A 144,179-nucleotide genomic window follows, 5' to 3' on the forward strand; every position below is an offset into this window, starting at 1 on the left:
ATGGATCAGGAATAGAGAGAGTGAATTAAAACGCTCTCAAGTCTTATTCCAAATCTATGATCCTGCAATCTACAAACATATATTTTCTGGTCTCCTTTTCTAGTTTTGACTATCTGCAATAGGTTCACCTGCTACCCTAAATCACCAAGAAAGTAAAAAGAGGACTTCAGATTTGCTCACCATGACCAAACCTATGAAAGGTGAGTCAGACACTGCAAACTCAAAGACATAACTTCTGCACCTTCCGTGTCTCCAGTATTCAACATTGACAAGCACATGGTGGGCATCTGTGTGCCATCTGACAATTGGGAAGAAGCACAGTTCCTCCTGAGAGGTTTCCCTTTGAAGTTGGGTTGGATCATTTTCTACCACTCTGAATAAAAACATTTCAGTTAAGCTCCAATCTCCAAACATTAGTAACATATTCCAAGGGGAAGATGGAGTTTTTAAGCAAGGTTCATTTCTCCTTGACCTCTTCCTCAATGTCTTCACATGTTTGATAGAACTCAGCAAAGACTGTATTATGAAATCCAGAGGAAACCACCTGGGTTTCACGATATATTCAAAACTTGGATGCTGCATGCAAGCAAAGGAGTAGAAATACAGTTGTTAACACACAAAGCCTAATATATGAAAAACATGAAAAATGCTCAAGCCTTACAATTGCATTCAGATAGGAAAGTGTTTATGCCTTCTAGCAGTTTAGAACATCTTTCAGAAGTAATCTGTACTCATTTCAAATACCCATCTTAGCAATGAATACTAAAGAAAATACATGGGTTAAGCATATTCTCTTCATTTGACATTAATGTGTTTTCATCAATACTTGAGAGCTTGGATTGCTAGAACCAAACAGCTGAGGTTCAAATCCTAGATTTGTTTCTTACCTTCAGTGTGATGTTGAGCAGCTCACTTAACCTCTCTGTACTTAACATTCTTCATTGGTAAAATAAGGATAATGTTGGTATCTACTTCATAGGATTGTTGTCAGCATACGATGAGTTTGTACATTTATGGAGCATTAAAATAGTGCCTTGTACATAGTTAATGCTCAATGAATGTTTGTAATTATTGTACTGTTGCTTTGAAATCATAGAGGGGAAAAGGATCTGACCCATTTTTTAAAAGTTTGTGGAATGAAAGAAGCTGCATTTCTAGTGGAAATGCTTCAAATATCTGAGGAAGAAAAAAAGTGTATGAACTAGGACCTTCTGTACCTCTGTTCAGAGCAGCCAAAGCAAATAGGAAAAGCATGTGGCCTGAGTGAATGACAGTTTGTAGAAATATTAGCTCTTAGCATTATAAGACATTTACTCGATTTCCACTGAGAAGCAGCCTGGAACAGTGAATGTCAGAACACACAGTAAAGCAAACATTTAGGCAAGTGGAGTTTATAGTAGTAAATGCTATGGAGAGTATTTAACTTGTATTAATAACAGAGTTTTTAAATTTCCTTTACACTCTGTTTTGAAGGTTGTTCATGAAAATCTAATAATAACTCGTTGGATAATTTTCTTAATAAATGCATACATTTTTAAAAGATGGAGAGTAAATTTTGTTTTCAACATCTATTTCTCTCAGTAATCTTTCCATGATTTTCAATTTACTTAGCCTATTAGCACACAATTTATAAAGCTCAAATTTATACAAGTACTCACAACTGGCATTTAGCTGGATTATCTTTGCAAGAGCAAGAAAGTAGGGATTTATGGTTAATGTAAAAATAGCTATCAAAGGGAAAAAGGTTTCAGTTACATATGATGAATAAGCCCTAGATATCGACCAGAAAGCATAATATCTATAGTTAACAATACTTATTGTATGTTTAAACATTTGCTAATAGAATAGATATCATTATTCTCACATTAAGTGTTCTTATCACAAAATAATAATAATAAATAAGGAGGGAGAAAAAAATTTGGAGAAAGTGGTTATATAGGTGGCATTGATTGTGGTTTCATTGGTGTATATTTATCTCCAAATTCATCAAGTTGTATACATTAAATACGTATAGCATATTGCGTGCCATTTTACCTCGATATGGTGTTCCATAAAACAGCTATCATTTGTTGAGCATTTATTATTGGGTTGGGGCCTTTTCTCCATTCTTTAAATATAATATTTTATTTAATAGTCCAAGAAGCTTTCAAAGTACTTGTATTAGAGCAACTGACACTAGCTACCTCTGACAAATATATGCTAAAACTCTAAGGAGAGACACAATGTAAGTGTGTCTACTATTCAGTAAGATTTGATGCAGGCCAAGCAGCTCTCCTAGGCAGCAGACCACTGAGGGATGCCCCAGGGTTCAGCCTTCCTTCTATTACTGGACTCCCCCTCCTCTGAGTTATTTGCTTCCAGTTACATGGAGAGAAGAGGGAGAAAGAGTAGGCACATCAGCTCTTGATTACCTCAGCCCAGAAGTATCACTCCCATTACTTCTGCTCACATCCCATTGACCAAAAATCAATAACACAATCAACCACACTGTAAGTCAGGCTGGGAAATATAAAGAGGAATATGTAAGCATCGGTAAGCACCAAAAGTATCTGCCATATTTATTCCCTTGTTACAAAGAATCAATGTCCTCTCTTCTTTTCAAACACAGAACATGCCTACTGCCCCTGCCACTGCCCCCCCCATCTCAGCCCCCAACAGTAAGCAAACTCTAATTTCACCTGCTCACTGCATTCACCTCCGAGGTGACCTGGACTTCTGGGGCATGTGGAGTTCTCTGCATAACTCTGGGTGTGATCATCTCTTTATCCAGTGACCTATGAACTAGAAAGGAAGTGATCTATGAATGAAACATACAAATTCTCTCTCTCTCTCCACCCCCCTCACACACACACACACCACACACACACACACAGACACACACACACACACATACACACACACACTATGTTAGTCTGTTCCATACTGCTGATCCAGACATAACCAAGACTGAGTAATTTATAAGGAAAAAGAGGTTTAATGGATTCACAGTTCCACATGACTGGGGTGACCTCACAATCATGGTGGAAGGCAAAAGGCATGTCTTACATGGCAGCAGACAAGAGAGAATGAGAATCAAGTGAAAGAGAGAAAAAAAAAAACAAAAAGAAAAAGAAAAAGAAAATCAAGCATTAGGAGTTTCCCCTTATAAGACCATCAGATTTCATGAGGCTTATTTACTACCATGAGAACAGTATGGGGGAACTGCCCACATGATTCAATTATCTTCCACTAGGTCCCTCCCACAACACTTGAGAATTATGGGAACTTCAATTCAAAATGAGATTTGGGTAGGGAAACAGCTAAACCATATTACACACACACACACACACACACACACACACACGATGTAATAGCAATAAGAGAACCATAATATAAAATCTGATTTGGAAAAGGGAAGAATGGGAAACACAGCATAACTTTGCACAGTGAACATACATGTCAATATTTCTATTATCTACCAATTGATCTATTTATTTAACTGATTTTTCTATTCATTTAGGAAATTTTAATACATCATAACTATTCATTAATCTATGACTGGCAAAGTATGTATTGTCCTATGTTTACTTCTATACAAACTTTGACATATTAACCAACTTTAATGGGAACACATATGCAAACCAAAATTGTCAAAACTGTTGGTTGGTGTGAACATATGCAATACTTTATTCAGCATTTTTTGAATGCCTATTATCTATCAGGTACTAAGCAAGATCTCTTTTGAGATATACTATCAAATATTTTTCAAAGATCACACTGTAATCTGAATTCACAAATGCGTGTGTGTGTGTGTGTGTGTGTGTGTGTGTGTGTGTGTGTGGTTTAGTGGGTTTAGTGGCAGTTGATGGAAAGTAGTAAAAATAATAACATTTATAACATTGGTTACAGATCAAATGTCAGAAGATTTATTCAGCCACAGACAGACACTGCAAAGTATCTTCTCTAGTTTATGGTTCACATATAGGATAAAGTTTAAAATAAGGCTAAGACTAATGCAAACATCATTTCAGGTAGTTTCCCCTTTTATGAAAAAATCGCATATAATAATTCAGATTTTTCAACCAGATAAATTAGGCATATATTGCATGGAAATAATTCTGTTAGCCAAAGTGATGTTTAAACACAATTTCACTCCTATCACTTTTCTGTAAGTTGAGGCATACACTTTCCTATGTACTCTTTTTGCTGCCAGTGAAATGATACCATTTGGTCTTTAGGCATCACTTTAAAAGGCAAAGCAACTAGAAGTAACATGGTGAGAAGAGCAATGGATAAAAAAGAGAAAGAGAACTGTTTAGATACCTGAGACCCCTGCTTTTCACTTGCTTCAGTCTGGGGTTTGCAGAAGAACACTACCCACTCCTGCTCATTCTTAACTAGTGTATATATTAAGCTCTTTGAAATGTGAGTATTATGGGAAGGATCGCAGTTGCTTTAAATTATAGAAGTTGGCAAGTGCCTGGGAGAAGGAGTGGGAGGTTGTTTAAACTGAGAAAGACAGTTGCAAAACTTCGTACAACAGCATGAGCTCCAAGCTTCAAACGCATTCTCATGCTCAGACGAGCACTTTATTTTTCATCAGGTTATTTTTGCATTGTTTTGGAGCAGCTTCGAATAATAAACACATATTTCTGCTTTAAATTTTAATGGTTGCTAAATTCATGGGACAACCAATGCAAGAAAGCCTCATGTTTTGGGGGAAAGTTTGATATCAGCGACGTCCAGACAAGGTAAGCTACCATTTTCACTGCAGTTTTTCTCTTTTCCCTCCTGTTTGGCCTTCATCACAATATTTACTGGGAGAACTTAAGACAGCGACTTGTAAAGAAATGGGGGAACTTGTAAAAAGTATGTCAGCAAATGATAAACCAGAGGTTAGAAAACCTCTGCAGGAGAGCGTCCTCCTACTTTCTATTCTGCTTGACTCATGAACCTCTGTAAATAGCTTTCACTATACGAAAAATGCCATTTGTTTCAGAAAACAGAAGGGGAGTCTTCAAAATCTCCAATCTGATTAACTTAGTATTTGTCAGTGTGGTGACAGGCTAACTCATTCCCAAGGTCAGTTTATCTATGTTTTCTTATTCTGTTATACGCAACTCAGCTGCTGGAGCTGTGATTCTTTTTTTTTTTTTTTTTTTTTTTTCTTATTTGGTTTTTACTTTAATGTCATATTTCAGTACAAGTAATTCAATCACAGGGCTCAAATGTCAAAATATTAGAGTGGTTTATTGAAAAATCATAGTCCTACCCTTGACCTGGTCTAGCATTTTATGCTTACTTATACACTAAATACTGTATCTATTGTTGTTTATCAATAATAATATAATATTGTCCATATATATTTATATGCACATATACAGTCTCTCTATATACATATATTACATATAGAGACACTGTATTTATAAGTGTTTATGGAGCTGTGATTCTTCTACTAACTTAGAAATATTTCCCAAGGAAGATTTTAATGTCATTCCAAAAATCCTCCTAAGTACAGTTACGATGGCTTCTTATGAACTTGTTTTGCCGAATATGTTTTTAAAAGTTAAATAAATCATTTGCCTTTTTCTTTGTAACTGACGCGGGAGGATGTTATAGACATTATACATCCTGGGAGGATAAAACCGTTCAACTCAACATTCGTTAATTCAAGTCACTATTGGCTAAAAATGTTATCTAAATAGGGTGACTTTGCCCTACGATTCTGCCTCATACACAGGTAGGGAGCAGTGAAAATAAGAAATTTTCTTGTTTTTCTGTGCGTTAGTCACGTGAAAAGTACCTTGTGGGTTGAGGTGGAGGGGCATATAAATATGTGATGTGTTTTTCCTATTTCCCTGAGAATGTCTCTGTTATCAGTGTTCCCATCTTTCTGAAGCAGAATTCCAGGTGCAAAAAACTAGATCATCACAGAAATCTGAACATTCTTCAGGCAGGCTGAGATTTTATCACAGCTCCACATTAATTCCTTCATGCACACATGCGTGCTCACAGGCAAAGGTTATAAAACCCTGCGGATTTGATAGAGCTTGAGGGGTGCGGAACATTTTGGTGACCTCAGGCTGCAAAATCCATTGGTACAGAAACATTAGCAAGGCTAATTTCTCACCCATTAGACCTGGGAGAGCAACGTGAGGGCCGCCTGGGACCCTGCTCTTGGGCTGAGAGGGCTCTGCCTTCTTGCTACACCAGCTCTTTCTCTGTTTCTGGAATATTTTTTTCCTTCTGTGTCAAATTCTAGTTACATAAAGTGAACTGTTGTGGCCTCCCCTGCCTGACAATCTCAACTAGAAGAAAGGGATTAAGGTAAGAAGGAGGACACTATTTATAGAAAAGCAAAACAGCAGCTCAATCGGCTCATTGCAGGGTGATCAGGATACACCATTAGTTGCGGGTCTCCCATAGTTAGTGCAGTAAGTGCCCGGCCACTGCCAATTCCTTATCCTTCTCTTTCCCATGTCTTCTTCTGTTCTCCTTTTCCCTCCACTTCTATCTATACCAGTTCATAGAACATTAAGACAGGGAGCAGTAGGTTAGACAGACAAGATGATTGTCTCCTTCCCGGTCCTCTCGGCCCATCCCCAGGCCAGTCAGGGAAGCCCCCACCCTCTTTGGAGTGGGGTCTCTGGGACCCCACCCATGACCTCATTGCAGACAGCTTGAGAGCTGGGATGGCCAGCGGTTGCATGGCGCCTGAGTGCACCCTGGGGACGGGTGTGGCAGAGAAATGCACAGTGTGGCATGACGTGACTGCTGAAAAGCCGGAGCGCTAACTTCCTCACGGGCTCCAATGGAGGCTGGCGGCATCTCTGGAAGTCAGGCCCGCCAGGCCCCACCCCTGGGCCCCAGAAAGCCCCAGAGAGGACAAAAACAAAAAGGCTATTAGGGTTGCTAATGAAGCCCTAGCCAGCTGAGTCATCTAAGGCGCAGTCACTGGGGGTGCTTTGTAATAAAACCTGGACAGAGCCCTGGAAAGGACAGGTCAGGGTTGTCGCAAAAAGGGCGCTGATGAGAGAGGCCCACAGTGACCTAATCGCACCTCCTTGCCTCAGAGAGGCTGGGAGAGAAAGGCAGCGTCTGCAAGGGACAAGAGTGTTAACCAATGAACTGCCGGGAAAGTGGCAGCCATGCTGAATTAGCTTTGGGTGTGAGCCTGGCTTAGTCCAGGTTTCTAGCCACCAGTTTGTGAATCTGGACCTGAAATGCCCCAAGGTTAGGGATCAATGGCTGATAGGCTAGAATGAGACACCATGGTAATTCAGTAAACCTTAACTGAGTGTCTACTCTGTGCCAGATGCTTTACCAAGGCACTTTGAACGTGTCCTTGATAAAGGTAGACCAAACATTAAGAAGCATAGGAAGAATGGCAGGAACACAGAGGGGCTTTGCAAATCAGCCTGCTAAAATCAAAGAAAGCTTCCCACAGAGCTGCACTTGAACTAGAGCTTGAAAAATGAGTGAAATATCATGAGAGAGCCAAGTGGGCCAGGGGTTCCCAGGCAGAGGCCAGCAGACAAAGGCACAGAGGTGCAAAGACCATGGATGTGCCCATAAGCCAAGTAGCTTGGGTGTGGTGAGGCTTTATTTCCCCTAGTATCTTCCAATGAACAGAATTTTCATGGGACATTATTATAATAGGAGGATAACCAAAAGTACTTCCGGTCAGGCAAGCCTCGGAATGTTGAAAGCTGTGCACCATGGTGGATCAGAGCTCTGGCTTAGGGGTCACAAATGCCTGACTTCAAATCGCAGCTCTGCTCTTTCAATGACATGTGAACTTGAGGCCATTCAAACATTAGTTTCTTCATCTGTTAAATGAGATAGTAATCATATACATCTTCTATGAGCATTCTGAGGATTAAATTAGAGATTCTGTGTAAGAGTCTACTATCAAAATGCCTGACATATAATGAGAGCTTAGAGAATATTAGCTATTCTTACTAGTTATTAAATGTCAGTTTCTTTACCGCAGGACATATCGCATGTTTTAGTTGGCTAATATGTGCTCTGGCTCCTGTGATTGGATTATTAATTAAAATCTAATGTTTTCCAAACTCATTTGACCATAAAACCATTTTTTCTGAAGTATCACAATGCATGCTGGCAAATGGCGAGATTGAGTCATCTTGGTGAGTTGAGGCCACATGTCCTTCAAGCATTAAATCAAAGTTTCCCAAGATTCAATTGAAATTTACCAATCTCTACCAGTCACTTCACAAATTCTCTCTGTATTTCTAAGAAAGAAGCCCAACAATTGGGATTCTCATATCTAAGTAAATCGACTTTTTTAAAAAACTGTTCAACTTTTAGGAGGAAAAGTAGCAGCAAAGCAAATTCTTGTCAGGATTTTCACACTTGGCAAGTCAGCCTTTCCCTAAGTTTGAGGACCTACTGTGGTAAAGGACAATGCAATAGGGACAGTCTGGAAGAAAACATCATCCTGTCTTCAAGGAGCTACCAATTGAATGGGGAAATAAAATGTGAATTCCAATAACCAAAATGCAAAATTAGATATTACAATTTAGAATATAAGAGAACTCACAGAGAATGGGAATTCAAAGAAAAGAAGACCACAGGCCCCTGGAGTAACACCAGTAATTAGTCACATTCTTGGACATTTATCAGGTACAAGGAGCTGTGCTGAGTACAATAGAATTAACCCACTTATATCTTACAACCGGGTCACAAGGTGGGTGTAGACTTATCCATTTGACAGATGGGAAAACTAGGCCCCAGAGAAATTAAGTAACCTAAGTAACCTGCCTGCAGTCTTTCAGAACCTGAGTGGCAGAGTAAGGTTCCAAACTTGGGTCCATGTAATGCTCTGTATCCCTCACCCAGGGAAGACTCCTCAGAGGAGATAACATCAATTAAGCCTTGAAGAACAGTTAAGGATCGGTGAGAAGGGCCTTCCAAGCAGAGAGGAAAATATGCGCAAAAGCACAGGAGACTGAGAGAACAGCGTGGAAAGTACCAGGAAGGCTTCCCTGGCAGACAAAGTGTATGCATATAGTACAGAAGGAGATAAGCTTAGAATACTTGGTTGGAATCAGATCACGTTAAGTCTTGAATGCCAAATCACAAAGTTTAGATTTTTTTTTTTAATGAAGTAATCATTTAGGTTTGTAAACAAGAAAGTAATCCGATGAAAAAATGAATTGGATGAGTAACCATTGCACAGCTGTGGCAGAGGCTAAACTTCCAATTAGGAATCTAGGTATGTCCAGGCAAGAGACAGCAGCAGTGGTTGCTCACACAGCTGTTAAGAAGCGGAGGTGCACATCTGGCTTGGGTTACACCAAGACTTTGACCATCTCAATGACCTTTCAAAATGACAACCGTGAGACCTCAGTAAATCCAGATTCTACACGGGCCCCGGTTTAAACCCTGTAAAATGGGAAGGGTAGGAGAGGCTAGTTGACCTCTGAGGTCTCTCTGACTTCTCAAACTCTATGAAGATAACACTCTAACCACTTTTATGGAAATCATAAACTATACAGTTCCCTATTGAATCACCAGGTTCCAAACTTCTCTTTCATATCAAGCAGGCATATTTCCAAAAGAACGTTAATGCCTACAAAATTTTATGCATTTACTGCTATAGCAATTATATAGTAATAGTATTGGCACACAATGATTAGGGGAGGGCGCGTTTTTATATATTCCTTTGGAAGACACTCTTTTCCATTCTTCTGGTTATCTGCCATTTGCAAAATTCAACTGTCTACCTTTCATGACTGAGAACTTTTTCTGCATTTTGTGACATATCAAGATCTCACAGTGCTGTGAATGATAGTTATTCATGTAGGTGCCTTATGATCTTCTGCAGCTCACAAATAGGTGGTACACTTTTAGAGAGCAGAGATAAATTATCTTTAGATCCTCCAATGCCTTACAACTATAGCAGGTCTGAATCTTATAAACACAAGGAACTTTAGTTTCTTAGATTATTTAGGCTCCTACCTGCATCGCCTTTAACACTAAGGTCAGGCAAAAATCCTGGGAGGTATTTCTTCACGCCAATTAGGTCCAGTCTTGTCTTGTAAATGAACTCTTCCTTTGAAGTCTGTGGATTCTACTTTCAAACCCTGCTTGGGGACTAAAAATCATGGTCAAGGCCAAGAACCTTGTGTCTGAGCAGGACCAGGCAGCCCTCTGAGGTCTAGCCAGGTAGGGTGACTGTTTCTACTTCTCACAGGTGCACTGACCCCAAGTCTTTCCAGATGTGAGAAAACCTCTCATCAAAAATGTCTCATTCCCCTCTCCCTTGCATAAACTCTTGGGCTTGGAATTTCTGAAAAGAAAGCAAGTGTTGTTTTCAAGAAACCTCTTCCTGCTCTGCAAAATCCTTGAAGCAAGGAAATACAGAAGGCTGGGCAACACTTGTGAAATGATAAGGCAGAGGTGGAAAATGACTTATAAATTCATGTTTAAAGAAGATATTCTGTCACCCACCCAACAGATGTTAAATAATCATCAGCAAAATAGATGGCCAACAGGTGATAAAACAGCTTCTTCAAAGTTACTCAGTTTGCCACCAAAGGAGGTGTATTTTATAATCAGATTAATAGGATCTTTTCATTAAAATATTTCAATAGGATTTTTAAATTCTATATATTGTTTCTTTATCCCTATTGTTTAGATGAGGAGAGATAAGTAGCTCACCTAACCTCCTATATATACAAAGAGGTAGAACAGGTGTTTAAACTCATATAATGCCTGTCTTTAAAACCTGCACCTATTCCACACTGCCACAGGTACTCTCAGAAAGGATTTTTTGAATTTTCTATTTAGCAATCTGCAGTTCTGCTTTTGACTAATCCTTCAGTCATTATTTCCAACTAAAATGTATTTTAATTAATATACACTGTGGAACACTATGCAGCCGTTAAAAAAATTAGTTCATGTCCTTTGCAGGGACATGGATGAAACTGGAAGCCATCATTCTCAGCAAACTGACATAAGAACAAAAAACCAAATGCCACATGCTCTCACTCATAAGTGGGTGTTGAACAATGAGAAGAACACAAGAACACGGGGGTAGGGGAACATCACACCCTGGGGCCTGAGGGATGGGGGGCTAAGGGAGGAATAGCATGGGTGGGGGGATTGGGGAGGAGGGATAGCATTATAAGAAATACCTAACGTAGATGATGGGGTGATGGATGCAGCAAACTACCACCATGGCACATATATACCTATGTAACAGATCTGCACAATCTGAACATGTACCCCAGAAATTAAAGTATAATAAATAAATAAATAAGAATTTCTTTATGAAATTTATTTTGCCATAAACTTAGTATGGCTTTGTTTGATATAGTGATGAACCCAGAAAATGGTTTATTACCCCATCTCATTGTTCAACTGCAAGGTTGTGGGTCAGAAATAAAGCACTTTGTCTCAGGCCAGGGGATTAGAAGACAGTTCAGACTTCAATACATGCTTGTGTGTCTTCTGTCTCCAAGTCAAGGAGAGGAAATTGGTTCTAATTAATTAACTATTAATTGGTTCTAATTAATTAAGACTAATTATAGGATGGTATTAAATAGTGGCAGTTTTAGGGCCTTCATGTGCTACCGATGATATAAAGCCATGGCTAATGTTTTTGCTTCAAAACACATCCTACCATACATGCTGTGATAGTATTTTGAGAGCTGTCATGAAAACATTCATTGGTGGCCTTTCCAACAGCTAACATGTTTCCCAAAACAGCTTACTCTCTTATATTGGTAATTTTTTCCAGTTTCTTTCTTGCACCATTAATTTATGTAGAAAGACCTTTTATGAAGTCATTTTAATCCCATTCCACTCTAAAAATCTAATTTCACCACAGTGGAATCTTATTAAAGGATTCTTTGAATATTTCAGAATTACTAATGCATTTCATCACAGGTGCACCTATCAATTTCCCAGATCATTATTAGCATTCCCTCCTTTCCTTCATAATAAAGACCATATTACTCAACATGGCCCCAGGGCCTCTGAAGGATCTGCTTCTTCACTGCCTTCCTTGTCCATCTGTGTCCCTACCACTCTCCTCCATATTCCCAATACGAACACACAGTGAACTCTTCACTGTTTCTTGGGTATCCTTCTTCCTTATGCAACAGGGATCTAAAGAATCTGAGTACATTCCCTTGACTTTATGTGAATGATGAACCATATAAAATTTCTAACTTTCAACCACTTTGTTATTTCCAAAAAAAAAAAAAAAAAAGTTAATATAAGCCCAATATTATCTAGAGATATAAAGAAAAACTCTCATTTCTTGAAGACAATTTATGGGCCAGGATCTTAAATATAATTAAAATGTGCTCATTGTCCTCCTGTTTGTCCTTGGTGCTGAGATGGAATGGTGTCCAAACGGACTTTTAGAATTTATCCAAGCTACAGATCCCAACTTCAGCTTCAATGCAAGCAGTAGCAAAACACTCATGCTTCGTAAGGCTGCTCTTTACATTAATACAACACTGGTCACCAGAAAGTTCTTTAGTATGCCAGAACCTGATGCTTTTTTCTTTTCTTTTCTTTTCTTTTCTTTTCTTTTCTTTTCTTTTCTTTTCTTTTCTTTTCTTTTCTTTTTTTTGAGATGGAATTTTGCTCTGTTGCCGGGCTGGCATGCAATGGCGCAATCTCAGCTCACTGCAACCTCTGCCTCCCGGGTTCAATTGCAGAATCTGGTCCTTTTTGATGTCTAGCATTCTGATCTTTGCTCTGCTTTTAGAAGTGACAAGAAAAAGTTATCTTTCCTCTGGCATTTTAAATGCTTGAAGACTCTCATCACCTACCTTCCGGGCCCTCTCCCAGGGTCTTCCCATGCTTATAGGGAGAGCTTTTCCCAGACACCCTGTAGTTCACCTAGGATATGCATGTCCCTCTTGAAACAGACATCTGGACTTGATCACCAAATTCCAGATGATTGTCACAACTTGTACCAACTCCCTATAGACGTTCTGGGATGAATAGTAGCTACCTGAATCCCTGTTCTCAGAAAGAATCTAGAGTTAGCCAGAAGGTGTACAGAGTTCAATTAATGATGTCTAAAGGAGAATCAGATATTTTCCAGGGCTACTCTGGATATTGCCTGATGGCCCAGAGTACATGGAATTATTACCCTCTCTGATTTTAACATGCTATTTTCCTTAATACTAAATTTGCATCAGCTTTGCTAGTAAGCCCATCTCATCAAAAGACCAACTAAAACATTGAGATTATTTCTTAAACTTGAAATAAGGCCTGTTTTAGTTCATAGTTAACTGAAAAGCGTCAGTTCCAGCCCCAACCCTTCCTGGCTGTGTGATCATGAGTAAGCTATTCTAGTTTTCTGAACTCTGTTTGCTTATCATTGATAAAGGTAATAATATATATCTGCTCCACTGGACTCATTGGAAGTATTAAATGAGATATTATATTTGCAAGCTACAAGATAGTTACTTTGGGAGCCCGATATATTTGGTGGGCCAGCTAATCTTTCTCTTGGCCTCTTTGCTATGGGGGATTTCCTCTCCCTGGACAAATTGATATCCAGTGGGGCATTAAAAAGAAAAATACAAGCAAAAGGAAGAAAAACACACTAAGTACTTAGTGAATGGAGTTGCATGTGGGTGTAAACATGTCAAAGGAGACAATTTTGCAGAGATGAAAGTATTTCTACAATGCTGTCAAAGCAGAGTGACAAGCAAAACCCAAACTTCCTCTCCCTGGCTTGTGTTAATTATTTCAGGCCTGGAATGTTTGGTTTGGAATGATTTGTCCTTGCCATTTGCTCACACAATTCTACATTGCTGCCTTCATTGCCTTTGCTAACATTTCTCAGGGGTATGTTATCTGTAAGATATTATTGTAGCTCCGGGCAATACATTAAGTCAGGGGCTGTCATCTAAATCTGCAGGACCAAGCAGGAAATGTACATCAGTAAATAGGCAGGGTAGAGACACCAGAGACTTAGGTTGCATGCCCTGCCTAAAGTGGTAGGCAGTCACTACAATGTATGGTGTCCATGAGGTAATATGGCCCACTGGTGCAGATTTTTCAGAAACTCATACATCTGGACATTTTCATGTGAGCTGTTTTTACTTTTAAAATCCTTACTGTTTTTGACCTATAGAAATGGCAGTGTCATATAGTTCGACCTAATATAATTTAGAGACATCAAAAGAGTTTCCATTTTCTTGCTGTGTGGGAAAACTCAAGAGCCTTTGTGATTCAAAACCTCTGTCCTGAATCAACATGCATAGGCATGCATAGCACTCTACAGTAAAACTAGTCAGCAGAGCACACTCACTCCATCCTTATTCCATCCTCCCAACACCCCTAGGAGGTGGTACTAGGTTTATTCCTACTTTACACATGAGACTCAAAGCCCACCATCGGTTAGAATTGACACATACATAAAAGAATATGTGATCTCCTTGCCAACAGAGCCAGTTTCCTTAAGTCTTTTGCCATACAGCACTGGAGGAGGAAATTTAAAATGTAAATTTCTGCACATTTCCCCAGAGTGGGGTAAATTGGGGTGGCAATTATTCTCCAGGCTCTTATGGGCAACTTTAAATCTTCACCCCCTTAGGCCCCTTCTATGGAGAATCCACACTCCTTTCCTCTCTCTTCAACTTTTTCATACACTTACCCCTGCTCATTCTAAAATCTTTCTTTTTTTGGAATTAACGCTTTATCTTCTGTAGTACATATGACCCCAGATAACCAAGGGGCTAGCACAGTGCAGGGAACATAGTAGAAACTGCGCGAATTTCAGTTGGCTCTTTCTACACAGGATTGGAGGCAAAATGAAAGAAATGTGCAAAATAAAGCAGTTTAAATGGAAACAGAAAAGCAAAGCCATGACGTGAGGAGGAGGAGGAACAAAATATGTGAAACCGCAAGGACCAATCTGGTATAATGATTGAGTGTGAAATTTCACTTCCTGGCAGCCAGACCCAGAGCCTTTGCAGACTTAAAGTGACCCGTATATTCTCCCTTGAGCTCTGGGTGAAGGACCAAAGGAGGGAAAATGAATTCCTTTTCTTTTCCTTGACCCGGGTCTTGCTTTGGAACAAATGTTTTCCCCCATATCTGTTTGATTTTCAGCATCCATAAATCTCTCACTGAACATCCACAGCTGTACTGTGCTCAGACTTCACTCAAATCCTATTTAGAAAGATGTTTTGTGTAGAGTAAAGATACAAGTCTCATAAGAAGGCAATTTATCGTTGAAGCTGTTGCTAGGGTGTTGCTAAAGGAAATCTGTAACTCTTAGTTCATTAGAAAGCTCACTGAATACAGACAGAATCAAGCACAGCTGGACGGTTTATAGGAGAAAAATATTAGATAAAAAAAGGAAGGGAGGAAGGGAGGGAGGGAAGAAGGGAGGAAGGGAGGAAGGAAAGAAGGGAGGGAGGAAGAGAGAGAGGAAGAAGGGAGGGAGGAAGAAGGGAGGGAGGAAGAGAGGGAGGGAGGGAGGGAGGGAGGGAGGAAGGAAGGAAGGAAGGAGGGAAGGAAGGAAGGAAGGAAGGAAGGAAGGAAGGAAGGAGGGAAGGAGAGGGAAGGAAAGAAGAGGGAGAAAGGGAGGGGGGAGGGAGAGAGGGACGGTGCGGGTCTAGAGACTCTAGACTCTACAGAGCCTTTTCAGGAGAGTTGGAGAAATAAAAGTCAGGCTGTGGAAGGAAGGAGTGAGTGGCTAGTGAGAAGGAAGGAGGGAGGGAGGAAGGGAGGGAGGGAGGAAGGAAAGAAGGAAGGAAGGACGGAAAGAAGGAAGAGTTCTGAATCTTTCTTCACTTTTTCCTAGTTATTCATTTTTTTTCCCATGTAAAGGTACTCGTTTTCTTCCTCGCCAACCCGTCACCATTGCCTGACCTCTGAGACCTGCAGACGATTTCCGCTCTCCATCTCTGGCCACTCCCTCTCAGTGGAAGTCTATTCCTTTTCTTCTAACACTTTCTCCTGAACATAGAAATTTAACCATCACCACAAATTCTCTATTTGGTTTTGACCCAGCCCCTTTCCTTAGTTGGTTAATGACTAAAACTGTCATTGCTATATTGGACTAGAGACACCACATATTAATAGGACCATTATCAAGCTGAACCAGAGAGAGTGTGGGTGTCCAAGCAGATGAAATCTACTAAAACCGAAGCACATGAAGAACAGTTGCAGGACCTCAGGATAGCTGCCCAGAAAAAGAAAAACTAATGGGAAATAGCAGACTGATTTCAGGTATTTGAATATCTCCTTTGGGTAAGACTTTTGAAGTAATTTCCCAAGATTTGATGTTAATTACGTAGGATTCTAATCCAAAGAGGCAGCAAAATGTAGACTGACTCTGAAGTCCCAATCAACCTGGATTAAAATCTCAGCCTTCATTTTCTAGGCTCATGCCCTTGGGCAACTTCTCACCTTCATTTCCTTGCTATAAAAAATGAAGATAATAGTATCCATCACATAAGAGTTTTTGTGAAGGTTAAGTGAGATAATATGGTGCTCTACAAATCATAGCTAATATTAAAACTTCTGTTTCTTTTATGTAAATGAAACAGAAAAGAAAGCATTAGATATGCAGAGTATTGTTAAAATAATAAAATAGAAGATTTTCTTCTCTGTCTCCTTCCCTCCCTTTTATTCTTCCTTCTTTCCTCCCTCTTCTCCTCCTCCATAGCCATCTAGTATGAACATACATTAGGTAAGCTTCCTAAATAAACAAAAATTTTAGATTTTCTTTAACAACACCATAGTAATAACTACAACTATAAGTTGCCTTAGTTATAAGATTTGCATCTTTTACTACTCAAAACAACATTCTAAACAAGGTTTCACTGAGATCCTGAAAAAGATTCAAAAGAAGCATTTGGGAAGTAGGAGAAACAGAGCATTGCAATATTACATAAATAAAGGAGAGTGGGAATTTTCGCTGCTTCTCAACTATGGCTGCACCTTAATGTTCAACCAGGGAAAAGTGCCAAAGCCCAAGCGGCACCCAAGACAATTACATCAGAATCTCAGGGGGTGGGACTCAGGTGTGCATAATTTTTTAAAGCTCCTCAGGTGATTCTAACATGCAGCCAAGGTTGAGAAGCACAGTTTTAGGAAAAGCAGTGGCTAATGGCCTGGAAAGCTGCAGAGCTGATGAGGCTGCATGCTGTGTGCACCATGTGACTATGTCTGTAACTTTCTAGACTCCACAGAGGCTTTTCAGGAGAGTCAAAGAAATAGAAGTCAGGCTGTGAAAGGAAGGAGTGAGTGGCTAGGGAAAGTCTACACTAATTGTTACTTACTCCTTCAACAAACATAGTAGAATCTGGAAGGAAAGAGAGAGGGAGGTAGCTTGGGGAGCCAGCAAAGGCAACATAATTTATTTTTAGAGTATGGGAGACCTAAGCGTATTTGAAACAAAGGTACATCTACTGTATCTTGTAAGTTTGCAATTTAAATTTTGGAGAATGCTGAGAAAGTTTAGCCTCTACCCAGATTTCATTTTGATGAGTTCAGATTCATCAGAGGATCTTGATCAAATATGCTCAAGCTGTAGCTTTACACCTTACTATTTATTGCATTTTAGCTGCCATTGATTAAATTTCTCTCTGTGTGTCAAATATGTCATTTAAATACATTTCTTCATCCTCACAAAAATCCTATAAAATGTCTGCTGCCCATTTTAAGACAAGGAATTTTTTCAGATGAGGAAATGGGATTCAGACGTTCAGTAGTTTGCCCAAAGTCATTAAGTGGCAAAACCAGAATTCAAGCCTGGGTCTGTATGACCCCAACGCCTATGGTCTTTTTACTTTGCCACCATGGATGCAACACAAAAATTCAATCCTTGCAGAGCTGCCTGCTCCCACCAAAACCTATAAAATGACAAAAGCTGTGTGCTGAAAGATAATGTCCCAACACCATGGCCTCTGAATAAAACAAATGAAAGTGAAAATGTATCAGAGGCTGCAGCTAAAACCTCAGGTTGCAGAAGGGTTTGAGCAAGGTTCAGATCATTTCACAGAGGGCTGGATGGGCAAAATGAGGTGTTTGCCATCATTGACACAAATGCACCATAAGATGGTGGAGGAACAGCCAGAATCAGGATTGCTCATAACTGACATGAATCAGAGACTGCAGCATCTTGCACTAAGGGCAGTTGGGGTTTGGATAGGAATGGCCATTCTCAGCACTGTTCATCTCCACCATCTGCCTAACTCCTTCCTCTTTCCCTGGACACGTAGTCCTGGCTGATTATTGCCTGCCAAATCATGTCACACACGCCAGCTCATTTGGCCATCTTCTCTGCTGAAATCCAATCTCCACATCCTTGATTACTCCCGAAAACTGATTAGTGTCCATTTGCAAGCAATATTTTCCTCCTAATATATCCAGGTATGTATGATCCAGAGGGCTGCTTTGATTTCTGGAATATTAGCTTAGAAAAGAATGAAATCTAATAAAAATATCATATTAGCTCCAAATAACTGCATAATCTGTGTCAATGAGATGATTTCCATTTGGTCTGCAGACTGTAGTTATTAGAATTAGTTATCCTTTGTACAGAGGTTGGGGAATGAGCAAACTATTGTTTTCCGACAAAAAGGTCTCAAATCTTGGAAAGTGCTGATGCAATGCCTACTTTAAAAAGCCAGCGACATTTTGTGTTGCCTTAAAAAATGTATTTCAGTATTATATTTTAAAAGAAACTGGCCTTCAAGTTCATTCCAGGACAAGTTTTAGATTCTTTAAGAACAAAGTTTGGTAAGACCGAAATAGAGACTGTTTAGTTTGGACAGACAAATAGCCAACATACCCATAAAAGGGAGGATTGCCTGAGTATTTTTCTTTCAGCTCATATTTTCAGATTTTCTTCAAAAGCTAGCCTCACAAAAATTTGAGAGGAACCACATGACACACCCATAAAATACAAACACCTCAAATAGAGCACGTGCCTCAGACCAAGTCAGTCCAGGGAGCCTGTGGACATGCGGACAAGGCTGTCATCTATGACTTCCCTAAGAGGTTATGAAAGTCATCAGAAGAAAGGAAAGAGGGGCATTTTCTTAGTGTGCACTGTGTGTCTGGCTTTTGCCCTGGGTCCTGACAGGGAGCTGGAAAACTATCTCGTTTGGTCATTCTTCCAACTATCCCTCAAGATTGGTATCATTTCCATTTCACCCAGAAAGAGAAGCCAAGGAAGATTTCAAAAAAATTAAAAAATTTAAAAAGACTGGCCAATACAACAAGTGTGTAGGGCAAGCTATGAGGTAGAAAATGAGTCTGAAATTCTTATTTGTTTAAAATGTGTTTGAATTAATGAACTTACGAATCTTAACAGATTTTTCTAAAAAGAAATAGATCCTACAAGGACCCTAGAGGCCCTGATCCATCTAACCCTTGAAAATTGGAAGCAGATGTTTTGTGGGAATCTAAAGCTTCAGTCAAGGTGCACTGCATTATTCATGGATCTCGGGGAAGAGGTACCACCTTCCTCCCCAAGGTGGCTGTGCACAATTAGTCCTCACCCAAACCCATTCTCCAACTAGGGTGCATAAGGTTCTGAGGTCTCAAACCTCATGGGATAGAAGGATGGAGAAGGTCTGAAGGAATGGGAGGACCTGCATAAAGTTGGGAACATGAAAGGAAAGACTCGCACACAGAGTTTTTGGTGAATGCCAAGTAGCCCTGTTTGGACAGAGAAGAATATTCTGGAAGGAAAGTAGGTAAGGGTTGGATAAGCAAATACAGGAGAAGTAATTTTTTTTTACCTTATTCTGAAGGAAATGGTATGCCATGAAAGGTTTTTGATTGAGGCAGACATGGGGAAAGCAGAGCTTTAGAAACATGAAGCTGACCATGTGTGTGAGGGACTAGATGTGGGGAGGCCAGATGGGGAATCTCCTCAGAAGAATCCCATGACATCTGAGGGTCATGGCTGTTCTGAGGCTGTGTGTGTCATTTGAGCTCGGCTGCGCTCTGTCCTGGGTGCCGGAAAGCCTTTCAGAGGAAGCAGCATCTCCAGGCTGCCAGTGCTCTGCCCAATGTGGTTCACATTGAATGGTCTAAATCCCTAGTCTTTGATGTGGAAATGTCATGAGCACATTGAGTGAATTCCAGGAAATCTTCCAGGGAAGAACACATGATAAAAGAGGCCCCACACTACACACATGTTGACCCCAGGAAGCAAAGACACAGTCATGGGGCGGGGGTGGGGGCGGGGATAGATTCTTTTTTCCTAATGCTATAGGACATAAATTTATATTATGGGCTCCCAGGCAGAAACAACAGAATGGGAAGGATTCACTTGACCTTGGCCAATACTTTTAGGATGTCTTTCTTTAGACACATTGCCTCATCCCACTCCTGCTCATACTTGCATGTGTTTCACTACAGGATTCTTGCATTGGGAATATCCTAGCCAGAGCGTGCACTTTTGGGGGGGGTTAATGGGTCCATGCTGTTTACAAGTTGTAAAAATTCAAGAAGGCTGTGCCAGGGAACTAGGATTCAACCTGAGTGCACTCATTAGCTATGTGACCTTAGACAAGTTTGCTCAGTTGCAGAATAGTAATAGAAACATGAGGATCTGAGGAAATAGTACATATGACAGCATCTTACTCAAAGTAAGGAGTTGACACAGCAGTGAGCAGGGTCACAAATCAATGCCAGCAGAGCCAGGCAGGAGATGCAAATGAACGCTGTGGGCTGGGTGAAGACCTGAGGAAGTAAATCTCATATGACTCATACAAAGTGGGCACCAGCTACTGCCCCCTCATCTGCTGCTACCAGAGAAGTCAAAAATAGAGATTTCTATGTGAAATCGCCTAATTTTTAAATAATAGCAATTAATATGGATCGTGTGTTAAACCTCAAACTAAGCAGTGAATCGAATTTTGCCTCAAGGCTGCAAACAAGGACTAGCAATTTGCTGCTTGTCATAGATATTGAGACCATGCATGGTGAAGCCACTGGAGAGTTGGCTCAGACCCCCGTTCAGGTGCTTGCTAGTTGTGTATGTTCTCCAAAGCTTACTTTTCTCATCAAAAAAAATGTGGAACATAAAGAAAGCTCCTAAAAGGATAGTAGGAATTAACTGAGGTTACGTGCACAGGAGCCCACCAATCAGAAAGAGGCTGGAGCTAGTCAGGAAGGCTCCTTGCCATGCCAGCCATTAACCCTGTGGTTGCTGGTTTTTGGGGAGGTCTGGTAGGTTAAACTGGTGGATAGAAAGTTGGAGCAATAGCTTTAACAAAAGCCCTTTGCCCAGTTCCAAGTCCTCTGTAATGCTCAATAAATAGCAACAGTATTTTGTTTGTTTGTTCATTTTTAAAAGACAGGATATCGCTACATTGTCCAAACTGGAGTGCAGTGACCCAATCATAGCTCACTGCAGTCTCTAACTCCTGAGCTCAAACAATCCTCAGCCTTCCAAGTAACTAGGTCTACAGGCACGTGCCACCATGCCTGGCTAATTTTTTTATTCTTTTGAAGGACAGGGGCTCACCAAGTTGCCCAGGCTTGGCAATGGTTATTTTTAAGGCTCAATTAAAGTTTGCCTCTTGTGCCTGCTCCTCACCATCCAGAATGGTTTTCATGCCACTTGAAATTGTGTTCTGTGTTAAGGGGGATAAAAGAAAAGAAGCCAGGCTCTGACTATTAGAGGATATACCACATCTTAATGACTCATCACAGACTTACACTTACGTGTAAGTGCCTCCTCAAAGGTACAGAGGAGACAAATAGGACCAAGGAGTATGGAGGACAAGGAGTGCAAGATGAGCAACAGTGTCATCTTATTGATGACGCTTGTTCCAATCATAGAGCTAGGAGTGGACAGACTAGGATTCATGGGCTTATGGCACCCACAAGCAGTCTCAGGCATGGTCGTTGAAGCTCTCTGGTCACTGTCTTGAAATTTCCAATAGTTGCATTTTGCATTTGTGTTTTGCAAGTAAAGTGGGACAATGGGGTATGCATTAGGGGTTTGGATTCCCCTTTCCTCTTTCAGACAGCTCCCTTGTTCTTACCCAGCAGCCACTGCCACCCTCTATTCCCAATGGAGGGCTAGGCATAGGCATGAGGAAGGTCAGGTGCATACATTTATAAGCCAAATCATAGGGCAGGGTCCAATGCCTATGAGTGTCTGCTCTCACCAGCCAGTACCCTTGTGCCCAAAGGAGTTACAAGAAACAGCAAATAGAAAACACTATGACAAGTCAGGAAAGAGACCACAGAAGAAAGGGAAAGGCATCTGGCTTTTCAAACAAGGTATCTCACATTTTCATTTTGTTCTGGGCTTATACATTACGTTGCTGGCCCTAGGAGTAAATCTGGAGGTGGAAAGACTCTCTAGGAATCCAATGGGTAGAAATAAAAGAGAAATTTACTCATGCTACTTGAGTTTTGGGTGCCACAATTCTTCCTTATGTAGAACTCTCTAGGGCATTGTAGGACATTTAGCATCCCAGCCCCCTTTCCCCCTAACTAAAAGTATCAATCCCAAATACTTCCAAGGGATTGTGATGCCACATCCCCACAATTGCATTAAAACCCATGGAGGCTTTCTCTCAAAAACCAGGGTGCTCAAAGGAAATGTTAATATAAGAAACAGGACTATGAGATCTTTAAAATCTCAGCATTGAAGGGACCTTAGAGTCAGTCAATCAAACCTCCCAAAACCCCTGGAGTTTTCAACTCCTTGGGAACTCCTGATGACCAGTCTACCCCCCATATTGTCAGGAGTGAGTCTGATTTCCAGTTCCAGGAATATAGCTGGAGCGGGCTCCTTTCCCTTCTGAAGCATGGCCCTTTGCCCAGAGACACACCTTCACAGTGTGTGATAAACAAAGCAAGCCCCAGTACCTACTCCCAGTTTCCTTTGACATGGTAAGGAAAAGGAGAGACTTTATAGACAGAGAGGAGGGGCATGGTTACAGCCCCTCACCCTGTCCAGGCAGAGTTAGACCTGAGTGGTGGCATCATCCCTGCTGTTTATGGCTAGTAATATTCTTGGATTTGGCTTCATCCGTTGAGGGTCTGGCAGGTGTAACAGCAATGTTCTATCCACATGAAAGGCCTTCAAAGGCTACCACTAGGACAGCCAGCCATGCTCTGAGTAGCCAGGGCTTTGGGGTTAGGTTGGGAGACCAGGTATTTAAGAATCTGGTTCTGTGGATAGAACTAACCCATCAATCTTTTAAAAACACATACAGTTAATTCTCACTATTCACAGTTGCTATATTCTATAAAGTCATCATGAATGCTAAATTAGCAAATTTGAACCATTGCTCCCAGGGAAATAAAGAGTTAAGTTCATGAGAGTTCCTGGTCATATTTTTGGCAATTGATCATTACATAACCTTGTTTTATGCATGCCTATGTTTAACAACATCTTATTTTACATTTATTATTGGTTCATTAACATTGAATTCATGGCCAACATTGCTTAACTCATGACTGAACAAAGCTTACCTAACACACGTGTTTTCTTCATAAGGCACATCATAGCTTTCTTGCACTTAAAAATACTAGGCAGCATTTCTATGCTCGGAGGACATTTTAAATAGAAAAATCACCAATAAAAAGTACAAAAATGCAGGAAGCAGCACTAAATATACTGCCAAAAAGGACACTTGTTTACAGTGTGAGAGCTGAAGGGAGAAGGCAGAACATTGTCATCTTTGACCTGAGTTGTTCTGTTCATGTCCATCCACAAATGACATTGAGAGCACCATGAGGTTTTATTGGGGGCTTATAAATAAATTTTAGCAAGTAAATGAATTTGCAATTATAGGATCTTCAAATGACTTCTAAAAGTCATTCACAAACTTACCTACCAGAAATAGCTTCTGTAAGTAAACTCAGCTGGTCTCCAGTCAAGTCATGTCAGGTAGCTTTATATTTAAGACCTATAAGAGGCTAAGAGGACCCTATAGTAACCTTTGTATGATTGATTCAATTTAAATATTTTCTCTTCCTTATCTATTGTTTTCTATGGTAAGCTACTATATTTGTAATATAGGAAAAGCAATGTAAAGCAATATAAGGAATAATATACAATTGTAATATAAGGAAAAACAATTCTATTCAGTATCTAAAAAGGATTAAAATTAAAACAACTTTTTGGTAATTTCAGGATAAACTCCACACCCCTGCTTGGGACACCAGACTTTACAAAGCTCACCTCTTGGGTTTCATCTTCTAATATTCTTCAGAAGCACACTCCACTTTGACCATCATGAACTACCTAAAACTTCCCAAATTTATACTGCTGCTTTTCACCTTCTGTTTGAAACATCCTATAGGTTAAGAAACTGGCTTGGGAGATTATTCAAAATTATGCAACTAATGGAATGATAATAATAAGGAAAAAACAGTTCAAGGTTGCTCTGAAGCCCATACTATCTCCCCAGGCTCAGAATGAAAAATTGAAACTGTTAACGTGATATTTTTTTAATTATCATTGTGCCATAATCTCAAGCATAGACACATTAATCGCTTACATTGCTTTTAAGATTGTCCTGGGGAAGAAAAACCCTGAAATATACTCTCTGCCATTACCATATATACAGGAGGTCAAAATGATTCCAGAAAGGTGTTTTTGCCTTTTGAGAGGAATGACCCACTGTAGTCAGAGCAATATTTCAGCCAGACATTCAAGCCCAGTTTGCAAACACATACGCTGTGTAGTCAGATTTTGTAAATATGGTCTACTCTGGTTTCTTTGTTTCTTTCATTCTAAGAATATTGAATTTCAAACCCAAATGGCATAAATAAATTCCAGATGTCTTCCCAAATCCCTAAATCTCATATTAGACTAACGAGAGGCATTGCTATATATGAGTAGATGGTTACATTTAATTCCCTGAAAAGCCAAAAGGATCTTTGGGAGGCTCTTCAGCCCTCTTCCACCAAGAAAACACATTAACTCTTCCGAGTTTCTTAAGAAGCTGAGTTCTCAAGATCCACAGCCCATCTGTCTGACATATGTTCTGCTGCATTCCTCCTCTCAAGGGGCAAAAGAGCATCGTGGTGAAGTGGTGAAGTGCAGGGCACAGAAACCAGGCTGACTGAGTTCCAATCCAGCTGGGTGGTTTTGGGCAATCAATTAAGCTCACTATTCCTCAGTTCTCTGTAAAATGGGGGTAAACCTAATACCTATACCTCAAAACACTTTTGCAAAAATTAATGAGTTAATAATTTAAAGTGCTTAGCACAGTGCCAGCCACACAGCAAAATCTCCACACTCTTATTTTCTAAGAGGTGGCATATAAACAGCTGACCTGGGAGGTCCTCCATGGCTGAGAAATTCCCTTCCCTCTTTACCTCTAGATAAGCAAGTCTAAGCCTTCAACCTCTGATAAGTAAGATTCATCCATCTGTGGGGTCTAATCAGCTAACTTCAGATCTCAGACCCCTCCCCTAAGTCTGGTCCATCCCCTACTTCCCCTACCTGAGTCAGCATTCTTGATCCTTGTGTGTTAACTATAGGCAACTTGACCTGAAGTATAACTCCACTTACAAAATGTAAAAGTTCTATCCTCAGAGCACTTTTGAACGTAGCTTCGTGTCTGCAATTAATTAAAGAAAGAAGATCGTATATGTAAAACACCAAAGGACTCACAATAAGTGACCAAAAAAATTAGAATTTTCTTCCTTATTCCTCTTCCCCATTAATGGTTGGCACTTCTGTTTGTAAAAAACATATGATTATGACCATGAAAGACCTTCACTGCTAGCCATTGACAGAGCATTTGCAGCCCATATATCCTTCAGCACCTCAGTTTCAGGTCTCTAGACCACACATCGGTGCCAGATGGTAACTGGACAAGCTTGGCTATTTCATACTTGACTATCTTTTCAGTTTTCAATAGCAACAAAACCTTGCCTAACCGTTTATTGTTTATAAAGCACTTTCACATACATTCCCTTGAGTACTCTTCATGTCAACCCTATTAAGTATCATCGTCATTATCATCATGATTTTGCAGTGTGGACAATTCAAACCTGGAAAGATAAAAAGACTGGCCTAAATTCACTCCCCTGATAAAAGGTTCAGTAAGAATTTGAACCTGAGTTCCCTGCCTTGAAATTCTGTACCTTTTTTTCTACCAAACTTCATTGCTAACATTATAAGATTAAATAATGAAAACCTTATAATATGCCTCATTAATTATTTGGTTACATGTCTTCCCTTGATGGTATTTTATTTTTATTTTTATTTTAAGCTTTGATTTTGCTGCTTTGTCTAGTTTTAATGTGGTTGGCAAGATCAAGCTGAGCTCAGTCATTCAGCCAGGTGGAGCTCTTTCCATAGCCTGCAATTATTGTGCGTTGGATGGTTGGTATTTTTTTTTTAAAGACACATTTAATTTTTATTTTTTATTCAAGTAGACCAAAAGCTTCACGGTCATAAGAGACCCAGGTTTATTCTACCCTTCTGTTCCTCCAACCTGGTATGTACAGAATGCAGCTATTGGGATCACAGGACATTTACTCTATCTCAATGCCATGACTGCATTCTGAATCAATGGCAAACTACATAAAACGAAATCTGAATATGCGAAAACACCTAAGCCTTTCTCCTTTATGAAGCTTTCCCAGCAATCTCTTCCAAAAACCTCTGCTTACTTATTACTGTCCCAACTCAGTGGGTCACAGCCTTGACTAGCCACAAAGGCTTCTGGGAAGTTGGGCATTTTCCTGGCCACATTGCATCCCCAGACAAATGAGGCTTCTGTTACAAGCAATAATGGCAAAGTTAACATTGGAAACAACTAACAGATTCTCTTAAGAAAACTACCATTTATTGAGAACCTGCAGTGTGTTAGGCATAAACTAAGACAATACGAAGAAAGAAATATCACTATCATTGCATTAAACATATAGAAAGTGACATCCAGAAAGATGTAAAATGTGAAATGAGATGCACTTGTCTCTCTGAACATTGCTATGTGGGTTTTCCTCATGTGATAATACCCAGTTCAGAGCAGACACTTAAAAAATGGCTTCAAATGTTTCCTTCCCTTTCTCTCCTCTCTTGAAATTAGAGATGCAATGTCAGCTCCTACTAGGAATGCTTTTATATTCACATTGTCTAATTAATCTTGTTATGATCCCACTATGGCTACCATTCTGGCCAGTGTTATCTGTATCCTCTAAACCATCACACCCCTGACTTGTCAGATCCTGTCAAACCTTTTCTGTGTCACGTTCCGTCTTTTTGGTTGACTCTCTAGAGCTGTAATGACATTGTTTTCACTTTCAGCATCATCAGGTAAGACATAAATAGTCTTTGGCTTGGTGATTTATCAGCCTCTTCATTGTACATGGCACTTAGGAGGAGCTGAATGATGTCTGCTGAATGAATGAATCTCAGCTTCATCATTTACCAGCTGTGTGAACTTGGGCAAGTTTCATAGCTTTAATGAGTAAGAAAAAAAATAAATGTTTGTTGTTATAAGCCACTGAGGTGTTATGCAGCAGTATTAATAACAGCATTATCTGATGACTACAGCCTGCCACCATGTAGATGGGGGAAGGAAATTTATGGAAGAGAGATGCTCAGCAGATAATGCCAAAAACATTTGCCATAGAATATTATCCATGCTCCAATAAGACCCATTGTTTCTCTAGCATTAATTAAAATAAACAGACAATCCTGAATTGTAATAACTTCACATATAATAAATGCTAAAGAAATGCCAGATAAACTTTCCATATGTTGTATACATGTTCTGCCACTTTGAAAGTATGTATGGAACACCACCATGGAGAAAAAAATATATTCCCTGGGAAAGCATCATTCCATTGCATCACTGGGCAAGCACATGGAATAATCATGACAAAAGAAAGTACCCAGAATCCTTCTCTCATTGTCACAGGTAAATTATAAATATGTTGGGCTTGAGGTATATGAAAAGTCTCTCTGAACAGAGAATAGCATGGGCAAACAATCTCTTTATTTTGATTCAAGAATAGCACCTCTTGATTGTCAGTGAAAACCAAAGCTAGATTACTTTTGAAAAGCTGACATATCATCACCTAGGGGTTCATCCGAGGCAAAATGAAAATACGTGTCAGAGTTGAACAGGGTTTTTCCTTTCTTTGCACACTGGTGTGTCTGACTTCTCTTCATGAAATATCCAGTGAAACGAGGATTTTACAAGCAAACAAGCAGGTGTTTGACACCATATATAAGTTCATACATAAAAGTGTGAATCAAAATCTAGTATATTTCAAGGACTTTGTCAAATAGCAAGGGATGGCTCTTAAGAGATCTCTTTTCAGGCCGCATAAACTACTGGAAATACACTTGTGTACCTTAGAATCAAAAAGACCTGGGTTTGGTTCCCAGGTCTACTGTCTTAACAAATGTGCAACTTTGGACATATTATTTATCACCACTAAGTGTTTTCCTCATCTATGCAGCAGACATAATAATATTTAAATTGCACCAAACAGAATTTGCGCATTTGCAGTCAAAAGAAGTTGAATATCAGTGATTTCATGTGGTTCAACTTAGACCCGTCTCTCAGGACTGACTCCCGAATAAAAGAGCTCATATTTGTCTATTAGTCACAACTCTTTTGGTTGCACATGACAAGCACCCATCTCATTCCAGCTTAAGAAAAGAGGGAATGCATTAGCTCATGAAATTGGGCAATCTAGGAATGGTGTTAGCTTCTTATGTGGTGGGATCCAGGGGCCCAAAAGATGCTCCAAGTATTTTTTTCTCTCCCTCTCCCTCTGACTTCATTCTGTACCTGTGGAATTTGTCATACATGGTGAAGAAGATGACCAGTAATAGTCTTCACTAAGAGCAAAGGGACTTCTCTGTCCCAAGGGCTGCCTTCCTTGGGTTCCATACTCACCACTCAACTAATCACTGTTGCTGTAGGTGTCAGAGATAATAATAGTCTGTTTTGCTTAGCCTACCCTGGCTGACTTGCTTACCTCAGTGGGAGGCAGCAGGAGTGAAGGGCACTATGCATGACAGCCCAACTGGAAACATATAAGATAGGAAAGGAGTTACCCAAAGATTCCTGGGCTGCTGAGCAAGCAGAATAAAATGATGTCCCCTACAATATGCACAATGTAACACAGATCCCAGCACATGGAAGATGGGCTAACAGCTGGAGAGTTTCCTGTGCAATGCTCAAAAAATGTAAGAGACACAATTTACTGTCTCATTCAAAGATAAGATGAACAGCTTTTCCTGATTTGCCTGGGACTTTTCTGGTTTTAGCACTGAAAATCCTATGCTGTGGAAAATTCCTCAGTTTTAGACTGAACTATCCCAGTTTTAAAATCGAAAGCCCCACATCTCGGTCCCAGGAAAATTAGGATGGTTGGTTACCCTATCCAAAAATGGCACTCGTAAGTGTAAACTCTAGCTACAGTTGAGGGCATGTTAAGTCAGTTTACTGTTGCTGTATCATGGAAGACGGGCATGGTATGGCACATGAAAAACTGTGAATAGTCCCCTGCAAAAAAGGAAAGCACAGCCCAAGTCTGCGGTCACTTGCAGTTACAGCATCTAACCCTTTGCTTTGCCTCCCTCCTCTGCCTTTTCTTTTTCTTTCACTGTCTTTCTCCCTTTTTCTTTTGCCTTACTTTTTTCCCTTCCTCTATTTTCTTCTCTTTCTTAAATTTTATTTCATGGCTGCATATTTACCTTTCAAATAACATGTGACATAGACGTTGTTTGCAATCTCCAAAGGAGCAGTTATGTGTTCCTGAACTAAAACAAGGCAGCCTCTGTAAATATCGTTATCCTGAATAATCTACCAACTAAGTGAGAGCTTCACTGTTAAGACAGGAAGTGCATGTGTGATTCCTGTGGGTTGGCTGAGACAGCATGGTCATGCTGATGAACATGAGGAATGGAAAAATTGAGGGGAAAAGAGAGTGATGACTGTTAAATTAAGAGACTGGGAAGTCAAAGGGGTTGAGACTAGGCTCTTTTGAGGGATATTTTGGTTCAACTATTTACGGTATATAGGGAATGCATCTATTTATCCACAATGAAAATTACTGGGATTTGGAACCTCTTTCTTCTTTTGAATCAATTAATTAAGCAATACAAATCAGGAGGTGCTTCTGGGTTTCAAGCTATGCTTTGAAGCTAGACCTGCATTTGAATGTTTTCAATCAAAATCTTAAAATTAGAAAGAAGGCAATTTCCAGTAGTCTTCAAAGGAGAACTATTATTCAGGAAAATAGTCTTCTAAATTATACTTTTGAGAGTGCTGTGAATTTTGTTGCCCCCATTAGGTGCTAAAGTTCTAAAGAATTAACTCCACTTAGGAACTAAATCCAAATACTCTTTCATGACAAGGTTTCCAGCAACAAGTGGCAGTCTTATGCTTGGGACTACCACTACATTTTCAGCACTCATATATCGCTTATACAATTTTCATCATTACCTAGTACTACCAGCACCATTTATTTATCTGGCATTTTTCTACAGGTTGACTTTTAAAATTAGACACACTGAGCTGATGCAGCCAATGCAGCTCACTAGGATGTATGTGTATCAGTATCACAGGGACCAGGCTGATTCCCAGATCTTGTTTTTGAAACCCTGTTGGAAAGAAAATTATTGTCACCTACAAGAAAAGCAGAGAAAGAACTTGCAGCCTTACCATCTGGCACTTAACTTGGTTCTACCTTTTGGTAGCCTTGAGATTTTGTTTAAGTGACTTTAATTTTCTACCTGTATAGTGGTAAAGATTAATTAAGATAATGCCCAGAAGAATCAATGAACTTTGCTAGCACCTAACAAATGTTAGCCAGGAAACTTCTTAGTCCCACTGGTTGCAAGTGGCGAAGACTTGCATAGTTCTTTAGGGCAGATGGTTCATTTATTCTGCAAAAGCCAGCCAAACGGTGAATGTAAAGCAAAGATCATATTCTGAAATATGTGAGGGCAAGTTGTTTCACTGCCTTGTGGAAAATGTTAAAAAAATTAAGTTACAGCCAGGGACCATCTCTGCAGGCTAGAATATTTTGAGAGGAAATATGTCTTAATTAGGAAGGGACACAGGACATGTCATAGAGTTTATTTCCCTCAGCTTCTTCAAACCAGATTTTGATCACTTGTGGTTAATGAGTCAGAGGTAAGGATGAGAAAAGAAAAAAAAATATGTTAGCAAAATTTTGAGAGTCTCTGCACACAAGTTGTACTGATTAAGTCTCAAGTGAGAAAACAGCCCAGAGTTAGGGAGAGGCCAGTCTCTCCTTCCTCTGCAGGGAAACCAGCATCATTTTAGATTCTAGAGGGTTTTTAAACATTCTGTTTTCTGATTATTTTGATATATAGAAAGGCTACTTTCATGTATGTATTTTTTGTATCTATTAACTCTGTTCAATAAATATTATTTCTAATGGCCCTTATTAAATTTGCTGCACTGTTTAGGTGTACAGTTTTATTATCTTCAAAAATGATAGCTTGGCCTCCTCCTATCCATTAGCTATACCTGTTATTGTTTGTTTCCTGTCTTACCATATATAAATTATTTTACCATTATTTAAGAATGATTAAAATAGTTTTGCATTTTTAATCTACTATCTTAAGGATGACTTTGAAAACTGAGCAATTAAAAGTCCAACAAATAGCTAAAAATCTCTTTTGATCACTTACATATAATATGATGATACACGGAGAATGCCTTGGTCATCCTGTGATGAAAACAATGGGAAAGAAGGACATGTGAAGTACTCTCAGTGAGTAATATTTTAGTTGAATACATGGATGAACATAATGAAAGGTAAGCACCAAAATTTGACTGCAAGGCTTCACACGTGTGATAACACCAAGAAACTATTAAGCACCTCAATCAGCATTCAGTTAAGAAAATAGCATTGGTTAGAGACTTCAGACAAGAAATCAAAGTCCTTAAGAGCCATTGAAAGAACTGTAGAGAATCTACACATGAGTTCAAATTGCATTCAACTATACTGAATTATGCAACACACAAATGAATCTACACAAAAACTGTAAAAACTAAGGTCTGTAGTCTGCCTAATACTATTGTACTAATGTCAATTTTTTTGATTTTATGATTATTATATTGATATAAGATGTCACCATTGAAGAAGCTAGGGCATTTGTGTAAATTTTTTGTAGCTTCTTATGAGTCCATAAATATTTCTAAATAAAAAATAATTGTTTAAAAGGGATTCATGTGACCAACAATTAGAGGAAAAAAGCACTCTGTTTGACTGTAAACCCAGAGAACAAGATTGCTGGGAAGCCACACAAAAGTGTGAGATTCTACGATCACATCCAGAATTTCCTGCAAACCTCACATCAGCTGGCTGTTCCCGCTCTGCAACTGACACCAAAGAATAATGTCCTCTAATTATTTTCTATCTTTCACAACCCTGTATTACTATATACCATACTATAATACAATATTTAGGCAGACTGCAGACTTGTGTGTGCCCTCCTTGGCTGGCTCTAACCAGGGACTCTGCCTACAAGTGGTTCTGGGAAATGTAGTTCCAGGCTTCCAGTCCCTGTTCCCTCAGAGAGAGAGTAGAAATGGCCAGGGATGGTGCTGAGCTGAAAATATGCATCTCAGCTCACTCATATTCAATAGATACTATAAACTTACATTCTAGTCTTTGAAAGGAGATTAGAAGAAGGAAATTAATCAAAACTTTCAGTTTATAAATAAATTTATAAATAATTCCATTTCCCAGCATGGTTTCTTAGCCTAATATTCTAGTTATCTTTATCCAAAAGAATTTGTAATAAAAATATTTCCATAGGATTTTTTCCAGTTTATAAAACAATTCCACATGTACGCTCTCATTGGCCCTCCAAACAAATTTGAGAAATAGATAATAATGGAAACACTTAAGATTTATCTGATACTTTCGTTTCTACTATCACATTTTCTTGTAACTCACCAATAAAACTAGGCTTCTTGAGGTTCCCTAAACACGACACACTGTCATTTCGTTTCTGTGCACATGTGGTTCCTTTAACGGAAAATGTCTTTCCCTGGTAGGAATTCCTCCTGGTTCCTGTACGTCTTCACACCTCTGTCCCATCAGCTCTTTCTAAGAAGAGACTGAGGCTGATGGGGTATGAACAGGCAGCCCGTCCTGCAGAGGGCCAGGCTGTGCTGCCCTTGCAGGAGCCCAGGCCTTGACCAGCAGGCAACAGATGTGACCCAAGATCTGCTCCTCAAGCTGCCTCATTTCACATTAACAACCTCATTCCTGATTAACCAAACCTAGCAAAATAGGGGAGGAATGCACTTGGTGGTACACAGCAGGCTTAATAAAGGGGCCCCATTAGACTGTTCTTGGGCGTATGCTTACTAGTCACACTGCTGCAGGTGAATTTTACAGGGCCTTTCTTCTACTATTTATTTCCCCCAGTTTGTCACTGTCTAATTCTCCCTTCCTCCTCTGGAGGTTCTCATGTTACTGTTCTAATGGCTGGACATATCTTAGTAAACAAAGCATCCCTGACTTCAGGGAGCTTACAGACCGGTGAGGGAGACAGACATTATGTAAATTATCTTAGAAACATATAACTATTGCTATAACCACTACAATAATAAAACAACATTTATGAAATCTTATGAAAGGAGAAAAATTATGAAGGGAAAGTGTAGGACAGTATTAGAGAATATAGCAAGGAGGAGCAAGAGTGGGTGAGGGTCAGATGAAAGAAAGCATCCCAGGGAAGAAGCATGTGAATTTAGTTTGAACTAATGAAGAGGCTCATTAACATGAAGGAGGCTGGGAGGTAGGCAGGGAGAGAACATTCCAGACAAACTCTCTACAGCTGTCAGTCTAATATCATCAGGTACATGGAAGGAATCCCCATGGCTTCCTTCTCATGGTGCTCTGGGTAACAATGTCTTGCCTCCAGGCAACTAAACAGGGAAGAGTGGGAAGGGAAAATAAAGGATCACAGCTCAAAATCCAGGAGAGAAGAGGAGGTGGAGACAGAATGTGTCATGAAGGGAGCAGGGTTCTGGTCATCATGGTTTACATTTGATCACTGCCACTTACTAGCTTTGTGACCTTAGAAAAGTCACTACCAACCTATCAACGCTGTTTTGATGATTCAATGAGGGGAAAAAAGGTGCAATAAGTATTAGCTCCCTTCTTTCACTTCCTGCAGGCTTGCTATGGACTGAATTGTATCATCCCAAAATTCATATGTTGAAGCTTTAACCCCTAGCATGACTTTATCAGGAGATAGAGGCTTTCATAGCTAATTTAATTCAAGTTAAATGAGATCATAAGATGGGTCCATAATTCTATAGGACTATGGTCTCTTAAGAAGAGAAAGAGAAAGATCTCCCTCTGTCTAGCATACAAGAACCCAGAAGGGAGGCCGCCATCTGTAAGTCAAGAAGAGAAGCCTCACCACAATCCAACCATGCTGGCACCCAGATCTCAGACTTCCAGACTCCAGAAATGTGAGAAAATCAATTTCTGTTGTTTTGCCACCCAGTCTATGGTATTTTGTCATGGTATCGCAAGCAAGACTCAATTAGAAAATTTTTCTTACAGATGATAGAGTGCAAATCTTAACTGAATAACATTTAGATAATAAATTTGTAAAAGGTAAAAGAAGTGAATGGAACCATAAAATGTAAGTTGGACTCATGACTTGATCATTTTCAAGGGGGTGCTGATCTTGATTTATTTGATCTTTGTTCATGGCTACTTCAAAAATAAAGACATCCCATTTGTGTCAAGGCACCTTAGATGCCTTTCTATGTGACTGAACAAAATGTTTTCTCTTTGTTCTTCATTCTTACCATTACACGAGAAATGGAGGGACAGTTTGAACCTTAAGAAAGAAAACCAATAGTGGCAAGCGTGAGAGACAAGTACCAAGAGTTGAATGACAAGGGAAGAAAGACGAAATACACTCCTCAAAAAGAAAAAAAGGGGAAAAGGTCAAGTTAGAACCCAGGAGTCCTGGCATCAAGTGGTCTCAGCCAATGATATAGGTGAAATGGGCAATGGTAGTTGCACATCCCACTGGAAAATACCACTGTCTCAGCCCATTAGTACCACTATAACAGATTGCCACTGACTAATTTACAAGCAACAGAAATTTATTTCTGACAGTTCTGGAGGCTGGGACATCCAAGATCAAGGTGCCAACAGGTTTAGGGTCTGGTGAGGACTCTGTCTCTGCTTCCAAGATGGCACCTTGCTGCTACATCCTGCAGAGGGACAAATGCTATGTCCACATGTGACAGGAGGATACAGGGCAAAAAGGGCTTAGCTAGCTCCTTCCAGCCCTTGTACAAGCTCACTAATCCCACATAAGAGCCCTGTCATTGTGACCTAATGACCTCCTAAAGGCTCCTCCACCTCTTAATATTATCACATTGGATCTTAAGTTCCAACATATGAATTTGTGGGGGGATGCATACCTTCAAACCATAGCAACTACTTTCCAGTTTCAAAGCATGAAGCATTGCAAAGTACTATCTTGATAAACACCTCATTTGATTCTAACCACAACAAAATGAGATAAGTGCAATGCGACAGGGATCACATACCCAGTGAGTCAACTGTGTTTTGAAATGTTTAAAGGACTCCACAGGGCTCCTTTTGGCTGTTAAGTGTTTGAGGCAGTGGCCAAGCTTTACTTTGTATTTCTAGACCTAGTGTTCTTTCTGAGGCAAATGTTAAGATATGCTGTATACCCTTTCATCTAATCTTAACCTGGATTTCCAAGGTAAAAGTTTTCTCTATGTTCTATCTGATTTCCTGGCCTCTATCCTCCTCCTTCTCCATCCAAAAGTCACTCAATGATTTCTTTCAGTAAGAAAATAACATTGAATGGAAAATGAGAATGGAAGAGAGAAAAGAAGCATGTAAATTGGACTATGTCAACAAAATTTCATCATAAGATACAATTGCTTTCATCATGGACAAAACTCTTTCACAGAGATGACCACATTGTATGACCAAGCAAGGGCCACTATTAACGATTTTATTCTGCAGCTGTGAAAACCAGAAGTCAGAAACATTAAGGGCCATATCCAGTGAGAGGTATCTTAAAGATCAAGAGTCAGACCTCCAACCCTTGCACCTGCCTCCACCTCCCTACAGTGGACAGAGCATTGGCTTGACAGTCAGCTCTTAGGTTCCTGTCCTTCCACTAACCAGCTATGTGATCCTGGTCAAGTCTTGCAAGCCCTGGGTATCATTTCTTTTGACTGTCAACCAAAGGGGCTGGGCTGCATGGTTTCTAAGAATATCTTTTAAAATGGCTGATAAGAAAGAAATTGCAACAGCTGGTCTTTGAAGACCAGTCAGAGGTGCCCTGATTTTTCCCAGCACAAAAATGAGAAGGTGTTCAGCTAATATTATATTTTAGAAAAAATATTGTCTATACTCACTGTGCTATTTCCCAAATACAATTTGGGGAGTGAGCCAACAGATAAAGGAAGTTATTTATTTTTGTTTGTAACATCGACGTCTTCTTTCGGGCTCGATCAAACAATCAGGAGGTCTGTGTAGGCCACAGCGTCATTGCTCGCTGGGGTCCTTGCCCGCTCCCTCTCTCTGCCACTGCTCAAAGCCTGGGAGAACGCTTTTGAAAGCGAATCAGGAAATTACTTATCAATCTGAAGCCCCAAAGAGTTATGAATACTCCTCGCTGCCAAAGGGGAATGGGATTTTGAGCAAAAGCTCCACATCTGCGCACACTAGAGTTCAAAGACTCCAGCTGTTGGAAGGTCTTGCGAGCAATGTAAGTAAACAGCCCTCTCTCCATTGAAGTGAACGTCTTCAGGCTTTTTCTTCCTTAGAAAGGCGTCCTTTGGCTCATGTTGGTGTTTCTCTCTCCCTCTCTCTCTCTCTCTCTCTGTTTTTTGATGATGTTCAGGGGTATTTACGGACTGGGGCTTAGTCAATAACACAACTCCTCTGGGGGTTGCTTCTGCTGAACAAGAGAGGGAAAGTGAAAGTCGTCAGAATCGGCTTTGCTTAGGAAGGGTTAGATTTGAAAAGCCCTTACTTGCCAATTTTGCTCCTTCAAAGCTATAGATCCATAATCAAGAGGAGTGTGAGGCCAACCCTGACACTCGTGGGGACAAGCAGAAGTGGCTCTGTAGCCTACTCTGAAAAACAGAATTGTCATCGTGTCCGTTCCTACATAATTCACATTGAAGGTGCTGTCCTCATTTTGATACACTGTAGGATTTTAGTTGAGGAAAAAGAAAGCATTAAAGTGAATATTGTTTTGTGGAGATTTCCTCATAGTGGCATAAATCCTGTGCTCAATTTAGTTTTCATTAAGGGTGTTGATTTATTTACTATCTACTTTATTATTAAACAAATGTGCTTACCACTCCACTTAGCCATGGGGGGATAATGCAATCATTGCAATATGGAGGCAGAAATATCTAAATTGTGTTGGCAAAACTATGAGTTTGCATTAATAGTAATTCTATAAATGGAATGCATAATTTCTTAAATGTTGCATTGTACTGGGGTACATTTCTTTTATAAGTATTTCAAATCAAATTGTGTGTAATGACTGGGAAATAGTGAAAAGAAATATAACAAATTTGAATGGAATCGTTTTGTTTTGATCAGCCTTTGTTACCAGAAACCTGAATATCCATTTTGCAGCAGGTCCCTCATCATGAGTTCTATGGTTGCAAGAAGCATATGTCATGAGTCCTTACACTCTGTCTTGTCATCAGACTATGTATCTCTCAATGTGTTCTGATTCATGATTTGAATAAGATCCCACACCCTCAGCCTGGGTTGTGTTCCCTCAGCTCACTGGAAAGCTCCTCCAAAATAAAGAATAATTGCCCTTAACTGTACTTGACATCTGACTTCCTTTCTTCTCTTTAAGTAATTTTGGCATACACTTCCACATCCTGTACTGTTAAGATGGGTTTCATTCCCAATATGTCAGTCATTGTCAGCACATACATAAGCTACTTCCAAGAAAGGCTCTAGGTGAAAAGGGATTTTAGTTATTGTAAATTTATAACAGCCAATTTTCTATTTAGCCCTTTCTCAAGCAACTCATCTGTACTTTTATTCTAAGGTGATCTGTTACTTTTCACCTTTACCTAATAAATAAATATTACATGCCTAATGTGCTGAAAGCAATAAAAACCAAATGTGCCACGATGCTCCCCTTCTCGTATAAACATGTCTGTAGTTTTTAGGCAGCCCAAGTGTACTTTTGTGTTCACGGGCAATAGTTGCATAAGGTTGAACGCTGAGTGTCGGAGCTGTGTGGTGTACTGAATAACAAAATAGAAAGAAACAAGACTGGAATGTGAAAGTAAATTATCCAAATATTAGGAAATATTTACTGAGCATTTGTTGTGTGCTGGGCCCTTCCTAATCATGTCTCATGTGCTTATGGGAGCAAGAGGCTCATTGGTAAGGCATAGAGGCTCTGAAACCAGAGTTCCTGGAGACACAAACCAGATTGGCATCTGTGTGAATCTGGGTTGGTTGCTCAACTCCTCTGTGCCTCAGTTCCCTTGCAACAAAATAGAGCTCATAACAGCAGGGTTCTTGTAAAGCTTGAGAGTTGATATAAATAATTTTTTTTTGGTCTATTTTCTATATGAGAAAACCAAAGCTAGTGAGGTTTACTTGCCTACATTACACAGGTAATGACGGCTGACAGGGCTGGGATTTGGAAGTAAGTGATCTGTTTTAATCATAACAGAGAAAGTCCACATTTTAAACCACTGCCTACTGACCTTTTGTTGTTGGATTCTTTCATCTGCATTCCTTCATCCAGTTCTTACAATGGCCTTCTAAATAAACATTATTGACTATGATGATTTAAGACAAGTAAACTGAAGCTCCAAGACATGAAGTTACTCATTCAAAGTCACACACCTAGAAATTAACAGTGCTGATCTCCAAACACAGGTTTTCAAATTCCAAGTTTTGTGCATGTTTTTTCTTTTTCTTGCCAATCTGTGAATGAATAGGTCAGGGCCACACCTGCCCTCTTGGGAAGAGTGAAGTAACTAGCAATGCTAATGGTCACCATCAATTAAGCTCTCACTCTGTGCTTGGCACAGAATCTCTTTATAATTAAAGTAGGTCCCTGTGCCCGTTTGTTAATAAATTCTCTAGATGATTCTAGTATGCACTAAAGTTTGACAGTTCTATAATCTGGGACCAAATGGAGATTGTTATATCCAATATGACCTAATCTGAAGAAGGTAAAAAGTTCTGATAGAGGTGAAAAATTTTATTTTCCCCAACTCAAATTTGTGGATTACCCTGTGGTCAGAATCAACACTATTTCAGGATTATTTCCTGTTTTGTTGATACCCCCAGGCTTTTTTCATCTTTTGGCCCATCTCATCTGAACTTTTTATCATCTTTGATTGCGTCAGGTTTCAATAATCAACAGATAGGTCGATTTCTTTCTCCTATAGGCTTTTCATGACAAATTTGTGCAACTCAATGGAATTCATCATTGAATTGAAATAAAGCTATAACATCTATGAGAAATTTACTTAGTATACTTTATACAGAGAAGTCAGCAACATAGATTATTTACTGTGTTGAATATAATATATTCAGGTTTATTTCTCTGAAAACTACAGTGGCCCAGATAGATGTGAGCCAACAGGAGATGCCAAACACATACTTGGTGTACTGGGAACTTTAGATGCCTGAGAAGAGGTCATGGGAGGGAGCGGTGGAGTAGGAACCATTGAACACTGGAAATCATTTCTTGTGATGTCAGGACTTAAAGCAAAATAACCCTGGCTTTCAGTTCTAGTTTCCCCACTTTCTAACTGCAAAGGTCTAAGCACATCATTTACCTCTTAGTTTGTGTAACACACATAAACAACTTAGCACAGCACCCAGCATAATAGATGCCTAAGAAACTGGAGTTCTTTTCTGCTTTAGCTCTGGTCCAGTCAGTCTACAAATTTGCACCAAGGACTTATATGTCCTAAACATTATTTTAGATATAATAGTGAACAAGAGCCAAAGTCCCTGCCTTCGTGGAGCTTGTACTTTAGAGAGACAAACCACAGAATCACAAATCAGAATGTGACTTCAGAAACTAAAAAATGATATGAATAAAACAAAACAGAATAACGAGACAGAGTGACTAGGTGCCAGGAAGGGGCTAATTCTTTAACTAATATAGGCTAGGACCACCTCATAAGGAAGCGGCATTTTTCACAAAGCTGAATCATAAGAAAGACAAAATGACACAAAGCCATGATTAAGTAAGTCACTGACTAACCATGGAACACTAGACAAGATGCCAAAGCTCTTTGTAGGCCTGTTTCATCACCTATAAACTGCACAGCTGAAGTAAATCTATGGGGCTTCTCTAGACCCTGCTCTGGAAACTCTGCTTTGGGATTTTCTTTCCTTTTCTTAATATCATATGCCATAAGTAACTGTATAAAAAGAAGAGAGAAAAAAATCCCTGAACCAAACTATATTACAGTAGTCATTTCATTCTTTCTTTCAATGTTCTGGGCTTTTTCAACACATTCTACCTCATCAAATGTAAATTAATATGTCCTAAGTGAATGAAGATTAATTGATTTTTTTAAAAGCTCGTATCATCACAATTCCTAGGGATTACACTGTTGGAGAAGACAAGAACCACAGCATGGCAGATTTTTAGGGATGAATTGTAAGGCTTCACAATTACTTCATGTGTGGCTTCAAGTCTGAAATTGTACATATGTCAGTCGAGTCAATATGCAAAGCTGCCAGAAGTCAGTTGGTCCAACACTCTATTAGCCAAGAGCTAATAAAGTGTACTGTTTTTAAAAACAATCCATGGCCTAAAATGTTCCCTTTCTTAAAACGGTGCAGCAAATCACTTAGGTATAAGTCAGTGGCCTACTCAAAGTGAAGATCACCACGCAGAGAGTTTGCACCAGGGAAGCAAATCTTGTCATTCAATTAAGCCTAATAATCGTGGCCAAATCCTTGGCTGTAACAATCAAAATGACAGTCTCATTACTGCATTTTGTCTTTGTCACCATAGTGTAAACCTCAATTATGAATCTGCAACCTAGAATGAGAATTTGGTAACATAATTGTTGTATAGCAACATAAAATATATGGGTCAATGTTTTCAAGTACTGTTATTTTTTGCTTACTTTATAAAACTGCAATCTCCCCGAATTTCAAAACACATTTTTTAGAATTTTTTGGAAACAAGTTTCCAAGTTAAGATTCAAGGACTGAAAAATTAGCCTGTAGTGAAGAAAGTTGTGGAGCAATTCGTGATGCTTTCCACTCTATCACTCTGCTTTAGAAAAATAAAGGGCTTTTTTTTAACCCACATACAATACAATACAAATTCTATTTCGGCAAAGAAAGAATTTACTGTGAGTTTTTAAATGCTGACAAGGTCTCCTTAGGGAAGAGGCCAAAGAATCGTCTTCTTTGGAGGTCTATTAAAACCAGATCAGTTATCATGTATGTCTGGTATGACTTCAGTGTGGTCCTTCCCCAAGGTAAAAAGAGACAAAATGATTCCTCAAGTTCTTTTCTAAACTTACAATCAAAGACCTAGTCTACATCCATGCAAGGCAAAATGGTGGGGACATGTTGAGTCCAGTTGTCCTAATCATCTTCCCCTACCCCAGGCCAATCACTTTGGTTGAAGTGATGTCTAGACTACTGGAAGGGCCACAGTTGCTTGGATCATAGTGTGTGGACCATTTTCCCATAACCAGGGAGTAGACCCAACTCTGCTGCAGTTAATGCCCAACAAAATGAACATCTTTCCAATGAATCTGTCATGTAATTCAAGGGCTATACTTTCAGTGTTTGGGAACCACAAATTGGGACAAAAACTGGCATGAAAATTGAACTGTGTTAGAAAATAGGAATACCTTTTAACATTCTGGTTATTAGGTATATCAGCTAGGATTGTATTTGCAAGTATCAGAAAACCCAGTTCTTTTAGTATGCAGGGCGTTTATTTTTCTCCCACAACAAGAGGCCCAGAGGTAGGTCTAGGGATAGCATAGCTATCCAAGGATGCCACCAGGAAACCAATGTCCTTCTCTATTCCTGCTCACTAATTCTAGCATGGGCTTTCATTTTTATGGTGGTGATATAGCTGCTGCACCTCTAGGTATTGAGTTCATATTCCATGCAGGAAAACAAAAGCCTTTTCCTTGTCAAACTTTGCCTTTTTATTCCAGAAGGAAAGCCTTCTTCTAAGACTTTCCATGTGCATTTTATTGATGAAACTATGTATGTAATAGGGCTACCCCTAGCTGCAAGGGAATCTGGAAGACTGTGTATTCTGCTTTCCAGACTTTTGTGTAAAAAAGGTAGGGGGAGGCCAGGCATGTTGGCTCACATCTGTAATCCCAGTGCTTTGGAAGCCTAAGACAGGTGGATCACTTGAGGCCAGGAGTTTGAGACCAGCCTGGCAAACATGGTGAAATCCCATCTCTATTGAAAATACAAAAATTAGCTGGGCTTGGTGGTAGATGCCTCTAATCCCAGCTACTAGGGAGGCTGAGACAGAAGAATCACTTGAATCTGGGAGGTGGAGGTTGCAATGAGCCAAGATCACACCACTATATTCCAGCCTGGGCAACAGAGTGAGACTCCATCTCAAAAAAAAAAAAAAAAAAAAAAAGGTAGGAGGAGAAGTGAATTGGGATGAGTCTTGAGTGAATCAACAAACCACACTTGTCAAAATATGCCATAAATTCCTATTTCTGAAAACAATAAATTTAGAATTTAATATATAAATTGGACTATATTACATAAACATTTACTAGGTGCATCTCTTTTAATATTTAAAAATTACTGTGAACATGAAAGCATTTTCTTAAAATGTGAAAAGCGGTAAATAGGAACAAAGTTCTTCCTGAAGTAGATAAAATGGGAAAAACATGAGTTTGGGTGAGCATGAAAGTCTGAATTCCAGTTGTACACCTAATTAGGCATGGGATGTCTCTGGACTGCAGTTTCTTCATATTTGAAATAAGAACAATAATAGCTACCCATAGAATTTCTTTATAAATAAATAAGATACATAAAATTTTTATATGCTATCTAAAGAGGCTAGCATGAAATAGGCATTCAGGAAATGGTAATTCTCATCTCCCTTGCTTCATACCTTTTATTAGACAAGTGCATAAACCTTCATGGAACCCAACTCAGAGAGGATTGATAGTTGAAGAATCAACTCTTTGATTGTGAGAAATTAGAACAAATCTGAATGGTGTGTAGCCTTTCTCTATCAGTGCATGCCAAGATTCTTTCATCTGGGGCTTCATCGCATTATCTTAGCAAACCAGACAAAAATGTCTAAGCGAGTTCATTTTCCAAGCTTCATCGTATGTTTCAAAGTGCCATCTGTTTGTAACTTGTTACAAAACAGAGTCAACAGAGCCATTTGGTGACATTTTTAAAAGTGACTTCAGTGTTTGTTTCCAAGGGATATAATTCTTAGAATTTGTGCAATTTGTTCTGTGTTGCTGTGATGTGAAATAAAGCCTTCACAGAGGCTCTCAGCTGTTTCAATACATTATCCTCATCTTAACCCGCGAAGCCAGGTTTCAAATTAGGTTTCTTTCCATTTTAATTATCTCCCCATGTCACTGTGACCTTTCCAGTCAAAGATTTAAAGCTTGTCACCTCATAGTCACCGCTGCAAAATTAAAAAGAGGAAAATCACAAACAAAAAAACAAAAGCCTACAGATCTGCATAGCCAAAATCTATTCGTTAGCCAAAACTCATTTCTGCAAGATGATAAAGCAAAAAAAAAAAAAAATTCTAGAACACAATTCAAAGCCGGTTTGTGTTCACAAATGAATGCTGAAACCTTCAGCAAACTACCATTTAATCTTATTTTTTCTCTTTCCTTACCTAGAAAAAAGAATTAACATACCCTCCTCGCCCATCTCACCTGGTTAATATGCATATTGTTGAGATAATGCATTAGACACGGCATTCGAAACAATGCGCGATATACTCGGAGCCTGTTTGGTATTTCCTATCTATTGTAGTACAGTTTGCATCACATTGCCACACATGATGAATCCCATGCCCTTCTCAAACTCCCATCTGATTTGTCTTCTTATTTTTGCAGCCAGGCTTTCTTTAAAAAGCCATTGCTCTTGCTTTACTGTCACCCTTCCATACTCTTAATCTAACTTTGGTTGATTCTTCCTGGATTCTACTCAATTCCACCTGTTCGGACTAAGTATCCAGCTCCCTGTAGGCTCACCACCCTTTCCTGGCCCAAATGCTGACAAAGTCATTACATGTTCATTGAATAAATACTTATTAGTGCTTACCATATCAGGGATGATCAAAACAGACAAAAATCCCTGCCCTCTTAGAGAAAACATTTTATTTCTCTGGACTCAGGAGCCTGGGCATACTGATAAGGACACTCAAACATCAACAGTCCAATGTCATGCCCTCTCCTCTCACTGAACAACTTCACCTAAGTGTTTCTTGGTGTCTCTGTGCTGTGCCCACGTGTGCTCAAGAACTCTAGGGCAGCAGTCACTATGCTAACCATGGACCCTAATGTTGTCCATCTTGACAACATTTGGTAATATTTACATGATGGATGCAATCTCTTATTTTCCCCAATCCTCCCCCACCACCCCACGCAGATGATAATCTTCATGCAGCCAAAGTGTTGCTAGGTTCAGGGCAGCGGTAGAGAGAAAGCCAATTTGAATGGCCCCTAAAATACTTGCGCTATTACCAAGAGACTTGAACCTTTCCTAGAAATGCCATCCTAAAAAGTTTTTCTGGAAACGTTCCTTTCTGTGTCTGCTGTTACGACTCTCTCCATAAAGCAGTCTGGGCAGAGAGTAAAAACTATTTATATCCTCCATTGTCCTAACACATCCCCTTTCCATGTAGGTACTTGCGCATACTCATCCCCTACACATTTCACTCTTAGTGGCCAATCTTGGCCAATCTCCAACTCCTAGCTGGCCTTAGCCAGAGCACTGTAGAAACCAACGAAATTTGGGAAATTTACCTAAGGCTTTGTACCTTCAAATTGTTATTGTTTGGAAATAGTCATTCCCATCTACTCCCAACCACAGAATACTAGGCACAGCTAAATGCTTTCAGGTAGCAACATCTGTAGTATCTTTGGAAAGAGCTGGTTTGCTTTCTTCACCCCTTGCTGATCCTGAAAGATGTCTTTAACCTGCCAAGTCCACCTTCTTTGGAAGGACAGAGATGCGTGGTGTTAGAGGTAGCCATGGGAGCCGAGTCAAGGTTATCTCAGAATAGACAAAAATTGAACATTTGTGTAGGTTAAAAGCAACCAGCCAGTGGTAGAAACAGAGGCTATAAGAGAATGAGAGAAGGTAGTTGGGCCAGGTAAACTTGGAGAGGCAAGAGGTGGATCAAAACAACCACCCAGGTGGAGGACTTGGTCTTGAACAAGCATGGATCCTGACTCACAGCTGTGTCCACCGAGGCAGGTTAGAAGCAAGTGAAGATGGGTAGTAATTTGAATAAATTGGGGATAGCAGGGAAACGGAGGTGACTGTGATAATGTTTTCCTCTAGCAGGTTGAAACTGGGATCATTGCTTAAGTTAAAGACAGTGAACTGATTAAATGTGTGCTGAGAACACCCAGGCCAGTGCTTGTCATAGAGTAAGCACTAGAAAGAAAATATATATTCACTTCTGTCCTCCTTGACAGAGTGAAACGATAGCAATTGTTTATTTACAAAAGATCTCATACAAAAATAGCCCACGACCCCATGCATATATTTTGCCTTTCAAGTGAAACACAAATACAACTTTTTTTTTTTTTAATTTTAAACCCTAAACTATAATGACTTCTCTAAGCTCAACTCAGTTTTGAAAATAACTTGGCCCAGGTGTATACTATTTGAGAAGGCCTCTGACCATACATATTCTCTTTCTATGACCCCTGAGCCTAAAGAATGTTCTGGAGCCTCGCCAGCCAAGAGGTGTATGCAGGAAGAGAACTGAATTCCAGAGCCTTTGTGTTCAGTGTTATAGAAATAGTTCCAGACATGACAAATAAAAGGCAGTTAATGTAAAACATAAACTGTTTTTATATTTGGTCTTTGAAGATTTTCATAAGCATAAACTTTCCAGGGCCAGCTCAGGTTCTTGCCTCCAAATGTTTCCAATTTTAACTGTCTTCCTTTAATTATTTGAAATCATAAGCATTGGTTTGGGATGGCAGCTGGCAGGCAGGCCAGGGCAAGTAGTGGCCTCCAGAGGGTGGAGTTGTAGGATTCTCTTCCACCTTGCCCTCTAGCCCTCACCAGTGCCACACTAGGGAGGAGCAAGGACTGGGGTAGACGGCCTCAGGTTCAGACAGTGGTTCAGGGCTCCAAAGAGGAGCATTCCTTGTGAGAAGAAGGGTTAGGAGCCTGCGATTTCTTGAACACTGGTTCTCTCCCTCTCTTTCTCTCTTTTTCTCTCCATCTCTCCAATCTCTAAGTAAGCCCTGGTCCCTTTGGTTTGTGTTTTAGGAATTCTAGTTACCCGGAAGACCAACACCGTAAAAGAGAGGCAGGGTTAAGCACTCACCAAGTAACTGGCACTATTGTAGGTTCTTGGGACAGAGCTGTGATCAAAACAGACAAACTGTCTCCCTTTAGGCCCTCGAGTCCACTCAAGGGGTGATAGACAAAGAAAACACAAAGATATACATGTCAAAAGGACCACAGAAAAGGAAGCGGCATAGGGACTGGACAGAAAAGCACAGACATAGGGCTTCAGACAGGTGGGTCAGATAGGCTGGGAGCCATGGAAAGCCAATGGTGGAGCAGAGACATTAGCCACATCGTCCTCTGGGAGAAAGTGTTCTCAGCTGAGGAGTAACAAGCAGGACAGAAGGCAGGATGGACTGTGCTTGCTTTGTTCCAAGAACAACAAAAATGCCAGGGTAGTTGGAAAGGATCTCATGAGGCAGAGACTTGAGCTCAGAAGGCAGTGGGAGGGAGATCATCTAAGATCTTGAAAAGACTTTGAGCTCGATCCCAAGAGATTGAGCTACTGCAGGGTCTTCAGCAGAAGAGTGACTGACAGATCTGAAAGTCCACTCCGACTGCTATTTGGAAAATGTGCTGTCAGCAGGCAACGCAAGGTGGATTATACCATCCCTGCTCTAGTTCTTAGTACGCTGGCTGGGCAATTTCAACAAGAGCAGCCTCACTTGGTGAAGAATTCACAGGTCAAAATAAAATAGACACACACCAAAAGTTTAACAACCACCTTCTTTATGGCTTATATATTACATTAGACTACTCTGTCTGAAGACATACAAATCACATCATAGCAGGATAATAAAATGAAATTAATTGGACTAAGGACAGTTCTATTTGTAGCATTTTATTTCGCTAGCCAGATGAACTCAAATACCAGACTGTTATGCTCAAAACCAGACCTGGAAGCCAAAAGCAAAAGTCGTCTATTCTCCTTCCTTTTCCTTGGACCTGCCTCTCCTGGCAGAGTGCTGCCTCTCAGAGAGCAGGGAGGGCATCCACATCCCAGCCCAGCTACCCAAGGTTCTGGGCTCCTATTCAGATGTTTGTGGCCAATGCTCCAGATGTCACACACTGTTCCATTGCCTGCCCTTGTCTCTTGTGCATGGAGCTTTTGAGGAGACTGTGGAGGAGGCTAGTACAGAAACTAGCTCATTGAAGTCTTAGATATAAGAGGTCACAGGTCCCAATCAAATATTATTTATCAACATTTGTAGCTTTTATTTCATTATTTCATCCAACAAATGCAGGTCCTTGATATGCACCAGACACTGTTCTAGATGCTCAGGACTCAGCAACAAACAGCACAGACAAAAATGCCTGCCTTTGTGGAGCTTACATTTTATGGGGAAGACAGATGATATAAAAAGAATTATGTAAAATACATGGTATCTTAGATGATCATACACACAATGGAGAAGATACAAGAAAGGGGGTGTGGAATGGTTTGGTCTGCAATTTTAAGGAAAGTGGTCAAAAGGGGCTTTGCAGGAAAAATGGAATTTAAGTATAAATCTGGAAGAGGTGGCAGAGCAGGACCATGCCGTAGATAGGTATAGATAGAGCCATAGTCACACACATCTGAGGGAAAGGTTTTCTAGGCAGGAAGAACAGTGTGTGTAAATGTCCCATGACAGGACTTAAGGATCAGCATGGAGATAATGTGGCCAGAGTTGAAGGAGCTAAGGAGAAAGAAGTAGAGTATCACATAGGCTGGTTGGGAGAGGCAGGCCACGCAAGGGCTCCTGGCTCATTCTAAGCCTTCAGCTTTTGCTCAGAGTAAGAAGGGAAGCCATTAGCGAGTCCTATCAGGAGGGCTCCATCTGCTGAGTGGCTTCTGCAAGGGCAAGACCAGGAAGACCAGATAGAGACTGTCACAATCATTCAGGCAGGAAATCAATGTTGAAAGGGAAGAAGGTGGCAGCAGTAGGGATGGTGAGAAATGCTGAGACACTTAAGGTGATGTTTATGGGGAAACAAAAGGATTTTTTAATGTATAATTTGCAGGAAAAGGAGAATCAAGGGGTACTCCAGGGTATTTGGCCTGAGCATCGGAAATAATTTGCTACCAATTATCAAGACAAGGAAGTGTGTGATGGTGCAGGTTGGAAACAGCAGGAGCAGGTGCTGGATGCGTTAGATTCATGATGCCAATCAGACACGCATGTGGCGGTGTCTAGCAGATAGCTGAATGTGAGTGTGGCATTCAGGAGAGAGGTCTGGGTTAGAAATAGACATACAAGCCATGTGGCTGGACAAGATCCCTAAGGGAGAGTGCAAATAGAGAATTATAGGGGTCCAAGGCTTGAACCTAGGCTTCCAACATTTGCCAGATTCGGAAGAGAAAGGGGATCTGAGAAAGGGGACAAGGAAGAGTCTAAGGGGCAAGAGGAAAACCAAGAGACAGTGATTTCCCAAGGACAAGAGAAGAAAGAGGGAGAAGCAAGCGGGATTCCAGTGACTAGTGGGACGGAAGTCTGATGGGTTGGGTTTAAGAAAGAATGGAAGGAATGCAACTGTAGAAAGTGAATAGAAATCTTTTATTAAAGGACTCTGAGATGAAAGGGAACAGTGAAATGAGGTAGTGTCTGAAAATAAAAGTGGTAATATATATTAGTAATATGTATTCTATAAACAGTAATACACCAATGCATATATTTACTATACATATCTAATTATATATACATGATTACATTGTTATATCTGTATATAGTACCTTTATTAAATATATAGATACACAGATACAGATGTTGTCCTTCAAAGAGAAGGAAATGTATTCAGGACAGAGAGGAGAACTGCTGTAGTGATGTCATGAAGTAAGAGAGAGAAGATGGTATCCAGGGCACAGGTTCAAGGTTGACCTTGGATGGAGGCACTAACCATTCATTCTTACTGAAGAGGAAAGGCCAAGCACACCAGCATGATGCAATATAAAAGGGGTATCCAGGCCGGGCATGGTGGCTCACGCCTGTAATCCCAGCACTTTGGGAGGCCAAGGTGGGAAGATCACAAGATCAGGAGATCAAAACCATCCTGGACAACATGGTGAAACCCCATCTCTACTAAAAAATAAATTAGCCTGGTGTGGTGGCAGATGCCCATAGTCCCAGCTACTTGGAAGGCTGAGACAGGGGAATCACTGGAACCTGGGAGGCAGAGGTTGATGTGAGCTGAGATAACACCACTGCACTCCAGCCTGGCTACAGAGCAAGACTCCATCTACAAAAAAGGGGGGTGGTAATCTATGTGGTGGTGGGAGATTGTATGCCTTCTGATTATTTCTCTTTCCTCAATAAAATGGGAAATAAAGTTACTTAGTGAGAGTAACCATAGGAGAAGTGTCAGAGGTTTAAAGATAGAGAAGAAGATATGAAATGGTTATAAAGGAGAGTTGCATGTAAAGAAATGTGAGAATATAGTATCATTGATAGACAACATTAATTAAGGAGTCTTTTGAGGTGAATCATTATGTGTTGAGATGGAGAGGAGTCGGCATGGTTGTGTGTTTTCCTCCAGTGCATTCAGCCAGAGCAGTGGATTAGCCAAATAAGTTACAGTAAAAAGAGGGGCCAAGGAGTCAAATATGGGTTCCAAGAGCAGTTAGACTCTAAGCAGAGTAAGGATGGAGGTGAATATGAATAAGGTACAAACTAAAGGTATATTGTGCAAGTGAAGTCAAGGAGTCATGGGATTTTGGATACATATGAACAGAAAGTATAGAAATGGTGGCAGGACAGTGGGAAACTTGAATTTGAATTTGCGAAGATGCTGCAGTTATTTGTAATGACAAGGTCAATGATATGATCATTGTAAGAGGCTGTGGTGGAGAGGAAGACAAGACCATTGGAAGAAAAAGGGTCCAGGAACTGTGAGACCAGGATATGTGATGAGCCTTCCAAGTAGACACTGAAATCACTGAGAGTTATGACAGTAATGTTGGAGACAGTGACAGAGGACCAGGAGCTGAAATCTCTAAGAAACAAGGAAAGTGGTACAATTAGTAGATGGCATCATCCAGGACTGGCGAGTGGTGTAGACAGAGGACATGAGATTCCACTCTGGAGGATGGATGGTCTGGAAAGAGCAAGGAGGAGCAGGGAGGTCACCCGTTTCACCTCAGGCTCAGTGGAATGAGGAATGAAGACTTAAAAATAGCCACCAACTGGTGGGGTGCAGGAAAGGAGGTGTCCTCAAGGGAAAGCAAGGCTTTAGTCAGAACAAGAAGGTAAAGGACATTCAGAGGGAGGGTGAGGACACAGGGGACTTTGCTGATGTGGCCTTGAGTTGTAAGGGACACCAGGGAAGGGCTTCTGAAGTCAGGAAGGGGTGGGAGATGAGCCAGGAAGTGGCCACAGGAGATGAGACTCCACAGGATGAGCAGTGACCAGGGGGCTCTTGAATAGCATGAATGGGAGAAGGTATGATGAGAGCCCCTAATGGCCTAAAGGTGGGGCATGCTGAGTTTCTAAGTGGGAGGAAGGAGTGAGGGGGTCCTACATGAACCATGACAGGTCTGTGACTTCTCTTCACTCCTGTCCGTGATGATTGGAGGTGGGAAAATGAGAAGTCTTTTTGTTTTTTAGATGGAGTTTTGCTCTTGTTGCCCAGGCTGGAGTACCATGGTGCAGTCTCAGCTCACTGCAACCTCTGCCTCCCAGGTTCAGGCAATTCTCCTGCTGCAGCCTCCCTGTAGCTGGGATTACAGGTGCGCTCCACCACACCCAGCTAATTTTGTATTTTTAGTAGAGACGAGGTTTCACCATGTTGGTCAGGCTGATTTCAAACTCCTGACCTTAGGTGATCCACCTGCCTTGGCCTCCCAAAGTGTTGGGATTACAGGCGTAAGCCACCGCGCCCAACCTAAAATGAGGAGTCTTGTGTGGAGCACCCAGAACTCTCTAGGGTGCCTTCCTTGATCCCCTAGAGATTTTCATAAACAATCCTGAGAGGCACAGGTGCAGTGGTAACACTGCATTATAAAATGTGAGAAGGTCAGGGGGCAAGAAATGAGGCTCACACGGTCAGCAGGGGCAGGTTATGGGGAACTATGCAACGTGTTAAATACTTCTTCCTTAATCCCACAAATGAGGGTTATTAGTCTGTGATGTGAGAGAGGTCCTTTGGAGCTAGGAAGATTATGGACTCTCTTCTACTCCCACATAATTCTACACAGCCATTATGCCTACAATTTCAGGAAGGGGAGGGATTGGTCAGTTGTATACAAGACTTCAACCAGAGAAACATCAGTAGGAAACAGATATTAAGAGACATATTGCAGGGATGTGAATTATGCAGATGTGGGGGATGGCAAGAAGTCTAAAATCTGTAGGGAAGTCCTCCAGGAAGGGCTGGCTGGAACCCTAAAGAAGGAGCTGATGCTTTGGTCCACAGGCAAGCCATGGCTTTGCTCTTAAATCCTGTCAACAGATGGAATTGAGGCACTCACAATTACCTAGGAAAACTTCACTTATCACCAACAGATGATTGAATTTAATGACATCTACAAAATATCTTTACAGCAAAACCCAGTGTTTGATGAATAACTAGGGACTGAAGCTTAGCCAAGTTAATGCATAAAACTGACCATGAAATCAGTGTATTTCCTAAAATCTACAGATCCGTGGCTGGGAGTTCCTTTCGTGAGCAGGGAGGAGCCCAGGAAACATTACAAAAAGAGAAACGAGATTGTCCACCTTGCATTTCAGAAAAATCAGATCTTCATGATTAAGTGGTAAGAAATCTTGGTAAAGAACCTGAACAAACAGTACAAAAAATAAAATATAACTTTCTCCAGTGCAAATCCATGTGAATTATAGCTGGTCTCAGTGGAAAATAAAGCAAGCTGGGAAGAACCCCAAAGAAAAGTTATTCCAGCCTTCCCTGAACACTCAGGAAGGGAATTATTAGTCTAACATGCAAGGACTTCTAAAGTAATAGATCAAAACTCCCAATAACTATCAAATATTGCATTGAATTCATGATTAATGAATTGATATCCATTTATGGGCACCTAATCAGTGCCAGCTTGCTCATGAAAATAGAAAAAAAAAATTAGCCATAGTTCCTGCCACCTCCCACCCTCCCAGACAGCCTGTTTAGGGACTTCATCAATTAGCACTCTTTCAGTTGAAAGTGATGGAACACCCAACTCAAATGCCTCAAAGCAAGAAAATGTGGAAGGATGCTTCTGAATTCATATAACTAAAGTCTGGGGGTAGATCTTCTCACTTCAGGTTGTGTTGAATTTGGGTGCTATAAGTATATGTTCTGAACTCTGTCTCTCCACATCTCTTAGTTCTCCTAGTCTCTGAGGTAGTGTGACTGTTGGGCAGGTCTCTCCTTGTAATGAGAGAGAGTATCACCAGCAACTCCAGGTTTATACCCTAGTAGCTCAGCAATCCCAGTAGAGAAGACTCCTTCCTGGGCTCCCAGGGTTGAGTAGACTCCTAGAGTCCAGTCTCAGTGGATTCACTTAAGTCACCTGTCCTCCTGTGAATTGATTACTTTGACTGGAACCATGGAATGTCCTGGAGATGCTGGAGCATGGGTGGAGAGACCCCACCTGAACTATATGTTTTGAGAGAAGAAGAAAAGTTCCCTAAAGGAAAATCAAGAGGCTATTTCCAAAGACGGAATTGGGTATTGAGTAAACAAGAAAAACCAGTGCCCTTTTTTGGGACATCATACCTCAAGCCCCAGAGACCAGTGCAAACCAGCACAGACCTGAGAATTCCACAGGGCATCCTGCCCTAATGCAAAACCCAGTTGCCCTGTCTCCAAAAGGGGAGTAATAACAACACTTGTTATTAATGTGTGTTTGTATCTCCCAGCAACAACTTGCATTATTAAAAATCAAAGGAGATAACATACACAATTATGCCTTATAAATAATAAACATTGCATACCAATAAGGTATGATGAAAGCCTCATGGATGGGTAGGACTTCCATTTGTGGTGAGAAGGAAAAGGAGGAAGGGGGAGAACAAGCAGGAAGAAGCATCACTATTTGGGCAGTTAAGAAGGTGAGATTTGAATGCAGGTCCAAAACCCATGTTCTTTCTATTGGCATTGCAATGTGGGCCTCATGAATACAGACGGGCAGGGACAGTGAGAGAGGAAGGGAGTGGGGAAAGCACTTGTGAGTACCCGGGTCCTCAGCCTGGATTTAGTTTCAGCAGTAGGTAGTCAGCTGGAAGTTTCACTTTAGCTGTGGACTGAGTGATAGTAATTAGAATGAATTTGTTAAAGAATGTTTTAGTCAGGAGAAAAAGAAGTGAACATCTTAGAAATGTACCATAGACACCAAGCTGAATTTAAATGCTCTTTTGTCCAAATCCCTAAACCCTCCATTCATCCAGATATTGAGAAAAGAGACTCCATTTCTTGCCAGGAGACTGGGCCTCCACATCTATCAGATCCATGGTCCATACCTGTGCATATCTAAGGGATGCTTACTTAAATCACCTCATGCACTTTCCACCACAGCCCGCTAAGTGGATACAGCATCCTCTCAGCCCCAAGGTACAGACACAATGAAGTGTGAACTGCCGGTGTCTGAACCCAAACCTCTCATCCTAAGCCCAGTGCCCTTTCAGCCCCTTCACAGGCACCTGTGCAGGGAAGCAGCCCTCACCCACGGACTCTAGCTCTGCCTTCCACATTCCAAAAAGGCCCTGAGGCACATCCACATCTGCCCAGGTCCCAGCTCAGCCTCTCCAGAGAGGTCCTGGTGCAGCCCAACTTCTTCACTTCTCTGAGCATGGAACGAGGCCAAGCATCTCTCAGGCGCTGGCAGAAAGAGCAGGGGGTGTGATGTGGGCGGCATTTGGGCCAGACATTGTGAGTCTGTTTTGCCTCCCTGTGGGCCTATTTGCTTTCTTTCTTGCCTAGCAATAAACACCAATAATTATTATATAGAAAGGAGCAACATGAGATTTTCAAGGGGAATTTGAGTGAAATGAAAATGTACAAGTGAGAATCACTGGGAAAACAGGTGAATGCCAAAGCCTGGGAGTTTGCTATCCTCCAACAAGGAAGTCACCATCATGACTGCAATATAAGTCCATGAACAGAGACACTAAGCTGGTCTGGAAGACATACTCTGATATGGTTTTGCTGTGTCCCCACCCAAATCTCATCTTGAATAGTAGTTCCCATCATTCCCATGTGTTATGGAAGGGAATTGAATCAGGGAGGCAGTTTTCCCCATACTGTTCTTACAGTAGTGAATAAATCTCACGAGATCTGACGGTTTCATAAGGGGAAACCTTTTTTGCTAGGCCTCTTTTCTTTCTTGTCTGCCACCATGTAAGGCATGCCTTTTGCCTTCTGCCATGATTGTGAGGCCTCCCTAGTTATGTGGAACTGTGAGTCCATCAAGCCTCTTTTTCTTCATGAATTACCCAGTCTCAGGTATATCTTTATCAGCAGTGTAAAAACAGACTAATACACAATCCCTCTAGCTGGAAACAAAGTGGGTCCCACACTCCCGCAGGCCATTCTGCAGGACTCTTCCACTGTGGTCAGAACCCACAGGCCCTGGGCTGCTAAATCTTAGAGGGAAGGAGGCCCTCCAGGAAAGCTAAATCACACTGGAGCCAGAGGTTCTCAACCCTGCGCTTTCTCAGAATTACCCAGGATCAGGTTCGACTCTCAATCACCACACCCAATGATCTTGATTCTGGAAATGTGTGGTGGGGCTTGGGCATATTTGGCTTTAACAAGCTTCCCTGGAAATTCTGAGGACCAGATAGATTTGAGAACCACCACTCCAGGTAGCTTCCTTGCTGTGTGACCTGGGACAAGGGAGTTCACCTCTCTGAGCCTGTTTCCTCAACCTTAAAATGAGGCAAGCCCACCTCTTCCACAGGGTGATTGTGACAACTAGACACAATGAGAGCACTAGTACGAAGACAGGGCTACTCACTCATTCACTCATGTTTGTTGAGGCCATACTATGTGCTGGGCCCTTTCTGGATACAAGAGACACAGCAGTAAACCAGACAGAAACTCTGTGCCCACACAAGCCTTCCTTTCTAATGAGGATAGACGGATAAGAAACCAGTAGCTATTTCCTATATCAGATAATAACTACACTAAGGGGAAAAGCAAGGGGAGAGGAGTTGGGTAGGGCCAAGGCAGGAAGGCTCTATTTCACATAGGAGGGAAAGGAAAGGCTCACAGATACATGATGTTTGAGCAGAACCCTGAAGGAGGTAAGTGAGACAATGAGCCTGTGAAGGTCTAAAGTATAAGCATTCCAGGCAGAGGGAAAGTCCCATGCAAAGGCCCTGGGGTGGAAGCATGTTTGGAACACTTGAGGAAAGTACATAAGGTAAATGTGGCTGGGGCAGAGAAGTGCAAGGGATGATAACAGGAGCTGATGCTGGGGCGAAACCCAAGAGCAGATTGTACAGGCTTTGCCAGCCTTCGACATGGCAAAGTGGGCTCTCAAGAAATAGTGGCTAAGGCCGGGCGCGGTGGCTCACGCATGTAATCCAAGCACTTTGGGAGGCCGAGGCGGGTGGATCACGAGGTCAAGAGATTGAGACCATCCTGGTCAACATGGTGAAACCCCGTCTCTACTAAAAATACAAAAAGTTAGCTGGGCATGGTGGCGTGTGCCTGTAATCCCAGCTACTCAGGAGGCTGAGGCAGGAGAATTGCCTGAACCCAGGAGGTGGAGGTTGTGGTGAGCCAAGATTGCACCATTGCACTCCAGCCCGGGTAGCAAGAGTGAAACTCCGTCTCAAAAAAAAAAAAAAAAAAAGGAAAGAAAGAAATAGTGGCTAAATCCAAGACAACCAAATGTGCAGCAGGAGGGGAATGCCCAGATAAGTTACAGTCAGCTCACACTGCAAATGCTGGGCAGAAAAAGACATTCACCATATATTGTTGAGTGAGTTGCAGAAAATAGATAGGTTTGGATTCCATTTCAAAAGGAAATTAATCCTCATATGTGTACATGTTTGTGTAGGGTTTAAAAAGGTGGAAGAATGCACTCACGAAAGTATGAACAGTGGGAATCCTTGAGGAGTTGGGTTCAAAGGAAGGGATCTGTGTGTGGGGACTCTCATATTTTACTTTGTGTAATTCTATATCATTTTTGTTTTTATGACAAATATATCTTTTATAATTTTCAAAAACTACAAATATGTGTTGGATTCAGATGGAACCAGGCTCTATACTTTTACATTTTGGGGATCACAGGAGAGATGATGATGGGTCTCGAGGGTCTTGAACCATAAGGGCTGACCCTGGCACTTTTTTACCTAAAGCATCCGAAATTGCCTTAGGATAGAAACCAGCACCCAAGGGGATTCTCATTATTAAAAATAATTTGAACACCTCACCTGTTTCCCAAAATAACTTGAATAGGACTGTCTTACAATGTACCTGTGGGATTTTAAACTTTGGAGGTGACTGAATGACAACATAAACAGGCTAATGCCATTGAAAGAAAAGTTTTATAACCTATATTTCCCAAGAGGAGGGGGCACACCATGCCACACAGGGCCACCTGGGGAAAAGCATGGTTGGTCAGGGGGACAGAAGGGAGAGAGGAAAGAGCCTGGGACAGAGCCTTCATTGTGTTTTCCAAGGGAAAAACAAGATAGGGAAGGATAAACAGCTTAGGACTGGCTTGTCGGAATAAGTCTGGTGGCTTTGGGGCATAGGGATTGTCCCTACTTGCCTGGTGCCTGGCCCTGGGGTGATTTAGGGAATGGGGAATATTGGTTCCATGTGTAAGAATTTCATAAAAGAGATAGTTGGGGGCATGGACTCTGGGTTGGTGTGCTTGCTAAGGGAAAAAAAAAAAAAAAAAAAGAGTGCTCTTGGGCAATCCCCTTGCTTTCTATAAGAATTGGTAAGGCCTGGGAGGTGCAGTCTCTCTCCAGTCAGATGCCAGAGCATCATGACACAGAAAACAAGAAAAGATAGTTCGTATAACTGGCCCTCTGATGAATAGATGCCAGTAGACACAAACTCTAAGAAAATAAAGTTGTTACAACAACAGCTCAGTTAAAAGAGGCCAGTATACTCAGACTTGCATACATTCTCTGCCATGAGGCATGATGGGCTGGGAGCTGAGGGACGGCAAGAAAATGGAGAAATAGATAGCAGGGCCTAGGTAGTTCCCATTGTTCAAACGACACCAGAAAACAGCAGAAAATTGTAAGACCTACTCTGAGCTGAGCAAATACAGGGCACCGTAAATATATCGTCTCTAACAATCAAGCCCTTTGAAACATGTATTAGTATCATCATTTTACGGATGAGAAAAATGAGGCTGGAAGGGATTTAGTATCCTGCCCCTAAGGTCATCTGGCCATTGAGTGGGGGAAGTAGACGTTAAACCTCAGTCTTTTTGACTCCAAAGACACTGTCTGAACTTTATGGTCTAAATCCTGTGAAATCTTGACTTGAACCTGGGCAGCTGCTAATCTCCAAAGAAATCAGTTTTAGTAAGTGGGGGCAACGAGGAGGGCTCTAAGCAATGGGTGTCCAGGTCAGATCAAAGCTGCATAACAATTCCAGGCAGAGCTGCCAAACAAGCAAGTGAATGTGGCTGAGACCTTCTCAAGGACTCAGGGCAGACATCATTCCAACTTGGCCAGGGCAGCAGCAGTGGATGAGGGCTGCAGCCTGACAGCACCTGAATGTGAAGATTCAGCCACTTGTACTGCATCCTGGGCCTCACTGCTCCAGACTCCCACCAACGTGGGCCTGAGCCACCTTCATCAGGTTGGAGATGATTGAGATTGAGAGGGTATGGCTGTGCCTTCACCTGGGTGGGGCAGGGGGCAGACAGCACTGACACAGAGAACCATGAAATGTATCTAGCAGTGCAGGAGAGCCCCATCTGGAGGTCAAACGAAGTAGTGCAATTGTGCACTACCTTTTCTAGGCACTTCCAGTGTTAACCATGATCAGGGGGCAGCTGAACAGATCTCAGGTATTCAGCAAGTATTTATTGAGCACCAAGCAGCATATCATATTTTAGTTTCCCAAAACCCTAATACAAAGACTTAGGGGGCACATTATTTATGTGCATAAAGCAGAGAATAAGGACAGGAAAGGATAACAAAGCTAAAAAAGGATGTGTTGTTGAATGCACATCCTGCGGGCAACTAAGGCTTGGTCCCTCTGGGAATCCTGAGCACCCCTCAGAGTTGTCTCATCAGTAGGGGAGAGGCTGGGTCTTCATTGGCTGAAGGTTGTCTGGGTGGCTTTCCATCACCAGCCCTTCTTGGCAGCCCACACTCTGAATAAACTCTCCTGGAGTTCCAGAGAAAGGGACACAGCAAAGGGACACAGGCAACTCAGGGGCAGCTGTCAGTGTGATGGTGTATTAGTCTGTTTTCACCTGCTAATAAACACATACCTGAGACTGGGCAATTTACAAAAGAAAGAGGTTTAATACAGTTCCACGTGCTTTGGGAAGGCTCACAATGATGGCAGAAGTCAAGGAGGAGCAAGGCCCGACTTATATGGACAGCAGCAAGCAAAGAGAGGACAAGGAAGATGCAAAAGTGGAAACTCCTGATAAACCATCAGATCTTGTGAGACTTATTCACTACCACGAGAACAATATGTGGGAACCGCCCCCATGATTCACTTATCTCTCACCATGTCCCTCCTACGACATGTGGGAATTATGGGAGTACAATTCAAGATGAGAGTTGGGTAGGGATCCAGCCAAACCATTTCAGATGGGAACTTCCCACTGCAGCTGCAAGTGGGCTCAGAGGTGGATCGAGAGCCATGGAGCAGGGCAACAGCAATTGCTGATCCCATAAGACTCCTCGGAGACTGTTCTCCCATAGTGGATTCTATATAGCTACTCACCTGCTCTGCAACCTCCTGGGCCAAGGCTCAGGGCTCCTCTGTCTGAGTGGTCACCCCTACTCAAATTCAGGACTGGGCTCAGGCAACCCTTCCTCTGAAATAGCTTTTGTGGCCATGCAACCTGAGGCAGGGGTCTGCCTCCTGCAGCCCTGGCTGTCTCTAGAGGCAGCTGGATAGTGGTTACAGGCCTGAGCTTACAGGTGCTCTGAGTCACACTGGGCTTGAAGATAGTAAGTCATGGCCCTTATCTTCAGGGGACTTTAAGTCTCAAAAACAAGACGATCACAGCTCTCTCTAGGCTGTGAGCACTCCCAAGAGTTTTTAAGGCTTCACTTAGAAACATGCTTTCTGAGGAATAAAAAAGAGCAAAATTCCATGCACGCAGCTCCACTGTAGATCCCAAATTAGTCATAGGACCCCCAACAGCCCACCTACCAAAGCCCCACCCAGTGAGTTTCATTAACAATCTAACGAAAATCTCCCAGCAGATGCTGGCGACTATACTTTCTACTACCAAGAATCCCCAGATCATTCCAACTGATTTTGAAGCTGCAAGAGCACCCAGTGGAATGAAGGTCCCCTCCCCTCCTCTCCCCTCCCCTCCTCTCCCCTCCCCTCCTCTCCCCCTCCCCTCCTCTCCCTTCCCGTCCTCTCCCCTCCCCTCCCCTTCCGTCCTCTCCCCTCCCCTCCCCCGTACAGTCCTTCCTAAACTAGACCCACAAAGGAATGCAGCCACAATTTCAGTCTTTCTTGCTTCTTTTCTCAACTTTCTACCATTATCTAGTTTTTCATTTATTTTTTTCATTCACTCAGCCAACAATTTCTTCAGTGCCAGTCATGAGTCAGATGCTGTGTTTGGCTCCAGCATTGTAATCATGAGTGAGATACAGCCCTAGGTCAAGAGGAGCTTATAGGCCATAGCGATAACAGCAATTTTACTCTTCCACGCCCAACTGGTACTTTTAAAAGCACCTGGAGTTACCAAGAGATCTAACGAATCATAGTTAGAAACCATTTCCCAAACACGAAAGGCAAAGCTAATTATAACAGACTCACGTTTAATGTCTATCATTAGCCCCATTGATGTCCAAGACCCTTTATTTATGGCTAAGCATCTTGACCAGATTCCTAGCTACTGTCCAAGCCTTGTCCTCCAACATTTACCTTCACAGACTCTGCTTCCACAATGAACTCTTCAGCATAGCTCTTCTGGGACCACCTGGGTCCAGGCTCAGGACTCCTCTGTCTGAAGAGGAGAGCCCTACTCAAATCTCAAAATTGAGCTCAGGCATCCCTTTCTCAGAAGTGTCTTTTGTGACCATTCCCCTGAGGCAGCAGTATGCTTCTATTACCGGTGGCAAATCCATAGTGTCCGCAGCAACTTCAATTCTTGCTTTCTCATAGGAAAGAATTCATCCGAGAGCTTAAAGCAGAAGAAGACACTGAGGGAAGTTTAAGAGCAGGAGTGAAGGTTTATTAAAAAGCATTAGAGCAGGAATGAAAGAAAGTAAAGTACACTGGAAAGAGGGCCAAGTGGGCAATGTGAGAAATCAAGCGCACGACCTAACCTTTTGACTTGGGGCTTTATAAGCCGGCGTGCTTCTGGGGTCTCGCATTACCTCTCCCTTGATTCTTCCCTTGGGATGGGCTGTCCATATGCAGAGTGGCCTGCTAGTGCTTGGGAGGAGAGCATGTGCAGTGTTTTTACTGGAGTTGTAAGCATGCTCACCTGAGGCATTCTTCCCCCACCCGTCTAGCATTCCTAGAGGAAGGTCACGTACCAAACGCTGCCATGTTGTCTCTTAATGCCCATGCTTGAGACCACTCTCCCAGCTTCTGAGATCTTACCAGGAAGCTGCTGATCACCACTTTCAGGTGATTTCTATCTATGGGGAAACTGCCTTTTCCTGGCACCAACTGTGACCAATTATTATTTTAGAGCGACAGTTAACTTCCTGGCCATCACTGGATGATCACCTGACGTTCCTGGTGGGTGGGTATATTGGGGAGGGAGCCCTCTCCTGCTGTGCCAATTCCTGATGATCCACCTACTGTAACACTTCCAGCAGCTCCAAATATCTCTGTAGGCACTGCAGATAGTAGTTAAGGAAATGCATCCCACATCATACTTTCTACAGGGCCCATTTCGACCGATGCTCTGTGCCTATGCCAGGTCCCTCATATCTCTAAGCCTTGATTTCCTCCCTTTAGAATGGGAATAATAATAATCATGTACATAGAGTTGTTGTATGGAATAAATGTGATGACCTATTTAAAGACTTAGCCCAATGCTTGAACGCATAGTATGCCCTCACGTTAGCTATTGTGATGTGTACAACACTTCATTTTAACTGTTAGCTTAATTTGACTATCACCTCTTTACCTATGTCTTGTATAAGTCCAACTGTCTCACACCATGCCTGGTATGTAGGTATTAAGTACATGAATGAATAAACTGAGATGCCACTTGCAAAATTTAGAAGATGATTTTAAGTAGTATGTACTGAGTACCCACTAGAAACCAGGCATTGCTCCAGGGCCTTTCCCATATATGAGATCATCTGTTCTTCCTAATATTCCTGTGGGATTAAAAAGACTGCTGCCATTATCACATTTTTATTGGTCAGAAAACAAGCTCAGAAAGTCTGTCCAATGTTTCTGAGGCCATGACATTAGTGAATGGCAGGACAGAGATTTAAGTCTGGTTTCTCTGATTCTGGGGAAGATACATCAATGTGATTATGACACACAAGCTGGATTTTGGGGAAATGAGACTGCAACTAAGACATTATCCATTGTTGCTAGGCCCAAGAGTAATTCAGAGATGCAAGGTTTTATTCCTCAAAAATGCCTTGGATTGTACACACATTGTTTTAATTGTTGAGCTAAGAAATAACTTGACTGAAAAAAGAAAAAAGAGAACATTTACTATCTGTATATTGCAAAAAGATCTAAAGGCAGCAGCTCCCATGGCTCTTTGAGGGATATAGATGATCAGTGTAATCTATCATAAATCAGCCAAGTTTGTTCAGCGGCAGTAAATAATGCTGTCAACAGCATTCAATCTGGTGCACGAGAAGACATATTTGTATGAAAGGAAGTGGAGAAAAACAGAAAAGGATTAAGTTCCACTGTTTTGTTTTCTGGTGAACACAAGAAATCTGAAACCTTCTGCAACAAGAAACCCCAACTTTGGAAATTCTACCTTTTCCCTCCAACATTCAAGGAGACCATTGAAGGTGGTCAGTGTCCTGGCTAGATGATAATTGGTCTACTCTTATCCACACCTTCCAGCCAGACCTCATGACCTCCTCAATTCCCAAGCTCCCTAATGTTTGTTATAGAAATTATTGGCTTTTCTTGCCCTGTCTTAATCAAAGAGGCTAAGTTAGGCAGCACTAAGCAACAAATCCCAAATCTCAGTAGCTTCAACCAGCAAAAACGTTTCTGTATTGATGCATAAATACATAAGCCTCTATGTTACATGCTCACTATGGCGCAGTCGGGTCTCTGTTTCTCGTAGGCACTCAGGACCCAGCCACCATCACTGTTTCCCGATACCTCCATCACAGCATGAGGCTTCAGCTTTCACCGTGGAGGGGAAAGGGGATGTGTAGGTAATTCATGTTTACTGCCCACACAATTCATCTAGCCAGGTCCAATTTTAGAGATGAGGAAGGGTGATCCTGCCAAGTGTTTCAGAAGAGGATAGAACTAAAAATACTTGTGGGCCCACCCCAGTGCTGCATGCCACAGACGGAAGAAGTCAGAATACTCCCTTTAGCAAGCCGTTTCCATGTTGCACACCAGCCAGGGGGAAGGGAGTGGCAAATAAATGAGGAGGAACTGGGAAAACATATCACTTTTGTTGTGTAGGAATAGTCTCTGATGAGGAGATCATGTCTGGGGTGGAAAGGAATGAAGAGAGTGTGGGGAGGAGCTGCCTTGAAGCCTCTACACAATCTGCCTCTTTAAATGCTTCAATCTGAGCCACGGTGGCCCCCTGAGCACCAAAACCTGAGGGAGACATTTCATCAAAGCCAGCTGAGTAGGAAGGACAGAAACCATGAACCTACTGGGGCCTGGTTAACTGCATGCTGCAAGCTCTCTCTGTGCTGTTGTTGGCCAAATAGCCGGATGCATCTAATCACGTTTGAATAACACCAATACCAAAGGCAGGCAAGGGCCCCAGCATGGGTATTGCAAGGGGGCAAAACAAGAAGAAAAATAAAACACAGAAGGCAGATAGAAAATTACACACATCATAAACGATCCACTACCAGAGATCACAGAAATCAGTTCTCTTCAACCTTAAATGACTGGACATTGTAGTTTCTCAGAAAAGAAAGTTTAGAAAAGAAATAGAAATGATCAAAAAAGAAATAAGATGAAGACCAGTTGAAAATGGCAGAGCTCAGGAAATCAATGGAAGATAAAAATGAAACAATTATAGACATGAAAGTCAACTTCAAATCAACAGAAAACAGATAAATGCTATTGAAAGTACAGGACAAGCTTCAGATATCACACAAAATGAGAACGAAAGAAACAATGTGATGAAAATGATTACAGACAAGACAATATAAACTGAGGCAAAAGGGAGGCTGACATGTCTAAATTGGTACTTTGAACATTAAAAAAGGAACAGCAAAAAATGTAAAGTCAATGAAAAAAAGGTTCTTGAGTTAAAAAGAAAAAGTTGTCTCTAAATTTAAAAGGCATACCATATCCCAAGAAAAATTAGCAAAATTGATGACATCAAGATATGAACGGTGAAGATTCAAGGGAAAATGTCCTGTATGTGTTGTTTAGAGAACAGATACCACAAGCAGAGCCAGGCAGGGTCCTTTGGTGTCTACTATAATCCTCACCACCAAAAAACAGCAGAGTAACCGTCACCAAGTTCTAAAAGGAAAAGGTGACCCAAGAGTTTTTTGTTTGTTTGTTTTTCACGCAGCCAAGCTACGCTATAACTATAAAAGAAACAAGCTGGCATTCCCAAACATGTAAGAATTCAAGGACTGTATTAACAAAGCCCTTCTTGAAAAATATTTGATGATAAAATCTAGCATAGCAAGACATGAATCAAAATTAAACACCCAGCAATTGAGAATCCACCATATAAGGACATGAGCAAGTGTTAGATCTTTTATAAAATGGAATCAAGGCTAAACAACAGTGGAAATTATTTGACAGAAAAGAAGACAAATGTTATAATCCCAGGTTATCCAAAAATAATACTGTAACTGACAAAAATTGGGAGGCTAGGGGAGGAAGGGAAAATGAAATATATAAAATCCTCCTCTTTCATGGCAGAAGGTAAATAAATATTATATAAAGTTAAAACATACAAAGTTTTAGAAAGCAAAATGATGCTAAATTCTGGAATTGTTTTTCATAGTTGTCTTCTAACCTTAAAAATATCTGAAGCTCAACAGTTCCTTCAGTTTGATTCTAGTTTATTTTTATTCTGATAAATTCAAATAGCCTTACATTCAATTGTTCTTTATAAAAATAGCATGTGTAGTATGAACTTATTTTCCTACATCCAGCAAGGCTTCTGGCTAAACCCATGCCTCAGAGAATCTGGAATGATGTTTGTCAAATGTTGGCAAAATGATTTCTAGGAGGTGAAAGTTTGTTTTGCTTTGCTTTTTTCTCTGCTTTTTTAAAAATAAAATTCCTTCAAATTTTTATAATAAGCAGATACATTTTCACAAAATCATCACAATCTTACCCAAATAATCGCTCTTCTACAGATAATGTCAGCTACTTAAGTGGCTGAAAATCTGCCTGTCCCTGTGTTCCATGCTTCCCCAAAATACTGTGCAACCCAGGAGTCATCTCTGCTCAGAAGAATGTACACAGGTAGTGCAGCCCTTCCCTCCTGCAGCCAACAATCAATTTCACTCTGTGTTATTCATTTTGGATGTTCAACGTTGGTCTCATTCTGTCTCATCCTCTTACTTCAGTAGAGCTGTATTAGCTTCCCAGGACTGCTTTAGCGAATTACCACGACCTGGGTGGTTTACAATAGAAATCTATTCTCTTGCAGGTCTGGAGGTCAGAAATCCAAAATCAAGGTTTTGACAGGCTTTGTTCCTTCTGGAGGCTCTGCAAGATCATTCATGCCCTGCCTCTCTCCTGGCTTCTGGTGGCTGCAGGCAGTCCTTGGGGTTTCTTGGATCATAGGCACAACACTCCCATCTCTGCCTGTGCTATCACTTCACCTTCTTTTCTGCTCTTTTCTCTATCAGGATACACTGGGTTTAGGGTGCACCCTAATCCAGGATGATCTCATCTCAAGATCCTTAATTACATCTATATTATCCCTATTTCAAATTAAGGTTGCATTCACAGGTTTGGGGTAGATACATCTTTGAGAGGCTACTATTCAGCCCACTACGAATGGTGTAATTTCTGAATGCTGTAACAACAAAAACTGCTTGCAATATAGCTCTGCTCCAAGAATTGCCCAACTCCAGTAAAATAGTTATATTCTTAATGTTTTGTTCAAACAGGTTTTTTCCTGTATTATGAAACGATATAAAATACCTAAATTTTAAAAACAAAAGTGTCCTCTATTTTTAACACTCATAAAAATACTTCTATCAATATATCAGTTCAGTATCCTCCTAGAGTGCTTTTCTGTGCATATGCAAACATATCATGTACTAATAATGTACTTACTGCTTTGTAACTCTTTACAATTAATACATTTTGGGCATTTAATCAAATGGATACACCTTAGTTTAAGTAGTTTCTTTAACTTCAAATTTAAATTGTTTCCCATTTTTTTGTTATATCACAAGCTGGCTACAATAAATATCCATATAGAAATAGATGTTTCTATATGTATTTAAATAAAAAGACCAAAACTATGAGCTGCTTCCTCTATGCAGTTCATGGAAGCAGCGAGAAGCTTGCTAGAAGAGAGCTTCTCACAATATATGGGGCCTAAGGATCCCTAAAAAGCACAGACAGTTTTGGAACCAGATCTGTCTGGTACTAGTTCTTCTTACTTAGCTGTATGACTTTAGGAAAATCACTTAAATCTTTCTGAGTCCCGATTTTCACTAGGAAAATAATCTCTGGTCTGTAAATCATGGTGAAGATTAAATGATGATTAAAGCTAACAATATAAGGTGTTTCATAAAGTATCTAGAATACAGTAAGTGTTTTTTGTTAGTTTGCTTGCTTGTTTGCTGGTTTGCTGGTTTTTGAGATGAAGTTGCACTGTCATTGCCCAGGCTGGAGTGCAATGGCACAATCTCAGCTCACTGCAATCTCCGCCTCCCGGGTTCAAGCAATTTTCCTGCCTCAGCCTCCCAAGTAGCTGGGTTCACAGGTGTGTGCTTCCACGCCTGGCTAATTTTGTATTTTTAGTAGAGATGGGGTGTCACCATGTTGCCCAGGCTGCTCTTGAACTCCCAAGCTCAGGTGATCTGCCAGCCTCAGCCTCCCAAAGTGCTGGGATTACAGGTGTGAGCCACCGTGTGCAGAACAGTAAGTGTTTTCTATGGTAGTATTATAATTTATACTTCAGAGAGACTATACCAGAAAGATCCACCTCAGTTATTTCACCATGGAACAGGGAAAGGGTCAAACCCAAAGGTATTTGCATGAGTCAATGACTGGGATCACTTAGTGTATTCTCTAATCTTGGCTAAGCATTTCGGACTAACAGTGGCATGGTCAGAGCAGGTTGACTGGGGTAGGGGTATTATTTTATTTTTAATGGGACCAAGATCATAGGGACCAAACAGTCTGAGAGAGAAAGCAAGACCAATCACTTCTCGAGTAGGGGATGTCTGCATAGCACAATAGAAATCATTCTTATATTAAGTGGCAATTTAACAGCACATTCCCAAAGCATCTATGATCAAAAGCCCTTATTCCAAACAAACAGAATTCATAAGTTGGGTTCAGTAATGGTTTCAATGTTAATGTACATTGAGATATTTAGAATTTCAATAATTTGCATAATATTCCATGGAATTAATAACAGAGTTAGTTCCCACTTTTTCTCAATCGTAAGTGTATTAGTTAGGAATGCTTTAGCGGCAAGCAACAGAAAATACACACAACCATGGCTTAAACTAGTAAAAAAAAATTCTTCCTATAACAAGAAGTCAGGGGGTCACTGGCTCTGGTTCAGCTGATCATTAAAGCCATTAGGGAATGAAGCTTCTCCCCTCATTCCACTGTTTCGTCCTGAAGATGTTGTCTTTCATCCTCACGCTTGTGTCAAATGACAGCAGGAGGGCTCTGCACTTGACATCATATCTGTGTCAGAGGCAATAGGAGACAGGGATGTGCTGATTGGGTCTGTGTCCTTTCATCAGGAAAGCAAAAGCCTTTTCAGAATATCCCATAAGGTGTCTGCTCATGCCTTATCAGCAAGACTCATGTCAGATGCCTCCCAAGCCCTCCCACAAAGGCAACTGGTAAGTGAGGATATAGGTGGGCATACATTGCCATCCAGTAGAATCAGAACTCTGGTAGCAGAGGCAGAGGTGGAAATGGATACCAATTTATTAACTGCATCTGCCACAGAAAGAGATCTGAAAGGTTTAGAGAGCTCAAGTTCACAAAACCCTGTTGCTTCTTCCTAGCCAATATCAGCTAAAGAGTTATCATTCTCCCTGCCAAGTGTTTGTAAACTCAGTAATTTGGTTGAAGATCAAATTTGAGCAAAGTGATCTCTTAAAAATCAAAACCAGGTCATGTCCCTCTCCTGCTTCCTTCAAGACCTTCCTATTGACCTTCGAATAAAAGTTAAACTCTTCCACAGGTCCTTCAAGACCCTGCAAAACCCAGCCTGCGTCCAACCACTCTGGCTTCACCTCTGGTACGCCCCCTCTCTCTGTCCTCTACCATCTCACTGTCCTTACTGTGGTGATTGTCCTGCTACAGTACCCTTCTAGTCTCTGTAGGAAGAGCTTGTCCCCCCAGACTCACTGGTCATACCTTTGCATCACTTAGATCTCTACTCAAAGGCTGCCTCCTCAAAGAAACCTCTGACCCGCTTCTTAAACCTAAACTAGCTACCCACTCCTTCTCCATGATTTACCATTCTCCTAACTGCTTTCTGGTCTTTGCAGCACTGTTTGAATAATCACTGCATTTGTTTGCTGGCTTGATGTCTGCCTTCTACTCTACAGCACCGCTCCCTAAAAGCAGGACTTTTTTTCTGTCTTATTTGCCACAGTTTCCCCACCAGGATCCATCCTTTGCACGTAATAGACGTTCAATAGCTCTCTGTTGAATGAGTGAGGGTATAGACCAGAACTAAGAAGCCAAACATCAAATATCCAAGCAGAATCAGCAACGGGGATGCAAATTCTGGATAGCAGGCTGAGGATAGAAGCAAACTGAGGGCATTCCATGGTGCTAAGTATTAGAAAGGAGAAAATGAAGATGAACTATTTATGCTCGCTGCTCTCAAAGGAGTGTACGGTCCACATAGGAAGACACACATACACAAACAACACAAGGGACTCTGTAAAGGGAAGTAAGAGGAAAACAGGGTGGGGGCTGAGTATGCTGCCAGCTTCAAACTTCCTAATTGGAAAATGATGCATGAAGATTTCACTAGAGGAATTCCTATTGCAATGTTACTGGCGAAAACAAAAAATTAAAAACAACAATACCATCCACCAATAGAGAATTAGTGAAGACAATTTTGACATAATTTAAAAGTTACTCTGTAGAATTATATTTTACTGTTTAAAATTTGATCATATATAGTAAGATATAATAGGATACCCAAAATGAAATGCATATAATGTGCAATTTTATTAAAGCTTTAAAGGGGGAAAGAGAAAGGGAAAGAATATGCATCTTTCCAGATGTAGATCTTAATTTGATAACAGGGTTATTGCTGGGTGGTCTGATTACAGCTGATTTCTATTTTCTTCCTTTTGTTTATCTATGCACTCTAATTTTTTTATGATTAACATGTATTAATTATGTAATATTTTTCCATCTTGGAACAACTGATTCAGGCACATGTTTTAATTCCCATCTCAACAGTATGATTAAAACACTAGATATCAGAATGTCATTCCTTGGAGCAGGAAAGCAAGCAGTTATTAATTATTTCAGGCACATGTAAATGTTTAAGAGGCTCTGCTAGGCATAGAGGGTAACACCAATGGCACAGCCACACGGGTGGCACAGCCCAGGCAGCCCTTAACTTGAGGTCAGTAGCACCCTATGGACCTGAGAAATAGCCACCATAGCAAAAATGCCACTTAAAGTTGTATTCTGGGCCAAACTCATGTTATCCACAGAACCTGCAAAGTAGTTATTATTCTCCCATTTTAGAGATGAGAATCTTGAAATTAAGAGGGGGCTCAGAGACTTGTCCAACATCCTCCAGAGAGTAAAAGTTAAACCATCTCCACCCAACTCCAAAGACCTGGCTTGATTACTTGCACTGATGTCAGCCTCAAGCCTGTGCAAGTGGAGGACACCTGGCCAGAAGTCCGTCTGGTGGATATCACACGTTTCCTTTTGTCGTTGTTCTAGAGCCATTGCTTTGGCTAAAATCTTAATTAGAGGCAAAATCAAATAAGTCACAAAATGCAATGTGGTATGCTAAATTGGATCTTGGAAAAGACTAAGAGCATTAGTAAAAAAACAAAAACTGATGGAATCTGCACAGGCTGGACTTAACTAATATTTTATACATCATTCCACAAGAGCAGCTCCTTCTTATCTATATATACGTATACATGTTAGCCAGGTGGGGTGGTGGGCACCTGTAATCCCAGCTACTCAGGAGGCCAAAGCAAGAGAATCACTTGAACCCAGAAGGCAGAGGTTGCAGTGAGCTGAGATTGTGCCATTGCACTCCAGCCTGGGCAACAAGAGCAAAACTCCGTCTCAAAGAAAAAAAAAAAAAAGAATGTATGTTTGTGTGTAAACACAGATAAGAATGTATGTATGTGTGTAAATACAGATAAAAATGTACATATGTGTGTATATACAGATAAGTGTGTGTATGTGTATATATACACATACACACATACACAGATAAGAACGTATGTGTGTATATATGAGTAAGAATGTATGTACAGATAAGAAGGAGCTGCTGTCATGGAATGATAAGGGTAGGAAGGGGCTAAACTGCTAAACTATTGACTTACAAAGCTGTCTTCATTGTTAACACCCCCTCCATCTCAGCCCCAAGAAGGCTCTAAGCTCCCCTGGAAAGCACTTTGGATATCCCTGAATTTGGCCAATCAGATTATCTCATAGTCTGAAAACAGGAGTAACTTTCCCAAGTGCACTCAACTGCTCATTGGTAGAGAGGATTAGAAGCCCATGTTTTATATTCCCCATGTTAGGAACTGACTGTGTATATCCACCTCCCATCACCAAAATTCATGCCTTGAAGCCCTAACCCCAGCCAGTACCTTGATCTTGGAATTAATTCCCAGCCTCCACAACTGTGAGAAATAGATGTCTGTTATTTAAGCCACCAGTTTTTAGATCTTGTTAGGGCAACCTGAGCTGACTAAGATCCCCAGGCTTACGAAGTCCAATGCTCCTTCCAGAACCCCAGTTGATGCCCTAGGACAGATGGGATTTTCAGATCAATTTTCAATTCCACTTCTGCTCACAAGCATCTCCAACTAAAATTTACCACTTTCTAAAATTTTTTGATTTTTATAAAACCAAGAAAAATTAACTTGTTTTATCAAACATCTGTATTTTTAAAAGGCTAAATGCAGCTGAAATTTTATTGACATAAAAAAGATGAAATAGCTATTATTTTTTATTCAATTGGACATCACTGTATCATGGTAGTGATGGTCCTCAGCCCCAGGCCCTTTGTACAAATTATCAGGGAAGCTTGTTAAAAATCCAGAAATTTTCAAGGCTTACAAAACTCTAAGTAATTGCAACTTGGGAATGGGCCTCCATTTCTATCTGTATTTATTTAGTGCTCCCTATTTACAATAGTTTTCTCAGAAAAGACAAACTGAGGATAAAAGATGAATGTGGAAGAAACACTTATTTTCACTTTTCATGCTATTCATTATGAAAATTTAAAAAAACGTTGTGTACACACATGCACAGCCATGGTCAGAACCTGTGAATTTGGTGAGATGCTGTTGGATCTCTTAGAAACAGAGCGTCGTGCAGAATTGTTAGGAGGGTCTGGGGCAGCCTAGTCAGCCTGAGCTCCTGGAGGAGACAGGGAGCTGTGGAGTCTGACAGGATCTGAATGTGCTCTGCCCACCCAGTGACACACCCTGGGCGTGGTGTGCTCACTTTTCTGAGCCTCTGGTCTATGAAATCCGTATAATAGGACTCAATTACTAGAGTTGTTAGGCTGAATTAGGACACTACACATAAAGCATTCCACACACAGTTTGGCACATAGAGAGCCCTCAATAAATAATAGATATGATGACTCTTTTTTTCTCCATTGTCCTTGTGCTAGAATGAAAGTTATTGAAATGATCACAGTTGAATTATCTGGAGAAGCAAAACTCTTTTTGTCTCATAAAACCAAATCAGTTGACTTAAAGCCAGAAAGTATATGTGCTAAAACAGTTTCTACATACCTCACGAAGTGCTAAGGGCCAAAATTTCTCACCCCAGCCTTCCTTCCATCAGCAGTAATCCAGGAAACTAGAACTCCTGAGGCATTTTAATTTAGAACTATAAATATTTGCATTCATAATTTTCTTGGACATCTTCCACAGTATTTTGAAGCTTTGGTTTATTGCTTTATGTTTTCATTTAATTTTTGTTTTTAGAGATGTAAATAATTATGCTACTAAATATATGAGAAATAGAAGAAAAAAAATTCATAATTCCACCACCTTCATACAATGGATACCAGTATTTTGGTACATTTTCTGCCTGGCTGTTAATGTGTGAGCTATATCATTATTACAAGCATTACAATTGCACTGAACACAATTTTGACTCTCAGTGTTTCTCTTAACAGTATACTGTGAATATTTTCCTTATCACAGAAAAGGCATCATAACCACCCTTTCAACTAACTGTGTAATATTCCACTGAGTGACTAACCCACAGTATATTTAATAACTCTACTATTGTATGACATTTTGGGTTATTCCAATTTTTCTGTTTTTCATAATGCTGCAATAAACATCTTTGTATGTGAACATTTTTACTGAATTAATAACCATTTCTTAGGCTAGATTCACACAATTGGCTAGCCTTCAGGTTTAGAGATATAAAATTGTGTTAGATTACAGTATTAAATTAACCAGGTAAACTTGAAAAAATCACCAGGATTCCATGTGAATATGCTTCCTCTCTGGTTTTCAAAACTATGAGGGAAATAAATTTTTTGCAAGCCAGCAAGAAGGCAACCTATAACCTACCAGAGACACACAGAATTGCAACAAAGTCAAGGGACACCACTTTATTTGGCTGCTACATTATCAACATCAATTCTGAGTTACAACCCAGAATCAAAACAGAGTTTTGAAAAGCAGCAGTGCTTGTCATCCAAATTGCATCTCCCGTTCCACATACAAGCAGGAAGGAAAAGAAACTGCCATTGGCCCCCTACTGAAAACGACTCTCACTGTGGAAATGAACATATATACTAACTTTCATTATTCCAGGGAGTCAGCAAATTCATTCCAATAAGAACTCTTATATTAATAATCAATTACATTTATTGAGCACTTACTATGTGCCAATGTTCTTATATATCCTAAACATATACTAACTTTTGTCCCATTTCATGGAAGGTACACTGAGGCAGAGAGAAAACATCATTTTCTGAGGATGACAATAGTTTTCACAGAAAAGACAGAATGAAAGATGAATGTGGAAGAAAGACTTATTTTCGTTATTCATACTTTTTATTATGAAATTTTAAAAAAAATTGTGCACATGCACAGCCATGGTCAGAAACCATGAACCTAGCAAGATGCTGTTGGATCTCTTAAAAACAGAGCATTGTGCAGAATCACCAGGAGGGTCTGGGGCAGCCTAGTCAGCCTGCGCTCCTGGAGGAGGCAGTGAGCTGTGGAGTCTGACAGTCCAGGCTCTGAAGGTGCTCTGCCCACCCAGTGTGAAAGTGGTTAGTAGGAGGTGGAGCTGGGCTTCAAACCCAGATATGCTAGCTTCAGAAATCACTGTCTAAACCAACCTCAGATACCCCTGCTCTTTTTGTTGCCTACAGCCCTGGCAGGGTCTCCTGGCTTCCTTTAGTATATTAATTTTCTATAACTGCTGTAACAAATTACCACCAACCTAGCGGAGTAGTTACCGTCTTATGGTTCTGAAGGTCAGAAGTCTCAGATGGGCTTCCAGGGCTACGTTCCTCTTGGTGGCTCGGAGGGGAAAACCATTTCCTTGCCTTTTCTATCTTCTCGGGCAGGAGTCCCAATCACCGGTACAAGGTCCATTAGAAATGGGGTAGCACAGCAGGAGGTGAGCCGCAGGTGAGTCAGCAAAGCTTCACCTGGATTTACAGCTGCTCCCTGTCGCTCACATTACCACCTGAGCTTCGCCTCCTGTCATATCCGTGACAATATTAGAGTCTCACAGGAGCACAAACCCTATTGTGAACTATGCATGCAAGGTGTCTAGGTTGTGCACTCCCCATGAGCATCTAATGCCAATGATCTGTCCTGGCTCTGATCACCCCCAGAGGAGATGGTCTAGTTGCAGGAAAATAAGTTCAGGGTTTCCACTGAATCTACCTTATGGTGAGTTGTATAATTATTCCATTACATATTACAGGATAATAATAATAGAAATAAAGTGCACAATAAATATAATGCACTTGAATGATCCTAAGCCAGGTCCCTGGTGCCAAAACATTTGGGGAGCACTGCTCTAGACTTCCCACATTTTCTGGCACAGGGCTTCTTCCTCCCTCATTAAAGCCATCAGTGAAGCATCTTCTCTCACTGTTTCCCTTTCCTTTCATTCACCCATCACCTTCTCTCTATAACTCTGAACCTCTGCCTCCCTCTTAAAAGGACCCTTGTGATTACAGCACAGGGCCCACTGAGATATTCCAGAATAATCTGCCTATCTCAAGACTCTTACTTTAATCACACCTGCAGAGCCCATTTTGCTATGTATGCTAAACACACTCACAGGTGCCGGGGATGAGAACTAGACATCTCTAGGAGGCCATTGTGCAGCTCACCACACCTGGCAAGTAAATTACACTAAAAGACAACTTGAAAAGATGAAAGTGCACCTGCGTAACTACTTTTCTGGAGATTTTTACAGAAGGAAAAACTGTTAGATTTAGAATTCCAGCAATCTCAACGGAGTGAGCAGTGGGAGACAGAGATCACATAAAAAGAGCATGTATCAATCCCTCTCCATTTTTGAGCTCCTAATATGTTCCACAGACTGTTCACCTAACCCATTTCATTGTCACAACCACATTGGCAGCATGCAGTCATGTCTGCAAAACAGAGATGAGAAAACGGAGGTTCAGATCCGTTATAGAACTCTCCTGGGAGTTGTACCACCCAGCTAGCTCTGACTTCAAAGCCCAGGTACTGTCCACTGTAGCAAGACGAACCACACCAGATTTGATCAAAATGAACAGCATATTTTAAAGACATCAAGCATTGGAGATCAATAGTAACAGAGCTAGTCTCCTGCACACAACCTTCATAGCCATCCTCTGTGTTCACAGCATGTGCTTCTACCACTTATTTCCATGGCTACTTATCTGTCTATGATTTTATTGTCAGACAAGGTAAGACGCTTGTCTGTTACTGATGGTTATTGCACTAGCTCTGGGTAGAGGCCAGGCACATAGTAGGCACTAAATAAATGTTTGTGTAACAAATGGATAACACTCCTTTGACCTGGAGATAATCGATGTGAATAAACCCAACCACTTGCAACATGGATACGATACTAAAAATTGGCAAACACTCCAAAACGGTTTCTCAACAGCCAAAATAAACAACAATGAGTCCAAGTTAATGCACAATCTCTTTGGAAAACCCTGTGAGGCCCAATTCAGAGCTCATATTCTCCCTTCAAAAACTGATTTCTAACCAATTTGTTGAGTTCTTTACTGCTGTACTTTTTGCTAAAAGGAATATGCTTCAGTTGTGGTTAAAATTAAAAAGGAAGATAAACTTTCTAAAACACGTGAGCCACAGAAGGAAAATAACTGCACATCAATATAATAGCATTCAAAAGATGCATCAGTAAAGTTACAGTCTCTGTGGATGGAAACAAGGATTCAGAGAAACTGATTTATTGCATGTCTTAAATTGACAAGTTAGACAGCCACAACCACAATACCATGTGATCCTTCTCAGACCCTGCAAAGAGTGTCATCTCAGTCTTTAGCTCCAGTCCTCTCAAACACACATGTAACTGGAGAGAGCAGCCTAGAGTCAAAGAGACAGTATTTTTTCTTTCATATATACGGACATTGTCATTGTAATGTGCATTCAATTGTTTTTAAATTTTGACTCTGCACACAGGTATAATGGGCACTGCCTTTTTTGATTCACAGTTGTACCTCAAGCATACCTCTCTCATAGTGGCTATTCATTTTGGGTTGATTTGTCTCTCTCCTAGAGTTCTGTATGCTTCTTCAGGGCAGATAAATAGTTTAGTCATGCTTGAAGCTCTAAACTTCATGACTGAAAGCTATGTGTTGAATGAATAAGTCATTTATTATTTTTTAAATTTATGATCATTAAGAATTACAGAAAATGCAGAAAGGGAGAGAGCAACAAACATAAATCTGTGACCATAACATAAAACAAGTAACATTTCGTTATATTTCCTTCTTGTCTTTTTTAATGTAGAGGGTTTCTTTTTCTTTTTATTTTTCTCCTTACAAAATCATAAGCAAACATTTTCTGTCAGGACTTTTGCACTGGACATTATAACCTAAGCATGGCTCAACTGGCATCTCATAGTTCTGGAGCTTGATTAAAGCAAGAGAACACACTAATACAGCTTTGGGGGTACAAACACAGTTTCCCGCATTCAGCACATTAATAACTGTGGTATGATGAAAAGAGAATTCTGCCTGCATCTTGGTGGTTATAAATTAGGCTTCAGTTCCCCAACATGACTAGACTGTCCCTTTGTTTTGCTTCCTTTTCTATTTAGAATCTGTGACCTAAATTTAGAATCTCTCCATTTCTCCTCAGTGTGATAAACAGTAATAGCCCTCAAAACAGCTCTCAGTAGAACCTTCCAGCAAGAATCCTTTGGCAAAACATAGTGTCAGTCACTTTGATTCTAGAATTGTTCTGTTTTTTTTCTATTAAAGTAAATGTTTTCATGAACTCACAAAATGTGTTAGTCATAGCCATCATAGAGTTCCAGTTGATGATTAAAAAACAAACTAGGTTTGGGATAAAATTCAAGATGCCTTCCTTACTCCAAATTTGTTCTTAGTCAACAGAGAATAGAGGCCAATGCCTTGAAACCAAACATGTTTTTATGAAACCAAACATCATAAAACATGAGTGCGCATACCCTTACATCACTCAGACTGCTAAGATTAATAGACATGCTGAAAGCATTTGCTTCACACTTGCTCAACTGAACAAATACATCTTTTCACAAAACAAGTCCAAAATCTTCGCCATTCCCAGATGTCTAAAATCCAAGACTCTGCTTTCAAATTCCTCAATGAGAAAGCACAGGAGAAGGAGAGAATTCAGATCGTTAACCAGATGTTTAAGGTTGGCACCAGGAAGAGAAGGAGATAGAATTGTACATTGAGGAATCAAAAAAATAAGAAATAAAAGAGGAAGAAGAGGAATAAATATTCCTCTTTTATTTCTTATTTTTTTTAGTAAATTGAGGAACCAAAAAAATAAGAAATAAAAGAGGAATATTCAAAGGCATTCTTTTACATTATCAATTGTTTATTTCTTTAAGAAAGGGGGCATTTCTTTTTATCCACACAAAATACTGTCCATTAGATGAGTAGAGTGAGTTTGTTTTGTTTTTATGTAGCATTTGTTGACTTATTTCTAATACCAAAAGTGTATGATTATTTCCCCTTGAAAAATAGTTGGAAAATACAATAGAAATAAAAGTAGAAAACACAAATCACCCATAACCTCTCAGTATAGCAATGAAGCTACATTAATATTTTGGTATTTGGTCTTCTCATCTTTTTATTTGATGCATATATACATATTAGAGATGGGGGTCTCATTAGTTGCCCAGGCTGGTCTCAAACTCCTAAGCTCAAGTGATCCTCTCACTTCGGTCTCCCAAATTGCTGGGATTACAAACATGAGCACCTGGCCTGTTAATATTATTTTTAAACCAGAATAAATGTTACCAACTAGAGATACTATTTGGTAGCCTCCTTTTTCCCTTAAGCAATATATTTAAAATATTTGCCTTTGTCATTAAATGTTCTTTTAGGCATAGATTTTAATGACTGCAAAACAATCCTTTTGTTGATGTGCCATTGATTTAACTAATCTCTAATTATAGAACAATTCATTTATAATATCAAAAAATGATGTTACACTGTGATTAACATTGCTGTACATAGAGCTTTGAGTACTTTTTAAAAATTGTTGTCTTCAAATTATGTCCTAAGAGTGGAAGTGTTGGGAAGAAGGACTTGCACAATTTTCAGACTCTTTATGTATATTTACCAATGTAAATTTTACACGCCTAAAAGTTCACACCACTTTATATTTGCATGAACAATCTATAAATGTGCCTGCTGTTTAACTGGTTTAATTCTTTGCATCTTTACCAAATGAATAAGCCATTAGAAAATATTTCATTTCGCTATTATTAATTAATTCATTGAACAAGTGTATATCCAGCACTTCCTACATGCCAGGCTGTTTTAGAACTAGAGACACTACTGTGAACACAGGCACCACCATTCACTACCGTGAACACAGGCTCTGGCACTGGGCAGACAAGGTTGGAATCCCAGCTCTGTTCAACTCCCTCTGTGACCTTAGGCATGTTCCTCATCTGAGATTCCATTTCCTCCACTCCAAAGTGCAGGCAAACCAACCCCCACTTCGAGGTGATCCTGAAAGTTGACCATGCTGACATGTACACAGCGCCTGCACCAGGCGGGCCCAGGAAGGGTACAGAGGCCTCTCGGTAGGGACAGTTACTGAGCTCTTCTTACCTATAACCTGGACAGCCACTCACTAGAAGCAGCAGCCCTCTCCATGACACTCAATCCTACCTTGATTGTAGGGATTCAATCCTTGACCCCAAAGTGCTCTGATGTCTCAGACAACTCTGTTTCCATGTAAGGAAAGACAGACTAATTGTAAGAAGCCAATTTCTGCTGTGTGTTGGCCCTCAGGTTAGCATTGCATTATTGCGTTGATTCTAATATAGGAACTGTGGCCGCAACAAAACAAATTGAGTCTCATGACTTTGAAGTCCTTCCTCGTATGTTAAAAGTCAGAGGCTTCAATGGAAAAAAAATCAAGCTGAAGTGCAGCCAACACTGCCTTCTTGCTTGTCTATTGCACTCTCTCTGGTCTTAGCTGCATTTCCCTATACAAAAGATTTTTCAGGGATAACCCAAGTAGTAACAGTTTTTGCTTTCCTTCTGGTTTTTTATGTTATAAAGAAATGAAAAATGCTATGAATTTAGCTAAAAATCTACTTTTTATTCTCTCTCTGTCCCTCCGTTAACCAATGAGGACCTGAAACTAGTGCATTTCATTCCTATGTATTCTTTTTAATTTTTTTTTATTGAAATGAAACTCACATAATGCAGAATGAGCCACCTTAAAATGTGCAATTCAGCGGCATTTAGTACGTTAACTATCTTGTACATACACCAGCTATATCAAGTTCCAAAGCATTTTCATCACTCCAACACAGAACCCCAAACTATTAAGCAGCCATTCCCTATTTCTCACTCCCCTGAGCCCTTGGCAACAATCAGTTTTCTTTCTGTCTCTACAGATTTACTTATTCTAAACATTTAATATGATATGACCCATGCAGCATGTGACTATGTTACTCCTTTCTTGCATTGCTATAAAGAGATCCTGAGGCTGCATAATTAATACAGAAAAGAGGTTGAGGCCAGGCACAGTGGCTCACGCCTATAATTCCATTCCTTTGGAAGGCCAACGCAAAAGGATCACTTGGGTCTAAGAGTTAGAGACCAGTCTGAGCAGCATAGTGCGAACCTGTCTCTACAAATAATGGTGGCACACATCTGTGATTGCAGATACTTGAGAGGCTGAGGTAGGAGGATTGCTTTAGCCCAAGAGTTGAAGGCTGAAGTCAACCATGATCAAGAAAGGTCCTGTCTCAAAAAAAGAAAAAAGAAGGAAAAGAGGTTTAATTGGCTCACAGTTCTACAAGCTGTACAAGAAGCATGTTGCTGGCATCTGCTTCTGGTGAGGGCATCAGGAAGCAAAGGAGGAAAGGGCCTCTCACAGAGATTGAGTGGAAGTGAGGAGGGGGACGTGACACATACTTTTAAAAAACCATATCTCTCAAGCACTCCGTCACTATTGCAAGGACAGCATTAAGCCATTCATGAAGGATCCACCCCCATGACCCAAACACCTCCAACAATGGAAATTACATTTCAATATGAGATTTAGAGGGGACAAACATCCAAACTATATCAGTGACTTTTTGTGTCATTCACTTAGCATCATGTTTTTTGAGATTCATCCATGTTGTGGCATGTATCAGTAGCCCATTCCTTTTCATGGCTGAATAATACTTCATTGTACGTGTATACTGTCTAGTTAAGTTCACTTGAGTTCCATGCATGTCTACTTGCTGTCTGCTGCATTGCACAGTGCTGACACAAGCAAGGAGCCTGCTGCACTAATGTACACACCTGGTGGGAAGTACAGGCACCATAGGGTATCACTGGGTGTTCATGCAGTGTTACCATCACCAGCAGACCTGGGTTCCAGCCATTGCTAAGTAATTCATACTTACATGGATGTGTTAAAGATAGTTGGCCTCATTATGCCTTTGTTTACTCATCAGCACAATGGGGATGAAATAGTAACCACCTCACGTGGGCTTGGAGTGTGGTACACAAGATGGTGCACATAAAAAAAATAACTTTGTGGCTCATAAGTAATCAATTCAACAAATTTTACCAGCATTTGCCTAGCACCTGCTATGTGGCAACCACCATTCTAGTGGTAAGGATGTAGAAGTGAGCAGAACAGTAAACAAAATAGAGCACTCCCAGTCCAAAGAAGAAGCAGATGAAATAACATGGAACTCATCACCTGTATGATAACAGGGGCGGGACACCATGGGAGCAGAGAGAAGTTTCACCAGATAAGACTGCATGAACAAGCACCTAAAAGGCTTCCTGCAAGAGGCTACATCTGACCCATCAGCACTTAAATGAAAGCCTGTTGAAAATTTCTCCACTTCTCTCTTTATCCTTTGCAGCCACAGTGACCAGTCATGATCATCTTTGCCCACTTCACTGCATCAGCCTCCCAACTTGCTCCCACCTCCCTCTCCAGCCCTCCATAATCCCTTCTCCATCATCGTTTTACACACAACAAAGATCACGGTCTTCCCTAACCCTCTCATGGAGCTCCATAGCTCTTAAGATAAAAGCCAAGTTCCACAGGCCCTGAAATGATTTGACCCCTACTATTTTTCTGACCTCTTTTCTTACAGGCTATTTTGTCTATAAGCTCCAACCCACTGTCCTTTCAGTTCCTAGAATTCCCAAAGTCCTCTCTTGCCCCAGGGCCCTCTCCCATGCTGTTCTTCCTTCCTGTAAGCCTTTTATCCCATCTTCACCTGGCTCAGGCATCCTCAGGTATCCCCAGGTATCCAATCCTTAGATCTTCCCTGATCTCCCAAACTACAGGAGGCACTCTTTTCAATCTCTTTCACCAACCCCGTTTTTTCCTTTGTAGTGCCTGTGTCACCTTAGTTTGTGTAGGTATTTACTAAAAAGAACTTGTAAAGTACAGCAGTTAAAAGTCCTAAGACCACATGGCCTCAAGCAAGTTATTTACTTCTTGTGCCTCAGTTTTTCCATCTGAAGAATGAAAAGAACAATAACAGTAACCTTCTCTTGTGGTTACAGGAAGACTGGGTTGGTGTATGCATAGCCCTCAGCACAGAGTCTGCCCAGAGCCGCTGGCTGAGATTGTGTAGGGAATCTGGGGCATTTCTGCAAAATGACCTCTGAGATGCCAGTCAACTCAAAAATGGTACAATTGCCAATACTATTGTGGAACAAGCTTTGATCTTCCCTTTACAGCACAGGTTAGCTTCACTAAACTCTAAAGTTACTTCCAAATCTGAGATTCTCTGTTCCAGGGACAAAAGGTGCCTGGCTGTGGGGGAACTTACATTTCCCAGGATTTTGTTTTTATACAGGGATGGGGCAGTGTACATTCACACAACCTTTTGGAAAGCAGTTTGGCAGCATGTACCAAGAAAGACATAAAACATACAGAACTTTTGATCTAATAATTCCATTTCTGGGACTCTGTCCTAAGGAAATAATCCTAAATAGGGATAAAGGCTTATGCACAAAAAGTTTCAATATAATCGCATTTATACTAGGAGAAAATAGAAATAGCTTCATTGTCCCATAATAGGAGAGAAGGGAGTTAAATAAATTACTGTGCAGCCACTTGATGGATATTGTTTGGCCATTAATGGCTCCAAAAAATAACAAGGAAAACACTTATAATATAATATTAGGTTGAAGAAAAAGCACACAGCAACAGTGTATAGGTAGCATTACAAAACTTTGAACAGAAGACCTATGCATACACAGAGAGAACAAAAATAACAAAAAGAAAGAAGCTAAAGCGGTAGCAGTGGTATCGTTCTGAGAAATAGAGCTATGTAAATAATCGTTTATTGTTATTTTTCTACCTTTTCCTCCTGAAAAAGTGTCTTTAGTAAGCATATACTGAAAATAAAATACAAATAGTTGCATAGGAGAATTATAGAAAATACATGAGGTTAAAAAATAGCATATATATTTTGATCAAAAAATGTATATACTATGAATAGGAAAAAATATTAGAAGGAAATCACATATGTTTACACACACACAAATATACACACACACGGCCAAACGAAAAACAAACAAACCAAACATGTGCCTCATCTTCTAGAATCCTGTTATATTACAGTCCTTGCCATGTTGGTGGAGTGATTTTCTTACTTAACTTTGCCTAAGTGTGCTTCATTTTTGCTGCCACCCATTCTTTCTCCAGATAGCTGTCCAATAAATCTATCTATTAATAGAAGTCATATATGGTCTCATCACTCACAAACTCTTCACTGGCTTCTTAAGGCCCTGAAGTTAAAGTTGAAGACCCTCAAGAAAGCTTTAGCCCCCACATCCACAGCCTCGGCAAGGACTCCCCTCCTCTCCCGTCTTCCTCCTCACTCTTCTCCAGCCTCCCCAGCTTTCTCTCACTCTCTGCAAGGTGCCTTGTTCTCTCAATGCCAGGCTTTTACTGAAACCATTACCTCTCCCTGGAAAAGCTACTTATTCCATCCTGGCACTTATTTTCTCAGATGCCTTACAGTCATCCTTCAGTTTTCAAAAAACCACTTAGAAGTCCTGTCCCTGGGGAGAGTGTTTCTGATCATGCAGATAAGATTATCCTGAAAACACAGATCTAAAGTGCCTCCAGAGACATGCATTTCCTAGTCCCAACATGAACGTAAACTCTAAACACTATTGAAAGAAAAAGGAAGGCCTCTAACTTAAAGCTGCCCCTCCCTGCACCAACAGAAATCAACATATTTTGAGTAGCATAAATGTGTCAGTCAACAAGATGCATTACTTCATCAAACTTTATAACAACCTCACTTCATTTGGACATTTTAAAATTTCAATTCATAGAAAAGAACACTAAGGTTTCAGAGGGGTAATCCTCAGTCTTTTGCCCAAGGCTATTTGCCCAAGTCTATTTGCCCACGGTCACATGGCTGGACAACCATGACTTTGTCTGTCAAAGCCAGCAGTCTTACTCCATGAAGAAATGTCAGTGGGAACAGAGAAGGCAGGAAGATTCCTGCTAGTTTAGACTCTAGGGTAACATTCCATTGCTTTGTCTTTTTTTCCCCCAAACCTCAGTGCTCAGCTTTTCTCCCCAACACACTATGAGTCATTGTTGGATTTCCCAGCTCTCTCTCCAATATGATGGAGTCTGCTGAGGAGAATTGTTTTGGCTGAAAGTGAATGGGTGTGCAAGAGTCACCACCTGCCGCTAAATCTTTGCCTTTGTTGAGTCTAATGTAGCTCTTGACCCTGAACTTGGCTCATGTCCTCAGGCACCCTCCCCCCAGAATGCCTCACAGGTTTTTAACAATAAATAAAGCAGAGAACATGGGCTCCCCACTATCTGGATAAACGTTTAGAAACACCAAAATGTTCAAATTGACCTGAGATGCCTGAAGAAAAGAAAGTTGAGGAGGTTTTTCTACTAAATAATAAATGTAAGGCACTGTTATGATCACCACCATTTTTATGCCTACATAATGTCACAAAGACACTCTCAAAATTCTGCAGCTAGAGCAGTTTGCATCACAGAGTGGAGGCATTACTTCTAGGCCTCTGGTCTTTGGATGGTTTTCAGGTGCAAACAAGAGGAACACAGAGAACTCAGGACAGGCAATGGCACTTATCAAAGAACATTAGCCAAAGCTTAGTGATAAGAGCATCAACAGCTGTGCCAGCACTGTTCACCCACTTCTCATGTATGGAGTACCCACGAAGTGCTAGGCAGCAGGGACTCACTTTCTATGATTATTCCAATTGATCTTCACAACAATCCAAGGAGTCAAGTACTATCACTCTCCTCATCTTAAACCAAGAGTTTGGTTTGAAGGTCAGACAAATCTGCCTTTGAATGCCAAATCTATCACTCAGTAGCTGTGTGACCTTGGGCCCATTCTCTCATTTAGAAACTTCAGTTTACACATCTGTAATAAGGAGATAATAATCTGGTTCAAGCCATCATCCCACCTCAGCCTTCCGAGTAGATGGGCCTATACATGCACAGTACTGGCTGGCTATTTTTTTTTTTTTCTAGAGATGGGGTCTTGCCATATTGCCCAGACTGGTCTCGAACTCCTGGGCTCAAGTGATTTTCCCACCATATCCTCCTAAAATGCTGGGATTTCAGGCATGAGCAACCACATCTGGCCAACTTTCTATAAGTTTTTTTTAAGGTTTTTAAGTTTTAAAATATGAGAAGTGATATTTTGGGCAAGGTAAAGTATTATGATTTGATATAATGTGATATTGTTAATTCACATTTATCCATAATCATGGATATGTATATAGATAAAAACACTGGAATGTCTTCTACATGTGAAGTTAGGAACCAGGTATCAGTGAAGGCTGTAGAGGAAAGACTCTTTTGGGCATTGTGCAGGAACCTGAATTCTAGTTCTGGTTTAGCATAAATAGGTTATTTGGGCAAGTCACTTCTTACTGAATTTGGGTTTTTTTATCTGTGAAACGGAAAACTCAAGCAAATAAACTCTGAGATCCCTTCCTCTCCAACAATGTGAAATTCCTGGTGCACTGTAAGAACTGTGAGTTGAGATCCTGTCTTCCACTTTCAAAGCTGTATGTTCAGGGCCCAGCACAGTGCCTGGCACACACAGGGGACAATGACATTTGTTCATTCCATGAGTCAGTGAATTGCCTTTTTTAAATATGCAAACTCCTTTTCTCATGAGAACCCACCTCTTTCCCTACAATGAAAGCAGATTCAGTTTAGAAACCAAACTAAGTCATTTCAACTGGTTGAAGTCAGCTTACAAAGCCAGGAAAGTGACAGCAGGCACCACCTCTACCTGGTCAACATCCTGGTTCATGAAATCCTGCTCATAGCCCTTCTGGGGAACTTATTGACCCCAGGATAAGGACCAGAACCTCCAGTGGCCAGCAGAGCTCCACCTGACCCAGGCACATCCTCCCTGTAGGCTTGTGCCTGCCTTTGCTTTTTCCCACCGGCCCCCACTCAGCATCATCTTCTTCCTCCCCAGGGCCTTTGCATGTGCATTCTCTCAGCCTGGATGTGTTTTCCTGCTCTTCTGCCAGGTTCATGCGTACTTTTCCCCCCCATTTTAGGTCAGATGTCATTGCTTTAGGCAAGCTCTCTCTAGCCCGTAGACTCAACTGGGTTATCCAGCTAAACACTTCTCTATATTTTCCTTCAGAGCATTCTCCAAAGTTTATTGAATTTATCAAATGGCATTAACTGTCCTTAAAATGATATGAGTAAGAAACAATCTCGTTTTTCTTCCATCATTTGTTCTAGCCAAATTCCGTTGGATCTTTCCTCCCTGCCCTTCCATGACATCTCAGGCAAATTTCTTGGCTTTCTGGTAACTTCCAGTTACATGAACAGTTTTATTAGTCAATTGTGACTCATTTTCAGATATTAAAAAGACAAATCTAAATCAAATTTTCTATTTTATATCCAATACAAAACTTGTCCGTCTCCATGGCTGCAGTTCAGGATAAGCTATGCTCCTTCACTCTTGCCCCATCTCCTGCCACCTCCTTTCACTTTCAGCTCCTCTTGAGTCAGGTCAAAGAGCAAAAGAATCAGAAAAAAAGGTGGCTGAATTAATTTTTTTTGATAACTGTATGTTTTTTCTGGTTTTTTTTTTCTTTTTTTTTTTATTTTGTTCTAAGTTCTGGGGTACATGTGCAGATCTTGCAGGATTGTTACATAGGTATACACATGCCATGGTGGTTTGCTGCCTCCATACCCCCGTCACCTACATTAGGTATTTCTCCTAATGTTATCCCTCCTCAATCTCCCCACCCCATGCTATTCCTCCCTTGGTCCCCCACCCCCAACAGACCTCAGCATGTGATGTTCCCTTCCCTGTGCCCAGGTGTTCTCATTGTTCAACACCCACTTATGAGTGAGAACATGCAATGTTTGGTTTTATGTTCTTGTGTCAGTTTGCTGAGAATGATGGTTTCCAGATCCATCCATGTCCCTGCAATGGACATGGACTCATCGTTTTTTATGCTGCGTAGTATTCCATGGTGTTTATGTGCCACATTTTCTTTATCCAGTCTATCACTGATGGACATTTGAGTTGGTTCCAAGTCTTTGCTATTGTAAATAGTGCCACAATGAACATACGTGTGCATGTGTCTTTATAATACAATGATTTATAATTCTTTGGATATATACCCAGTAATGGGATTGCTGGGTCAAATGATATTTCTATTTCTAGATCCTTAAGGAATCACCACACTGTCTTCCACAATGGTTGAACTAATTTATACTCCCACCAACAGTGTAAAAGTTTTCCTATTTCTCCACATCCTCTCCAGCATCTGTTGTATCCAGATGTTTTAGTGATCACCATTCTAACTGGCATGAGATGGTATCTCAATGTGGTTTTGATTTGTATTTCTCTAATGACCAGGGATGTTGAACATTTTTTCATGTTTGTTGGCCACATAAATGCCTGAATTACTTTTACTTAATAAATGCTACTTGTATGGTTCTCTCCTGGCTCCAATGTCTTCTGTGCACCCCAGGTAGCCAAATGCTGTCTCTTTCAGGGTGAAGGTGTTCACAGGGTCACTGGCACGTCCCTATGGGACCTCTAGTCTGCGCAGTGCTCTCACATGGGTCATGTACTCCTTGGTTGACAGCTTGTACTGATCCCATGCCAGCCTCAGCTTCTGTACTCAGTGACACACCCAATGACTTCTTAGTGGCCTCCCCCAACTAGGAGGACTCCTTGGCTCAAGAAGTCCCATCAAGATGGCCCAATTCACCTGCCTTCCTCAGTACTATCTCCCTGGTGGGGAGTGCATATATTCTTGCCTCTCTAACAGCTGCCCCTGAACTGTTCTTTCTTCTCCAGGGAGCATTCTTCTTCAGAATTCTCCAGGTTCTGTGATGACAGAGGACATCAAACTTCAGTTGTGAGTCAAGCTTCCCCACAACTTCTTTTTCACGTTTCTCTGGTGCCTTAATGATTGCAAGGCGCTTAGCTTCACAGATCAGTTAAAATCCAACTAGGATAGCAAGATAAGTAATTCTCTTCCTGCAAACATCCCTAATCTTTCTCAGTAATTCTCTTGGATCTTGGGGTCCTTGTCACTCTGCCACAGAAGTGGGGCACTCTTCCCTTCCTTCCCTCATAGTAAGGAAAACGAGAAGCACTTTAATTACTCCCTTGTTAGCTAACAGCTCTACTTTGATGCCTCTCTTCAATCACTAATCCCTTCTGAATTTCTAGTTTTCTCTTATGTGGACTGAAAATGGCTGATGGTCAGAGTCATCCAGCTGGCTTTTAACAAGTTCTAAGTCGATGTCTGAACATTGGTTGCCTATCATCCTCTGCTTTGTGTTCTCAGCTGAAATTCCAAGTGGATGGGAATTCCCAATTCATATCCCATTAAACATAGTTCTGTGATTATTTCATTAATATCTCTCTTCCCCACTAGATTTTGTCTCTACAAGGGCTCTTTGTTTGCTCTCTACTGAACACCAAGACCAAGCATTCAGCATCTGACATATAGTAGCAGCTAAATAAATATGTGATGAAGTAATAAATAAAAGAACAGGATGAGACATAAAGAAGACAGGTTTGTATCACAACTCCCTGGTTTGGAAGGACAAATACATGAGGCATCATTTGAGCAAGAATAGATAAGGCAAGGATTCCTAGAGCCTGGCTGCCCATCGGAATCACCCATAGAGCTTTTAAAAAATATTAATGTCCAACTTAATCCACTAGTGTGCTCATTCAGTAGATCTAGTTAAGAACCAGTGAGCTAAAGTGCATGAAAGATCCAAATTATGTGCTAGAAGGATTCAGGAGAAGACAGGGTTGCAACTGGTTGAGAATATCAGGGAGACATTCTGTAGAAAGTGACACACACAGAAGATAAATGTGAACAGATGGAGAAAGAGGGATGGGGGAGACATGGTTGGTAATAGCTGGAAGCCACTATCAATTACATAAGCAAGGCACTGAGGTTAGAAAGAGAAGATTCGATTCCTAAGAGAACCCAGGGCACCCATGGAGAGGAGGAGGAAGAAACAGGAGGTATGCAGTCCACCCGGTGGATGCAAAAACATGGTCTTTTAAAGTTAGCAACAACCTAGGGAGGAAATATGGTAAGTGGTTAGGTGTATCAATTGAGGATCAGACTGTCTAAATTACTCATCTGTAGAAGGAGGATATCAGACAACATCACTTGGTTCGAGAATATTAAGAACTATGAGAAACCCTGGAAATAATCAAGGACAACCATTTTATTTTGCAAATGAGAAAACAAACCCAGAGACTTTATCTGATTAAAATTCTACTCTCATTTAGCAATAAGTTATGACTAGCTTCCATGCTCAAGACATTGTTTTAACCCTACTGTGATGGCATTAAGATTTTGGACAGCCAACAAATTCAAAGGACCATTTCCTCCAGTCTGGAGGGTGGATCCCAAAGGCAAAATGAAGCTGATCAGAACAGGGAGCCCAGCAATCTTCTTGGTCAAGTGTATGGTCAACCTCCACTTCACTAACTGGAAACATTCCTCTCAATTAGAGTCGTCATTGCTTGGAAGAATGAGAGGAAAAGAAAGATAAAAACAAGATTTTTTCAGTCGTCTAATTTCCATAAATGACATCATAAATTATATATTGCTGTTGCCAAGGAAATATAAGAAATACATAGCAGAAGGAAACAAAGAAATTGATTGCACCAAAGATGACTAGTTATATGCTTTGGAGGATCATTCTGCCTTTTGAGATGTTATGATCAGTTCTTTAGAGGCACAAAGACATATTAGTTTTCTAAAAATACCCAATCATTTATCCATTCAGCAAAGAACAAAGAAAACAAAATCGGTACAATTCTCATGACCCTCTCTCTTTTCACAGCACATAGAATGAGGGGCTGTTTTCCTGCCATATTTACCAAGAATAGGGACTGTGTTAATTATTCCACAAGACACCATCCCAGGTCCAGAATCAGAAGGCTCTACTTCCAAAACTCTTAAATACAACATGGCTTTTTTCTCTAAGTTAACAACTAATTTCCAGTCAGTGAGTAATTTTTTTCCTGAAACATTCACTCAGTGGAAAACAAATGAAGAAGGAAAAAATTAAGTAAACAAATCTGAAAAAGAGGCCACAACACACAGAGATGGAGAAGCTCTAAACTTACCAGTAAAGGAAAGCAGGCACTTAAAGTTTATCCCAAATAAAACTGTAATTTTAGCTGGTCCCTGAGTTGAGCCTCACTCGATGAATGACTTCCAGGGCCTTTGGCTCTTTGGGACTGAACGAGAAAATTATTTTTAGCACAACTATTTGGAAATCTTTGAGAACTTGGATCTGTTGTTCTGTCTGGTACCAAAGGAAGTTTTTCACTGAGCTCTCATGAAAGATCTTCAGTCTCTTGTGGATTTAGAATCCTGCAGCAGCCCACCATCTAAGAGCAAGGTATGGTGTTTACTCTTTTTGTTTTTAGAATTTTAGCAAATTTAGATGCAGTGGCCTGTTCTTGCGATGGAGACTTTTTAGTTTATTAAACAGATGATTCTGTAGGAAGAATCCATAAAACTGAAGACCTAGATTTGAATCTCTGGACTGACACTAGCTTTCTAACCACAGACAAGTTGCAGGACTTCTCTGGACCTTGGTTCCCCATCTAACTTACTACAAGATGGTTTTGGGGAGGATGATATGGGCTTAGCATTGCTCTCTAGCCTATAAAATGTTTTGCTAATGTCAGGATTTTTTTCTTTAATCATTGTGTCATGATAGCACTTGCCATAAAGCAGCCAAAACATTATCAAAAATGAACTGTTGATAATAATAAATATTGAGGAATACATTTTCTTCATTCAACTTTTGTTGAGCCTCTGCCGTAGATGCTGTAGACTAGGCTCTGCCCTAGAGTTCACATTGTAGTGGTGAAATAAGCAAGTCAATAGATAGCTATAACACAATGCAATTGTGTGGCCTTGCAGGGGACTTGATTAGTGCCAGGAGAAGGAAGGTAATTCATGGCAAATAGGAAAAGCAGTTCTGCAGAGGAAAATGGGAGCCCCAAAGGCAAGGAGCTGATGAACAAGAACGTAAAAGGAAGTGAGGCATGAGCAGCTCAGGTCTCCATCCTGTCCCAATCACAGTGCCACTCCCAGTGCAACGAGAGAAGCACAGAGCCTGCTGTTGTGAAATCTCCACCTCCGCAGGCCAAGGAAATGTCTCGTGTTGGCTTTCCCTGGTTACCTATTCTCTTCCTAATGATTTCCAGGCAAAGCACATTTTCAACTTGAATTAATTATCAAGTCCAGCCCTTTGTCATGAAGTAATATGTTATAGTTTCTCTCGCGTGATGTAGGGGCAAACTCAAGTGTTTGAGGACAAAAGAACTCAGTTCAAATTCTGGCTGCACCATTTCATGCTGTGTGGACTAGAGCCGACAGAGTATCAATTTTCTTACTTGTAAAGTGAAGATGATAGCACTTACTTCATAAAAACTGGTGTGAGGATAAAGTAAAGGATGTCCTTAAAACACTTGGCACAGAAATAAGAATACTGGCCTCTCCCTGCATTCCAATTCTTTTTTTTAGTTTTTTGAATTATCATAAAATATACATACCATAAAATTTATATCACTTCAATCATGCCTATGTGTACAATTCTGCAGCATTAAATGCATTCATATTGTTATGCAATAGCATCACCATCTCTCCAGAACTTCTTCATCTTCCCAAACTGAAACTCTGTACCCATGAAACCAGAAATTCCCATTCCCCTCTTCCCTTCCTCCTCCAACAACCAGTATTCTACTTTCTGTCTAGATGAATGTGACTACTCTAGGAGCTTTATGTAAGCGGAATCACACAATATTTGTCCTTTGGTGACTGGCCTAGTTCACGTAATAGAATGTCTTCACGGTTCCTCCATGTTGTAGCATGTGTCAGTACCGCCTTTCTTTTTTTTTTTTTTTTTCATCTATGGTATTTTTAATAAAAGTTTCACCAAATTTAAATATGCTCTAATTACAACAAATTCAAAAAGTTGCTAAGAAAATAAAGAAAAAAAATGTCCCATCAGGCAAGCATAATCGCTATTTTTTTTTTTTTTTTTTTTGGATAGGGGTAGGAGTTAGAGTGTGATGGGGCAGGGCAGTAACAGCTTTACTGCTGTTATAATTGCTGATATAATCCACACACCCATTTAACCCACCCATTTAAAGAGCATAATTGGCCAGGGTGGTGGCTCACACCTGTAATCCCAGCACTTTGGGAGGCTGAGGTGGGCAGATCACTTGAGGACAGGGTTTTGAGACAAGCCTGGCCAACATGATGTAACCCCATCCATACTAAAAGTAAAAAATGTCAGCCAGGCGTGGTGGCAGACACCTGTAGTCCCAGCTACTTGGGAGGCTGAGACAGGAGAATCCCTTGAACCCAAGAGGCGGAGTTGCAATGAGCCTAGATCATGCCACTGCACTCCAGCCTGGGCAACAGAGCTGGACTCCATCTAAAAAAAGAATATAATTAAGTGTTTTTTTATTATATTCACAGAGTTGTGCAACCATCAGCACAATCAATTTTCGGACATTTTTATCACCCCAAAGAAGAAACCCTATAACTAGTAATAGCCATTCTCCTTGCCATCTCTTTTCTTTCTCTTTCTCCCCTCTTCTTCTTTCTTCTCTTCAATCGCTTCTTTCACCAACTGGCATTGAGAATTTCCCAGTTAAAGTATAGTGTTGTATATCTTCTAGTTCTTTGAAAATTGTTGGTGTATTTTGATGGGAATTGCATTGAATTTGTAGATTGCATTGGCAGTGTGGTCATTTTCACAATATTGTTCTATCCATCCATGAGCATGGGATGTGTTTTCATTTGTGTCATCTTTTATTTATTTCAACAGTGCTTTGTAGTTTTCCTTGTAGGAGTCTCTCACATTCTTGGTAAAATATATTCCTAAGTATTTTATTTATTCACTTATTTTTGCAGCTATTTGCAGTTATTGTAGAATAAATTTTATTTTTTCACTTATTTTTTGCAGCTAATTTTGAATTCTAGATTTGGTTCAAATAAAAGTAAATAAAAGCCATCTATGACAAACCCACAACCAACATTACGCTGAATAGGGAAAAGTTCAAAGCATTTTCCCAGAGAACTGGAGCAAGTTCTATTCCCGTGGGCATCAACAATGCTCATTTTTGCCACTTCTACTCAACGTAGTACTGGAAGTCAGAGCAATCAGACAGGAGAAAGAAATAAAGGGCATCCAAATCAGTAAAGAGGAAGTCTAACTATTGCTGCTTGCTGATGACATAATCATATATCTAGAAAACCCTGAAAACTAATCCAGAAAGCTCCCAGAACTGGTAAATGAATTTAACAAAGTGTCAGGATACAAAATAATGTACACCTCCTTTCTTTTTAAGGCTGAAGAAGATTCCATTTTGCTTGTAGACCAGGTTTTGTTTCTCCATTCACCTTTCCATGGTCACTTGGGTTGCTTCCACTTTTTGGCTACCGTGAATAATGCTGCAGACATGGGTGTATAAATATTTGTTTGAGTCCTTGCTGCTATGAACATGCATGTGCAAATATCTGTTTGAATTTCTGATTTTACTTCTTTTGGATATATACCCCAAAGTGGAATTGCTATATCATATAGCAATTCTGTTTAATTTTTTTTGAGAAATCACTATATTGTTTTCCACAGGGGCTGTACCATTTTACATTCCCACCACCAACATATTTTATTTTTAAAAGAAAATATATACTTGTAGTTTACTTACTCTGGGGAAAAATAATATGCTGTTTACAAAGGGATCTCAATCTATGAACATGTTTTCCAGGAGTTCAATCTTTGTACTGAGTTAATCAGTATTTCTCCCAATATTTTCTGTGGCTAGTTTAGCAAGAACGAAGGATTTCATGACTAAATAATCTCACAAATACTATACACAACATTTCTGCTTCAAATATAAGCATATTAACATGATGTCTCTTGAATCGTAACACAACTTAAAATTTTTAAATGTGTTTAAAAAAAAAAACTGTTACTTTGTAATCCCTACAGAAAAATAGGACTGAGGATTATTTACAATTAGCATCCAGGACAGATCTGTTCCAGATTAACAGTATTTCCAAGCTGGACATGGCAGCTCACCCTTGAAATCCCAGCACTTTGGGAAGCCAAGGTGGGCAGATTGCTTGAGTTTAGGAGTTCAAGACCAGCCTGGATAACTTGGTGAAACCTTGTCTCTCCAAAAAATACAAAAGTTAGCCAGATGTGGTGGTACATACCTGTAGTCCCAGCCACTCATGAATTCAATTCAATGCTTTAAAGCATATTGTATGTGGAGTGACAGCTAAGGGGTACAGGTTTCTTTTTGGGGTTTCAAATTGGATTGTGACGCACACTGAGTTGTACAGTTTGGTAAATTTTATGGTGTGCAAATTATATCTTTATAAAGCTGTTAAAAATTATTGTAATGTTTATGAAATTGTGACCCACATGATTTATTCCCAGTCAAAATAACTAAGTTCACTGCAAGGCAGTGGGGGAGTAGGTAAATAATGGATTATTCAACATGAGCAGTTGGAAATATAAAGTTGTATCCCTACCTCACACTTTTTATCAGAAAAAATTCTTATGGAACAAATTTTTAAATGTGAATAAATAAAACAAAAGAATTGAAAGAAAAGCACAAGGATTCTTTTCAGGACCTTGAAGTGGTAAAGGCCTTCTAAACAAAATAAATCAAACCTCAAAAGTTTTTTTCATAGTAAAAATATTTTAAAAATAGATGAGGAAAGAGAAGAGACAAACTGGGTGAAATTATTTGCTGCTTATGTCATAAGCTATTTGGAGAGACAGAGAGAGAGAGATTCATTGCACCATTGCTTATAATAGCAAAAGAAAATAGTCCAAATACCCATCAGTAGGAAACTGGTTAAATATGACAAATACATCTACATGATAGATATTTTTTAGCCATTAAATAAAAAAGGACAAGACAGTGCTACATATATAGGTGTCAATATAGAAGCTGTAAATACTCATATGGAAACTAAGTGAAAAGGCAACATAGAGAACATTGTATGTGGGATGCCAACAAGGGGAAAAAAGACATGCAAGAAACTGGCAGAGGGGATCAGCTCTAGAGAGGGAAGCTGGGTATCCAGAAGACTCAAAGGAAGGAGAAGAAATTGACTTTTCATTGCATACACTTTCTTTCTTTTGAATTTTATGAAATGTACTATATACCCAATACAAAAAAATTAATTTTAAAATATTTTAAACACCCTAGACTATGCCAAATTAAAACATGTTTTTGCTGTAGTGATACAATAAAAATCTCAAGTTTTTTATTTGTATTTCTCAAACACTGCAAAAGGGCACATAGTCTTCAGGGAGATTTCTTCAAATCCCATTTCCCTCTTTATTGTGTAATACTCTCATATTTCATAATTTCTAATAGTTTTTCCCCCTACAAAGCTGAAACTTCCCCACAAAATTATCCCTTTTCTCCAGCTGTGTTTTTTGGGTTAATCCCTGCTGTAGGTGGTTGGACACATCAATGACTTCAACAAAGATCCCTGCTCTCATATAGCTTACATTCTATCAGGGAAAATGTAGATATAAAATAAAGATGAGAATTATCTACTGAGTTAGAGTTGAAAAGCACAATGGAGAATAGAAAAATGTAGAGCAGAAAAAAGGAAAGTCAGGGGCAGAAGAAGGCAGGTTGCAGTATTAAGTACAGTTATAAGGGTTGAACTCAATGACAAGATGATATTTGAGCAATGATATGAACAGGGAGATGGAGAATTAATCTATATGGACATCTTGGTGAAAAGGGTTTTAGACAATGTGAAGGGACATGTGAGACCCTAAGGTAGGGCATACCTAGTGTATTTCAGGAGCACCAAGAAATCCAGTGTGACTGGAGCTAAGAAAGTGAGGAGAATAGAAGATGAAATCAGGGAAATAAGGAGGCCCTTGTAGACCACCGCACCACGTGACATGAAGCTTTGGGCCCTTAAGTGCAATGGAGAACTAAATACGGTGATGCCACTGTGGTTTTTCCATTATAATCCACACTCCATAGTCTTCCTGCATCAGAGTCCCAATATTTGAATGACCTCAGTCACCACTGTACCACTAGCATGCATCAGGCACCACAACACATTGTTCCTCAATTCTTTTTGTTTTCTGAGACAGGGTCTGGGTCTGTCACCCAGGCTGGAGTGCAGCGGCAATCTCGGCTCACTGCAACTTTTGCCTCCAGAGTTCAAGTGATTCTCCTGCCTCAGCCTCTCAAGAAGATGGAATAACAGGCGCATGCCACAATACCCGGTTACTTTTTGTATTTTTAGTAAAGATGGGTTTTGCCACATTGGCCAGGCTGATCTTGACTTCGAGTAATCCTCCCGTCTCAGCCACCTAAAGTGCTGGGATTACAGGCATGAGCCACCGCACCCAGCCTGTTCCTCAATTCCGATAAGGATTTTTATTGAATAATCGATTTGAGTGCCTTTTAAAAAGTTTTAATTGGGAATGCTTGGAGCATTTAGACTCCTGTACAAACAGTAGTATTTTAGTGTATTTGTCATGAAAGAGATCCATTTATTCAATGAATAAATTTGTTTCTGTTGTTTTAATTAATTTGAGTGCCTTTTTGCCTGGCTATTGGCAATACTGAATATCCTTTCTTCCAATCACAACTTTAAAATTTCTGCTTCCTTTGTCCACCACCAACTAGACCCTGCCACATTCTTCTTCACAAATTGTTCCTGTGACTATTGGCATAGTTGCGCTTTCACACCTGCATCACCATGTCTGAGAAGCCACTACCCAAATCAACTTCTCTGCAGACAATTTCAGATCCCTCCTGAAAGCAACTCTGGCCTCAGCCTATAGTCTTGCGTCTCATGTCTAGTTAAAAGCCTCCTTATAACTATCTTCTATGAACCTTTATAGATGGGGTCTTGCTATATTGCCCAGGCTTGTCTCAAATTCCTAGTCTCAAGCAATCCTTCCACCTCAGCCTCCCAGAATGCTGGGATTACAGACATGAGCAACCACATCCAGCCTTCTTTTTTCTGGGGAGGGGGTGACATTATTACTGTCCTGCTCCATCTCCACAGCAAAATGGGCCCCGCATGCTCCAGGCTTGCATCATGTATCACCACAGCAAAAACATAACCTACTTGAACATGTTCCTACCCAGAATATGTATTAAAATTCTTTAAAGAAAACAGAATAAATTAATAACTTAAGTGATTAGGCACCAACAGCAATTTGAAAAATTAAAGGTCCAGTTTAAATGGTAACAAGATAAAAACTTAAGACTGGGATTACTCTAGCCCATCTTCTCTTCCTGTCAAATAGTGACAGTTCTGTGGGAAATGATTCTAAATGATTCTAAATTTCAAGACACAAGTAGCAGACAAATACACAAGAACACATATCACCAGAAATTACAGGACAGCCTGAATCTCCAGGTGGCCTCCTCGGCAGGTAAACCACCATGATCCCAGGCCCCAAAGAGCTTGGCAAGTCCCAGCAAGGTGGCCTCCTGAGGAAGGTTTTTAGAGCTCCTGAGGTCACCCTTGCTTCCTCCATGTTTTAAAGATAAAGGCCCAGACAGGGCCACTTTCACAATCTCTCACAAAGCCTCCTCTAATCAGCTTTCACAAGGGAGAGAGAACTGCTAATTTAATCAACGCATCTTGTTCTGACTATGGCAGGGGGTGTGGACAGAATGTTCTTTCCATATTTTTATTTTCACCTGAAGCTCCTTTGGAAGGGCTGGTTTTGAATGCACTGGGCTTGACAGAAAGTGCCTTAATCCTAGTTGAGCAATAGAATCAATAATTTTGGATTTGTGCTGTATGACAAGTCTACCAGACAGGCAAAAATGTTCTCCTTGATTTTTTTTTTTTTTTTGAACTAGTAACACTGAGATTTAGTCAAAGCTACAGAGCCTGAATTTAGATAAGTTGCTTTGGTTTTTCACTAATAAGATTTCTAGGAATCAGGCTTACTTCAAAATCACATGTGCACACTGTGTTTTTCTTAGTTTGTCATTCCTATGCTCTGGCAAATTTCTGGGTCTAATTCCAAGATGTTGCAATTTCCCCATGGATACCACAAAAGTGGTGATGTGTGCCTGGTCAATTTTCTTATGTGGTTGTCAAAAAAAAAGAAATTTCATCTGATTGCTTTGCCCACATGTTATGATTATTCCCTTTGGGAGAGTATATACCAGGTCAAACATTAAATATTTCTTTTTAAAGCACAGGTCCAACCATCCAAACACAACTCATTTACATGACCCCAGAACCACCTGTATATGTTCTTCCCTTTGAGAAACCGCTAATCCTAAGAACCATTTCACCTAAAATATCAGGTATCCCTAATCTCTACCACTCTCCATCTCGCCTTTGGCCTATATGCCAGGATACCATGCTAATAAATGATGCATCATTCTCAGCTTCTAGGCTTTGTGGATGAGTGGGACTGGGGCCCAAGTCCTACTAGATCAGAACTGAAGAGACCTGCTGCCTGCTCCACGTGGGGCACGGATGCCATGCGTAGCTTAATTTCACACAGCTCTTTAATTGAGCCCCAGTGCTAACAGCTTAATGGGACACCACGGCATTATATCCTGCAGATTTTAAATTAAAGTTTGAGACACCCCTCAGGACATGCACAGTACTCCAATTAACACTAATTGGCATTACACATGATTATCAAGTGAAAAACATAGTTTTCCTGAAAATGCTTCCTCCTTTCTCCAGCTTTAAATAGACCATAAATTCTAAGAAAACAATCATGGGTACATGCAAAGATTAGCTAGAATGATGTCTAGCATGATGTTGATTTTGGGAGAACGTTGGAAACAACCTAAATATCTATAATGGGGGTTCTGTACATAAAAGATAGTAGAAACAAAAGCAATTATTTTTTAATGTTATACATAATGTTCACATGAGAAGGTATTCATGACATATTACTAAGTGAAAAAAGCTAAAGAAGTGTAGGAATTGCATGGTATCACTTTCTCCATAGCATAGAAAAAAGACACTGGAAGGATATATATATACTAAAATGTAAATCTCAAGGTGGTAAAAATAATATTGATGTTTGTCTTTTTCATTTCCATGTCTAATTTTTATTCTTTGAAAAATGTGCTACTTTTGCAAAAGAAAATGCCATTTTTAAATCCATCATTTATTTCTGAAGAACAAATACAATGCAGTGGTTTATTTTGAAATGTTTTTAAACAATTCTTTATCTGCACCAACTCCTGTGTAGGGCACTGTGGATTCTATATCAATAATGTGTTAATAATTTTCACTGGAATTATGAAGGTGAACAGAGTTTTATATGTGTGGAAAGATGAACAGTGAAGTGAATTGTTGCAAATGCACATTCTTGTGTTCAGACTGATACAATTATGCCAAACCACCCCTCCCCTAACACCGAAAGTTCATTTATGTCCGTGTGTTTCTCTTCCAGAGCCAAAGATGTTTGTCTTGCTCTATGTTACAAGTTTTGCCATTTGCGCCAGTGGACAACCTCGGGGTAATCAGTTGAAAGGAGAGAACTACTCCCCCAGGTATATCTGCAGCATTCCAGGCTTGCCTGGACCTCCAGGGCCCCCTGGAGCAAACGGTTCCCCTGGGCCCCATGGTCGCATCGGCCTTCCAGGAAGAGATGGTAGAGACGGCAGGAAAGGAGAGAAAGGTGAAAAGGGAACTGCAGGTAATGAATGAGAAGTTGCATAAAACACTCTCCTTCACCCCCATCTTAAAACTGTTCCCCTTTCTTTGTTACTTTTTCTAATGAGAATGGTTCCTTAAACCCCTTCTCTCCTTTACTTTCATTAATTACAACAATTTACTGAGCCCTTACTAGGCTTCAGATGCTGCCCTAAACTCTGTACCTGCATCTGTATTTCATTATAATGACAACTCTTTCAACTGAACGTTATCCCATATTATAGATGAGGAAATTGAGCCACAGCATGATTAAATGAATTACTGAGAATGGATTGGGGTGGATGTGCACTGCTAGCGGCTGCCAGAGCTGGACTCAAACATCTGATGCCCAGAAGTCCTGGGCTATTGCCGCCAGCAGGTAAATGTATAGACAGACAGACAGATGGACAGAAAGGGAAATAGATAGGCTAAGCAGAGGCAAAAACCAGGAGCCAGATGCACAGATGCCATCCTGCTCAGCAGGAGTATCCTGAACAAAGATACATAAAGGGCTTCTAAATTTTATTTTTCACAGATTAAATGAAAATAGCACTGTAAAGACTACCTTTCCTAGCTTATCACTTTCCCACCTGACACGTAGCAGCCAAAAAGTAGATTTTTACAGCTCTTTACAGCAACACAATTGCCCACTAGTTCTTCAGTAATTTTCACTTTGTTTTCCCCCAAAATAAATTGGCCCGGGAAGCTTGCCAGATTCTGCAGTCTTTCAGAGTAAACCGAATTGAAATTCTAGACAGGCTGTGTTAACTCTAAAAGAGGTAGGGATTTGGAATCAATCTTTTAAGACAAGTTTCTGAGCATAAAAGTTGGCAAAAAAGATAGGAAGGAAAAAGCTATAAATCTCAAATCATCACACCTGATTTATTGGAATTCTGTAAAACAAAATTATAATACATATTCAGATTATTGGATAATAATTCATTTCTGAATTTGCCATGCAGAAAACATCTGGCAAATCAATTACCAAATCTTTGAACATTGCACAATAATAGATACAGAACCTTGAAGTAATAAAGCTTCAACGTCAGATAAGAAGCTTTAATTTGGAGCTAAATGTAAGTTTTCAAAGATGTCTATAAGGTAATGCCTGTGAATACAAGTTACCACTGAGTCATAATTACAAATATTCTTGAAATCCTATAATAACACCAGGGTTATAGTTATATATTGCTTTTAGTTTATTGAGTCTGGAAGCAATAATGTAGTGGCTATACAAACAAACACTGGGGTCAGAAAGACTTCGGCTCAAATCTTAGCTCTTTCAATATTAATCTAGTATTCTTGGCCAAATATCCTCTGTGAGGCTCAGTTTCCTCATTTGTAAGTTGGTGGTTATAAGGGTGATTGTTAAGTTTAGGGAAAAGAGTACGTGCAAAACACTCCACAGGATAACTGCCATATGGTAAAAACTCTGTAAATGTTATAACTTATTAAATTTTGACCTGCAAATGTGAGTCACAGCTAAATTTGTGTCTAGCCAAAGCCATATACTAAACTAGACATTGGTAATTCGTTTCATGAGGTGGTTCCAATGTTAAAGACATATATGTGGATATGCATTCAGATTAAATTAAATGTTCAGAACTGCTACAATTTAAACCATATATGAGGCCAGCTATACCACCATATTCATAGATCCATTCATTCATCCATGCACCATGCATTATACATTCAATAATATTTCTGTGCACTTATTACTATCCAATATTATTCTACCAGTGTTTCTCAACCTCTGCACTAATGATCACTGTGGAGTGACTATTCTGTGCATTGCAAGATGTTTAATACCATTCCACTAGATGCCAGTGGCACCCCTTTCCAAAGTGAAAATCAAAATCTTTCTATACATTGCCAGCTATCCCCTGGGTAGAAAGGTGGACAGTGCAAAATTGCACCTGATGGAGAACACCGTTCTAGACACTGGGAACACAAGCATAAGACATTGTTCTTGCCTCAATAAGCAGACATTCATGTGGGGGAGGTCACCAATACATAAATACATAATTAAAATACATCATCATAATAACCATTTACTAAGAACTTACTATTTGTCAGAACCTTTACATTTCATATTTAATATCTACTGTAATATTATTAGCAATAATTATAATCAGCAACAATAATAATGCTACAAATAAAAAAAGATTGAGATTCAAAAACAAAATGACTTTCCTAACCTGGGATTATTTAAATACAATATACACACATAAGGATGCATAACAGCTCAGAAAGAAAAGGTAGGAATGACTACATTATAAAATGTAGTTTATAAGTGAGGCATACCTCACTTATAAACTACAGGAACAGCCTGAGAGATCTGGGGATGTGTTTTTAATATGACTGTAATTGGGCACAACCTGGCTGGGGGTGCCTGCTCTCTGTTTCCCCTTTAGTGACACTACAAATGTCTTCTCATTCACATACTCTTAGTGAATACCCTCACCACATCCACCCCAACCAAGTCCAGTCAAGCATATTTTTGGTCCAATTTCCCTATTCTAAATGACAAATGCAGAGTTTGTTATACTAAGCTATAAATTTTCTATCAAAGTATCTGTCTCCTTCATTGGTCTGTTGAAATTATTACTGTATCATACTGTTAACATTTAATTTAATCTGGGTGCATATCCATATAAAAATCTTCAGATAACACTAGAATGACCTCATGAAAAAGATGATTCATTCCAGCTTATTATATGGATTTAGGTATTTGTGAACGTAACTAGACCCATGTTTGCAGATCCAGGGTCATAAGCAATAATAGCTAATTTTAGGATTGGGCCTGTGTCTTTCATGACCATGTTTCACTTATACCCTAGCCCATGACTGGCATGTAGTAGATGGCCGATTAATGTTAGATGGTTTACATGGATGCACACATGTATGCATAGATCCAGGGATGGATGGATGGAAGGACAGAATGAATGAATGAAAGGAAGAAATGGCACAGAAGAAATCTAGGTAGACCCATTTTGTGGAGAACTATGAATAAATCCTTTCTGATCTAGTTTCAATACTGAAACATAGACTAACCCTTACTCCCATCATCCTCCACTCTACCCAAGCATATGTCTGACTAAATAAGGAGAAGGACAATAATTCATCCCTTCTTTTCACTCTCAATGTGCGGAACCTAAGCACACGAGCAAATTCTTCATAGAAACAGAAAGAATAACTATATATTATTACAGCTAGTATGTGATTATCGGTCACCCAATTCAGCATCTTGAACAAACATTACTGCAGAAAATCCAAACCTGGCCAGGTGCAGTGGCTCACGCCTGTAATACCAGCATTTTGGGAGGCTGAGGCGGGTGGATCACGAGGTTAGGAGTTTGAGACCAGCCTGGCCAACATGGAGAAACCCCATCTCTACTAAAAATACAAAAATTAGCCAGGCATGGTGGCAGGTGCCTGTAATTCCATCTACTCAGGAGGCGGAGGCAGGAGAATTCCTTGAACCTGGGAGGCGGAGGTTGCAGTGAGCCGAGATTGTGCCATTGCACTCAGCCTGGGTGACAAGAGCAAGACTCCATCTCAAGAAAAAAAAAAAAAAGAAAGAAAGAAAGAAAGAAAGAAACAAAAAGAAAATCCAAATTTTCAGGCTCTGAAGGCCTTTTTGTGAACAGCATTGTAAAAGTGCATCCCAGAATGTATGATTTGGTCTCAAGGAATTTGCAAGAGGGTGAGACCTCAGGCAGTCTAGTCATTTCATTTCAAGGACTGGGAAACTAAAGCCAGAGAGATCAAGCCCTTTCTTCAATTTCACCTGTCTGATCCATGACTGAACTGGGGTTTTATCCCAAGCCCGCTGAGTCACTGTTTACTGCTTTGCCCAGTAAGTTTGCATTGGACTTAGATCCAATCTCCCCTTATTATAAACGGAGCATTTAAAACCCAGAAAAGAAATTACTTGCCCAAAATTTAAATTAAGGTTTAGCTTAATAAAAGTTCTTAAGAACAAATACATAGGTAAAGTAAAACTACACAATTCATCAGCAATATATGTGTTCTGACTACAAAAGTGCACTACAGATTACTAATAATTTGGATACTTTTTGAGGAAATATCATCATACAAGCACTATTTATGAAATAGATTTGGCCATAAAATTGAATGATATCTTTTGATGATATTAAATCACTGCTGTTTTATATATGTATATAAAATCATTGCTTTTCATATATATGTCAATGTCATATATAAATCAATGTCATATATAATCTATTTTCTAAATAAAACATCAATGTCATGTACAAAATCAATGTCATATAGATTTTATACACGTAAAAGATTGCATATGTAATGTTTTATATAATCTATTTTATTTTAAAACCATTTATATAAATTAAATCGATTTTGCTTATTGCCTTCAACCAGAATCACAATTTTTCTATATTTAGCCTATAGTTCTGTATGTCTAAATCTTTATATCTGCTATAAAATTTAGACACACAGAAAATATTCCTGTATGGTCATTTTGAATTTGTGAAAATTCTTTCATAGCGATTACGTCTTTTCTGTATATAAAAAGACTCAGAAAAATTAAGGGACTTACCTAAAATGATACAACAATTTAGTGACAGAACCAAACACTATTCAAGATTCTTGACTCCAGCCCCAAAGGTAAAAGGCATTTTGATGAATGGGAAACATCATTAGACTAAGGCCTGGATTCTAGTCCCAGCATTGCTATAGAAGCAAGTTGTTTGTTTTTTTCCACCTGTCTGGGACTCAGTTTTCTCCTCACAAGAGAAGCTATTGCATGATGGTGGCAGTCATTGTTTTTTGGTTATTGTAGCATGTTGAGCCCTCACTATGTGCCAGATGCACTTCAGAATTTATACTCCCACTGGCCGGGTGTGGTGGCTCAGGCCTGTGATCTCAGTACGTTGGGAGGCCAAGGCGGGTAGATTACCTGAGGTCAGGAGCTTGAGACCAGCCTGACCAACATGACAAAATCCCATCTCTATTAAAAATACAAAAATTAGCCAGATGTGGTGGTGCATGCCTGTAATCCAAGCTACTCAGGAGGCCGAGGCAGGAGAGTCACTTGCACCCGGGAGGCAGAGGTTGCAGTGAGCCGAGATCACGCCATTACACTCCAGCCTGGGCAGCAGAGTGAGACTCCATATCAAAAAATAGAAAAAAGAAAAACATAATAATTTATGCTCCTGTCAAATTCTCTGGTTCCAGGGTCAGGCAGGCATGAAGTCAGACCACGGTTCCATCATTCACTAGTTCTCTTCTCTGGAGTAAAATAACTCCTCTATGGCTCAGCTTCCTCATCTGCAATGGAAGTAATAATAATTCTTAGCTCATAAAGTCATTGTGAAACTTAAATGATACATGCAAATAAAGCATTTAACACTGTCCCTGGAACACAGTAAATGGTTCATAAATATAAGCAAATCTAATTTCGATTAATTCTCTTATTATTATCACTAACAGAAATAGAATGAGGCATGAGACTAAACAGCCTCTAGGGATTTGCCTGGTTCTATCTGCCCCTATGGGGTCACTCTGAGAAATAATGTCATCATGGTCATCGAACTCTTCCTGTAGTGCCCAGTACCCACACGTGAATAATACAGTGGCAAGTGATCCATCATCAAAGTGAGAGTTAATTATGTTAAATTAGTCAGGATTTAAATTATTTCTTACATATACAGGAAAATTGACTTAACTTCTGATGCAGATTTTCTGTTTTTATTGTTAGTGCACCAGTGATGTTTTAAAAGCTTATTATTTAGTAGTACACTGTTAAAGATTGCCTGAAAAGACAAGGTTGGGACATGCTAGAACCATGTAGGTATATTGTTTGCGATTATATATTTCGAGGAACTATTAATTAAACTACATACTTTTTCTGAAGGTTTGAGAGGTAAGACTGGACCACTGGGTCTCGCCGGTGAGAAAGGAGACCAAGGAGAGACTGGGAAGAAAGGACCCATGGGACCAGAGGGAGATAAAGGAGAAGTAGGTCCAGCTGGTCCTCCTGGACCAAAAGGAGACAGAGGAGAGAAAGGGGACCCAGGGCTGCCTGGAGTTTGCAGGTGTGGAAGCATAGTGCTCAAATCCGCCTTTTCTGTTGGCATCACAACCAGCTACCCAGAAGAAAGACTACCTATTATATTTAACAAGGTCCTCTTCAATGAGGGAGAGCACTACAACCCTGCCACAGGGAAGTTCATCTGTGCTTTCCCAGGGATCTATTACTTTTCTTATGATATCACATTGGCTAATAAGCATCTGGCAATTGGGCTGGTGCACAATGGGCAGTACCGGATCAAGACCTTCGATGCCAACACAGGAAACCATGATGTGGCTTCGGGGTCCACAGTCATCTATCTGCAGCCAGAAGATGAAGTCTGGCTGGAGATCTTCTTCACAGACCAGAATGGCCTCTTCTCAGACCCAGGTTGGGCAGACAGCTTATTCTCTGGGTTTCTCTTATATGTTGACACAGACTACCTAGATTCCATATCAGAAGATGACGAATTGTGATCAGGACCAAGATCCCTGTGGTGGATACTCTGATTGAATCTGGGGTTCCAGAAAGTGGAACAAGCAGGAATGGGATCCAAAGAGGCTCTCACTTTGATTCTAAAGCATTTGAAGACAATTCTAGCAGAATTTATTAAAACAAGATGAAACACAGAAAAGTTGAAACCACACAACAAAATGAATTCTATAAAAGAATAGCCCCAGATATAAATTCTCTTGAAAGCAATGTTCATAAATATTTAAACAAATTAAAGACACTGTTAACAAATTTTCTATCAAATGCCCTGAGTGATAAAACCAGTTGGCAATAATATTGCCTCATTAAATCTTCAAAAATTATATTTTAGTCTGTTATTTAAGAGAAACATAACATCCCAAAATATTTGACAATTCTCGAAAGGCTATATAGGAAGCCAAAAACCAAAGGTAAGAGATGCTAACTATTTTTCAAGTAAGCTAAAGAGAAATGATAAATGTCTTATGTTTTATTATTTATTCATGTTTGTATATATTCACTCAACTCCTCTTTAAGGAGCCTGTAAAGATCAGACACTGTAGTGCTGAATCAGCTTTAATAATGAGTAAAGACAAAGCCCCTACTTTCATACAGGCTAGTTTGCGGTGAACAAACTGTCACAATTCAGTGTGATGAACACCGTAGCAAACAAATGGATTTGATGCTAAAAGCACACAGGGTCTGCTATTCCTGGGGCTGGGGCCAGAGAAGCTTTTACACATGGAAAAATACTAATCATGCCAAGGTGTATGTGTTTAAGTGGGTGTGATAGATGCAAGGAGAATGAGGAATTTGGCACTGCATCCTCTTTGCATCCTCATTGCATTGTTAGTATTCTCAACAGTGAAGGGGTGAAAAATCTAGACACAGAGAAGGCCTGGAAGGGGTGATGAAGATTGAAATGAACAGAAACAGCCAGCAGGTGATTCTCCTAAATCCTTTAGTGTGATGGTTTCCCAAGACAAACATTTGTCCTAATAGCTTTCTCATAAATATGGGAACTACTTTACATTGTGGTAAGACGTTGCTTCTCATGGATCTGCTAGGTATTTAGTTCAAATAAAGCAAGGCGTATGTTCACTGACTTATGAGTAAGCTGATGAGAGCAATGAACAGGAAAAGGAAGGATAGAGACCAAATGTCTGAGTAAATAGACATCCCTTCCAAGTCTCATACCTCCCTTAGTCCCACTTTTGCTTGTGTCAGCATCTTTTTCTTCACTGAACTGTATTCTTCAATTAATCTCCTCCATGATTCTGTCTGATCTACCATTCTCTTGGTTTATGGTGATAGTAGTCCCTTAATCTCTTCCTTTTGGTAACTTCTAAACCTCTTTCTATGTATTCCTTTCTCTGCTCATGACTTATAAATAGCTCTTATATCTCTTATGTTTGAATCACCATGCTAGATTCTGTGATGACAGAAGAATATCAAGATTAACACATTAATAGTATATCTACAACTAGTAGATTTCTAGGGATACAAGAAAGGAAATGGCATTCCCACACAGAAAAATACCTATAATTTTGAAAGAGAACATGATAAAATATGCTAAGTTCTAAGCTGGTAATAAGAGCAAAATGCTGTGAAATAAGAGGAAATGTTTACATCCAAATTAGAATGTCAGAGAGAAGAGATAGGGAAACCCTCTCTGCTCATTGGGCCTTAAGTGATGGTTGGGACTTGGAGTGGTACAAGTTGGAGGAAAGGGCACTTGAAACAGAGGTAATGACAGGGACAAAGTGAGAACAGAGACCCAAAAGGAGAATCAATTGACCATATTTGTAAGAGCTTTGAAAGCCAGCCTGAGAATTAGGGAATTTATTCATAAGAAAATGTGGAGACCATGTGTATTCCAGAACTGGATACTGCCATTACCACAGATGAAAGTTGCAATGATCTAGCAGTTGTGTGTAAGGGCAATGCTTACCTTTCCTGTCCTTCAACTCTATCTTGCTTTCATTGTCTTCATCTGCCTGCCACACTTTGTCCACTTGTGGCTCTCCTTCTGAGTCAAGACATGGGTACAGGAGACCAAGAACAATGAGTATTAGACAAGAAAGAGAGAGCAAAGGTGGTTTGAGATAGTCACCTGCTTACAGATAACAGCCAAAGATAGAATTCCAAGCTACAAAGTAAAAAAAAACAGCCAACAAAAGTAACTAATCTGGGGAAAATAAACATATGGGCCCTTTGAAGACTATAGGATTTGCTGGGTAAATTGGAAATGGATGAGTTATTGCAGACAGTCATGAACTACAGATTACTGTGATTAAAATTTTCTTCTGATCATAATCCACAAATGCATTCATTTTTTTGAACATTGTTTACTTATCTTTTGAATGTTTATTTTATTACAAAGCCTATTTTAAGTAGCTTTTAAAACTGAATTTCCTTTAATTGGTTTGAAGCCCAGAGATGAATTTCATTTTGAAATATCTGGTGGGATGGAAATTGGGATCAGAGAACTGACGTGGTAAAGGAAGAGCTGTTTTGGTACTAAAAATAAAATAAAATAAAATCTTAAGCAAATGTAGGTGTCTTTTACTCTTAAAAAATAGCAGATACAGTTTATCCACATTCACAAATACTTGCATAAAGAAAGTAGCAGAACGATTTTGGTTTAAAAAATTCCAAATCTCATTCCAATCATTCTTTGTAAAGGCTGACTTGTAATGAATATGTATTAAGCAATTTTATTGACTATATATCATCTTGTTCTGGAAGGGTTTAAAGCCACTTAGAAAGATAAATAAGATACAAAAAGAAAGCAGCAGTAAAAAGCAGATGAGAAAAAATGGGAAAAACAAAGAAACAATGAGGCTAATATAATACCGTGTGTACATGAACACACGTGACTATGTTACATGTTTTCAGGTCACGCATGTTTCTTTGTGCCTGTGCATGCACAAGGGCATTTCCAGGTCATTTATCACTGTGAATAGTGTTACTTATGATAAAATATAGATTCCATAAACTCTAAATATACTTTTTTTCTGACATTCTGTGTAAAAGATCATGAACGTAAATAAATTTTAGATATGAGTTGAGTTAGCCCATTTGCATTGCTATAAAGGAATACCTGAGGCTGGGTAATTTATAAAGAAAAGAGGTTTATTTTGGCTCACAGTTCTGCATGCCATACAAACAGCATGGTGCCAGCATCTGCTTCTGGTGAGGCCTCAGGAAGCTTCCAATTGTGGTGGAAGATGAAGAGGGAGCCACTATCCTATCACATGGTGAGAGAGGGATCAAGAGAGTGAGGGGGAGGTGCTACACTGTTTTAAGCAACCAGATCTCACATGAACTCATTAGCATGAGGACAGACCCAAGACATTCATGAGAGATCTACCCTCATGACCCAAACTACTCCCACTAGGCCCACCTTCAACATTGGGAGTCATATATCAGCATGAAATTTGGAAGTATAAAAACATCCAAGCCACTCATTAGCTTTCTCTCTTCCTCTCTCTCTGTACGTCCACTTCCAGTAAACAGCATCACTACCCACCCTGCACCAGAGCCAAAAACCTAAGGTGCAATCTAAACATCTTCCCTCCCTTACCTACTGAATTTTGCCCAGCATAAAATTCTTATGCTTCCAGCCACTAAATGCACATACTGGATTCATTGCACCTTTCCATTTCCAGTGCAAAAGGTGTCATTCATACCTTCATCATCACTTCCCTCAATCAGTGAAAAATGTTGTAACTGGCCCTTTGCTTCCAAACATAACCCTTCAATCCATCCTCCACACTAGGTTGAATATATCCTTTTAAGATGAAAATGTGCATGCCATTTCCCAGCTTAAAAACCAGCAGTGGCCCTCCCAGTCCCTCCACTATAAAAGGTGTCTTGAACTTCTATAGGTTTTGCCATCAGGTGTGTATTTCATATTGTTTTCTGGTATCCATACCTAAACCCCTTCTGAAGGACCATCTTCCTTTACAGTCTATGAGCTTCTCAGTGGAATTAATGCTTCCAGTATGTAAATCTCTAGCCTAATTAATTAGAGTATAGAATTCCACTCACCAAAATAATTGATTCAGGTGACTTATCAGAGCCAATGAAACTTTGCTTTAATATCCATAGAAGACAGTCACCTTCTTTTCCATTGGACTGGAGCCTGTGAGCCTCCACCAGCCACATTATCATCACAGAGCATATACCACTCAAGAATACACCCATGCACAGGTGAGAGAGATAAAGAGAGAACATAGGTCTTGGAGTCATCATTTGAATACTAATCTAGACATACCTATAGTCAGCTCTTCCACTGGACTTTTCAATTATGGTAACTATTAAATGTTGTTTTTACTTAAGCCTTTTGATTATTTGATCACTTGCAAAAGCTGTTATTCTACCTAATATTCATAAAAGCATCCTTTATCATGGCGCATTGTACCCTATAGGTTATGGCTTCTGCAAACTCTTAAGTAACATCTTCAAAAGGCATCCACATGCAACTATTATCCAAGGATATGCAGATAACTGCAGTTCTAGGGTACTTTGCCCTAGAATGCCTCACCTTTTCAGCTCAAAAGTTAATTTCTTTCCTCTAATCTTCCCCTTCCGCTGTGTCTAAGGAGAATTACAGATGACCACATGTGTTTTCCTTGCCATCTGGGAAACAGTGCATAGACATGGCAGCAATAGCAAACACTTACTGGGCACTTTTTGAACTTGCTTTAAATGTATCAGCTCACTTGGTTCTTGCTACGGTCTGTATGTTTCTGTATCCTCAAAAGTCATATGTTGAAACCTAATCACCAGTGGGATGGTATTAGAAGGTGGGGGCCATTGAAAGTAATTAAGTCATGAAGGAGCTACTCTCATAAATGGGACATGTGCCCTTATTTTTTTAAAAAGGCCCCAGAGACCTCCTTTCAACACATGAGTACACAGTAAGAAGATGGCCATCTATGAATGGTGAAACAGCCCTCACCAGTCACCCAATCTGCTGGGTCCTTGATCTTGGACTTCCCAGCCTCCAAAACTGTAAAATGAATGTCTGTTGTTCATAATCTATGCAGTTTTTGGAATTTTGATATAGTAGTTCAAATGGATTAAGACAGTTCCCACAACAATTATTCTCTTCATTTCACAGATGGGTAAACTGACAGGCAGAGAGGTTACAAAATATGTGAAGTAAGTGGCACAATAGACCTAGGCAATGAAGCTCCAAAGCCCTCTCTCTTAACCACCATGTTGGTGCCTTGCTCATATATATTTTACATTTGTCAGTCTAATGCAGAGTTTGTTTGACCTATTGATTTTTTATCCCAGGACTCTACATGATGACTGCTATAATATGTGCTCGATGAAATATGATGAATTAATTAGTGACAAGTTCTTTTCAGTCACAATCTACACATGTGGTCAGAGACAGATTGGGAAGGTGTCACAACAGGAAAGCCCTATAATCATCTTGTACATTAATCAATATTCTTTAGATTATAACTGCCAGGCTCTAATTCAGAATAGTTCAAGTAAAAGGAAACTCACTGAAATAACAAAAATCCCAGAACCAGATGTGGGTACCCAAACATTGTCACCAGGATCTTATCTCTCTCCATCCTACAGAATAGCTCCCCCCATTGCTGGCTTCACTTTCAAGGAAGAGTCTTGCCTTTATTTATTGCAAAGATAGCCACCAACAATTCAGGTTTGCATTTTGCAGTTCTAATTGGGGGAAACAAATTCTGTTTGTCAATAGTTCCAGTTAAATACCTGGAAATGACAGACTTTTGATTCTGATTGGTCCTGCTTGAATCATGAGCCTATCCATCAACCAACAATTGGCCGAAAAAATGTGATTTTGCCATTGGCCAGGCTTATGTCACAACCTAGCATGAGAGCCTGAAGAAGAATCCACCTCATCTAAATCACATGGACAGAGGTGGGAGGAGGAGAAAGAGATCATTTCCCAAAGGAAAATGAAGATTCCAGGTCAAGAAAGAGAGATTAGTCAGCAGACAAAATTAGCTAGTGATTTCCTAAGCTGTTTTCATATTAAAAAAACACACACACATTTATTTTGTCTGCATGATGCAAAATAAATCTGTTGCTAGAATGATTTTTGCCTGAAATAATCTAATTTTTGATAATATTTGTTGAAAATTGACTAAATATTTCATACTATAAAATCCTGGCATCTGTGATCTCATCCTACAGGCTGTCATGAGGCTCATCTCCAATGGCCACGTTTAATGAAAGAATAAATTATTTTCAACTGAAATACTTCCTCTTCCCCTAAAACTCTGATTTTTGACATCAATACCCTAGAATAGGCAATAATATATGCAACTATTTTTGATAATTATAAAAAGAGAGGGAAGAGCATCCTTGGAGATTAGTCTCTGTGAAATCAAAAAGAGCCAGTTTGAGGTTGCAGAGAAAAGGGAACACTTATACACTGTTGATGGAATTGTAAATTAGTTCAATCACTATGGAAAGCAGTACAGCAATTCCCCAAAGAGCTAAAAACAGAACTACCATTCAACCCAGCAATCCCATTACTGGGTATATACCCAGAGGAATATAAATTATTCTACCATAAAGACACATGCATGTGAATGTTCATTGCAGCGCTATTCACAAAAGCAAAGAAACTCAATCCATCTGAATGCCCATCACTGACAGAATCCATGGTACATATACACCATGGAATACTATGCAGTTATAAAAAAAGAATGAGATCATGTATTTTGCAGGAACATGGAAGAAGCCAGAGGCTATTATCCTCAGCAAACTAACACAGATCAGAAAACCAAATACCACACATTCTCACTTATAAGTGGGAACTAAATGATGAGAACTCATGAACACAAAGAAGAGAACAACCGATACTGGGGTCTGCTTGAGGGTGGAGGGTGAGAGGAGAAAGAGGAGTAGAAAGATAATTATTGGGTACTCAGCCTAATAGCTAGGTGATAAAATAATCTGTACAACAGACTCTCATGACATGAGGTTACCTATGTAACAAACCTTCACATGTGCCCCCCAACCTAAAATAAAAGTTTTTTTTTTTAAAAAAGGAGCCAGTAAACTCAATCCATCCCTTGGCCAACACATAATGACAGCCCTGAAAGAAGAGATTGAAAAGCCACCCTCAATTGTTAACTACATTGCTGGCCTCATGTTTTCCTTCTTGTTTTCTTGAGAGATCACCAATTACTGCCTAATGATACCAGCAGTTACATTTACTGGGTGGCTAGTAAATGGCACCATATTGGATCCTTTCAGCATGGTGTCTTACTTTATCCTCTGGAAAAGCCCCTGTTTGTAGCTTACTCTGACCTCTAGAGAGAATTCAGCACCACTCTCACCTTTCTCCTCTAAAAAAAAAAAAAAACAAAAAAAAAAAAAACGGCATTTGTATGGACATTGGGATGGAAGCAGTGCTGGGGTGCTGCTTAAGCAGCAGCATGGAGAAGTTAAAAGACTCTCAAGGCCACATAACAAGTTCTATGGGGGTTCCTCTCTCTCCAGGATGTGCCTATCAGTGTCCAGGCAGAAGACAGCAGACCACTTTCAAAAGGATTTCACTGTGGAAGGTCGAATGAAAGAACTGTATTAAAGGTGCAGGTGGGATTAAAAGAATCATGCAGGGATTTTGAGGTATCCAAGGACTAGCAACAGCAGGAATGCTTCACCATCCCAAAGCCTGAGAAGGAGGAGAGGTAGTTGTGGTTGCAGAGCACAGTGAAGAGCTGGAGACTTGGAAAAGGGAATAGCCTATAGGAGCTACACCTGCAGAAGAGCTCAGCCACTGCCAAAAGTAGAGAAGCCAGGACTGTGAATCCCCTGACCACCCTTTTCTACCTTTCAGTCTCCTATTTATACCCCTCACTTATCAAACCCCATGACTCCAGGTGCCCAGGGAGTCTTGGTGATGCAGTGCACAGAGATGGGCTTCTTGGGCAAAATGCAGAACAGACAAAAATAGAAAATGGATAGGAGCCAGAAAAGAGGGTGAGAGCAATGGAAATCAACCAACACAGGGTTCCCCTCCCAGAATCTCTTCCTCCTCTAGAATCTCTCTAAAACTCCACACAACTTATGCAATAAAACTGTCTCCCTGTTTTTACTGGTTCCTTGAATGCATACAGCAAACGGGACATTTTCCCAGAGCTGTGTGTAATTTATGAACAAGGAACTCTTGAGTCTCAGAAGTGGTCCAGCTCCACTTACAAAAAAAATTGCATAGGATTTTGGAGTGAAGTCCTTGTGGTGGCGAACAGAGGGTTTGCTAGAGTGTTTCTCTCTAAGTCCCTCTCCTAAACTTGCAAAAGCAACAAGCAGCTGGTGCAGATTTAGTTTAAGATTCTAACCTAGTAGCTTTCCAGCTCATCATGAGTTAAATACTCCTCTTACCCCTTTAGAAGTTAGAATACTGAGCCTCAGAGCAATGAGCAATTTGCCCATGACAAGCCTTAATAAATGTGGGATATCCTATTCTTAATAAATGTAGCTCTGTCTATCCACCTCCAATGCCCATGCCCTGTCATGAGCACACACACCTGAACTCCTCTGCATCTCAAGACCTCTTCTTTAAGACATGTTTTCACAGCAAGATCATTGTACTCTGGGGGGAATGCAACATCTTCAATTTTCTTCCTTTGATCCTAGTAAACATCATTTTCCTCCAAACTTAGCTGATAGCTAAGCCTGTCACAATCACAACTGTCTTACTCATGATCAAAATATTCAGTGTGGCCAGACCATGCAGCTCTGCAAACTCTAAGGAGTCCTAAATAGACCAACAAAGTAGACCAACCTACTTTGTTCTGCCCGAGGAACAGAGATTGGCCCCAAGGGACGGGTGCTGACCCTTTGCATCTGGTTTAGTTCTACAAAAGGAACCTAGGGAATCTTTTAGCATCATCGTTATACAATTATGCTTAGAAAAATCCAGGCAGTCTAAATTCCTCTATACACGCTACACATTCCTGTCAAGATTAATCCTAACAGAATCCAGGAGCGAGTAGGACCACACATTCCACAGGCCTTGTGTGTCCTCTAATGTGGTTTCTAGATCAGCCTGAGACACGCCAAATATATTGGGTAATTGAAGAGTCTTTTGGAAGAGAAAAAAATATTTTTTTAAGTATAAAATTTGTATTTGCTGTACCATGGTTTTCAAGAGACCCATCAATACTTCTTTATTTCTGCTCCACATCACTCTTTCCTAAATTCAGTAATAATCTTGCACTTTGAGCCAGATCCTTCTTTTTTGTAAGGCTCTCCTGTGCATCATAGGATATTAGCAGCAGTCCTGCCCTCTGCCCACTAGATGCTAGTGGCATCTACCCAACCACGTGAGTCGTCACAATCAACAACATCTCCATCATTCCCAGATGTCTCCTGGGGGGCCAGAATTGAGAACCACTTGTGAACCACATCTGTACGGTCTTGTCCTGGTGACAAAGTCCACTCAGTCCCCAACATCTACTTTTTCCAACTGACCTTTTATTTACAGAAATAACCACATAGCTGGTGATCATTTCAGGTATGATATCTGTTCCCACTCCAAGTTAAAGAGACCCTATCCTGGAAGGTATACAAGAAGAGCAAGACACTATGCACTCATCCAAATTTCCTTTTACTGTAGTCAGTATTTCTAAAAAATTTTTTCTAGGATACAAAAATCACCAAGTCTCCCATTTCTAAGAATTTACTCCAGGAAAATAATAAATAATGTGTGCAAAGGTTTAATTGCAAAAAGAGCCCTGCAGCAAAGGTTATAATATGGAAAATTGAGAAATAGCCTATGTCTCATAACAGAATATGGGTAAAGTGAGCTGTGATGTACTCATCCAATGAGATATAATCATTAAAAAGTGATGAGGATGCACCATCAAGCACTAGGGCTTGCACCTGTAGTCCCAGCTGCTGGGGAGGATTGCTTGAACTCAGGAGTTTGAGGCCAGTCTAGGCAACATGGGGAAACCCTGTTTTTAAAAAAAAGAGGATGAAAATGTACTGGCAAAAGATATTCACAAAATATTAACCAAACAAAGTAGATTACTAAAGAATATTTTCAGCACCCATTCCATTTTTAAAGTGTGTTTGCACATATGCATAGAAAAAGTCTAAATGAAAATATTAATGGGGAATTTTAAATCTCTGCTCTTTTGATCTTTATTTTTAATTTTTATAATAAACATATTTTACTCATTTTACCTAAAATATTTTTATGTAAGCTTTTAGGCTACTTGCACATTATTGTTTCCAAAAATTTCAGAGAAAAATTCTAAGGACAGAGAAATAAAACTCTTAGGAGTTGAAGTGTAAAACACAGTATCATTTTTAAAAGCTTCCTGGTGGCATACCTGGATGTCTATTTCAGAGAATTTTTTAAAGCAAGAATACAATCAAATAATCCTAGTTTATGTTTTTAAATTGTTTCTTCCTAACTTGAACAGGAAAGGAAATGAGGCTTGAGTTGACATCACTCTATTGAGTTTTTCTTAGTCCAAAACTGTAAACCCAATGAGTTACTACAGCATGAAGTCATTCAGAACCAATGCATTTGTCAGATAGCAAAGGCGTTTATGAGTAGGTCTATGAAGAAGACTGAATTCGTGGCTTCACTCCAGTGCCATCATGGAGGTGGCAGAATTTATTGAAATAAAGACTTGCCCAATCTAGTCAGGGTTCCAAAAAGTGATCTGCTAGCGCTAGAAGAAGAAAAATCATAAACTCTAAGGGGTTACATAGATGCTCTTTCATTACAAAAGTGCTATATTTTACAAGATTGTGAGATGATGCCTTGGCTAAAATAAACAAGACAAAACAAAGTCTCTGTGATCCATTCCTACCACAGTTTCAAATAACAAATTTGGCACCACTGAGCATTCCCATTGTTACTGAAACAGAAAACAGGCAGGTCTTATTATTGTTACTCCAAAAGAATAAAGAGAGTTGCAAAGATTTTCTACAGAAAACACCCAGGTCTTACTACATGCAGAACTAAAATTAAAGCACAGCCCCCTGAGATGTCCTAGGTGGTCAGAATATTGGCAAATAATAACTAGAAAGTTGGTATGTGAGATGGTCAGGGCCCAGGTGCCATATATACATCAATATATCAAGGCATGTCCACACAAGGGGTTGCCCACCTAATTCCCCTTTAGCGTTACCAGATAAAATTCAGAATATTCAAAAATAAATTTCACATAATAATTGTTTAGTATAAATCTGTCTCAAATATTTAACTGGGTGTCCTGTATTCCTATTTGCTAAATTTGGCAATCTGCTCCCCTAAAACTCACCTACAAAAACATAAATTTGAGTCCAAGTAACTTTCCAGAGGGCCATGCATATATTTTCTCATATAACAAGAAGTAATTGTTCTTATGAGGGAAGGGGTTCCTAGCTTCCCAAAATTGTTTTAAAGGGGCCAAAGTTGGCTAGATGAGAAAGCCATAAGAGAATCTTTTGGGTGGAAAGTCAGAAGAAAAGATCTAGCCTCAGGAATTCCAATAATCAGCTTTGTGTAACTTTGAGACAAGTTACCTAAATCCTGTAAGCCTCTGATTCCACACTGGTTGGAGGGTGGAAAGTAAGTTGCTCTCTTTCTCTTAACTCGTGGCAGACATTGCTAATAGATATCAGCATTGCTTCCACTGTGCCCCAGGGCAACCTCAGAATTGTAAACCAAGTCTCCAGGTCCGTCCATCAACAAGCATCCACCCTTGAGATGAAATTGACTTGCTTTCCCTGAATTAAATGAGCCTGTGGTTTCCCTTCCAGTTCTAATGAAAGTTGGGAATCTCTTGTACTCTAATTCAATAGGCAGGATATATCTACTTTTGCATCCCCAATTAAAAGCAAAACTTGGCAACTGCCTTCTGAAATAGATGTTTTGCAAAATCAGAGCAGAAGTAATGGGTGTTGGAGTTCTGCTTGGACCAGGCCTTATTGGCCATTACTTCAATCTGGGTGGCTCCAAAAGCCCTCCAGGGCCTTGGTGGTGGCCAGGGTAGATCCCAACACTGGCCCCCAGGAAGAACTGGACTCCACTCTGCTTCATGTCTCTGCTTCTTTTGCATTCATGGGCTTCTCATACCACTCACAGGTTTCCTCACCCTGTATCTGTCTTTTCTACTTCATGGATTCTGATTTCTCATCATTTTAACCTCTGCTGGCATCTCCCAGCGCAGCTCTAGTTCATGGCATGTTCTTTGCTTCAGCTCCAATTGCTCAATTCCTGCTGACTCTTTCTTCATGGCTCAGTTCAAATCCCCCGACTGAGGATCTCATGCTTGGCAGGCCCCTGTTTACCAAAGAGCCAGCCTGGGGACTGGCTGCAGCTGATCCACACCCTCCTTCGGTCCCATCAGCTGGGACTGTGAATAGCTGGTGTAAAGCACAGTAGCCTGATCAAAGCCCATTGGCAGGAGATGTAGGCAGTTTTGTTTTTTCCAAAAGCGTGTCATCAAGTAGGCACTGCAGTGTTCAGTTCATGGTCTTTGCAAGAACAAAATGTAATAATATATGTACAAATGACGATTTTAGTAAATTTCCCCCAAGTGCAGACTCTGAGGCAAGGATCTGAGTATAAGTGGTCATGAGGGAGTTGCAGAAAATACCAATACAGCAGTGAGGAAGCAACAGAGCAACAATACGTGTGTGCTTCTAAGCTACTTGCCATGGTGGCTGACTGAAGCTCATCCCAAAGAGCTGCTGGGAGAACGGGATAACACACACCCCAGAATCAGCTCACCTAAAAAGGGAGGAAGCTGGAGTATTTAAAGACCAACTTCCAAGAGTCATTGGCTGAGAACCACTCTTAGAAACAATATTTTTCCAGCACTTTGGGGTGCCTTTGGTGCTCAGGTAAAGTGGATTTTCAGGGTTCTGAAAAAAAGCTTCAGGCACAGAGATGGAGATAAGACAGTTAAAAATCTACCAAAGCACCCTGAATTGCTTCATGCAAGGGATATGGAAGAGGCAATGACATCATCTGTCACAGTATTTGGTCAACCCTCAAATACATGTTGGTCCCAGAAGGGAAGGGGGTCTTGTCTGCTTAGTTCCCTGTACCTGAAACTGCCTGGTGCATAATCAAAGCCTAGTGAATACTGATAGGATGAATGAATGAATGAATGAATGAAGAAATATCTATATAAACGAATGTAATTACTATTGGGACAATTGGAGATCTTTTCTGTTTGCTTTTCTTCTCTTGTGAATGAAGAGGTAACAGGATGAGGGAAGGTAAAGGGAAGCAGCTAGGCAGACACAGAACCACCTGGTACCAAAAGAGGCCTGAGTTTTAAGACCAACTCTTTTTTCACAACTACCATGACTTAGGCAAAGCATAACAAAACATCTCTCTCCAACACACTCCTCAAGTTAAATTTGAATGATTTCTTTTCTACTATTTGCCTCTTAAATTCATTTCAGTTTGGTTTCAGCTGCATACTGTGTTGATAAATGAAGGAGGCCTATATTTGTCTTCTTTTCCTGGTCCCGTGTCCCCAAGGACAACCCTGAGCCCTACACTTACATAAACCCCATACCAACAACATCACAAACAAGCCTGCAGTCATTAGGGTTGGGAGAGGACAATATTAATCCACGTCCACTGATAGGATTTGAGAAGGGTTTCCATTTAATCCCATTCCTCACCCTGAGAGTGCCAAGCCAACTGAGAAATGCACATAGAAGCTACATACTGCCCAAAATACTGGTCTTCCTACTGGTGGCATCAAATTAGAGAAAGCAACTTGGATGAGGCTAAAACAAACTTCCCGGTGGTTGCCTCCAGATCTAGACCTGATCCTCCCAGAACAGAAACTTTTCCGTTCAGCCTCAAAGAGAACAGAGGTGTGCCTCCTCCCAAGTCTCACAGAATCCAAGAGAGGCCACACGTACAAGTGACTTAAACACAGCCCATTCCCAATAGTGACACAGAGCCCAGAGACTGCCAGACTCTTGCCATCTCACCAATCAGAGAAATCCCTCCTCCTCTCTCCACCAGGAGCCATTGAGAGGTAAGCCACTAATTATTAAGAGAGTGCAGGTTCCTGTCTTTCAGAATGGCAGGAACTCAGGGAAAGGGAAAAAACTGTGCCTTCCCTACCACATTTATGAGAGAAGAGCTGGTCCGAAAACATATTTAACTTTTAATTCTCAGTATCCAGATCGGGGCAAGCACCCCCTTGGAAACAGTGAGGTGCTTGCTCAACAGAAGAGTCATTTTCAGTTCTTCTTTCCTCCTGTTACACAGCTATAAATGCATTCAGGTCTCTGCAGAAACCAAACATTCTTTAGTAGCTAGGGCCAGACCTTCTGCTCCTTCCATCTCTCACGCTAAGATTGTTGGTGAACTCTACAGTGAATGCTCTGCCAGAGTTTGGAAATGTCATCTTACAAGCTCTAATATGTCAGAGAGAAAACTGTTTCTTTGGGAATGTTTCTTCCTAACCAAGACAAGAAAGCAGTATTTTTGCTTTCGCTGCAAGGCATACTTTGAAGACAGGAGACTCCAGTTTACTTTTTAAGGTACTGACCTCTAGTGGCCTGCAGCAATAACTACTCTATTAGAGACAATTTCCAGAGATTATGTAAAATCCACGTGTGGGCTAGGAGAAACTTTAGAAATCAACTTTCTCTGCCCACCTTATATTCCAGAAGAGAAAACAGAGATCCATAAAGGATGAGGGCCTTGTCAGTGGTCGCTAAGATGGGACTGGAGCCACGGTCTTCTGTCTTCCATTTGGATCCCCACCCATTGCCTACTATACATTTGTTAAAGCTACTTATCCATCTACACTATAATTAGTAAACAAATAGAGCACAGATGAAATTGCAGTGTCAGATAATCCCTCTGTGATTTCCTGCAAAACCTGACTGGATACGTGTGAATAGAGTAAGTGTCTTAGTCCGTTTTCACGCTGCTGATGAAGACATACATAAGACTAGGTAATTTATAAAGAAAAAAAGGTTTAATGGACTCACAGTTCTACGTGGCTGGGGAGGCCTCACAATCATGGCAGAAGGAGAAAGGCATCTCTTACATAGCAGCAGACAAGAGAGAGCATGAGATCCAAGTGAGAGGGATCTCCCCTTATAAAACCGTCAGATCTCACGAGACTTACCCACTACCACAAGAACAGTATGGGTGAAACCACCCCCATGATTCAATGATCTCCCACTGGGTTCCCTCCCACAGTACATAGAAATTATGGGAGCTACAATTCAAGATGAAATTTAGGTGGGGACACAGCCAAACCAAATCAAGAGGTTCCAACCTCACCTGTTGGTAAACAGCTACAGGGTGAGGATTTTTTCTTAATCATCTTTGAGTCTCTAATACTTTGCACTACACCTGCCATGTGGCAGGCACTAAATAAATGTCAAATAGATGAATAAATTGAGGGGCAGATAAATTTAATTTAAAATTAGACATCAACTAGAATCAAAAGCTACCTGCCTTGCTGCCCAATTAGCAAATGGCAGATTTAAGATTTGAGGCCAGCAGTTTGGTCTTACACTAAATGCTACCATTTCTAAAGGACCCCTTCATTGGCCCTAGGAACCCGTTCCTACTAGTGATGACTTTCCCAGATTTAACAGATGCAGCCTTTATGGCTCTTTGAATGCACACAGCTGATTCAAGAGTAGGTTATGTCTTTTAGACTCTCAGTCATAAGTTTTTGTCTTTAAATAAGGACTCAGTGAAGCCTTTGCTTTGTGTGTTGGTTTGTTACTTCAATCACTCAACATATTTACTGAGTGTCTGCTGTACACCAGGAGCTTCCCTGAGCAATGGGAGCCCAGCGGGAAAGACAAAATGATGTGTCAATAGCTATGCTAGTGATAAGCACTAGAAGGATAAAGAAAGAAGGAAGCCTTGTTAATGATGATGGATCCTTCTCAGGTGTTAGCAGAGACTTTAATTAGGAGAGCGCCTTGAAGGTCTCAAGCATTTATTAGTATCATGGAGAAAGCATGAGTGATTCTGAGATCGCTTGGAAAAATAAGTTGGCAGTGAAAAGAGAAAATCTCCATAAAAGAGGGGGCAAACTTATACTCAACACTGATCCCCAATCATTATTCCTAAAATTTACTTGCCTTTTGAGAATTTTAGCAATCTCCACTGATACCATCTTCCTTGCTCCTGAAATTATTCTTCTTTACTTTACCCTTCCATCTCGAGCATGAATATACATTTTTTCTGTCATTCCCCCACAGCATAGATGAGTCTCTAAGGGAATAATTATGATTTTACTGATGTGTCTGAGATATGAAGGAAAAATTATAACACAGAAAATTACTAAAAGCTGGCAACTAGCTATGATGGCACTTGTGATCCACAAAATCTAGTCCACCCTCATGAGGTTGGCTGGGTCCCTGTAGTGCTGCCGCTTTTCTGTCTGGCCCTAGTTGGACAGCATGTGGTAGTGTCCGACTTTCCTTGCCAGGAAAATCCTCTAGTATGGCAAAGCCCCTCGGTGTCTAAGCCCCAGAGAGAAGAATGACGCATAGTAGCAGGCGACCCTTTGTCCTCTGCTCCAAATTCCATCCTCAAAGAGTGAGAACACAAGCAGCTACCGATTAATGGATTTTACTCCAGAAATCCGTTTGCTAGTCCGTTCTTTGGAATCTGCCATGCATTTCCAAAAACATCAGCAGTGACTGGAATCAGAGGCAAGTCCATGAAAATTCTATTTATACCCTAGTCCATCTAAGGATATTGGAAACGTAGCTTCTCAGTTTAGCAGAACTAAGGAAACAAGTATAGATGCTCCTGGGTACTTTTTTTTTAACCAATCTATGCTCTGTACCAATATAAGTATCCATACCCCCACAGGTCCCCAAGCTTCTGCATCGGAGGTAAAGCAAAATTGTCTCTATCAGCAGCTGTGGCTACAAACAGCAAAGACTTGAAAATTCTTGAGCTGGAATAGCAGAGAGGTCATTCTTATATTGAGTATAGCAAACTGCCTCTTTCCCAAGTATCTTTGGCATTTGGTGCATTGGAAGAAAATACAGTACAAATTGTGGCATCACAGGACATGAGAAAATGAAAGATGGATCTGGCTGCTTAGGAAAGCAAAACCTACTTTTTAATCAGGAGGTATTATCAGCTAATCCTCTGTCTGGTAAGCTCAGTAAGTCTCCTTGGATATTATCTTGTTTCAGTGGAGAGTCCTGTGAGCAAGTCATCTTGATTATGCAAATATAAGACAAGTGGACACCCACCGCCCTGGAAAATGGGAATATAACATCATTTTCTGTGTCATGACTGATGCTCCCTAATTTTCCAAATGCCGTTTGTGCTCCTTGACATATATTGAATAAATCTGCGAAGGGAGCCAAGAAACCTCCTGGGGAAAAAGAGATTTTGATACTATTGTTTTTCTGCTGAAGTTCAGTAGCATTAAAAATTCAGTGGTAAACTTGGTTGGTTAAAACTGAGATTGATTAGCCAAAGAGGATGCTTGCACCCATGGAGGGGAATGCATCATGAGGAAAGTGGGGTTGTGCACTGTGGATTGGTGACCATGGTTCAAATCAGAACTCAGAGAATGTTGGGCTCCAAGAAGGTCCATTCCTGGTCTAAATGTAACCTGGGATTGAGGTCTTAAAACCTGCCAAATTCTGGAAATAGTAGCAGATCATATGGGTTTAAAACATGTTGGAGAAAACAGGGTTTCTCAACCTCAGCACCCTTGACATATGTGGCCAGATAATGTTTTTATGTTGGAATGTCAGTGTGGCGATAGTTCTATGTATTGTAGGATGTTTAGCAGTATCCCTGGTGTCTACCCACTAGATGCCAGTGGTACTCCCTCCCCCTACCACGTTGTGATAACGAAAAATATCCCCAAACTTTGCCAAATGTCCAGGAGGGTCAACACTGATTGAAAAGCACTAGTATAACCTGAAAAAGGGTAAACCTGGAATCCCAAGCGTGAGGCAGCTGGTATGAGTACACGGACTAGCAGGTACATCAACGTAGGTGGGAGCAAAATTGCTTAGACTTCTTGGGAACCATTTCCAGCAGTAATTGGCTAGATTCCTGTCTCTCCATTGGCATTTGCATGAAGGGTTACCCTTATTTGTGAGCCATTCTAGATAGCAATGAACCTTCAAGATGGAGACATTACATGTCCTGTTAAAAGGGGCAAGAACATTTTCAAGCAACTAGACAGAAAATGAAAGAGTTGTGATGATATTTGTACACTAAGCTGGTGAAGCAGGTCCTGCCAGTGAGATGCATTTAAGGGAAGTAGCTGGAGAGAAGGGCATATAAAAATTGTAGAAAAATATCATTTTCAACAAAAAAATAAAAATTCACTACTTATACTAGAGCAGTAGTTTTCCTGATATGTAAGAGCATTCTAGTTAAATTATGACATGACTCTAAATAAAATGAGTCTTACATCATCTCATTCTCATAGCTCCAATAGCTCTCTCAGAAAGTGAGAATGTTGTGAAATGCAGCAAATAAGATGAAAGTATGCAATTCAGAACAGGTTGAAAATCATAGCACTAGAGGAAGAAAATTAAATGCTTCAGTATCTATAAAATAAAAATGGGCTACACAGTCAATCTATCTGAGTCAGTAAGTGTTTCTATTTATTATAAACACAAGAGGTTCCAATTTGCTGGAGTTCAAGTTATGTTTGAGGGCGGGATGTACATAATTCAGTAAACTGGAAAAGATAAATCCAAAATTGAAAAGCACGGTTTCATAAAGTTTATGATTCAGAAGTGATTCTTCAGCATCCAACTTGAACCTTATTTTAGTGATGTGTTTTCCCTTGTGATAAATTTTTCCTTCAGAGAGAATGAATCAACTACAATCAAAAGTAGTATAAAATTCAAAGATCCAGTAAGAATGACACATTCATCTAAAGCTAAGATTGTGTTTCACATGTACAGGTGTGAAAGGCATATTTTAGCCATTTATTGACCTAAATAATGCACTACTGCAGCTTTACCCCAAAGAGAATATAGCACAGCAGTCTCATTCTCTTACCCCAAAGAGAATATAGCATGAAAACATAATTCTTAATGTTGTACAGTATCCTAGTCTCCCAAAGAGGCTTCAAATGCATCATGCTTAGTGGCATTACCCTTGAAGGCATTGAATGCATCTGCTTAATTTTTTTAGGTATACATGTGTCACATACATGACACGTGTTTGTTTGTGTTCCCTGCAAAATCCATTTGTTGAAGACCTACACAGTAACGTGATGGTATTGGGAGGTGGGGCCATGGGAAGGTGATTAGGTTCAGATGAGGTCATGAGGGTGGGACTTCCATGATAGGATTAGTATCCTTGTAAGAAGAGAAAGAGAGCAAGGCTCACTTGCTGTCTATCCTGTGAGGACATGAATAGAAGGTGGCCATCGATGAGCCAGGATGGGAACCCTCACCAGAACCTGACTATGTTGCTCTCTGTTCTTAAACTTCCAGCAGTAGGACTGCAAGAAATAAATGTCTGTTGTTTAAGCCACTCAATCTATGATATTTTTTTATGGCAGCCCAAGCCAAGTAAAACAACATGTACTTTTGTACATTTTCTGCTGCTATAAAATAATACCACAGACTGTGTGATTTATAAAAGAGACAGAGAGAGAGAGAGATCATTATTTGGCTCATGGTTCCGGAGGTTGGGAAGTCCAAGATTGAGGAGTAGCATCTTGAGAGGGTCTTCCTGCTGCATCATAGCATAGTGAAAAGATCACATGGTGAGCAAACTGTGAGACAGAGAGTGGATGGGGGCAGAACTCATCCTTTTTACCAGGAAACTGCTCCTGTGCTCATTAAGTCACTCCCTCAATGATAGCATTAATCCATTCATAAGGGTGGTTCCCCATGACCTAATCACTTTTTAAAGGTCCCATAAAAGTGTTACATTGTTACAATAGCAATTAAACTGCAACATGAATTGTGGAAAAAAACATTTATAGTAACATGTAAAAACTATGTCCCTCAGAATTCCAGGTAAAAAAAATCATGACTGTATTTCATTCATTCATTCATATTTTTTCTTTTATTTAAAGATATAACTCCTATAGTTATTGTTGATGCATAACAAATGACTCCAAAATGTAATGGTTTAAAATAATTATTTTAGAATGCAGATGGATTCTATGAGATAAGAATCTGAACAGAACACAGCTAGTTCACTAATCTCTGCTCCACAATGTCTGGAGCCTTTGCCGAGAGAACTTGAATCAGAGGAGGCAACTAAACAACATGGAGCTGGAATCATCCAAATGCTGTTCACTCACATGTCTAGAGCCCTGGCTAGGACGACTCAGGCTAGGACTGCCAACAGAGTGTATATGCATGGCCTGCCCATGTGGCCTGGCTCCCTCATAGTATGGTGGCCTCAGAGTAGTCAGACTCCTCACATGGTGGGTCACTGCTCGAAGTATAAAAGTATGAGCAAATAACATAGAAATCACATCATCTTTCATGGCTTAGCCTCACTATTCAACCGGGAAGCCAGTATCACTTCTCCCATAGTCTCTTGGTCAATACAGTTACTAGTTCACACAGTTATAAATACAGAAAAGATAGACCCCACTTCTTGATAAAAGGAATGTCAAATAATTTGGGGGTTTTGTTTATAAAACCACCATAGAGGCATACCAAGATAGAGCACAAAATGTTTATTATTAGGAATAATAAAAGGAATATGACTGAAGGTCTATCAGAGTTTTAAAATAATAAAGAATATTTTGAAACATCTTATGTTAATCAATTTAAAAACAAAAAGGACAATTTCCTAAAAATATGTAATATACTAAAACTGAAATAAGAAGAAATGTAAAAGCAGGATACGTTTGTAAGGACTAAAGAAATTGGGTCTGTGATCAGAATTCTAATTACGACCACCCACACACATACACCAATTCTCAAAAAAAGGTATACAAATGGCCAATAAGTACAATGGAGCATGATGTTCTACATCACTACTCATCAGGGAAATGCAAATTAAAACTACAGTGATATACCACTTCATACCTTCTATGATGGCCATAATTTGAAAAACTAAAAATGGCCAGGTACAATGGCTCGCACCTGTAATCCCAGTAGTTTGGGAGGCTGAGGTGGGCAGATCACCTGAGATCAAGAGTTAAAGATCAGCCTGGCCAACATGGCAAAACTCTGTTTCTACTAAGAATACAAAAAATAAATAAAATAACCAGGCATGGTGGCAGGTGCCTGTAATCTCAGCTACTTGGGAGGCTGAGGCAAGGGAATCACTTGAATACGGGAGGCACAGATTGCAGTGGGCTGAGATTGTGCCAATGCATTCCAACCTGGACAACAGAGGAAGACTCAGTCTCAAAATAATATAATAAAAAATAAAAAGTAAATAAACAACTAAAAATAACAAATGTTGGCTAGAATGTACAGAAATTGGAACCCTTGTACAGGGCTATTGGGAATGTAAAATGGTGCAGCCACTGTGGAAAATAGTTTGGCAGCTTCTCAAAAGTGAAACAGAACTGCCATATGATCCAGCAATTACGTTCTAAGTATGTACCCAAAAGAATTGAAAACAGGTAATCAAACACATCCTTTTAGGCAAATGTTCACAGCAGTATTATTCAAATAGCTGAAAGTTGGAAACAACCCAAATGTCCATCAGCAGATGAATGGATAAACAAGATGTGGTCTATACATACAATGGAATATTGTTCAGCCTTAAAAAGGAATGACATACTGATATATGCTACACATAGCTGACCCTTGAAAACATTATACTAAGTAAACTAAACCAGATGCAAAAGGACAATATTGTATGAATCCACTTATATGAAATATCTAGAATGGGCAAATGTATACAGACAGAAAGTAAATTAAAGGTTACCAAGGAGTAATGAGGGGAGGGAAAATGGGGAGTTATTATTTAACGGATGTAGAGTTTCTGTTTGGAGTGATGAAAACGTTTTGGAAGCATAGTGGTGACAGTTGCACGGCATTGCAACTGTGCAAAAAACCATTACAATACACACTTTAAAATGGGTAAAATGGTAAATTTTATGTTATATACATTTTACCACAATTTAAAAAAACTTACTAAAACCAGACAATTTTATAGAATTCACAGAAATGATAAAGCTAATTTTACTTGAACTGCTGCAGAGATGAGTGAGAGAGAAATATTAGTCTACTTTTTTCTTTTTTGTGGTTAGACTATCCTTCATCTTAAAACGAGGCAAGAACAATACAAGGCTGATCTCAGCTAAGAACATAAATGCAAAAATTTCTAGAAAGTGGTAACTAAATCCAATATTAATTTTTAAAGTATGTTGACAAAGTTGAGTGTATCCCAGGAAAGCAAACAGAGTTTGACATTTGAAAAGCCTGATAATGCAATTCTCTACACTAACAGATCAAAGAATAAAAATAATATTTAATTATCTCAGAATATGCAGGAAAAAATCTTGTGATATGTGATTCAACATTTATTCTTGGTTAAAAACTATTTAGCCAACTAGGAACACTTAACCAAAGAATGAGATTTTTGTGTTATGATTTAAAACAAATTTGCTAGATTCATTTATTTTGCTTACATACGAACTTTTGCAAGAAATGGTGTTTTGGAATTATGCTTTTTGATATTTTTGGAACTTAAGAAGTTTTGTAATTCTTATTAATTAGTTCAGTATTAAAAATCAAAGAGGACGTGCCCAGCTAGCTCAGTTGGCAGAGTATGAGACTCTTAAAAGGTCAGGGAGGTAATAATCAGATGGTTAATTAGCACGAGAGTGGTGAACAAATCCTTCCTCTCATGGCAGTTGACCATTTCAAGTAGATAATCTCTTACGGCAAACATTTACATTTGTTTTCTTCACTTAATAAACCTTGCAACATTTACTATGTGCCAGGACGGTCCTAAGCACTTTACAATTACTAACTTAAGAAATCTCTTAGCAACCTTCTGGAATAGTTACTATTATTAACCTCAGTTTCCTACAGAGAAGGAAACTGAAACCTAGAAAGGTTAAGGAAGTTGACCGAGATCCCTCAGTTGTAAGATAACAGCATTCAACTTTTCTCTCTTCTCTCCTCTGTTACTGTACTGGATATGGTGGACCTCATCAATTTCTCCCTATATCTTTTACCTGCTCTTCCCTATTTTCCATCTCTCCGTGCCACATTTCAATTTTTTAAACCTATCTTTTGCATCTCTTCAACTCTCTCATCTGTGGTTTAGCACATTCTTTGACTTTTACCTAAATTCATGTCGGTATTATTTATTTCTAAAAGTTCTCTCTGGTTCCTCTTTGAATTTGTCTGATCTTTTTGACAGTGTCTCACTCCCCTTTCATATTTTTGAATCCTCCTTTTATCTTCTTGAATATTTGGTCATTGTTATTTTTCCACTCTTCATCTGATTATTGTATTGCAAGAAATTCTTGAGTATCCAATAATGTCCTCTGGTTTATCTGTGGACTGTTGAGTGTACCTCCTGTGTGTCTAATTTTGGGTTGTGAGCTTATCTTCCTCTGTGCTTATTTGTGGACATCCTGAATTGTCTACTTGAAAGTGTGTTCCTCCAGAAAAGTTTTGTAATAACTTCAACCTGGTATCCCACAGTGATATAGTAGCCAAAGGCCACTTTTTAAAAGTTGTCACTTAGGGGCCTTCTAAAAGATATAAGGAGCAAAAATAAGACAAACTGCATGGTGCAAACAAATGGTTGTAAATTCTTAGTATTTTTCTCGCCACATGCAAATATAAGCCAAGACAGGCAAGTTTTATTATTGTCTCCTTGTACCAGCACTGGACAGTAGATAGTCCCCTTCAATTGGAAAATATATTCTTTCATACAGTTGTTCTTATATTATTCCTTTGATAAATTATACTTTTCCATTTTCATGGTTCTCTCTTTTTATAACTACAAACATTAAATTTCTCAGCCTGAGATCCTTTAATGTTTTTTGTAATGCTTTTCTGTAAGGGCAATATGCTAGCTTTTTCATTGAAGGATTCAGAAATGTTAGTATGTAGGGTCTGTACTTTATAATCACTCAGTTTTTCCAGAAAATAATTTTCTACTTTCTCTAGTTTTGTGCAGGTAGAGGTAGGATGGAGGCAGGGAGCAATGGTATGTGCTTGGTTGTCTAAGTACTTGAGAAGGGTTCAGAAAGGGCCCTGCAATATCTCCATTTCACATATACTTTTCAGTCCTGAGACACTCTCACTTTTTGCAGTACCTGGGAACCCAAGGCCAGAGAGTCTCTGTTTCAACTTCCCTAGGAAAGAAACCCCCAATCTCCTCTGGGCAGCAGAAGGTGAGGCAGATGTGGAGGAAATAAATAATGCCTGAGGAATGGGCATTTTTCAGGCTGCCAAGAATAAGGATCCTAGGGATCATTCCCTCAATATACAGACTTTCAAATCTTCCTGCACTTTCAGCTCCATATCTCTCTCCTTGGCCTATGGTTGTGCTGGTTTTCTGGGGCTGTTGTAACAAAGTGCCACACACTGAGTGGCTTAAACAGCAGAAATTTTCTCACAATTCAGGAGACTAGAAATTTGAACTCAAGGTGTGGCATGGTTGATTCCTTCTGAAGCTTCAAGAGACAGTCTGTTCCAGGCCTCTCTCCTGGCTGCTGGTAGGAGTATTCCCTGGCTTGGAGATGGTGCTCTCCCCATGTCTTTGCATTGCCTTTCTTCTACTGTGTCTGTCTCTGAATCCAAATTTCTCCTTTAGTAAGGACACAGTCATCTTGGATTAGATATCACTCTAATGACTTCATTTTAATGTGATTACCTCTGTAAATACCCCACCTCCAAATAAGGTCCCAGTCTGAGATACTGACGTTAGAACTTCACTATCTTTGGGGGTAAGAGAGAACACGATTCAGCTATCCACTGCTACTCCAAATCCTGAGCTGCTGTTCTAAAGAGTGTGAATCAGCTCATTTTCATGCCTACTTGCACACCCCATCATACACACACATATACATACACATACAGAGACTCAGACACAAATACACTGACACATACATATGCATACAGGCTGTGTCAAAAAATGTACTCTGGAGCCGGGCGTGGTGGCTCATACCTGTAATCCCAGCACTTGGGAGGTCGAGGTGGGTGGATCACTTGAGGTCAGGAGCTCGAGACCAGCCTGACCAACAGGGTGAAACCCCGTCTCCACTAAAAATACAAAAATTAGCTGGGCATGATGGCACATGTCTGTAGTCCCAGCTACTTGGGAGGCTGAAGCAGGAGAATTGCATGAACCCGGGAGGCAGAGATTGCAGTGAGCCCAGAGCGTGCCACTGCACTGCAGCCTGGGTGACAGAGTGAGACTCCGTCTCAAAAAAGAAAAAAAAAAATGTACTCTGGATTTGTTTTAATTAGATATAGTAAGACACACAGACACAAACATGACTGCCACAAAAGAAGAAGTATATATTCAACAGATCCCTAGAAACAAGAAGCATGGTGTCTTCGTTCTTTTTCTGCTTGTTGTAACAGAATACATAGACTGGACAATTTATAATGAACAGAAATTTATTTCTCACAATTCTGGTGGCTGGTAAGTTCACGATCAAGGGGCTGGCATCCTGCAAGGGTCTTCTTGCTGTACCATCTTATGGTGCAAGGCAAGAGAGCATGAGAGCAAGAAAGAGAAAGAGAGAAAAGGAGCCAAGCTCATTCTTTTATAGGGAATCCACTTCTGCGATAATGGCATTAATGCATTCATGAGGGCAGAGACTTTACGGCCTAATCACCTGTCATTAGGTCCCACCGCCCAACACCATTTCATAGGAGATTAAGTTTCCAACGCATGCTTTTGGGGAGACACATTCAAATCATAGAACATGGCATGCCACACAGGACCACATAGGGAAGGATCAGTTGGTCAGAAGGCAGAAGGGAGACAGTGGAGTACAGCGCGGAGCCTTTACTAGGGTTTTCCCAGGAAGGACTAGGAGAAGCAGGGTAGGGTGCTGCATAAATTTAAGAGTGGATAGCTTGAATAATCGCGGTGTACTCTGGGCTACAGTGGTCTGGTATCTGGACCTGGGGTGACTTAGGACAGGAGGAATGTTGGCTTAGTGTGTGAGAGTTTGATAATGGAGATGGATGGTTGTGAGGGCTCTGTACTGGTTGGCTTGCATATCAAAGAAGAGTTTGCATATTTCAGGGGAATAATTTGCTATCTCTAGAAATTAGCTAACCTAGGAGAGTCAGTTTCTCCAGGATCAAGGCTCCAAAGGCCAGAGCATCAAGAATATAGAAAATAAGAAAATACCATCAACACGCATACACACAAATATACACACACCATACACACAGACACAGATACACACAGACACATGCGCACACACCCACTAGTCTACTTGGAGTGTGGTTTCCTTTGGTCCACTCTTTCTGTACACTTCCAGCTGCTTTGCCTCCTTCCTCTCCTTCTTTTTTTTTTTTTTTAGTTTTTTTGAGCCATAACAGTTACATCTCTCTTCAGTAATTGCAGTGGGATTCAGAGAATAAGTAAAGATTAAACTTGTGCATTCAGCCTTCCAATTTTAACTGGAAAACACTTGAGCGCCACATTTGCTGGTGCCCTGCAGCACCTCCACAGAATTTTTGCTGCTGCCACGTTAGACATTTTCACCATGTAATGATGACCTTTTAAGATTCTAAATCGCCCCACCTCTAAGCCTGTTCTTCATTAGAAATACAAAACGACCAGATGACACGAGGGAGGGGCGGCTCCTAAGGCTTGACCTAATTTCCAGTGCTGCCCATGTTGATTTCTTTCCGTCCTTCTTCTGTAGGCTGTGCATCTCTGCTTACCCAGCATGCTTGTACTCCGCTACTGGAAGTAACCTGTCACTTTAAAAGAAAAAAAAAGCCACCGAGTGACCTTCCTTAGGAACGGGTTGCTAAGCTGGTGTTTTTGCTCCAAGACATGGCTGCAGCTTCCCAGGGAGGAGCCCAGGGGCATCTCCAACATACAGCCTTTCCCTCCGGACCCTTTTAAAAGATTCAACAGCACCGTCTCTCTCCACTGCCATCCTAGAAAGCAGAATCTGCAAAGTGCCTTTTGTAAAGTTTCTTAAGGTAAATCAGTCCTTAACCGGACTTTGGGCCGCAACAATGATTTCCTGTTTTCAGTTACCCAGCTTGGAGTTGAGCCTCTCCCGGATATCGTCAGACTGGATTTAATGGATTGTAAATTTAGGGGCTCTCATCATTATTTATGCTTTTACTTTCTGAAATGGGAACATAGACCATTACTCAGCAGCTTTGATTTGAGCTGCTATCTGGTATCTGGATTTGCAGGATATGTAAGTCGGTTCATCACAAGCCCTGAGTGACAATGCTCTCTGACCAAAGCTCTGTGAATCATTAACTGCATGCTGCATTCATGGGCCTTTTAGTTCAAACTGGCTTAAGGGGAAAAGCACTAGTCACTTCTAACTACATTTTCTTGGTATTAGGCAGAGAAAGGGCACTAACCACAGTGCTGAGAGGTGCTGTGCTTTCCAAAGACTTCAAGAAAATCTACTGTCTGCAACTTAAGCTGATTGTTTATTTCCCTTCATTGCAAAGAGGTGCTGCTATGAAAAGTTAATAAAGTCAAATAAGAAATATATGTTTGCTATTGCATTTGCATATAACCTTTTCTGCAAATAAATTCAGTGCCAGCATGAAATCTCTCTCTCTCTCTCTCTCTCTCTCTCTCCCCCATCCCCTTATAGAGTCATTCATTCAAACATTAATGGAGTACCAACAATGCATCAGGCAATGAGCTTAAGTTTGGAGTGTACAAACATGAATTACACAGGTCCCTAAGCTCAGAGTTTGCTGGGAAAACAGACCTATACACACATGATAAGAGTACAATGAGCTAAGTGCCATAAAAGACTTATAAAAAGCACTAAGAGCACAGTGGGATGACATCCAGGGAGGGGCTTCCAGCACTTACTGCATCATGTAAATGCACTGGCCATATATCACATAACACAGCTCAAATGCGGTACTCACATGTACTCTTTGAGGGCAGTGTATATTATATTGAGCTGATCAAATGATTCTATAAAGCTATTTGTCACTAACCTCATGCTAAGGGAAACTGAAGCTGGAATAACTAGTAGCATAAGATAATATATTCCAAAAAAAAAAATGTATGTGGCACCTCCCCAGGTGTCCTAGCTCCAGGAGGGAACACAAAAATGCTCTCAGGGTGTGAGGAAGAAAATACTCATGGGTAGAAGTGCAGGAGGTTTCAGAAGGACCATAAATGGAAGCAGCAAGGCAACTGCCCTGGGCCTGGCTGAAGGGAGGGAGAGACGAAACGTGAGTTATGGTAGCTGGGGGTGGAAGGTGAGAGCTGAAGGTGGGTGGGCTGGAACATTGTCTAAGGTCTTTCTCACGACTCCTCTTCTATCCCCCAAACATTTTCCCTCCTGACTCCGTTCTTCCATTTTCCCTGTCCACCATCACTTTTGCTTAGTAACAAAACCTACTAATATGAATAGCCCAATCGATGCTAGACATTTACACACATTTCATCATTTAGCCCTTATAAATTCCAATCATACTTCCTACCCTTCAAGGTAGGAAGTATGATTGGAATGTTGCAGACAAAAAAAAAAATTGGGTCTCAGAGAAGGGAAGGCATTGTTCCAAGATTGCAAAGCTAATAAATAAAGCTGAAGTTTGAACCTAGGTCCATATAATTCTTGGCAAAGTCTTCACTCTTTCTATAAACCCATGCTTTTACCATCCTGGAGTAGGGCACATATATTGTATTATTTTTTAAGCAGCAAATATGGAGTTGAGATGCATTGTATCTCAACCTCCAGATATGGCTCTGATCCACTGATGACCCTTAGGAATAGTCCATTTATTCAGATGAAGGCTGTCAGTCCTTTCCTTGAAAAAATGTTTGGTTTTTCTGCACTGAGTAAAATAAATCATTGACTTAGTGTAGCCTAAGCCGTTTCTCCCCAGTGCAATGCTTCATGGCTTTCAACTATAAATATTTCCAGAATAGTGGGCTATTCTGGAAAGCATAGAATAATTACTGATGCCATTGCAAAAACAAGAATAAACGGTGAGACAGAGGGGTAGAGTGGAGTGAGGGAGGACTTAGGAATCACAGAGTCTTGGGGTCAACTTCTGAATGTGACATTTAATAATTATAACCTTGAGCAAATCATGCAACCTGTCAGAGCCTCAGTTTACTCATATGCAAATTGGGGCACATACTACTAAGCTAGGCATGTTATTGTGAAGACTAAAGAGAACATATGTCTAGAGTCAGCACAAAATAAGTGTGCAGTAAATCATAGCTATTTTGATGTTGCCAATAGGAATATATTAACTAGTACCAATGCATAAGTTGATGGCAAGCTGCATATTAAAACCAGGCAGCATTGATTCATCTTCTTAGCAACAGTGTTCATATAAAAAATAAATTTCGATGTCATTTGATTTCCTTAGAAACTCATTTAAAGGAAATGATCAGGAAAGAATGAGGAGAAAAGAAAATCCCATCACATTTTTCATTTTCTACTTCTATTTTTTTCTTTCATATGAACCATTTTTTTTAATTTATAGAGAACCTTTTTTTTTAGTTGCTAAAATATTTCACAGGTTTTTTTTTTTCAGTTTGCAATGGCCAGACCTGTTCATTAGAGAGCTCTCCATACCTCTGCATTTCCTCTTTATTATCTGCCCCTCATTCACTCTAGGTTACCTCCTTGCCTTTCTATTTTCTTAGCTGCTTTTACATTTCCCCTCCTCTATTTTGTATACCCTGTGATGAGGTTTGTAGGGAAGACAATAGATTTCAGATGCTTTATTTCCCTTTAACATGCTAATTCCCCTGTAGGGTCAGTGAAACCTTGAGCTCAGATGAGCTGCTTAAATGACCTAACCACGTCCCATTTAAGATTTGGGCTCCTTGGATATTAGAAAGGGCTTATGATTTGTCAACCATATGCCTGTTGTTTCTCCATGTGTTTTCTCATTTAACCCTCACAGCAGCCTGTAAAGAACAGTGGAGCTTTAAATAGTCCCAGAATGTGGCTTTGGAAACACATCCAAGAAGTCTGTGACTTATTCATTCAACAAGTATATATTGAATGGCCATGGTGTGCCGTAGTCCTACTTTCTGGGGGGAAACAAAAAACAAAATAATGTTTCTGCCCTCTTGTAGCTATATTCTAACAGGTACAGGCAGACATTAACAAAGTAAGTGTGTATGTTGAGTGGTGATAAGTACTATGAAAAAATCATTGCAAGCTAGTTAGGGAATTCCAGGTAGGCATTGGGAGGTGATTGTTGTATTGTGAATGGTCAGTGAAGAGCTCTCTGATAAAATAAAATGTCAGCAGAGACCAGAAGAAAGTGAAAGAGCGAGAGCCATGCGGATATCTTAGGGAAAAGAGAACTAGGCAGCAGGAACAGCAGGTGCAAAGGGCCCGAGGCAAGAGGATTCAAGGGCAAATCACACAGCGCCTTGGAAAAAACTTTGGATTTTACTCTGTTGACAAAGGGAAATCAGTGAAGGATTTTGAGTGAAGCAATGTCATGTTGTCACTCAAATTTTCATCAATTCGCCCTGGCTTCAATGCAGAGAATATGGTAGGAAAGCAACGTGGGAAGCTGAGAAATTAGGAGGTTCTTGCAGGAGATTTCAAGAGAGAAGACAGTGTTTGCCCAGGATGATAACAGTAGAAATGTTTAGATGTGATTAGATCCTGAATGTAATTTGAAGCCAAAACTGGCAGGATTTCTAATGTATCATGTGAGACTGAGGAAAGAGTTAAGAATGACTGCAAGGTTTGTGGCCTGAGGAAAATGAATTTCTGTTTATTACACAGGAAAACTGCAGTACAAAGTAGGCTCAGGAGTAAAAGCAAAGAACTTTATTTAAGGTATGTCAAGCCAAGTGAAGGTGTCCATCAAGCAGTTACTTGAGTCTGGAGTTCTGGGGAGATGTCTGGACCCAGGATGTAAATTAGGGAAGTATCAGCATGCAGATGGTATTTAAAGCCAAGAGACATGATGAGATGGCCAGAGGAATGAAAACACGCAGAGCTAAGTCCCAGAGCACTCCAATCTTTGGTGGTCTGAGAGATGGGGAGAAACCAGCAAAAGAGTTTGAGAAGCAGCAGTCAGTGGGTAAGAGGAAACCCAAGAAAGAACTTGTCCCAGGAGCCAACTGAAGAAAGTAGCTCAAAAGAAAGGGATGGGTCACTTTCATCACGAAATGTTTCTGACCTTTCCGTGCCTGGCTTATTTCACCCACAAGAACGTGAGAACATGCAAATGACAAACATGGCAATGTTATCACTTATGTGTGGGATCTAAAAACCAAAACAACTGAACTCATACAGATAGAGAAGAGAAGGATGGTTACTAGAGGCTGGGAAATGGGGTGGGGGAGGTTGTTTAATGGATTAAAAAAAAAATAGAAAACACAATGGGAGGATTATAGTCAATAATAATTTAACTGTACATTTAAAAATAACTAAAAGAGTATAAACGGATTGTTTGTAACACCAAGGATAAATGCTTGAAGGGATAGATATCCAATTTTCTGTGATGTGATTATTAAGTATCTCATGTCTATACCAAAATATCTCACGTACCCCATAAATACATATACCTACTATGTACCCACAAAAATTAAATACTTTAAAAATGTTTTAAATGCCTCTGACCAAGTCAAGTAAGATGAGAACAAGAATTGATCATTGGACATGGCAATGCAGGGGTTACTGGAGATGAGTCATTGGCCAAAGCAGTTTCAGAGCATGCTAGACCCCCAAAATAAAGAAACCAGAAATAAAGGAATGTTGTGAGTTTTCCTATAATTGTTGAAAAATTGAGCAACAGCTAGAAAGAGAAGAAATGTTGAGACGGCTTTTTTGGTTGGGCTCAGAGGCTCATGCCTGTAATTCCAGCACTTTGGGAGGCCAAAGCAGTCAGATCAAAAGGTCAGGAGTTCGAGACCAGCCTGACCAGCATGGTGAAACCCCACCTCTAATAAAAATACAAAAATTAGCCGGGCATGATGGCATGCACCTGTAATCCCAGCTACTTAGGAGCCTGAGTCAAGAGAATCGCTTGAACCTGGGAGGTAAACGTTGCAGTGAGTGGATATCATGCCACTGCACTCCAGCCTGGGCAACAGAGCAAGACGCCATCTCAAAAAAGTAAATAAATAAAAATTTAAAAAAGAAGTCTTTTTTGGCTGGGGGCGGTGGCTCACACCTGTAATCCCAGCACTTTGGGAGGCTGAGGAGGGTGGATCACAAGGACAGGAGACTGAGACCATCCTGGCCAACATGGTGAAACCTGTCTCTACTAAAAATACAAAAAATTAGCTGGGTGTGGTGGCATGCACCTGTAGTCCCAGCTGCTCAGGAGGCTGAGGTAGGAGAATCTCTTGAATCCAGGAGGCAGAGGTTGCAGTGAGCTGAGATCGTGCCACTGCATTCCAGCCTCAATAAAAAGTGAGACTCCATCCCCCCAAAAAGGTTGGGGGGCTTTTTTAAAAGGAAGGGAAAAATTACAGCACTTTTTCCACTGGTAGGAATGAGCCAATAGAGCAGGAAGAAAATCGGGTGAAAGTGAAGAATCGTCAGGATCAAGGGCCTGGAGAGGGAGGAATGATGGGGCCCAGTGCACAGTTGGAGGAGGGGCCGAGTGGGAACAAGATGGTTCACAGTAGCAAGTAGAAGCAGAGCAGGCGGCAAGGCTCAGTGTGGTGGGAGGGGAGGGGGATGTGGTAGCCCTCTCTGGTCTTGTCTTTTTACTCAGTTAAATGAGGGCAAAGGTCAAGAGCATGGAGTACGGAAAGACAGTAGCGGAGAGGCGCTGTAAAATGGTCCTTCTGGAGCTGGATTCCAACTAGTGCCATCCAACTCTACGGGCACAGTAAAGACAGGCTCCCAGGAAGAGGAAGACCTGGCTTCCTTCCTTTCCTCGGGCACTTATCTCCACCAGTCCTGGGCTCTGCTGGTATTCCTGGTGAGTGGAAAGTCCACTCAGCTCAAACACTTCATTTACCATCACGGCCTGACTCACATATATCCGTAGTAAGAAAAACGCTATTTCATTGATTTCAAAATGCCTGACTTCTTCATTATTCATTGTCAGGGACCCACCTCAGCCAAAATGAATCCCAGGGAAGAAAAAGTGAAAATAATTACAGAGGTAAGTGGCCACTTTGATGTCCTCGAGGGATGTGTTTGTGTGTGCACACTTACGTTACACGTGTCTGTGAATGAGGAAGTTAGGCCAACCAGCATCTATTGCACATGTTAAAAGAAAAGCTTTAGATGAATTAAGTTCAATAGAGTCTAATTACACATAGAACGATTTGTGAATTGGGCAGCCCCCAGCACCTGAAGAAATTGAGAGAGCTCTGCTCTGCTCTGTGGGCAGACAGCATCTATGGACTAAAGATGAAAGTGAAGTACAGAAACACCTTAATTAGTTACAGCTCAGTGTTGCCTTATTTAAACATGGTCTGATCAGTAGGCCACCTGTGATTGATTGAAGCTCAGCTGCTGTGATTGGCTGAGACTCAGCTATCTGCTATGGAAGTATACTCCTAAGTTAGGCTTTCAGTTAGTTTACTAAGATTCCAGTCTGTTATGTAAGAATTCAAAGTACAGAGGCATCCTCAAACTAAATTTAGTTTAATTTAACACACATCTACTAAATGCACCCTGAGGGAGCTGTATCAGCTATGTGGTGGAGAAAGGGCGGTGGGTGGTGAAGGAAATGCAGTCCTGCTGACATTCCAAGGCCTTACTTCCACCTGAATGCCCTGAAGCTGTTTGTCACCATTCTATGAACTCTGACACACAGCAGCTTTAAGTTACTACCTATTATTGGGCCCAGCTCTGCCTGAAACATGATGATTTCTAAAGACATTCAGAATGGAGGTAACAATTGCAGACACTTGCCGGGCGCGGTGGCTCAAGCCTGTAATCCCAGCACTTTGGGAGGCCGAGGCGGGTGGATCATGAGGTCAAGAGATCGAGACCATCCTGGTCAACATGGTGAAACCCCGTCTCTACTAAAAATACAAAAAATTAGCTGGGCATGGTGGCGCGTGCCTGTAATCCCAGCTACTCAGGAGGCTGAGGCAGGAGAATTGCCTGAGCCCAGGAGGCGGAGGTTGCGGTGAGCCGAGATCGCGCCATTGCACTCCAGCCTGGGTAACAAGAGCGAAACTCCATCTCAAAAAAAAAAAAAAAAAAAAAAAAACAATTGCAGACACTTGCTAATGCAATCCTCTGTCCATGGAGACTTGCAATGTCTGACTCATTGTGTGCAAGGCTCATTAAAGCACTGCCCACGCCAGGAAAGGAAGGCTGTCTAATTTGGAGACTGCAGACCACCCAACAAAAGAGAGAATATTCTTCTCAGTCCTTACTTCTCTCTTGTTTCAAGGGCTCACTGGCTTGAGATGACAGAATCAGAAATGGAGATGATATGCTGTCCAATGCAGTGCTCCAAAAAGCCCAAGGAACCTCATTATCAAACCATGCCGATTAATTTTAAGCAAGATCAAGAACTGACAAACACACATATATTTATATTTGCTTATCCATTCATACAACCAAGTATATCTTGTGCCTGTAGTCCTTGGGGATACAGCAGTAAACAAACCTTGCACCCTCACAGGACTTACCTTCTATCTTATCTGAAGTCCTACTGGATAGTTAGGATAGAGGATGCAAACACAGAAAAGCAAAAGATTACCCAGGTTTCTTACGAGTCTATTCTAAGTCAGTAAAAACTTAGAACTAAATTAAAAGCAGTGCTTTCATGCCTCAATATAATTATTATCTTGAAATCTAAGTTGGTGGACCCCTCGAACTAAGAACACTCCCTATTTGGCAGGCCCAAAGAAGGAGTCAAGAGTGAGGATGGGGCTCAGAGGACAATCAGAGAAGAGGTCACACACACAAAGGAAAGGCCCAAACCAAGGCTCTTCTCTCGTCCCACCTCACTTCCCTCCTCTGTTTCTGTGGTTCATGTCTTCCCTAACCCCAGTGGCCAAGGGGAGTCAGGAGTAATTAAGGTCTTGCCCAGAAACCTGCATGATATTTCTTTGAAATCATATAGGTTTAAAATTCATACTTTGTGTTCCAGTATAAAAACAGTGGTCAGGCGTGCTGGCTCACGCCTGGAATCCCAGAACTTTGGGAGGTTGAGGCGGACAGATCACCTGAGGTCGGGAGTTCGAGACCAGCCTGACCAACATGGAGAAAGCCTGTCTCTACTAAAAATACAAAATTAGCCGGGGGGTGGTGGTGCATGCCTCTAATCTCAGCTACCGGGAGGCTGAGGTAGGAGAATCAACTGAACCCGAGAAGATTGGGCCACTGCACTCCAGCCAGGGTGACAAGAGCAAAAATCCATCTCAAAGAAAAGAAAAAAAAAATTCTAATTTTAGGAAAAAAATTCTAGTAAGTTTGGTGTACCACAGAGAGGTTCTGTGTTTATTTTGCAACTTCCCGGTCACCCAGAGGCACTTGTGCCCCAATTTATAAAACTCTAGGACTAAAAACTTTAGAGCTTGAAGACTTTAGAGCCTTCAGCTATAATATTTTATGACTAAAACATTAGAAAGTATAAGGTGGAAAGAGAAAATAAAGTCTGCGCTGTTAAAGGATTTTTTTCCTTTTCAAAAAAATCTGCCAAAATTTCCTTTACATTGAAGCTTTTTTGATGGTGTAACATATATAATTATCCTTTTCCTGCTGGTAAGGCTAGAAGCAGAAAAACTTAACCTGTGAAATCCCTAATATGAATCTGATGTCTGTCCTGGGCCATGGTTCTCTGTCTGTCCTAGCAGATTCACTTCTTAGTCGCCTTTCTTAGATGGTGACTTTTAAGAACAGACAGCATGTGGCTTTCAATTCTGTGTCCCAGAGCCTGGAACATAGTAAATGCTCAATAAATGTTGTATGCATAAATGAGGACCTGGAGCAATGGAAGATGCAACATCATCTCATTTATAATGTTCCAATATGGATACGACTTTTCGAAAACATGTCTGTGTTGAGAAGAGTGGATGACAATAGCCACACAGATTAACTGTCTCCTCACTCACACTCGGCACTGCTGGAGGGAAGCCCAGGGTCAAGATGGGAGTTTTCATTTTAAAACATAAAAGTCATACCTCTCTTCCTGTCTTAAGATTCTCTCCCTTTTGCATTTAAACAAAGGAGTTCATTGAAAATGATGAGGATGCAGACATGGAAAGACCGAAGAAGAACTCAAAGGTTCGAAGACAGCCAAGAAAGAAACAGGTAGGACGTGACAAGAAACTGTGTCTGTGTATTATGTCATTGATCAACAACCCGCCTGCATCCCCAGGGCCATACAGAATCCACAAGGGCAGCCTTCTTTCTGTTGGTACCAACTTTTGGCCTGCTCCTGGGGACTGTGAGGCAGGGATGCAGACGGATTGTCCAGGGTGCAGGAGCCTGGTACAGAGACTTGTAGATGAGCCTCACAATCAGGTGGGGGTCTATACCTGAGCATTTTTACTCTAAGTTTTCTCCCATCTCCTGAGAGAGGAGTCTAGAAAAGACGGAAGGAGCCTGTTTTAGTGTTTCACTGTAGGCCATAGACTATGCTGGGCAGTAGATGGCAGTACAGGATTACAAATCTTGGGGAACTCCCTCTTTCCAACTCCAAGCCCAAATTCCACCTTAGTCTGAGGCAGAAGCCAACTCCTTTCTCCGGAGCCTGCTGGCAGATCCTTCCCCTCCTAGGCTGGGAGCATCCTGTGCAGGGTAAATCTTTTCAAGGTAAGTCCTTGGTAAGGAGTTGTCCTCTGAGAAGGGAGGCAGGGAAGCAGCTATTGTGGATGGGTGCTCTGTTTGGAACAATCGAGATGCCAGCAGGGAAGGGAGGGGTGGGAAGCGCCATTTTGAGCCAGCAGTCACGTGAAGGGGCTGCAGAGAAGGGTGGCAGGAGAGATGAGCAGAGCACAGGGAGACAGAAAGACCTCCCTCCCAGCTTCCCCCTTGCTCAGCAGACTTTTGCTGGGGCAAGCTGGGCAGAGTCACTTTCAGCCTTTCCTGCAGGCTGGGATGAAGGCTCCCAAGGGAGGATCCAGGAGGTTGGGGAGGTGCTGCCTGGCCATGTGGGCTAGCTCTCCAGCCATTCCTGGGGACTGAGCAGACGGACAGCCAGACACAGCTCCAAAGCTTTAACCCCTTCCTAGGGGGTCAGTCTGCAGCTCTACAGCCCAGGGCAAGGGGCCATGGAGGCAGTAGATGAAAAGAGTTCAAACCCTTAGCTCCAGAGTCATAGGCACAGGGAGCAGTGAGTGACCAGTGCCAAGGCTGCCGTGGAGCTTAGACTGAAGAGGAGAAAGGGGCAAGGATGGAGAAGGGAACATAACAGCTCTCAAATGCTAAGTGATTTATGGGCCAGGTTTGGAACTTTATAGGTTGGGAGCATTGCAAGGAATGTAGCTGCATTCCACAATCAGAATCACATGAGGACCTTTTTTTTAAATATAAATTCCACCCCAATTTACATCAGAATCTCTGTGCTTTGTACAATGACTCATCCATTGTAGCATCTCAACAAATGGGCTCTTTTTATTATACATATTTTTTTAACAGATAAGAAAGCAATGTATAAGAAAGTTAAATAACTTGCCCAAAGTCCCACAGTTAATCTGAGTTTGGAGGCAAGCTTTAGGCTGTCTGTCCTCAAAGGTGTTATTGCCAATTCTGCTTCCTTGATTTCCTTCACTGAGAGTTTGGGGAAGGAACCAGAGCTCTTCCTGGGGGTGCCCAAAGGGTGGACTAAATATTTGCCCTGAATTATCCAGAGACACTTTAGCTGCTGTTTGCAAATTATTTGAAGTTGGGGACAAACTGTTTGTGATTTTCCCGCTTTTCTTTCCTCCAAATTTCTGCAGAGCTCTACACGTTACCTAGAAAAAGTGAAAATAATCATGTCATTTGGGGATGCCTCCGTAATTTCACAAGAGCATTTCTAGAAGAACTGTGGGTTGGCACCTCTTCCCTGGGGCGGGGGGAGAGGGTACCCGTAGTGAGTCACGTGACAGGGACTGTGGTTATCCAGATATGAATAGTACTAAGGCCTGTCCCCTCACTGGTGACCCATTTTCCCAAGAGCGGAACAGACTCAAATGAAGTCCTGGGAGTCTCTGAACCTCTGACCTTCTTCCTCCAGCCACCAACTACTGTCCCTGAGGAAATGGTGTCCGAAAAGTCCCACCTTGGCAACCAGCAGGAGCCTGTGCAAGAGGAGCCCAAGACCTGCCTCCTGAGTATGACAGCCCGGAGAGGCCCACGGAGTAAGTGCCTCTCTTCCATTCAGCTGGTGCTTGTTAATTGCCTACTGTGAGCTCAGCCCAGAGCACTATAGGGATTTTTTTGTGAGTGTTATTTTTCATGCATTGCCACTGCTGCTCCACCCTCTTTACCCCAGCTTGGTGAGTAACTTTCTAGGTTAATCCCTGCTGAGGAGACGGGACACATTGCTTCAAGATGTGTTTCTATAACCACATAATGTTCT

General features: G+C 40.5%; 2 protein-coding genes and 1 long non-coding RNA gene across 12 annotated transcripts in view; 2 read left to right on the forward strand and 1 right to left on the reverse strand.

Moving 5' to 3' along the window:
• The first annotated feature begins 4,466 nt into the window (after positions 1-4,466).
• Positions 4,467-108,671, forward strand: C1QTNF7 (C1q and TNF related 7). 4 transcript variants are annotated; one of them, XM_032272825.1, is made up of 3 exons: positions 4,467-4,730; positions 98,841-99,086; positions 104,979-108,671. In XM_032272825.1, the coding sequence occupies exons 2-3, from the start codon at positions 98,849-98,851 to the stop codon at positions 105,608-105,610; spliced, it is 870 nt and encodes a 289-aa protein (XP_032128716.1). In that variant the 5' UTR covers positions 4,467-4,730; positions 98,841-98,848; the 3' UTR covers positions 105,611-108,671. The 4 variants fall into 4 exon arrangements, with proteins under 4 accessions (XP_032128716.1, XP_032128719.1, XP_032128726.1 ...); XM_032272828.1 differs by lacking the exon at positions 4,467-4,730 and adding an exon at positions 36,505-36,721; XM_032272835.1 differs by lacking the exon at positions 4,467-4,730 and adding an exon at positions 84,548-84,876.
• Positions 26,762-36,458, reverse strand: LOC116546648. The gene is made up of 2 exons (XR_004266800.1): positions 36,369-36,458; positions 26,762-27,392 (listed from the first exon to the last, which is right to left on the reverse strand). It is a non-coding gene; the product is annotated as an uncharacterized LOC116546648 (long non-coding RNA).
• Positions 108,672-132,396: 23,725 nt separating the features above from the next.
• The window catches only part of CC2D2A (coiled-coil and C2 domain containing 2A), a 144,901-nt gene continuing 133,118 nt past the window's right edge, over positions 132,397-144,179 (forward strand). For 2 of the 7 annotated variants that reach the window (XM_032272864.1, XM_032272871.1), the window contains exons 1-4: positions 132,405-132,695; positions 138,753-138,809; positions 141,842-141,925; positions 143,835-143,958. In XM_032272864.1, coding sequence (XP_032128755.1) covers positions 138,771-138,809; positions 141,842-141,925; positions 143,835-143,958 — 247 coding nt within the window. In that variant the 5' untranslated portion in view covers positions 132,405-132,695; positions 138,753-138,770. Of the gene's footprint in view, positions 132,696-138,752; positions 138,810-141,841; positions 141,926-142,089; positions 142,430-143,834; positions 143,959-144,179 lie in introns of those variants that run through there. The other 5 variants (XM_032272885.1, XM_032272850.1, XM_032272856.1 and 2 more) reach the window with 5 other exon arrangements.

Source organism: Sapajus apella, unplaced genomic scaffold (genome assembly GCF_009761245.1).
Source record: "Sapajus apella isolate SASKATOON/1434 unplaced genomic scaffold, GSC_monkey_1.0 scaffold5, whole genome shotgun sequence".
Taxonomy (NCBI): domain Eukaryota; kingdom Metazoa; phylum Chordata; class Mammalia; order Primates; family Cebidae; genus Sapajus; species Sapajus apella.

What these genes read in the sequence shown, in the direction of transcription:
- C1QTNF7 (XM_032272825.1), top strand. Translation starts at nt 98,849, where the DNA reads ATGTTTGTCTTGCTCTATGTTACAAGTTTTGCCATTTGCGCCAGTGGA. An exon ending in AGGTGAAAAGGGAACTGCAG is followed by an intron (nt 99,087 to 104,978) that starts GTAATGAATGAG and finishes CTTTTTCTGAAG; the next exon opens with GTTTGAGAGGTAAGACTGGA.